At 51.7% G+C, this 142,909-nt stretch overlaps 1 protein-coding gene and 1 non-coding gene across 2 annotated transcripts; both read left to right on the forward strand.

Moving 5' to 3' along the window:
* The first annotated feature begins 33,252 nt into the window (after positions 1–33,252).
* On the forward strand, positions 33,253–110,716 carry CDH22 (cadherin 22). Its single transcript, XM_055425965.2, has 11 exons — positions 33,253–33,504; positions 44,691–44,985; positions 59,678–59,797; positions 68,115–68,282; positions 73,447–73,640; positions 76,211–76,464; positions 86,372–86,508; positions 98,502–98,623; positions 98,744–98,861; positions 106,302–106,553; positions 110,157–110,716. The coding sequence occupies exons 1-11, from the start codon at positions 33,253–33,255 to the stop codon at positions 110,714–110,716; spliced, it is 2,472 nt and encodes an 823-aa protein (XP_055281940.2).
* Positions 110,717–133,721: 23,005 nt separating this feature from the next.
* Positions 133,722–133,808, forward strand: LOC129535644 (small nucleolar RNA SNORD35). The gene has a single exon (XR_008681697.2). It is a non-coding gene; the product is annotated as a small nucleolar RNA SNORD35 (small nucleolar RNA).
* The last annotated feature ends 9,101 nt before the right edge of the window (positions 133,809–142,909 follow it).

A 142,909-nucleotide genomic window follows, 5' to 3' on the forward strand; every position in this document is an offset into this window, starting at 1 on the left:
AGGGTTGGATGGGTTCCTGGGGGAGGTGGAGGGTACCTGGGGGAGGTGGAGGCTGGATCCTGCCACACAAGTTCTTGACTAGCGCCTCCCCAGGGACCATAATTCCCAGCCACTGACTCATTGAATGGCTTTGAGAAGTCACTTTGTGTCTTTGGGCATCTGTCTTCTCATTAGTAAAAGAAGGGTGGGGAATTCCCTGGTTCTCCAGTGGTAGGACTCCGAGCTTTCACTCTCAAGGGTTCGGGTTTGATCCCTAGTTGGGGAACTAAGATCCCACAAGCAGCAAAAAAAAAAAAAAAAAAGTAAAATGAGAGTAATCTCCTATAGCTACAGAAACATCTCTGTCAAGCTTTCCTGGAGACCAGGCTCACACAGGCAACTCTGCCCACTCTTAATCCTCGCCATACCACCCAAGGACAGCTATCGTCATTAGCACAGCGTACAGAGAAGAAAACAGAGGATCAGAGAGATTAGGGAACCTACCCTAGGTCACACGGTGAATTCAGAGCCAGAGGTGGGACTGGTGTCTGATTCTGGAGTCATGTCCTGTCCACTTTATCTGGACGTCAGACCTTCAGAATCACACTCCTAGCAAACACGGAATCTGAAGACCTAGGCTCCAGCCCTATCTGGAGCTCATGCCAGTGGGATGACCAGAGGCACCTCCAGGCAGCTCTCTGAGCCTCGGTTTTCTCCTCTGTGAAATGGGAGTGGTTATCATGCTTCCCACCATTGAAAGGTGTGGTGAGACCCACACGCTGGAACTTGCTCTGGGAACTGAAACATTAGGTAGCTGAGAAGAGGATGGCAGGGGAGAAGCTCATTTGAGGGCAGAGGACTCAGGGAGAAGGAAAGACTACACAAGGGCATCCTTGGAGTCTGCGGAAGCTGGGGACAAACCCAGGGGTCTGGACCCCCAGCTCCCCTGCCCCTGGTCAGCAGCCCCCACTCCTGTGCCCAGCATTGAGGGGCCGCCTTCTGGAATCAGGCTCTGAGCAGCAGGAGACAGACTGACAAACGGGGACGCCCAGAGCAGCGCGCCAGGGATTCTGGGCTCCAGCGTCCAGCCTGGTACCTGGTATGGGGGAGGGGCCATCACCCACCGCCTCTCCCGGGGAAAACTCATTGGGGGAGGCGGATAAGCTGAGAAGATGACGGGAACATCTTCCATTTTCCATTTAACCACCTGATATTGAATTATAAATAATTCATACACCTGCCAAACATTTGATTAAAAGAACCCAATTCGCACTGCATTTGTCAAGGGGTAAGAATTGCATTTGGTGTTTTTATTTTAATCTGTCCTTTAACTCTTTTACGAATATTTATTTATACTTGGCTGTCAGGTTTTATTCTATTTGCCCTGATTTTATTCTGGCTGTAGCTGGCGTTTTTTCCTTTCCCTTTTTATTTTGTCACTTCTGCCTAGTAGTCATGCATTTGAGAGCTCAGAGGCAATAAATAAGGAAGCGGGATTCCCTCTCTGCTCTCGGCATGCACTCCTACCCCCACCTCCGTCTACACCCATTGTTTATGGACCCCTCTCTCTGCCCTGATCCGCTCCTCACCCACCGAGGCTAAGCTACTCCAGATGTAACTCAGCAAGTCCAGGGCGTCTGGATGTGTCCCCCCACACACACACACCTCTGTCTCCTGACCTCTGCCCATGCTGTTCCCTACCATCTTTCTTTAAAAAAAAAAATCGTTTATTTGACTATGCCAGCTTAGTTGCAGCATGCAGGATCTTTAGTTGAGGCATGCCAACTCTTAATTTGTGGCACATGGAATCTAATTCCCCAACCAGGGGTCAAATCCCGGCCCCCTACGTTGGGAGCGTAGGGTCTTAGCCATTGGACCACCAGGGAAGTCCTACCCTCCTTCTTTATTGACAAGCTTAGAGGATGTCCTCTAATAATTATTTTTTGAATAAATGAAGCCACATCATTAAAATTGTCAGTATCATTGTCTTTGGGGACAAAATGGAAAGTATCGGTATTCATCAAGTCTGGTGATGAGAATTTGCTGTCACCATGGACCTCGCACTCAACCAGCTCGAAACCCCTGCTCTGTCACATACCAGCTGGTGAATGTAGGTGAACTACTTCCTTTCCTTAGGTCTGCACTCCCCCATCTGTAAAAGGCATATATTAAAATAGCACCCACGTCAGAGATTGATACAAGAATCAGTGCATACGCCCAGCACATAGTAAGCATTCAAAAGCTGGCAGCTGCTATTTTTATTATAAACTGCAATCTCTGTCTCTCTCAATGCTGCCCATGTTCCCACCTGCCCTCCCTGCTTCTCCCTTGAGTCTGAAGTCTCGGGTGTTTGTGATATTATCCTCAATGCCGGGTGGAGGTCGACAGATGTGTCTGACAAACAAGGAAGAGAAAAGCAGGCCATTGCTTTTTGTGGGCTACCTGCTTTCCCAATAATGTGCTGTGTTTGTCGGAGGGCTTACACCAGTCGGTTTGAGAGTTGACATAAAAACTTGTTTCTGCCAAGTGATTCAGGTGAGCTGGGAATTTACTTGAGACCTTGTCAATGCTTTCTGAATACAAACGGGCTGGGAGGCTGTATGCCTCAAAAAGCCTATGATTGTGACATTAAGAGCATCAGAGTGGTGATATGCGCTTTTTTAAGTTTATGAAACATGTTCTCCTACACATCATGTGTTTTTATCTCAAGCTCCTATAAAATTCTAGCATCTTTCAAAATTCACCCAGCCATCCCACTCTCCCCTGTCTTGTGCCAGTCCACCAGGTATCAGGATTAAAAGCGACCTTGGACCCTACCTGTCACATGAACTGTTCACCAGAGCCTTGTCACGGGTCTCCTTGCCTCTGGGCTTATCCCTTCCAAAGCCACACTCCACACTGTGCGTTCTTTCTGAGACTTAGCCAACCCCATCACTCTCTTGATTAAACTTTCAATGGCTCCCCTGCCCTCAAAGTAGCGTTCAGGATGGCCCTTGCTTGTGACTGGAGTCTGCCACCCCAGTTAGATGGTGGAGACTTTTTCCTTTGTCATCAATAATTTAATCCTGGGGACTTCCCTGGTGGTCCATTGGTTGAGACTCCACACATCCACTGCAGGGGGCATGGCTTCCATCTCTGTTTGGGGAACTAAGACCCCACATGCTGTGTGGTGCAGTCAAAAAAATAAATACATAAAACAATTTTAAAAATAATAATGTAATCTAATGAGAAAACAAGCCACAGCTTCCCTGGGGACCTACTTTATATCATGTACTGTGCCTGGCACAGGGTTCAGGGGTAAGTCAGGCTTCTTCTAAGAGTCAGGGAAGCTATGAGAAGAGGGACAGAACAGGAACGAACATTCACGGAGCACCTCCTGTGTACCTTTTGCCCACTGCAAACTAGGTATCATTGTGCAGCCAAGGAAGTGGCTTGTTTGAGGTTGCAGGCTGATAAGTGTTGGAGCTGGGCTTCAAATCCAGGTGTCTCTGAGTCTAATCCACGTGTGTGTGTGTATGTTTCCCCACCACTTTTTTTTTTTGCCTCCACCAAGATTATCCTGTGACAACAGTGACCAGGAAAGAGTTTAAAAGACATTTTCATTCCAGAGCCTGAAGCCATAGAAGGAGGGGCCCAAGCTAGGCAGCCAGATAGCCCCAGGCTGGAATCCTGGTCCTGTCCTTACACACCCCGTGTGTGACCTGGGAAACAGTCACATCACCTCTCCACTCCCCGATTTCCTTCTCACTAGAACAGAAACTACAGTTCATCCCTCAAAGTCTCGTTGAGAGGATGGAGTAAGGTCACGTGGGTAAAAAATGCTCTGTCAACTAGAAAATGAATTATACATTTACATATAATTCGGTCCTCCAAACAATTTCGTGAAATGGGCAGGGCAAGAATTTTTAAAATTTAATTTCTTTTCTTTCTTTCTTTCTTTTTCTTGACTGTGTCAGGTCTAGTTGCAGCATGTGGGATCTAGTTCCCTGACCCGGGATCAAAGCTGGGTCCCCTATGCATTGGGAACATGGAATCTTAGCCACTGGACTACAAGGGAAGTCCCTATGTTAATTTCTTTAAAAAAATTAATTTTATAAGAAATACATGAATCCATTCTTTTAGAAATCAGGACGTTGTTGATGAAACTTAGGTACCCTTGGGGGAAATACCCTGGTGGTCAAGTGGTTAGGACTCCATGCTTCCATTGCAAGGGGCATGGGTTCCATCCCTGGTTGGGGAACTAAGATCCCACAAGCCGCAGGGCACCACCAGATAAATAAAGCCCCCTTTATCATCCCCTCCAATCTGGTCTCTTCCCCACTTCCTTAGAAATCACTCCTATGATGAGTTTGATTTGTATCATTTCACACCATTTTTATATGTGAGCATACATGACATGGACCTCCAGAAAATAAGGAGCGTTGTTTTGTATTATTTTCATGTTAATGGATTCCTACTAGATATATCACCGCCCAGCAACTGGCTTTTTCCTCTCCAACGATGTGTTTGAAAGCTATCCATGTTGATAGATGTGGTTCATTCCATTTAAGTGGCTGTGTTCCATGGTATGAATATACCCTGTTTTATGTGTTCCCTCTTTTACCAATAGCCAGTAGAATGTTTTCTCTTTTCCCCTTATTACCAGCAGTGCTTCTGTAAATGTTATGTGCGCATCTCCTGGAGCATGTGTTGAGGTTTCTCCAGCACAGACGTGGTCATAGATCTGGGCAGGGCTTGTGAATAACGATGATAGTTGTCCTGTACTGAGCGTTCACTGTGTTCTAGAAGCGTCACATGCATTATCTCATTTAACCCTCACCAAAAGCCATGTGTAAGCAAAGATCGTGTCCAGTTTTCAGATGAGAAGACTGAGGCCCAGGGACATGCAGAATTTCCTCCTAGTCACACAGCTGGCCCAGATTTTCCTCAGCCCAGCACACACCTTGTGCCAACAGTGGTGTTCCCCCTCTGTTCATGGGGGTTTAGAGCAAGAACATCTGGAAAAACCAACTGGGCATGTCTGCACCCAGAGCCCAGAATCCACAAAATTCCAAGTGATAGGTGTCCTCTGGTGATAAGAAAGGTGCCCAGGTCGTTTCCGGAAAAGGAGGCTCAGCTTGTCAGCTGGGAGGACGAGCTCCCCACTGCCACCATTTGTTGTCATTGTTCAATAGCTGATTTGTGTCCGACTCTTTGAGACCCCATGGACTGCAGCACGCCAGGCCTCTCTGTCCCTCACCATCTCCTAGAGATTGCCCAAGTTCATGTCCACTAGTGATGATGAGATCTAACCATCTCATCCTCTGTCGCCTCTTCTGCTTTCAGTCTTTCCCAGCGTCAGAGTCCTTTCCAGTGAGTCAGCTGTTCATATCAGGTGGCCAAAATATTGGATTCAGCTTCAGCATCAGTTCTTCCGATGAGTATTCAGGGTTGATTTCCTTTAGGATTCCCCCCACCATGAGTTTTCCTTAGGCAGGGGCTGAGGCAGCCGAGACCAGGACAGACAGAGACATTGAACCGTGCCCCTGGCTCCACACTCCTGCTTCTGCTCTCTGGCTTCCGCCCTCAGCCCCTCTGTCTGTCTCCTCAGCCCCTCCGTCTCTGCCCTCAGCCCCTTCATCTCTGCCCTCAGTCCCTCCGTCTCTCTCCTCAGCCCCTCCGTCTCTCTCCTCAGCCCCTCCGTCTCTCTCCTCAGCCCCTCCGTCTCTGCCCTCAGCCCCTCCGTCTCTCTCCTCAGCCCCTCCGTCTCTCTCCTCAGCCCCTCCGTCTCTCTCCTCAGCCCCTCCGTCTCTCTCCTCAGCCCCTCCGTCTCTCTCCTCAGCCCCTCCGTCTCTGCCCTCAGCCCCTCCGTCTCTCTCCTCAGCCCCTCCGTCTCTCTCCTCAGCCCCTCCGTCTCTCTCCTCAGCCCGTCCGTCTCTCTCCTCAGCCCCTCCGTCTCTCTCCTCAGCCCCTCCGTCTCTGCCCTCAGCCCCTCCGTCTCTGCCCTCAGCCCCTCCGTCTCTCTCCTCAGCCCCTCCGTCTCTGCCCTCAGCCCCTCCGTCTCTCTCCTCAGCCCCTCCGTCTCTCTCCTCAGCCCCTCCGTCTCTCTCCTCAGCCCCTCCGTCTCTCTCCTCAGCCCCTCCGTCTCTGCCCTCAGCCCCTCCGTCTCTCTCCTCAGCCCCTCCGTCTCTCTCCTCAGCCCCTCCGTCTCTCTCCTCAGCCCCTCCGTCTCTCCTCAGTCCCTCCGTCTCTGCCCTCAGCCCCTCCGTCTCTGCCCTCAGCCCCTCCGTCTCTCTCCTCAGCCCCTCCGTCTCTGCCCTCAGCCCCTCCGTCTCTGCCCTCAGCCCCTCCGTCTCTCTCCTCAGCCCCTCCGTCTCTGCCCTCAGCTCCTCCGTCTCTCTCCTCAGCCCCTCCGTCTCTCTCCTCAGCTCCTCCGTCTCTGCCCTCAGCCCCTCCGTCTCTCTCCTCAGCCCCTCCGTCTCTGCCCTCAGCCCCTCCGTCTCTGCCCTCAGCCCCTCTGTCTCTGCCCTCAGCCCCTCCGTCTCTGCCCTCAGCTCCTCCGTCTCTCTCCTCAGCTCCTCCGTCTCTCTCCTCAGCCCCTCCGTCTCTCTCCTCAGCCCCTCTGTCTCTGCCCTCAGTCCCTCTGTCTCTGCCCTCAGCCCCTCTGTCTCTGCCCTCAGTCCCTCTGTCTCTGCCCTCAGCTCCTCTGTCTCTCTCCTCAGTCCCTCCGTCTCTCCCCTCAGCCCCTCTGGCTCTACCAACTCCTCTGCATCAGCGTGAACTCGCTTAACTCTCTCCTTTAAAAGGCCCGCCCTCCCGGCTAGGTTCCTCTCCAGCTGCTGCCCTCTTCCCCCTTCCCTTCCCAGTCCCACTGATCAAGTTGCCCCTGTTTCACTCCCTCCCACTCACTCCTCCACCCACTCCAATATGGCGTCACCCACCCTCCTGTTTCCAATCCTCTCAGGGTCCCCCTGGCCTCCCCTACTTGATGCTTCCGTTCCTCACCCCCGATTCCTGCGTCACTGTCATCCCCTTGGTCCTTTATGGACTCTGGATGCCTGTGGCCACAGCATCCTCCCAAATCTCCCTTCACTGACCTCCAAGACCCCCCTTCCCTCCTGGATCCTTCCTGCCTCTCTGAGCATTCCTTCTCCAACACCTTTGCCATCTCCTCCCCCACCTGCCCCTCCATTTGTTTAAAAACATTTTTCTAAAAATTACCAAAAAAGTATACAGAGGAAAAAATGAATGAAAATGATTTGAAATCTCACCAGTTATTTTCCCCTGCTGATTTTTTTTAATAGATGTGTCGCATGAACCACACATCCAGGAATATGCTGTGTCCAGAGAGCCCCCCCTGCCCAACCACTCTCCAGAGGCAAACCCTGATCACCTTGTCTCTTAATTCTTCTAGAAGAATGTTTTGTTCATACTCCTGTGCCTATGTCTTTATGTTATTTTTATGTACCCTGAAGGGGTCATCCTTACACCTTGTTCTGTGTTTCGATCACCCTTTAAATCTTGGGGCTGACCTGGGCCTTTACTCATTCCTCACTCTTGACCCAGGGTGGTGTCTTGGGGTGGAGTGGTGGAGCATGATGCCAAGTCACCTGTTGCCAGCTCTCATTTCTTCTCTGGGTTCCAGACCCACACACTCAGTTGTGTAGTTGGCATCGCCGCTTGCATGGCACCTCACGTTTTTTGTGTGTTTAGCATCTTCCTGCCCACTCCCAGCCCCATCTCCTCATCACTCACCCAAATCAGCTACCTGAGGTCACCCCCTGAAAGCCTGACATCATCTCTAGCCTGCGTCTGAAACCTGGATGCCCCACTTCCGTCGTGGAACCTCCCTGTGTTTCCCATTCCTGGTGTGCCATGTGGATTAAGAGCTAGGACCTGCCAGGTGCTCAGAGCCCTCCCTGGTGCACAGTACCTGCCCTAGAAATGCTGGCTGTGATTATGGATATTATCCACGACCCCTCCCTTTCCTGATCACCTACATCCAATCCATCACCTGCGACGGTCCATTCTCCCAGGTCGACTGGCTTAAAGCCCCCTGTCCAACCTCCCTCCGAGCAACGCGTGCCCCTCCAATCCATTCTGCTCTTAAGTGATCCTTCCGTAAACCTGATTACAGCCTCCCGTGATCACCAACATGTGTTAACTCCATGGTCTCTCCCATGGCTTAGCACACAGCAGAGATTCAGCAGAGGATCCCATCTGTGTATGGACAGTGTCTTTTCTCATTGGTTGGTGCCTCACTGAACTGACCGTTACATCTTTCGATGTGCCTCAGGTCCCAGTTCTCACACACCTCACCAGCCCCATCTCTCATGCCACTCCCCTTAAGGTTCATGTTTGACTGGACAAACATCTTATTTGTCTCCAACAGAACACCTCCCCTCTCTGAGCTCTGGACCGTCTCATATGCTGTTCCCTGGGTCTGAAACCCTCTTCCCTCCACCCCACCTGGCCAGTTCCTACTTATTCAATGGGTCACTCCCCAGGAAGATCCCCTCAACCCATCCCGCACCCATACCAGCCTTTTGTCAAGTTTATCACACTCATGATTTCTTGGTGATGGAACTTGGGTTCGCCCTCCATTCCTGGTTTAAAATTTGTTCTTGCCTATGACCTTTCTACATGTCTGAAATGCACACCATCTGGGCATGTGAGATCTGTTCACCCATTCACTGCTGTCTGCTCAGCTCCTGACACAGAGAGGGTGTTCAGAAAATGTTTGGTGAATCACTTATTAATTCTTCCACTTAACAAATATTTGTTGAACTCTTTTGTGTCAGGTATTGTTCTCTGCCCAAAGGGTGCATCAGGGAATCAAACCAACATGAATTTTGATCTCAGGGAAGCACGTGTCATGGGGTCAAGAAAGAAACAAGCAATAAACATAATAAATAAGTAAATCATATATGAAAAGGTGATAAACACTTTGAAAAATCAAGAGGAGGGAAAGTGGGTTGGCAGAGCCTCGGACAGGGGCTATAATTTCAGATGGAGTGGTTGGGTTGCTTTGCACTGAAAAGGTGACATTTGAGCAAAGATTAAAATGTTAAGGGAGGGAGCCCTGCAGATATTTAGGGGGAAAATATTCCAGGCAGAGGGAACAGCCAGAGCAAAGGTGGTCAGATGGGAACACGTCTGCTGTGTTCAAGGAAAACCCAGAAGGCCAGCGGGGCTGGAGCAGAGGGAAGGAGGGACAGGATGGGAGGGAGAATGAAGTCAACCAGGCCGTGATCATAGACCACATAGGGCTTTGTAGAAACTCTGGCTTTTATGCTGAGAGAAATGAGAGCCTTTTTTTTTTTTTGACAGCTTTATTGAGGTGTAATTTACATACTATAAAGTTCATTCATTGTCAGCGTACAATTCGATGATTTTTAGTAAATTACAGACTTGTGCATCTCACATCACTATCCAGTTTTAGAACATTTTTTTTATCCCAGGAAGATCCTTCGTGCCCATCTGCAGTCAATCCCCGTTCTCACCGCCAGCCCCAGGCGACCACTAATCTGTTTTCTGTCTCCAGAGATTTGCCTTTTCTGGACATTTCACATAAACAAATCCATACAGTATGTGCGTGTGTGTGTGTTTTCCATCTGGCTTCTTTCATTGAGCATAATATTTTTTGAGATGTGTTCCATATGATAGCGTATATCAGCACAGTGTTCCTTTTTATTGCTTAATAGTATTCCTATGTGCGGCTATATGTTTTCACTTCTCTTGGGTTAATACCTAGGGGTGGACTTGCTGAATCATATAACAAATTTATGTTTAACTTCTCGAGAAATTCCCAAAATGTTTTCTTGTGGTTCAGATGGTAAAGCATTTGCCTGCAATGTGGGAGACCCGGGTTCAATCCCTGGGTTGGGAAGTTTCCCCTGGAGAAGGGCATGGCCACCCACTCCAGTATTCTTGCCTGGAGAATTCCACGGACAGAAGAACCTGACAGGTTATAGTCCATGGGGTGGCACAGAGTTGGACACGACTAAGCGACTAACACTTTCACTTTTCACTTTCAAAGTGTTTTCCACATGGGCTGCTATGTGGAGAATAGTCTAGAGTGGATCAAGGGTGGAAGCTGAAAGACCAGTTGTTTGATGAATATAAGTAAGTAAATAAACCCACTGGATCTGCGGAGAGAGAAATTAGGACTGTCACCAGATTGGTACCAAAGACCCTCATGCAGGACCCAGGACAGGAGACCTCCCCAGCTGCAAACCCAGCCTTCCCAGGCCCAGAAAGGTACCAGAAGGACAGTCCCATACCCACCCCTCCCTCCACACCACTCAATCCCCAGACAGCTTCCACGCAGCCACACCGTGAAAATCCCCAATATGGAGAAGAATCAGCATCGGGACATGACTGTTCCGAGCCACGGAGCCCTCTCCTCCCTGGGGAGATGACAACATTTTCTTTGCAATTAAAATCCCTTTGAAACTGAGACCAAGGAAAATGCAGAGGAGAAAGCCTTTTAAACTAGGGGAAATACTCTTCTTAGCAATTACTCTGTGTGCGTTTCAACAAAAGCTGTTTCTCCTCCCTCCTCCTGCCGGCTTCAGGGAGCTGACTCTGCCAGAGCTCGGCTTCCACATTCACAGTGGAGCCAGAAGTCTCCCTTGGCCTCCAAAACTTTTCCCTGGCTGGTCCTTGCTTCTCTGCCCACCGCCCACTCTTAGCTCCTGGATGCCTTACGCCTTCCAGACTTCATTCCAGGCTTCTACTTAAAATGTCACTTCCTGTGGGTCCTCCTTTCCCAGCCCAGTGCCTCACCTGCTAAAATGTGCTTCCATCTCGGTGCTCCCTATCACTCTGTCCCCTACCCCCTGCTAACTGTCCCTCCCCATCCCACTTGGATCTTCCCTCCTCTGAGCTCACAGCCCTGTCTCTCGGCCCAGCCCTTTGCTCTCACCACAGCGCTCTGTTAATATTAATATCTTGGCCGGGAGTGTGATGTCCAACACATTAGAAAGAATGGGGGTATTGGAGACCTGGATTCACTTCATCCATTCGATCAACAAATATTCATCGTGTCGTCACGATGTGCCCATGCCTGTTGCCAAGTCCTGCTGCTGCTTCTGCTGCTAAGTCACTTCAGTCGTGTCCGACTCTGTGTGACCCCATAGACGGAAGCCCACCAGGCTCCCCTGTCCCTGGGATTCTGCCAAGTCCTAGGGGTAAGCAATTTCGGTGTTTAGAAACAGGAGGCTAGTTTTTTGGAACAACCCTTCGACTGAAAAGAGCTAAGAATACTGGATAAAATAGAAAAAGCATCTTATTAAAGCATCATCAGAGAGCTGACAAGCAAGCTCTTTGTAAGGAATTACCAGGAATTATTAGGTCAAAACTGAAGGGAAGACAGAAACCCAGAGAAGTTCGAGAGCACCGAATGTTTTTGTCCTGAGGGCGTTTGCCTATCTTGAAAATTTTGAATTTGTTTTTTGAGGATCTCCTAGCATAAAGGGAATTGAAACCGAAGTCCGTGGCCTATACAAAGTGGGCAATCAAGTAGGAGACCCTCACCAAAATAAGCTGGAGCTCCAGGGGGCTTCACCTTTGCATTTAGGGTGAACCAAAGGTAACGTGAGTTTGAGTAAACTCCAGGAGTTGGTGATGGACAGGGAGGCCGGGCATGCTGCAGTCCATGGGGTCTCAAATAGTCATATATGACTGAGCGACTGAGCTGAACTGAACTGAAAGGTAACCCAGCCTTGAATCATGGATGTGTAGCCTCATCCACACTACCAGGGTATTCCAGGGAACATCAAACCCTGAATTTTGTTTAAAGCAATCCCAGAATGGTACCACTGCAGCCAAATGCAAATCCTTTTCAGAAGCAAATGCTTTCATCTGAGGCATAAAATTCCTCTGAAGAAATTCCTCCCAAAATAAAAAAATTTCCAAGTACAATGGCCAATACATAGTCAAAGATAACCAGACATGCCAGAAAGCAATGCTAGTAAGCTGAGTAAGCCCTAGAGGTGCAGAGTGAGCAGACACCATCCCCCTGTCTCACAGGGCTTACAGTCCAGCAAGGAAGACGGACACCAGCAGTCTCATCAAGGCTACTAACAACCTCTGCAAGGCCTACTGGGCTCACTTCTCAATTTCCTTCTCCTCTCGGCAGCTTTCAACATGTTGACCCCTAGTTACTGTTCTTGGTTTCCATGACACCAGTCTGTTGAATGGCCTCCAGCCTTACTGGGAGCTTCTCGGTCTTTCTCCTTCCTTTTCCTCCTCTAATTTGTCTCTAATGTTGGTGGGCCTCAGGGTCCATTTCTGGGTCTGCTCTCTATCTCCCCCCAGATGATTGCATTCATTTCCTCGGCATTAAATACCACCTACATGCTGATAAACCTCAGATTTACATCCCTTCTCCTCGGAGTCCGGACCGTTCCATCCAACTGTCTGCTACGTATCTCCTCTTGCATATCTTGTGAATGTCTAAACATAACATACCTGCATAGGAACTCTTGCTTCCTACCACCAACCCTTCCTTCGTTTGCTCCATCACGGTGTCACACCATCCAGTTTTAGGCCAAGAATCTAAGAATCATCTAGAATCCCTGGTTTGAATTAGGGTGGTGATAAAGATTATGCAAAGTGTCAACCTAGAGAGTTATTTAAGGAGTAAAGTGAACCAGACTTAATAATAGATTGGGTGCAGAGATGAGAGTTGTCAAGTATGACTTCCAGCCTTCCGGCTTGGACCACTTGACAGATACAGATGCCATTCACTGACATGGAGCACCCAGGAGACGGGCCAGTATGGAGGAAGAAGAACATAGGTTTGGCTTTTCACATGTTAGAGTTGAGATCTCTCAGAGGCATCCAAGTGGAAGTACTGAGAAGTAATTGTATCTTTATCTCTGGACTTCTTCAGAAGGGAGGGTAAAACTAAGCTTGGGAGTCATCACAGCATTGATGGTAATTGGAGCCATTGGCATGGCTGAGATAGCCCAGGAAGAGATTGAGGAGTTTGAAAATGGCATAAAGGATGATAAGCCTGCAAAGGAGATGCAGAAAGTTGTGTTGGAGAGGTGGGAAGGAACCCAGTTGTTTAGTTTCGTGTTTCAAATGCTGCTGCGAGGTCAAGTAAAATGAGGAGTGGAGAACATCCATTGGATTTAGCAAGATGGAGGTCAATGGTGACCTCTATGAGCTGTCTCGATGCAGTGCCAGGGGCAAAAGCCAGACGGCTGTGGCTTAAGGGAGAGTGGGAGGTGAGTCAAGGAATCGTGAGGACACCCCACCTGCAGAGAAGTTCTGCTGTGAAGGGAAAGGGCTGAGAGGTGTCAGGAGGGGTGTGCCTATCTATTTTTGTTTATTTTAAGATGGGATCTTCTTGCAAGGGGCTTCCCTGGTGACTCAGATGGTAAAGAATCTGCCTGCAAGGCAGGAGACCCAGGTTCAATCCCTGGGTTGGGAAGATCCCCTGGAGAAGGGCATGGCCACCCACTCTAGTATCCTTGTATCTGGAGAATTTCATGGACAGAGGAGCCTGGAAGGCTACAGTCCATGGGGTCACACAGAGTTGGATGCGACTGAGAAAGGAATCTTCTTGAGCACGTGTAAATGCCAGGAGTCTATCAGAGACAGGAGAAAATAAGGCAGAGGAAGGGAGAATTTGCAGAGTAAGGTTTCTCAGATGCCGGGAAGATGTGAGTGGGCTTTAGAACTCAGATCAGGGGCCTGTCCTCAGACAAGAGAGACATTTTCTCTGTTGCAAAGAGCAAGAAAGAGGAGAGAGGAGATGTGTTCCCTCATCTATAAAATGGGGATAATAATAGTGCCTACCTCTGGGACCAGTGGGGTGGGGATTCCATGAATGGATGCTTGTAATGGGCTCAGCCTGGGGTAGTAATGGCAGGTAGTTAAAACTCTACAGATAGCAGCCACTATTATTATCTTTCACTCTCGAAGCTCTGATCCACTCTCGCGTATGGATAATAATCATCAAACGTCACCTGGTTATAGCACTTAACACTTTCCAGAGGATTACTTGGATATTCATCTATGTGAGCCTCACAGTGAAACCTGGGAGGATTTATTTTCCCTATTTTACAAAGGAGAGCACTGAGGCTCAGAGAAGTGAAGAAACCTGTCCGAGGTCACAAAGCTGGCAGCCGCAGAGTTGGGAGGCCAGGTCCAATCCCCAAATCCACTCCCCTTACACCAGCTCCTGCTTTCTCCACCAAGACGAACTCAGACATAGGTCTCACCTCTCCCCCATGCAGCCTCTACAGTACAGCCCTGTGTGGGAGCTTTCCTCAGTGGTTGCAGTGTCCCTTGGAGAAAGGGCTGGGGAGTCCATGGCTCGAATCTACAGCTTTAAGCTCACGAAAGAGAGGATTAAGTTTTGAACAAGGTGCCGAGCTCGGCTTGCTTTCTTGTTCCAGCCGGAGACAGAAGATTAGGGAAGACGATGCCCTATCTGCCAGCTCCATCACTTGTCAGGAGAGAGAAGAAAGTGAAACCTCCTTCAAGGCCTGGCATCGGTGCTGCCTATCTGTCACCCCAGAGGAGGCCCTGCTCACGGTCAGGAGGGTGATTTGGCCAAACTGGTTTGCAGCTTGCAGCCCCAGCCATCCCAACCCAGGGATGTAGCACTTGGGAGAAATATTCTTTCCCAGTTCCCTTTTTCCATCTGTTCCGGGCACAATGAGGTCATAAGGAGTGTTTTCGCCTCTAAGTTAACCCCTTGGACTTCCCTGGTGGTCCAGTGGTTAAGAACCCACCTGCCAGTGTCGGCGACATGGGTTCGATCCTTGGTCCAGGAAGATTCCACGTGCTGAGAGGCAACTAAGCCCGTGTGCCACAACCACTGAAATGGTGCACCTTAGAGCCTGTGCTCCGCAAGAAGAGAAGCCCAGGCAGCGCAATCAGAGTGTAGCCCCTGCTTGCCACAACTAGAGAAAGCCCACGCACAGCAATGAGGACCCAGTGCAGCCAAAAATAAATCAATAAAAATTAAAAAAAAGACCCAATCCCTTGCCAAGATGCTCAGCCTGGCCACAGCTTACTTTTCTTTCCTCTTCTTCACCTCACAGCCCCACCGCCACCCCATACCCTGAATTTTCCTTCCTCCAGGACATTGCCCCCAAGTAGTCCTTCTGCCAGGCACTCCCTTCTCCTTTGTTCTAAATGGTGAACCCCTCCTTATCCTTAAAGGAGCAATTCAAATGTAACCTGCAACAAAAAGCCCCATGTGACTTCCTTAGAGAAAAGTCCAACTCTTTATGACCCCCATAGACTGCAGCCCTCCAGGCTCCTCTGTCCAGGGGATTCTCCAGGCAAGAATGCTGGCATGGATAGCCATTCCCTTCTCCAGGGGATCTACCCGACCCAGGGATTGAACCTCGGGTCGCCTGCATTGCAGGCAGATTCTTTATGGTCTGAGCCACCAGGGAAGCCCTCTTTAGAGAAAAGTGAGCCTTTATTGAGCACCTGCTATGTGTAGTCCACGCATTAGGCTCAGAGATGCATCATATCATGGCCTTGCTTCCAGGGGCTCGGGGTTGACAGTCTGGTAGGAAGCAGCGGCACGGCTGGAGGTCCCTGGGGATGTGGCTGCGAAACTGCAGAGGAGGTGGGAAGTGACGACCCTGAATGGGCAGGCTGGGGGCAGGGGGAGTGTTGATCTCAGGTCCGAGGCCTGATAACGCAAATGATAGGTCACTTTCCTTGACAAAGCAGCCACCTGTACTTCTCCTTGGTATGCTGACTGCTCTCGGCATCTTCTGTCTGCTAACTGTTCACAAACAAGCCAGGTGGAGTGGGGCAGGGGGAGCACCTGGTGGGAAGCATGGCTCTGATGTCAGACCACCTGTGCGACCTTGGGGAAGTCACCTGACCTCTCTGTGCCTCGTCCCCTCCACAAAATGACAGTAGAAATAGGGCCTGCCTTGCAGGGATGTTTGAGAAAGTGCATTACACACTAGATGCTTAGGATGGTGGTATCAGGCACTCAGCGGATGTCGGCTCTTTTATTACTGTTTATTATTTTCATTGGCAGAAGATTTGGGCCCATTATCAGCTCCCACTGTGCACTGGAGAAATTCACTCTCTCTGAGCCTCTCTCCATTGGGAAAATTAGGAAAGTAGTAGATGTCTAGCTCTGATATTCGAGGATGGGCATAAAAGGAGAATAGTAATTATAAGCGGCCGGGGGAATAGAAAGGCCCAGTGAGAAACCCCTCCCCTCCCCCCAGGAAGCCTACTGTGTTGGTGAGCCACAAAAGGTGAACATCGAGAAGGCAGTGAGTGGCTGGACCACAGAGAAACTCAAATGCCAAAGCAATGCTTCCGAGAGGTGACAGGGCTTGATCAATAATTTGGAGACCATGTCTAATCATTAAAGAGATAATGGGTCCTTCAGAGAGGCAGTGATCTCCCCTTCCCTGGGGGAATGCAAGCAGAGGCTGAGATCTAAGAGAGGATTCAGACATCACCATCAGACATCAGATGGTGGGCTGAGGTCTTGTTTTCTTCTTTTACTTATTTATTTGGCTGCACTAGGCCTTAGTTGCAGCACCCAGGATCTTTGGTCTTTATTGCAGAATGCACAATCTTTTAGTTGTGGTACGTGGGATCTAGTTCCCTGACCAGGGATCGAACCCAGGCCCCCTGCATTGGGAGCAAGGAGTCTTCGCCACTGGACCACCAAGGAAGCCCTCTGGGTGGGCTAAGGTCTTAGAGGGCATGAAACCCTCTCAGACACTGCAGCCCACCAGGAGTGGCCGTTGCAGGAAGAGGCAGTGACCATAGTGCTTAAGTAAGTGCCACAGCCCTGGAGTCACCTGTTTCCTCAGTAAGTGACCTTGGCAGTTGGCCCCACGCTCTCTGGCCCCAGTTTGCCCATCTATCAAATGGGTGTGGTGGTTGTGTCTCGTAATGCGGTTAGTGTGAGGATAGATGGGATAGCATGGACGTGCTCCTTTATTGCTGGGGTTCCTGTTATCGCTCTGCCTTGGCCTCCAGAAGCCCCATTCTGCTGTCTTGGCCTCTCCTCTCTCTCATCCTAAGAGGAAGCGGCCGCACTAGAGTCTGGGGCTGACGAGTCTCCAGCCTGAAGCCTCCCTAAGGAGCTTGCCATGGTTACCAGCTGCCTGCAAGGAGAGGCCATAAATCCTGAGCCCGGGGTGGTAGGAGGGAGGGAACCCGTGTGTGGGGTGGGAAGGGGGGCAGCTAAGTGGAATTGAATCTTGTTTAAGGAGGAGGCCCACGCCTCCCCGGGCCTGTAATTTACTGCGAGGTTGACAAGATGAAAGCGGAATTTTCAGTGGCATAATCGCTGGGACCTCAGGGAGCCGCGGGAGATGAGCCGCGAGGCAGGCGGTGGCAGCCAAGGCTTTAAGCGAGATCTGGGGCGCTGATCCCGCTGTGATCACAGCGGGGGGCGGCAGACTGGGGGGCACAGGGCTCCGAGCAGGGCCGGCCGCGCTGGCTAAGCCCGGGGCTCAGGCCATGTCTTGTCCGCTGTTGTCTCCAGAGCCGAGGTCAGGCCCCGATTTTTCAGCCAGTTTTATGTAGCGGAACATACCGCCCAGGACAGCTGTGACAGTGGCTGCCAACAGCACTCAGCTGAGCGCCTTCTCCGGCATTGCCCTCAGCCAAAGAGAGCTGTCCAGCTCAAGGTCATGCCCGCTGGAGGCGGGGCACAACTCATGTCCAATATCTGATAGGTGCATGGATTCAAGGGCGGGACCCCTTGGCTCAAATTGGAGCATCCCAGCTCCGGAGCACCCCATGGAATCAGCTGGGGCCTCTGTTGAGACAGCCTCACGGTTCAAGTTCTCCCTCTGCTCAGCCTTGTCTCTCTCACCCCTTCCCCCGTGTTCCCTTCAGCTCTCCCCAGTAAACCTCCTGCAGGCACATCTCTACCCTGGAGGCTATTTCCAGGGAACCAGACCTAAGGCTTTCCCTCGCCAGCGGGCTTGTAAAACAGCGTTCGTGTGTAGTGTTGGAAGAGCATCACAGAGCCTCCTTTTCCCGATGGGGAGACTGAGGCCCAAAGAAGCAGGAAACTTACTCAAGAACACTTGGTGTTAGGGGCAAAAGCTGGAACACCAGACTCCCAGCCCACTAGCCCAACTCCTCCATTTTATAGATGGGAAGACTGAGGCCCAGAGAGTTACAAAATACAGGGGAGAGTTGGGGGCATGGAGGCAGTGTGCTATGGTGAAAGCTCACAGCTTTGTGGCTGGATCCTAGCTACATGGTCTTGAGCAAACCACCTCTTCTTAAGTGCTTCTATTTTTCATCAGTGACTAGAGAGACCAGTTCCCATCCCAGGAGGATAGGGTGAGGCTTGCTTAAGTAACAATGAGAGCTGGCACTGGCTGTGTGCTGGATGAGTCCTTCACACACGTCTTGATGAACCACTATGAAAACATGTTGCTCATAGTAGGTACATGATGCTTAGTTACACAACATCCTGACCACCTAGTCCAGGGGCTCCAAGATCAGCTTCAGAATCTGAGCGTGGGCTGTCCCAGACCTAGGACAGACTCTGGGGCCAGAAGTTCTTACATCAAGCCCTAGATCCCCACTTCCTGGCTATGAGTTTGGGCAAGTTACTTCACCTTTCTGCCCCGATGTCATCATCTGTAAAATAATAATAATAACTAAAACAGACTGGCACAAATTACACAGGGTAACTCATGTAAAGTGCTTAGCACAGCGGTCAACAAGCATAGCTTCTTACTTTTAGCTCATCAGATACCCACGTCCTGGCGTGTAGAAAGCACCCTAGAAATGTTGCCTATTAGTATTATTGTCACTGTTAGTGAATCAGATGCCCTGGGGACCTGGGGATATGGACTTTGAGAGAGTCCCTCTTATTATGCTGCCAACATGACCCCACTTCCAGCAGGTCCTCGGACGAGCCCTAGGAACCACAGTTTGACCTTCCATTGTACCGAAGCCCAGAGAGGGTGGGGTCTTGCCCAAGGTCACCCAGCACGGCGGGATCATAGCCAACCTCCAACCCAGTCCACTTGCCTTCCCTCTTGGAGAGCTTCCTCCTGCCTGTGCCGCAGAGGGACAGATCCCTTAATGTCATCTGCTCGGGTTGCAGTAAAAATTAACTACCCTGAATATGTGCATCATCAATGCAGCTCCAAGACAGAGAAGGGATGGAAATGAGATGTGTCACCCGCACTCCTGGGGTATCCAGGCAGGCTCTTTAATGACTCCTTGGAGGGCCCTCCACTCTAGGAGGACACCTCCCCCCAGAGCCTGCTGGTCTCCTCTGCTTTGGCCTGGGTGGGACCTGATGCTCGGCACAGGATGGGTGCCCAAGAGGCCTTGAGTGAGCAGGGCTGAGGGTGGGGCTTCACCCTTGAATCTTCTGGTTTCAGTCCCCCCTCAACCCACCTATGCATCTTACTAGTACATCTTGCCGGACCACTTGGGGTCACCTCAGTTCTCACCCCAGCCCAGATGGCAGTGTTTACTGTCTGAGTGAAGGTGATGGGAGAGAACTTCTCCCCCAAGCTTGCTAGAGTAAAAGCTGATGTACAGAGGGCAAAGGATGCTGCCATGGGTCTTAGTCTGTGCCTCTGAGTATCCTTTACAACAGATAAACTTTAATAGAATCAGGTCTGTGGGAACTTCCCTCTGGCCTATGCCACATATTCCAAGAACTGAGTCGGGGAGGCAGAGACCCAGAGCCCTATCCAGGCCCCTGGTAGGATGGAGGAACCGGGATCAGGAATGTGTGATATGAACAGATACAGCAGACAGAACAGTGAGAGACAGACGACCAAGGAGGCAAAATGCGGAGAAGAAGATAGAAGGGTAGGAAGAGCCAGACTAGACGAAAGAGCAGGAGAAAGGAGGAAAGCAGAGGCAAAAGGGGAATGGCTAGAATGGATATTCACACGACGGAGTACTATACAGCAGTGAAAAGGAAACACGCAAGGACAAAATGAATCTTAAAAACAATGCTAACAGGACACAAAAGAGTGTATACAGGATGATTCCATCTATCTCAAGTTTAAAAACAAACCTAAGACTATTGGAATGCATGATGAGTTGGTAAACTATATGAAAGGCAAGGGTCTGGTTATCACAAAAGTCTGGGAGAAGGAAGCACTGGGTTATAGTAAAAAACGGACACAGTAGGGGGTTTCTGAAGAGGGGACCATTTTCAGTGTTTTGATCAAAGGGCGATCCACAGGGTTCATTTTCTAATTATTTGTTAAATCCCTCATTTGTGTTTCTTGTACTTTTTAGTATGAATGTTGATTTCACAGTTGTAACTGGTTACCAAAGTCAAGAAAGAGGAGGAAGAGGTCGGGGAGCCACTCAGGAGTGAGAGGGAGAAGGACCTCCCGGGACTCTGCTCGGCTGGCCCCACGGCAGGGCCCTGCCCCCCATCTAGCCGCATTTATAAAATGGAATAAATATTGACACGGCCAGGATGGTATTCAATTTGTCCTGATCACTGGGCTGCGGTGAGTTCTGACAGGGCGAGGTGTAAAACAGCAGCTCGGATGTAATTTCTACTGTCAACATGATGTACAGCGGGCTCTGCCTGCGGCAGCAGCAGGCAGGCAGGATGGGGGCAGGGCGGGGAACCAGGTGCAGGCCCGGGGCGCCTGGCATGGAGGGGCCAGGTGGTCACTCCAGGGCAGGTGAGCAGTGGCAGCCAAGGCATGCGTGTGTGCATGTGTGGGCAGGTGTCAATGTGTATGCACGTGTGTGTTCATAACTTTCACGGGAGGTCAGGCTGTAAGTAGACCGTCAGGCCTGGGGTAAACAGTGTCAGGAGGCATTTGGGGGAGGGACACAGCTCACCCTTAGAGCCACATGCAGGCCTTTCCTTCCTTCCCAGCAGCCACGAAGCCCCTCTTTGCTCATTCTCCTTCCCCACTTTCTGTACAGCCCGTTTGAATTCCCCATCTACTACTAGCTAGCTGTGTGACCTTGGGCAAGTCCCTCAGCCTCTCCTCGCCACTTCCCTTCTTCTGTAATAGAAATTTTAAAGAGAGCTGCTGTAAGATTTCAGTCAGATCATTGATATAAAATGCCCTGGAACTAAGTGTTGCCTCTTATTATTAGCTAATTGAATGGCACCGTGCCTGGCACACAGTAAAAGTGCTAAAAATGTTATCTATCATTATTCTCGGTGACTCAGAATCAGCTCAGTCCATGCACCCTACCTCACTTTCTTCCTCCTCTATTCTTTTCATCTGCCAAGGCCGTTTCCCCAAAGGAGCAAAGCTTGGGACAAACCCCACTGTGTCCCGTCAACGCCTCCTCCCTCCCCAATTCTGATCAGAGTGAAATGGGATTGTGAGGGGGGGCGATGATGGTAACTTGCCTTATGGGGTTATTGTGGGGAGTAAGCAAGATCATGCCCATAAAGTGCTGAAACAGTAAGTGATCAATAAACATCACTTAAAAACCAGGGGTCATGCCCAATATTGCTCCCCCCTCATTCCTTGCGTCTGACCCATCACCAAGCCTGGTCCACTTTATTTGTTAAATAATTCAAATCTGTTGCTTTCCTTCCATCCCATAATGGCCTCCCTGATCTGTACCACCACCAAGTCCTCTTGGGTCCCCTTTTCTGGTCCTGCACCTGTACAGTTTGTCCTTTAAGTCTCAAGCCCATGATCTTCTTCAAAACACAGGTTTGATCATATCTCCTTGCTAAAAAGCCTTCAATGCCCTCCCATTTGCTCTGGAGCTAAAATATAAACTTCTCAAGACTCTTGGTGAGCCGCCTCTGCCCTTCATATGCTATGTGAATTTTCAGTCCCCTGAATGTGGCTTTGCACCTTCTGTAACTTGGGCCCCAGTATGCCTCTGTCATCCTTTACCTTTCAGCTCAAAAGCCCTTTCTCTGGGAACTGCCCCTCCCTGGCCCACCCAGCCCTAATGAGGTTCCTGTTAAACGTGGTAGTCCCTGTTACCTTCCTTCTGTGAATCTGCCCCCATCGGTAATTGTATATTTACTTGTGAGATGATCGGATTAATGAATGTCTTCTTACATACTCGCAGACACACACACACACCAGAGGGGCAGAGACTTTGATTTGCTACATCCTCAGCCTCACAGCTACATCCTCAGCCTCTAACACAGTGCCTGGCATAGAGTAGGTGCTCAATAAATACTTAATGAGTCAACGAATGGAACAAACAGAAGGAAATGATGCCATGGAAGGGCGGTCTGCAGGGAGGTGGTGTGGCGGTAACCAGGCAACTGCAAGGCATGCCCTTCTGTCCATGCCTCCATCCATCCGTGCCTCCATCCCTCCAGTTCACTCACACATTCAGCAGCAGCCAGTCTGAGCATGTACACAGGTATGAACTGAAGGGCAGAGGGCGGTAAGGGAGGTGCCCAGAGCCAGCTGGCCAGATGCTGAGACGAAGACAAAAGAGAGAGCCTGGTTCTGAGCCATGGCTCAGATGAATGAGCTCACTGGGGAGGTGGTGGAGGGGAGGCAGAGAGACTGCCTGGAGGAGAGGGCAATCGGGCTGGGCCCCATGAGGGGGGTCAGGGATGGATGTGGGGCAACGTGGAAGAAGGGCATTCCTGACAGAGGAAACAACAGTAGGAGGAAAGAACTAGAGGCATGAAAGTAATAAACAGTGGTTGATCCCATCTGCCCAGAGAGATGGGTGCGTGGAGAGACGCCATGACAGCAACTTCCCCGGCGGTCCAGTGGTTCAGAATCTGCCTTGCAATACAGGGGATTTGGCTTCGATCTCTGGTCACAAGAACTAAGATCCTACTTGCTGCAACTACTGAACCCATGGGCAGAACTAGAGAGCCTGCATACTGAAACTAAGACCCGATGCAGACTAATGAACAAATGTAAAAAGTATCTTTGAAACCAAGGCGGTGACAGTAACATGGAGTGGGCCAGTCCAGATCTCCCAGGGCCTTGAGTGGCCGTGTGTGCAGTGGCTAAAGGAACAAGCTTTGGAGCCCACAGCCCAGAGGTCGAATCCCAGCTCCACCTCCTCCGGATGACTCTGGGGCAAGTTTCGTGAACTCTCTGTACCTCAGTTTCCTCATTTGATAAATGAGGACAGATAACAGTCCCCACCTCAAAGGATTATGTCTAGGTAGAGGCACTGAACGTGAAGAACTCTGCTACTCTGAGTGGTAACTAATGAATGCCAGGCTCAAGTCTGGACTTTATCTTGAAGGTGAAAGGGATCTGGGGAGAGATTTGAACAGAACCTTTCAGACTGAGCTAGGCTGCATGAAGGTGCCTCTGGCAGCATGCCCAGCATATACTGGGGGCAAGACTGGGGGCCCTTGGACCAGCTTCGCAGATGTGGTGATCCTTTATATGAGTTACATATGACCCCCCTTGTCCCCTCTCTATCCCAACCTCCCACATTTTCCTCCCTCGATAACGGTCCAACTACCCAGCCCAGAAGCTTCGGCATATCCTGAGCCCCCATACAAACACTCAGAGAGATAGTCCCCACCCCAGTTAGCAATACAGCACTGTTCACGGGCCACCGGCATCACCCCTAGGGCCCCGGAAACAGCCCACGGGCTCAGCTCACACAGAGCAGGCCCCTATCCAGTCAACCCTCCACACTTACTGAGCACCTGTCACATGCCAGAAGTTGTTCTAGCTGCTGGGATACTGTGTATGTGTGCTGCCCCTGCACACATCATTACTGATGCAGAAACACACGTGCTCAGGCACACCCACGCTCACGCGCGTCAAGGCAGGCTGAGGCAGTAACTGGTCTGCTCTCTTGCTTGTGACTCCGCCGTGCCTTCCATGGAGCGGGCGGTTGGGAAGGGGCAGTGAGAGGTGGGCAGACACAAGGTGACTCTGCCCCATACCGCTCCACACCTCAACAGTTCCTACATTACTCTGGAATCTATTCTGGCCTGGAGGGAGAGTACTGAGCTGGTAGGAATCATTTCTCTCCTGGGAGAAGGCAGTAGCCAAGCACAGAGAGCTCTGGGCACAGGCTCCAGCGGGCACAGTGCCCTTAGGACTCGGACAGGGCAGACAGGAGCCGGGCTGCCAAGCACAGTTCCCACTGGCAGACCTGGGAGCCAGGTGGGCATGGAGAGAGGACATATACATGTCAAGCCAGCGTGGGGCAGAGAGAGGGAATGAATGGATGAGAAAATGAATGAACTGCCTCTTCCTGCATTACACATCCCCTCCAGGGCAACAGACCTGGAGCCAGAGTGAGCACCGCAACCTGGTACAAGACTTCACTCTTCTCAGAAAGAGGTGCATTCACGGGCTTCTAGCAGTTGTTAAATAAATGCATGAATGAATAAATGCATGACTATGAGCCCCCTTCATCTGGTCAGGATACTCTGGTACACAGTCCAGTTCAGTTCAGTCGCTCAGTCGTGTCCGACTCTCCGCGACCCCATGAATCACAGCACGCCAGGCCTCCCTGTCCATCACCAACTCCCGGAGTTCACTCAAACTCATGTCCACAGAGTCGGTGATGCCATCCAGCCATCTCATTCTCTGTCATCCCCTTCTCCTCCCACCCCCAACCTTTCCCAGAATCAGAGTCTTTTCCAGTGAGTCAACTCGTCACATGAGGTGGCCAAAGTATTGTAGTTTCAGCTTTAGCATCAGTCCTTCCAATGAACACCCAGGATTGATCTCCTTTAAAATGGACTGGTTGGATCTCTGTGCAGTCCAAGGGACTCTCAAGAGTCTTCTCCAGCACCACAGTTCAAAAGCATCAATTCCTCGGTGATCAGCTTTCTTCACAGTCCAACTCTCACATCCATACATGACCACAGGAAAAACCATAGCCTTGACTAGATGGACCTTGGTTGGCAAAGTAATGTCTCTGCTTTTTAATATACTATCAAGGTTGGTCATAACTTTTCTTCCAAGGAGTAAGCGTCTTTTAATTTCATGGCTGCAATCAGCATCTGCAATGATTTTGGAGCCCAAAAAATAAAGTCTGACACTGTTTCCACTGTTTCCCCATCTATTTCCCATGAAGTAATGGGACCAGATGCCATGATCTTTGTTTTCTGAACGTTGAGCTTCAAGCCAACCTTTTCACTCTCCTCTTTCACTTGCATCAAGAGGCTCTTTAGTTCCTCTTCACTTTCTGCCATAAGGGTAGTGTCATCTGCATATCTGAGGTTATTGATATTTCTCCCAGCAATCTTGATTCCAGTTTGTGCTTCTTCCAGCCCAGCGTTCCTCATGATGTACTCTGCATATACGTTAAATAAGCAAGGTGACAATATACAGTCTTGACGTACTCCTTTTCCTATTTGGAACCAGTCTGTTGTTCCATGTACAGTTCTGACTGTTGCTTCCTGACCTGCACAGTAGGAGTCCATTAATAATTTTATTTTTAATTTTTAAATTAATTTATTTATTTTAATTGGAGGCTAATTAGTAATTTTATAGTTTTTTTTCTTTTTTGGCCTCACCCCTTGGCATGTGGATATTAGTTCCCCGACCAGGGATCAAACCCACGCCCCCTGCATCAGAAGCGAGCACTCTTAACCACTGGACTGCCAGGGAAGTCCCTCCACTGGTGTTTTTCAAGTGACTAGAAATAATAATAACAATAGCCATTATCATTACATTAGCTTGCATTTATTGCCAAACACTATGGATCTCTTCACTTGCATCATCTCATTTATTCCTTACACTGACTCTAGGAGGTAAGCACTGTTACATCCATTCTTCAGATGAGAAAACTAAGACACTAGAGAAAAGGAGAAAATTACCAAGATCATACATACAGTAAAGCAATGGAACTGGGACTCAAATTCTGTTCTGACTTTGGACCTCATGGTTTCAGGTCCCCTGAATGTTAAATTCTGTCCCAGAGATCGGGGTTAGGAAGATTATCTGAAGTTTGGGGGAGGAGGCACAGGTGAGGAGCCCCAGGTGACATGATGGAGTTCCTCCTGCTTTGTCCTGCCTGTGGGGTCACAGAGCCCTGCCCCTCTGCTTAGTCTTGGCAGAGTGAGAGGCTGAAAAACAAATGTGGGATGGGTTGGATAAGAATCCCTTCCTCTGTCCCCAAGGAGAAGCCAGATGACAAAGAAGGGTCTGGAGCCACTGAACTCACAGCGCTGCAGCCTTGGCAGCAATGGTACTAGGGCACTGAAAAATCAAGAAAGGACACGCTGGTCACTCAGCCCGGATTCTAAAAGTGTACACTGGAGACAGTTGCGGTGACACCCACAGGACAGATGGGGCCACAACAAATCAGTGAGGCTGGCAGCTCCTCAGTCAAAGGAAAAGACATGCTGCCTGAGCAGCTCAAAATCTATCTGAGGCAAAACTCTCCTGAGTCCCTCCCAGGCCCCAGCTCCTTGTTTGGCTCTGGCAGGTGTGTGTAGGAAGGATCAGGGAAGGGTGGAAGAAGGAATAGACATGATCTCTGCCCTCTAGAAGCTTGTCATCACAGCTGACACCAAACCTCAGAGGAAGACCTAGCCATAAAGATCTGAAGGGGTTCAGAGGAAAAAAGAAAAAGAGAATCTGGAGGAAGTAGGGTCCAGAACTGGATCATGAAAGCCCAGAATGGATATATTTGGTGGTTCAACAATATCATCAAGGATGCAAACTTTTCCATCGTTTTTAGTAGGGCCCTTTGGCCTCATTGTCCCATTGTCCCAAAATGGCTGCTAGTGCTCTGGCCATCACCTCATATGTGCAGAAAACAAAAAGTTTCTCCTCAAGACATCTCTTTTTAAAGACTAAAAAAATATATATATATCCAGAAGCTCCCCAGGAGTTAAATTTCATTGACCAGAATTGTGCATATGATACTTTCTAGACCAGTCAGTAGTGGAGATGGGAGAATGGCTCTTCCTGGCTTAGACTAATCACAGATCAGAGGGGAGGAGCTGCGCACATGGCCCAGCTGTGGGAGGGTGGATATTAAAACAAAATTGAAACAGGAAAGAAGGTTGGGGGAATGAATTAGTCTTTAGCAGCAAGCCCATCTTCTATATTTCCCATCACTGTGTTTACACATCATAAAACCCAGCCAGACTGCTGAGATTGGGGGACGGGAGCTGGGGGAGCCCGCAGAACGGACCTTCAAAAATCCCAAGGGGGCTGCCACCCACTCACACGTCTCCACATATTCTCTTCCCAGCCTCTCCTGAACCCACTCCAGTCGCGCCAGCACACCCACCACTCGACCAAAATAGCTTTTGTCAAGGCCACTAATGACCTCTGTGTTGCTAAATCCAATGGTCAATTCAAAGTCTGCATCTGACTTGACCTATCAGTAGGATGACCATACAATTTATCATCCAAGCGGAGAGTAAAAGGGGGTAAGACACTATTCATAGTTATGCCAGGACAGAGGATGTAAAGTGGAACTGTCGCAGGCAAAGGTGGACAGGGGGTCACCAGTTAACGCCTCCTCCCTCCTTTCTTCTATTGGTTTCCAAGGTAGCTCCTCTCGCCTCGCCTCCCTCCCCCTCTCTCCCCTTTCTCAGGCTCCTTTGCCATTTCCTCATCTCCCGGCCTCTACATGCTGAGATGTTGGACCTCTTCACCATCCACCCTCACTCCTTCACAAGCGCATGCAGCCTCAGCTCTGAATGCCATCCGAATTCCCACAATTATACCTGCAGGCAGGACCTCGCCTCTGAACTCCTGACTGTAAGTGCTAGTCGCCTGCTTGATGTCTCCACTGGGTATCCAGTAGGCAGTGAACGTAACACATCCGGGACTTGATTGTAATATGTCCAAATGAGTCCCTGATCGCCTCCCCAGATTTGCTCCGCTCATGCTTGTCTGCAGCTCTGTGAAAGGGCACCCCGTCATTTCTGTTGCCTAGGCTGCATGTGTGGTCATGCTCAGTTCCTCTGTTTCCTTCACACGGTTTCTGACCGGCCAACGAATCTTGTGGAGGAGATACACGCAGGAGGAGCCCTACTTCTCAGCACCTCCTCTGCTCCCACTTGGTCCAAGCCACGTTTACTCCTCGGCTGGATTATTGAAATAGCTCCCTCGCCACCCCACTCCCCTATCCCAGCTTCCCTCTGTTTTGAATCCACCAGCCAGAGTGATGTTTTAAAACACAAGTCAGATCGCATCATTCCTCTGCTCAAACCCTCCTATGGGGTCCCATCTCACTCACAGAAACACCCGAAGGAGACCCTACAGGCTCTGATGCCAGGCTCATTTCCCTGGCTTCCTCTGCTGCCGCCCCCCTGCACTCACTCCAGTTCAGCAGCACTGGGCTCCTTGCTATTCCTCCTGCACACCACGCACGCCCCTCAGGACCTTTGCACTGCTGTCTCCTTAGCCTGGAATGCTCTTCTATCCATGTGCATAGCTCTCGCCTTCGCTCACTTCAGATCTCTGTTGAGATGTCCTCTTCACCGCAGGGCCTTCCCTGACCACCGTGTATAAACTATTACTTATAATACATGATTGAGAGAGAATCCCCACCCCCAACACTTCCTGGGCCCCAGCTTTGTTTTTCTCCATGGCGCTTACCATCATCTGACATGTTGTTTGTTTGTTTATTCTCTGACCCCCGCTAGAGGTGCAAGAGCAAGGGCTCTTTCTTTTCATTGTGCCGAGAACAGCATAGAGTGGAAACTCACAAGCATCTGTAGAATGAACCAGTATGCACCAGATACACACACACACATATGCTAGCATGCACAGTTGCAGACCCATGCTTGCAGGCATACAGGAACTACACGCATTTACTCAAGAACCCAAAAGCACGTGGATTATAGGAGGTGAGGCTGACGAGCAGACTGGGTGAAGCCAACACTAGCTGAGCCAGGCTGGGGCTCAACGTTTCATCCCACGTGGGACTCAACAACTGCGCAGAGGGTGGGACGTGTGGCCCAGAGAAGGCCACCGACACACCCAAGATCTCACTGGGAGGCCCAGGGGAGCCAAACGTGACCCCACGGCACTACAGCTGCCTCCCCTGAAGGACTCAGAATGCCAGGATGGGGCCCTGTAGTTGATACCCGCTCAGGACAAGCAGCTGGAACTGGAGAGAAAGGAAGGAAGGTAGGGAACAGGTTGGAGTGTCTGCAGCAGCCCCAGCAGGGCTGTGCCGAGCAGGGTAGAGTTGGCTCGCGTCCAGGGCATCTGGCCAACACGCCCGAAAGCGGACCCGGTGGGCTGAGGTATGAAGGCCCAGGGAGGGAGGGAGAGATGGGTCATGAGGACCTCGCCCCTCAAACAATGGTGCAGGATCAGTGCTGTACAAGGGTGCCCGGCCCAGGGGCAGGTGGGGCTGAGAGGCGCCCACCCTTGTCCTGCCAAGGGTGCCTCCTGGCCTGGGGCTGATCTACTCTGAGGGGCATCTTTCCCCATCCTCCTAAAGGTGCCCTCCGCCAAGGGGAATCCAAGTCCTGGGTTCAAGGCCCCACCCCATCATCAGGCATCCTGTAGAAATTTGGACGACACTCTTGGACTCCGCCCCTTTCTAAAGTGGGAGCTGACCGTAGACCTCTGCAGCCTTCCCACAGAGCGCACCCTCTCCTCCCCAACACCCCAGACAAGACCTGCCCCCATCCCTCCTGTGCTTCAATTCCAAGTGCCTCCTTCTCTGCGATGCTGTCCCTACTCCACGATTCACTATGCCTGGCCCTCCAATGTTGAAGGACTTGCATCATGAACGTCCTTTATAGCCGTGTGCCATTTCGTTCTACCATGGTTTTTTGCTGTATAAAGTCCCTCCAAGCCTTTCTCTGCACACTCAGAATAAAATGGACAATGTTTCTCTTCCTCCAGTCCTGCTCAGTCTGGCCAGTACCCCTCTTTCCTTCATCTTCATCTGTACTGCTCTGTGCCAACCACAGTGGCCTCCTCCCTGTTCCTTAGCTTCTCCAAGCCTCTGGACCTGTGCACACACTGCTCCCTCTGCATCAAACCATGCTGTCCCAGCTCCATTTCATTCCTCCAGATCGGCCAAATGTCACCTCCTCTGAGAGGTCCTCCCTGATACCTTGTCTATAATAACACACACCCCAACTCTTTCATCACCCTCTTCCTTCCTGTTTCCTGCTTTATATTCCTTCTTAATACTTACTACTCCCTGGAATTGCATTGTAGAATTTATTCCTTTGTTACCAGAAGGTCAGCTTCATGAGAGCTGGGACTTCATTTTATTACTTTGTCCCCAGTGCCTAGCGCAGGAACTGGAGTCAGTGAGGCACGGGTAAATATTTGTAGAAAGAGTCTATGAATAACCAAAAGAAACGCACCTCTCCTGTCACATAGCGGAGGAGCTGATTGCATCTTGCTGTCTTACACAAAGAAATGATCTTTAAAGTGTGTTGAATGAATAAATGAAATGCATTTCTGTCTCCCCACTTGCAGCGGACACTGTTTAATGAATGAATGAATGATTGAATCTTAGTGTGCCCCCGTCTTGTAAAAGGTGTTATAAAGAAAGACATAAAGAGAGGGGGGTGGGGGAAGGAGAAAGAGCCACAGTGGGGTGCTTGCAAACATTGAGGGATCACCCCTTGTACCCACTTCCTGCACACCCCACAGCCCTCCCCAAGATGGTCCCCGACTCGCCAAACCCTCCCTCCCACCCGACCCTCCCCTCTGCATCCCTGCAGGGCTGTGATGAGCCCTGAAACTGCCTGATGGAGTCAGGGGACCAGTTCCTGCCGTGCGCAGGGAAGTCATAAGCTCCAGGAAATGAAGGCCTCGGAGCAGCGCCTCCTCCTCACCCATAACTCCAGTCTCATTAGGACCAGCCCTGGCCATAACGTGCGGAATCGTCGCTGAATGCCCAGAGGCAGCAGCACAACTCAGGGACCACCTGGGTGGGGGAGGGTCTGCCAACATCTTCAAGCCTAGACCCCCAGATCGGGCGAGGAGGGCATGGGATGAGGTGCTGGGCACGCTCTCCTCAGGGTCCAGGTTCTCCTGATGTCCATCAGTTCAGGGTGGGTCCGAAAGGGAGAGAAGGCTGGCTCAGGACGCCTCCCTTCCATCCCTCCTTACGGACTGTGGGGCTTTTCCCCTCCTCACTGCCCTAAAATGCAGTTTTGACCCCCTCACCACTGCCCCTACCTCCCAGCAGATGACTCCCTCCCCCAGAACCCTTTCCATAAAGAAATTCTGGAGCTGAGAGTGGGAAAGAGCACTGGGGAGTTGAGCATCTGTGGAATGGGTATAAGATGCCCACTTTCACAGCTGCGATGACTCAGGTGACTTAGCAAGTTAAACTGTAGCGGGCCCCCACCTTTTTGGCACCAGGGACCAGTTTCAGGGAAGACAATTTTTCCATGAACCGGGGGTGGGGGAGATGGTTCCAGGATGATTCGAGCACATTACATTTATTGTGCACTTTATTTCTATGATTATTACATCAGCTCCTCCTCAGGTCATCAGACATTAGATCCCAGAGGCTGAGGACCCCTAAAAACGTATGAGAATTGCCCACTGGGTCCTAGGGTCCATGTCTTCTGCCCCCACCCCCAAATTCCAGCCACTTCCAGGAGGACCTGGCTGGGGCCAGACACTTTTCCAGATTCTCTGCTTAGCTTCACACACCTCATGTTTCCAACCTGCCTCTCCAAACTAGCCAGATCACCCCCAGCCTGGCTGAACACTCAGCTACCAGGATGCCCATCCCTTTCTTCTCACCCAATCAGATGCCCCCTCCACCAAACAGCAGTCCTGATCTCCTTCCACACACCTGCGCCTTCCAGACAGCTGTCAGGCAGCACCCCTTTTTATAGCCCTGATTACACGCCACCCAGCATTTAAGTCATTACTGGGGGTCTTGTCTCCCACCCCCACTAAACTGTGAGCTTATTTCCTCTTTGTCTTAGCATCCAGCCCAGACCTGGACCAGAGTGGAAGCTCACCAGAATGGAGTGGTTGAATTGAACTAGGCCAGGGTGGGGGGGGCAGAGGGGGAACTTGGGGATTCACCTCTGCTCACGCTTCTCAGTGGCTGAAACTCCTCCATGGAAGTAGCTTTGCTGTCCCCTGTAAACACCCACACGAAGCCATTATTCATCATTATGGCTTGAGTAGGAGTTAGTCCCTCAGATCCTTTCTGGCTGAAAGAAGGATCTGATGGCGGGGGTGGGGGGGGGAGGGAGGGGTTTGGCGTGAAGGAGAGATGGATTGATCTGGGGAGGCAGTGTTGGTCCAGGGTAGCAGGGGGAGTGTCTCTCAGTCTCCAGGAAAAGAAGGTTTTCTGGGGGGGGGGGGAGACACCAAAGGCAAGCATGGGGTGGCGGGGGGGTGTGACCCTGCCAAAGCCACACAGGGGGCCTCCAAGCAAGGCCCTCTGGGACTCAGGGGCCCCACTCCTGAAAGGGGGGTGTGGAGGGACTCATGAGGTCAGAGGGCTTTCCCCAGGCTCTTGTTTTGGATGGAATGACCTCTCTGTGTTGCTGCAGGAGGGCCAGAGAGGTGGTGGGGTGGCCGGCTGGCTGCTGGACTCTATGCACCCAGGAGGCTGGGTCCTGGGAGCTCTGGAATTTTTCTAGAAGGGCTGGCTTCCTCTCTGGGCCAGGGGTTATGAGGGGTAGGGGGGCTGGGCTACGGAGATTGTCAGGAGGTGGGGGGCGGGCAGGAAAAGCAGCTCAAGGGGTCCCTGTCCCTGTGGGCACGTGGGGTGGCCCAGGACCACTAAGAAAGGGCTTGACCAGGGGGGCTAAGGAAAAGGGATGCTGGCGGAGGAGAGGTGAGTGGTGGGTGTTCAAAGAAAGCACCCGGGCTAGGGGAGGGAGCTGGGGCGGGGCAGGACTGCTAGACCTAGGCCCAAGAAGGCAGGGACCACTCTGTCTTGTTTGTCCCACCCTGCAAAGTGCCAGGCACACAGCAGGTGTAATTGGTACCTAAAAGGACAAAAAGATAGACCCAACCCGCCCCGTGCCCGCAGAGCGCCTCCTCTGATGTCTTCTTGTATCTCTCACAGGCTTCTGGGCGGGACGGCCCCTAGTCCCCGAAGGACCAGCCCGGCCCCGGCCAGCACCCCTTCGCGCAGGAACCATGGCGCATCCCAGACTCCGGAGCCGCCTAGGCGCTGCCTGGTGACCCAGCCGCGCCGGCGCCAGGGGGGGCGCGGGCGGGGACCTCGTGGGGCCGTCCATGCCCCGGGTGCGGTCGCGCCCCCTCCCCCTCCAGCCGGGCGCCCCCGCGGCTGGGCGGCGATCAGGGCCGCGGGCCTGTCCGGGTGCCCCGTCGGGGGCGGCGCCCCGGCGGCCGCGCTGAGCCCACCATGTGACCGCGGCGTCGCTCCGTCCTGGCCACCGAGCGTCGACACCCTGGTGCCTCCCGTCCATGCTCCTGGGCCCGGGCCCCTCGCAGGCCAAGCATGAGGCCGCGGCCCGAAGGCCGGGGGCTCCGGGCGGGAGCCGCGCTGTCGCCCGCGTTGCTGCTGCTGCTGCTGCTGTTGCTGCCGCCGCCGCCGCCGCCACTGCTGGGAGCCCTGTGGGCGGCGGGCACCCCTGCGCCGTCGGTGCAGGACGGCGCGCCCGGCGCTGGTCGCGTGAAGCGCGGCTGGGTGTGGAACCAGTTCTTCGTGGTGGAGGAGTACACGGGCACCGAGCCTCTGTACGTGGGCAAGGTAAAGTGGGACCCAGCACCCGCCACCCTACTCCTAGGACCCCAGACTCCAGCTGGCAGATGCAAGGGATCCCAGTTCCCTCCCACCCTTTCCCAAATCCCTTCTGCCTCCTCCCAGCTGCCCTGATGCGGACCACAGGATCCTCACTCTGCTTGCATCCCTGCCCTGCATCCTTCTCTGGACCCTCTTGCTTTCCCATTTTAGAGCAGAGAGGACGAGAAGGGCAGAAAGCCAGTCCGTCTTGTAGCTGGACCCAGCTGGAATGCAGAATATGCTAAGTCTCTTCAGTCGTGTCCCACTCTTTGCGACCCCATGGACTGTGGCCAGCCAGGCTCCTCTGTCCATGGGATTCTCCAGGCAAGAATACTGGAGTGGGTTGCCAAAATGTAGAAAGTAGTTTGCAAATCTGATCATGTCACACACAGACTCTCCCTGCTATGCTCAGAATTCATCCGTAGCTTCCCATGCACTAGGGGTCAAGTTCAAATTCTGCCCCACTGCTTACAAAGATCTGGCTTCTCCAACCTCATCTGCCACATTCCCTCTGAGTTTTGGGCTACAACACCCTTCTGATGCCTTTCCCTGGTCCTTCTGCTGCCCCCACAGGCTTTGCCAGCCCCACACCCCCTTACCTACCTAGATTACTTGCCTCCCCTAACTGTTCCACCCTGCTTCTTCTTTTTGTTTATATTTTTGACTGCATTGGGTCTTCCTTGCTGTGCATGGGTTTTCTCTAGTTGCAGAGTGGGGGCTACTCTCAAGTTGCGGTTGTTTCTCTGGTCATGAAGCGCAGTCTAGCATGTGTGGGCTTCAGTGGTTGCAGCACATGGGCTCCCTGGGCTCTAGAGCACAGGCTCAATAGCTGTGGTGCACGGGCCCAGTTGCTCCTCAGCATGTGGGATCTTCCTGGACCAGGGATCGAACCCACGTCCCCTGCTTTGGCAGGCAGACTCCCAACCACTGGACCGCCAGGGAAGTCCCCATCCTGCTCCTTCTGCTGCTGACTTTGTCTCACACTCAGGTCTCCACTGAAATGCCACTTCCTCAGAGAAGCCATCCCTGATCACACCCATCTGGGATGGACCCCCTTGCATGTGGCTGTACCTCCCTGTTATGTGCCCCTTGAGGTCCCCATATTTTTCTTTCGTAACACTTCACTTTGTATGTGTTTTTGTTTGATTATGCAATTAATGCATGTCTTTCCTATTAGATTGTGTTTGTTTTGCTCACCATAAAATCCTTAGCGCCTAGCACAGACATTGCTCACAAATTGTTCATTGAATGAATGAAAGCTACTTTCTCAAACTGAGTAAGTGTTGGTTAATGTGACTGAAGGTCTATGCCTTAAGAGTATATGGAACTGAGAAGGACTTTCGTTTGTCCCTTTAATCCCTAAACCCCTCATGGGTGCGATAGTGGAGAGGCAGAGACTCCCTGGTGCACAAAAAGCTTCACAGGTCAGCACCTGGCACTGAGTAGGCATTCATTAAGTGGTATCTGTTGGGTGGCTTTGTGGAAGTGTTTTCTAAATGCCTGAGCTGGATTTTAATATATGAGTAGGAGTTTGGGCTGATGGGAAGAGGGCATAGCCTATAAAAAGACTTGATGGCCTGATGGAACCTGGCTTATTTAGAGTCTTGTCAACAGTTGAGATGTTTATAGTGCATGAGTGAAGTGGGATTCCCAGGTGGCACTAGTGGTAAAGAACCCGCCTGCCAATGCAGGAGACAAAAGAGATGCGGATTCGATTCCTGGGCCAGGAAGATTCCCTGGAGAAGGACGTAGCAACCCACTCCAGTATTCTTGCCTGGAGAATCCCATGGACAGAGGAGCCTGGTGGGCTACAGTCCATGGGGTTGCAAAGAGTCGGGCACAACTGAAGCGACTCAGCACACACACATGCAATGACAGCTGTATATTTCATTACTCATAATTCAATGTTTGGTGCTGTGGCCTAACCTAGGTACAGGGGAAATGGAAATAAACAGCCATATGCTTGATCCAAGGCAGATTCTTAACCGCTGGCCACCAGGAAAGTCCCTGGTTGTTTGTTTATTGTTGTTTTCTCATTATTCCCATATGAAGCATTTAACTCTTAAACTGCAAGGTAGAAATCATTCCATTTTGTAGGCAACGGACTCGAGGTGCAGAGCGGATAGGCATAGAGTGAGCAGGTGGCTTAGCCAGGATTGAAACCCATGTGCTGATTCTCCAAACCTCTCCAAGATCTCCGAGCTTGGGAGAGAGATTTGGGTCCAGGAAAAGCCCAGAAACTCAGAGAGTGACTGACACGTCTACCTGATTGTCAGCTGCGGTGGTCTCAGGCACCTCGGCCGTGTTGTCTGCCTGCCAGCTGGGGCTCTGAGAAGGTCTCCTCAGCCATCCACATCCCCAACAGATGAGAGAAACCAGCTCCTCATTCGTTCACCACCTCCCTTCTCCATCCACTTAGCAATTATTGTCATGAGTCAAACACCACCCCTGTCTCTTTGAACCACCATCTCCAGGTGATGGGGGTCCCTAGTACCTCCCTTCCTGGTAAGAAGGGGAAACTGAGGCCAGAAGAACATCATGAGCATCATGCCAAGGCCATTCAGCTTTCCAGGGACTTTTGATCAGCAGAGATGGGGTGAGTCCAGCACGGTGGTAGAACCAATCCCAAGAGGGGAGGCTCTACTGACACCAGGTCTTGCCCCAGTGCATTTTTTAATAGTATTTTTTGTAATATCTTGACCCTACTTATTTATTTTAACTTTTTGGCCACGGGGCATGTGGGATCTTAGTTCCCTGACCGGGGATCGAACCCACACCCCATGCCATGGAAGTGTGGAGTCTTAACCACTGGGCCGCCAGGGAATTCCTGCAATGCAATTTTAAAAAAATTTTATTGGCATATAGTTGATTTACAATGTTGTGATAGTTTCAGGTGTTCAGCAAAGTGAATCAGTTATACATCTACCCACTCTTTTTTAGATTCTTTTCCATATAAGTCATCACAGAGTACTGAACAGAGTTCCCTGTGCTGCACAGTACTGTCCTGCATTAAGCATCTTCTATGAGCCCCGCACTGTGCCCAGCCCCAGGGGCCCTTCTTCTCCCAGCAACCTCTCCCAGCATCCCCACTGCTGTCATGACTACGTTATCTTCCCCCTCCATCATCCTCACCCAGAGCCCCTCCTCCCTTCCTCTCAAGGCCACCTCCAGAAAAGCACTCTGTGCAGGGAGAAGAGAGAAGTTTCCATCTCTTTGCAAACATGTGCCCAAAGCACCCTTTCTTGTGAAAGGTGGTAGAGGGTGTGGTTCAGGGATGTATATGGATATGTATGACTGATTCACTTTGCTGTTCAACCAGAGCCAGACTGCCAGGGCTCAAATCTCAGCTCTGCTGCTGACTCCTTTTCTGACCTTGGCACATTAGTTAACCTCTCTGTGCCTAAATTTCTTCATCTGCTGAGTGAGGCTGTACCTGGCACCTTCTCAAAGAGTTGCAGTGAGGATTCAAAGAGTTAGCATATGCCAACAACCTGGAGAGCACGTTCTATGTGCCCAGTAAGTATTAGCTTTTATTGTGATGGATCTTGCCTGATATTCCCACTGCCTTGAGTATACACCGGTATTATGAACCCACACCCCAAACCCCGAAAGCCTTCGTTGCAACCTGATGTGCTAGTTTCTCACCAAGAAGTAGGGGGAAGTGGTCGCTAGCCCACCCCCCACTCTGGGAAGATGAGCTCGTCCTCTTGAAAACCACCTGTTCCCGTTCCAGCCAAGTCCCACATTATTTGTACAAGTGGTTGTGTATGCACGCACACATGCACACACATTCACACCACGCTCTCTCGCTCATCAGGGAGAAAGGACTTCTCCACAGTTTCAGTTAATTCACTGCTTCCTGGTCCCCCGCCCCAGGGAGCCGCTGGGAGCATCCGTCCTTGTCGAATTCCAAAGGTAGCTTAGCAACAGTACCATCCGTGGAATGAACCCCAGGCGCCCAACGGTAACCTATTTTACAGCCGCCTCCTCCATCACTCACCGCCAGGCTCCTGTTGGCACCTGCAGAAGCCACTGGGCCCTGGTGGTTGTCACCAGGGCCCCACACCAACAATTCCCTCTGCTGTCCTGCCCCCCACCCACCCCAACAGCTTGGGGGCCCACCTCTTCCCTATGCCTTCTCACAACTCCCACCCTCAGAGCGGCCTCCCAACATTTCCATACAATCTGGGTACTTTGACTAATCCCTTTTCTGAACTGTAATTTCCCCCGAGGCTTCTGTCAGCTGGATGTGGGTTTTGTAGGATTTTTAATTCTTTTTTTTTTTTTTTTAAGAGAATTATGGGGTCAGCACTTATGACCAACTCCTGTGGGCGGTGAGATCTATTTTAGATATACGGCAGGATTAAAGTGGGGAGGAGAGCAGATTTAATTAAGTTGCTAATATTTAAAGAAAATTGATGAACTCCTGGTTTACGAGTAGCACAGGCATGAACAGATCCCTCATTCTGGGGGAGGCTTTTTATTTGATTTGCTTTCCGTTTAAATCCTGGGCTCGTTTTATTTGCGTAGCCGCACTGTCCGTTTAATTGTCTTTAATAAGGAAAACGTACCTCTGCTCGCATTTAATTTTGATTTAATTAGGAGGAAGTAATTAATGGCCTCGTAAATCCCATTTTTCAGCAACCCCCCCCAGGATGAGAAGCCATCACTCTGGTGTTTTTCAAGTTGTTTATGATCCAGGGCTGAGACTTAGGGAGGGGGAATCCCCTGCGGGGCTGTCTCCAAGAGCTGCAGAGAAAAGAACCTAGGATGTGAAGGCAGACAGGCCTTGGGCTGCCTCTTGTTAGCTGTGTGGCTTTAGGTAGGATGTGTGCCCTCTGTGAGCCTCAGTTTGCCAGTCTGTACAATGGGGAGAGGATGAACTCTGAGCCATAAGATCATTATGAAATAGCAAGGAGGTAACAGTAGAGGGTCTGAAAGTGTGCCTAGTGATTGTCCTTCCTAGTCTAGCTCACAGGTACCTGGGACTGAACAGAGTGACTGGATCCTCCAGAAATCCTGGAAGACAGTTGCAAAATTCTAATGACAGTTTCAGGGCTTCCCAGATAAACGCTAGTGGTAAAGAACCCTCCTGCCAATGCAGGAGACATAAGAGATATGGGTTCAATGCCTGGGTTGGAGAGGTCCCCTGGAGGAAGGCATGGCACTTCCACTCCAGTATTGTTGCCTGGACAGAGGAGCCTGGTGGGCTACAGTCCATGGGATCGCAAAGAGTCGGGCACAACTGAAGCGACTAAACACGCACACACACAGTTACAGGTGTGTATTTCATTACTCGTGTATTCAATGTGTGGTGCTGTGGCCTAATCTGGGTACAAGGGAAATGGAAATGAACAGCCATACGCTTGATCTGAGCTCACCGTCTCACATACACACTTGCTGTCTCTTTCCCTCTCACACACACACACTCACCTCTCCCACTCCCCCTGTGTTTTCTCTGAATACATTGTCAGGGCACCTATTGTGTGCCTGGCATGGCGAATTCAGACAACGATGAACCAAAGTTAGTCCCTGCCCCTGAGCCCCATGAGAACCAGGGAGGCAGACTGCAGTATAGAGCTGTTATAGGCAAGTGTGGAGCAGAGGGGAGTGTGCACGGCGGAGGGCAAATGGGAGGGCCTCTGGGAGGGCTGCCTGCAGGAGGAGACGAGCTGAGTCTAAAAGGCAAGAAGAGGGACTTCCCTGGCGGTCCAGTGGTTAAGACAGCACACTTCCAATGCAGGCGATGCAGGTTTGATCCCTGGTCAGGGAACTAAGATCCCACATACCATGTGGCAGGGTCTGAAAGTAAAAATAAAATAAGAATAATAAAATAAAATAATACTTATAATAATATAATTAGTATAATATAATAATAATACTTACAATAATAACATAAATACTTAAAAAATAAATAAAAGACAAGAAGATGTTGCATAATGGCCCCCGTGTCTCCAGTGGGTCAGGATTTGAGCCTATGGTTATGATATCAGGAGATGGGGGAATGGATACACTCGGTGACCCTCAATCTCTCTTGAGACCAGGTGCCAGAAGAGGAAAGGAAACTTGTCTTCAGTGAGCACTTAGGATGTGCCAGGATCCCCCACATGTTATCTAGTGCCTCTTTAGACCCTGGGGTTGCACTGTCAGTCTCATTTACTATTGAGAAAACCGAGGCTTGGAGGAAGGTAGCCTCTCACTCGGGGCCAGGCAACAAATGGGTGACAAAGCCACGCTGGCATCTGGCTTTCTGTATCCAAAGCCCATCACCTCTTCTGATTTTGAAGTCCTTTTCCAAATGATGAAATAGAGGCTCAGATTGGAAAGGCCGCCAATGACTGTGGCCTGGGGGTACAGGGTGGTACAGGCCTCTGTCGAGGCCATGCAGCCCCATGACTGCCCTCCAGCCCACCCCTGCTTCCTTTCTCCCTCTACCTTAACCAGAAAGGTTGTAAGCAGACTAAGTGAAGTGAAGTGAAAGTCACTCAGTTGTGTCTGACTGAGAAGGTCAGTTGGGACCTGCTCGGCCTTTTCCTTCTCCAGGGGAATCTTTCCAACCCAGGGATCGAATCCAGGTCTCCTGCATTGCAGGCGATTCTTTACCAGCTGAGCCACCAGGAAAGCCCAAGAATACTGGAGTGGGTAGCCTATCCCTTCTCCAGTGGATCTTCGGAATCGAACTGGGGGGTCTCCTGCATTGCAGTCGGGTTCTTTACCAACTGAGCTACAGGGAAGCCCTGTAAGTGGACGAGATTCCAAAGGCTGCAGAGGGACCAACCTGTGCTTTGGAGTCAGACAGACCCGGGACCATCCCAGTCTGTTCTTCTGGAAAATGGGGAGACATTTACATAGGCCACAATGTTTTCTTTTAAATTTACTTATTTTTGGCTGTGCTCTGTCGTCATTGCTATGCACCAGGCTTTCTCTGTTTGTGGCAAGTGGCAGCTACTCTCTAGATGGGGTGTGTGGGCTTCTCATGGCGGGGGCTTCTCGTGTGGTGCATGGGCTCCAGGGAATGTGGGCTCAGTAGTTTCAGCTCACTGGCTATAGAGTGTGGGCTCAGTAGTTGTGGCACATGGGCCATGGTAGTTGCCGCATGGCATGTGGGATCTTCCTGGACCAGGGATCAAACCCATGTCCCCTGCATTGGCAGGCAGATTCTTAACCACTTAGACTACCAGGGAAGTCCTGCCACAGTGTTAAATTAGACTTCTGCAGAGGCTTGCAATCTGACATGTAGTAGGCACTCAGTAAATAAAAGTCTCATCCTCCAGCCTCATAGCTGAGATTCTTGAGAAATATCATCCTGGGATAGAATGATCGGCATGTGTACGCATGCTAAGTCACTTCAGTCGTGTCCGACTCTGTGCCCTGTGGACTCTAGCCCACCAGGATTCTCTGTCCACTCACTCCCTCTCCATTCCAGAACCAGGACCCAGGCTGGGGGTGGAGGATGGGAAGCAGCCCCGACCCAGCCCAAATCTGCAGCTCTGAGCTCTTAGCTCCTCCTCAGGCTGACTGGCTCTGTCCGACTCTGTGTTGTTGTTTAGTCGCTGAGTTGTGTCCGACTCTTTGCGACCCCATGGACTGTAGCCCACCAGGCTCCTCTGTCCATGGGTATTTCCCAGGCAAGGATACTGGAGTGGGTTGCCATTTCCTTTCCCTGGGGATCTTTCTGACCCAGGGGTTGAACCTGTTTCTCCTGCATTTGTAGTCGGGTTCTTTACCACTGAGCCTGTAGGGAAACCCTACAGACTGTGTAGATCATGCTCCTGTTGCGTCTTCTCCGCATCCGTGCCAGGTAGGACTTGATCTGATTTCTCAGGTGGAAAAACGGACCCAGAGGGATAAAAATAACAGATGGTGTGAGCACAGTGTTCATGAGTGATGGGGTCAGGAGTTTGGCTTCCTGCACTGAGGTGGGTGACCAAACAAATGACCTCCCCTCTGTGTTCCTCAGTTTCCTCATCTGATAAATGGAACTAAGAATGACATTTCATTCTTATTAGGGTGGTGATGAAGACTGATAAGATTACCGCTGTTACGCATTCCCCCAAATGGCATCTATTCCACCAGACTTCCGGGGAGGAGTCTGTGCTGATTAAATAAACCTGCAATGGGTCTGACTGGGAAGTGGGTGAAGTCATCCGAAAAGGGAACCCGTTCACCCTCTCTGGTCCCCACCTCCTCCGGGCAGAGGTGGAGGAACAGCATAAACAGCAAACAGGAGAGACAGGTCTTCTCATCTCCAGCACTGCCAATGATTCAGGGCCGATGTCTTGAGATAATTTTATTGGGGGTATTAAACTGAGTTATGAGGTTTTTACAATCCAGCCACTTATGAGAAATCTATTAACAGTAACTGGACAGGAAGAAGGCTTCTCAGTGGAGCCCAGGACGGGCATTAATTGGGGCAATCTATAACAGGACGGGGACCCGGAAAGGTTCCACCCGACGCCTCCATTTACTCCCCGCAATTTCTGCTGAGAATCAGCAGACTCGCCAAAAAGAGAGAGATGCCCATTAATCGGCTAATGAAATATGAAAATGTTTATGGGCCATTCAATCTTCCAAATGGCACTTCTATAATCCACCTTTCAGACACAAAGTTCCACCAGCAGAATTTATACCCGGGCTCCTCCTGCGTGGCAGGGGGTGGGCTTTTATCCCTCTTCGTGATGACTTCATTGGCACCTGTTATCCTGCTGAGTGGGCTGGGGTACATGGCGTCTTGGCCTGAAAGGGACTCCTCTTGTTCACGCCCCATCTTGATGGAAGCTTAGAGAGGAGCAGACAGCCGCCCAAGGTCACTGGCTTCCTCGGATGCATTTTCTTCTGCTCAGAGCTGCCTGAGAGATTTGGACGTTGTAGGATAAGGACTTGGGTGTTTCTATGTGGGAGAACAGTCTTTCTGCTGGTTCCTTGCCCAGGAGATCTCGGTGCAGTGAAAACAGCCTGGGTTCTGGAGCTTAGCAGTGCCTGGATTAAATCCCAGTTATATATAGCTAACATTTAGTAATAATATAATAATAATGATAGCTACCATTTATGGGACACTTACTGTGTCTCAGGCAGGACTGATTTTCAGCTAGTACCTACCAGTATAGTTGTACCAGTTGCTAAAATAGTGAAGAAGCTCCCTGCTGCTGCTGCTGCTAAGTCACTTCAGTCGTGTCTGACTCTGTGTGACCCCATAGACAGACACCCACCAGGCTCCCCCGTCCCTGGGATTCTCCAGGCAAGAACACTGGAGTGGGTTGCCATTTCCTTCTCCAATGCATGAAAGTGAAAAGAGAAAGTGAAGTCGCTCAGTCGTGTCTGACTCTTAGCGACCCCATGGACTGCAGCCTACCAGGCTCCTCCATCCATGGGATTTTCTAGGCAAGAGTACTGGAGTGGCTTACCATTGCCTTCTCTGGAAGAGGCTCCCTACCTGCGGTAAATAGTCTGTTTCCTCTCCCTCCCCTCAGCTCCCTCCGCCCCTCAGACCTCTCTGTGATCCAGCATCCAAAGTGTTCCCACCTGGACCAGCAGGGGCTCTGCTGTGGTACCACTCCATAGGCAGTGCCACTGCCAGGCTGGCTGTTACATACTGTAAACATCATCTGGTGCCAGGCAAGTGGTAAGGGCCTTATGTGGACTTTAGACTCAATTTGCCCTCCATTTGGGCTCCCCAGGTGGTGCTAGTGGTAAAGAACCCGTCTGCCGATGCAGGAGATGTAAGAAACACATGCTCGATCCCTGGGTTGGGAAGATCCCCTGGAGGAGGAAATGGCAACCCAGTATTCTTGCCTGGGATAATCCCACGGTTAGAGGAGTCTGGTGGGCTACAGTCCATGGGGTCACAAAGAGTTGAACACAACTGAAGCCACTTAGCACTCAGGCGTGCCACCCTCCAGCACCTCTCGGAGGAGGTGCTATTATGCTCCGCATGTTACAGAGGAGGGACCTGAGGCCCAGAGAGGTAGTGACTTGTGCAAGAACCCACAGGGAGGGGATGCTGCCACCAAGGCTTGACCAAGCTGTACTGCTTCTTCCCTCCGCCATGGGCTCCTCCCAGGAGGCGTGAGGATGCAGTGAGAACACCCAGGCTGTGGACCAGGCCAGTTCCTCCAGCGGTCTGACCTTGAGCAATTCATCCCATTTCTCTAGTCCTCAGTAGGAAAATGAAAAAAAAAAAATCTGCAAAGTGAAGATAGCAAAGCCTACTCTAATAGCAATTTTCTTTTTAAAGAACTCTGCACCAAATAAGTATGTAAATTGCTCAGCACACTGCCTGGCACATGGTAGGTGCTCCTCCAGTTTGCATCCCCCTTTCCCTTCTGTCCTTCCAGTCCCTGTCCCCAACGTGTGCCAAACCCTGAGGCTGCTCTCCAGAGAAGTAAGAAGATACTTCTGGGGGCTCTGAGCCTAGGGACCCTAGACCTGTCACTCCAGCTTGGAAATATGCTAAAAATGCAAATTCTGAGGCCCTACTCCAGACTCCCTGGGTCAGAATCTGCTTTTTACCAAGATCTTGGGTGATTTGCATGCATATTAAGATTTGAGAAGCATGGCTACAGCGAACGTGATAGCGATGACTTGACGTCTTGCAAAAATCTTGGAGCGGAAAGGCAGAGTTGGAGGTGGAGTGGAGGTGGGGGTGGGGGTGAGTCCAAAAAAAAGCTTTTGAGAAGAGGTGGCATTAAAACTTTCAAGATGTGGCAAGCCTTGCAGGATGAGGAGACTTTCAGTAGACACAGAAATAAGGCAGGACACGCAAAGAAGAAGCAGAGAGGTGTGGAGGTGGCTATGACTTCTTTGTAAGGGTGATAGGGAGCCATAGAAGATTGCATGCAGGGGAGGACCTGTTCAGATCTGCCTCTGAGACTGATATCTCTGGCCATAGAGGGGAAGGTCGATTACAGGGGCAGGAAGCAGGACTGGAGCAGGAAGAACCATGGAGGGCTAATGAAACGTGCCAGACCAGACAGTGAGGCCTGGGACTGGGATGACATTTGGTTTCCCCAGCCTCAGTGTCTTCACTGAAGAATGGGTATGTCAAAGTAGAGATGTGCTTAGGAACAGGCCCCCAGTGGGACTTGCTGGGGGGTGGGGCGCCAAAAGGAGCTCCCACCCTGGCCTCCATTCTGCCTTCCTCCCTGCCTCCCCAGATCCACTCGGACTCAGATGAGGGTGATGGGGCCATCAAGTACACCATCTCGGGCGAGGGCGCTGGGACCATCTTCCTGATCGACGAGCTGACGGGCGACATCCACGCCATGGAGCGCCTAGACCGGGAACAGAAGACCTTCTACACGCTGCGGGCTCAAGCTCGGGACCGTGCCACCAACCGCCTGCTGGAGCCCGAGTCGGAGTTCATCATCAAGGTGCAGGACATCAACGACAGCGAGCCCCGCTTCCTGCATGGCCCCTACATTGGCAGCGTGGCCGAGCTCTCACCCACAGGTGGGCGGTGGGCTCCGGGGGGTGGGGTGAGCCAGCAAGAGGGGAAGGGGAGCGGCTGGGTTGAGAGAGGGAGCCTGCTGGGGGGAGAGGAGTCAAGGTACAGCTGTGAGCCCAGGAGCCCAGGCACAGTCCTGGACAATCATTTAGCCCAGGGCTCCTGATAGAAACGAGTCATGGGCTGAGGAGCAAGCCAGCCACTACCACCTTCCCCACCACATTAGCCTAAGTCATCTGCAAGCCAGGCTGGACAGGGAGCAGTGGCCCTAGGTCCTAGAACACATGTCATCACTTTGGCCAAGGAACTGCTTCCCTCTTGGCCTTCCAGCTCTGCAGCTGCTCGTCAGAGGCCAGAGAAACTTGGTTTCATGGGGAAAAGTGCAGTCACCCCTGGCTTCTCTAGATGGGGCAAATCGGTAGATAATGAGCGAGCAGGCAGTGGTGGAAGAGAAGGGAGTGAAACAGAGAAAACGGTGAGTGCAAAGAATGCTGGGAGAACAAGGAATGGCGAGGGTGTGAATGTGGGTGTGAGTTGGTGTTCACACACACACAGGTGTGCTGGTGTTGTCTGCTGTGCATACTGTATTCTCACATTTGTGCAGATGTGCACAGCCTTTAAGACCCGTACGTGCATTTGACAGGTCATCTGTCTGCTGAATGAATTCATTCATTCATTAAACAAATATGCATAGGCACTGGGGACACAGCGAGGAGAAAGCAGACCAGCCTCTCTGCTCTTATGGAAGGGATATTCTGGTCAAGGAAGACAGGCAGGAAGCAAGTTGACAAACCGATCCTGGGGCTGGGAAGAAGACACTGAAGCAAAGACTCGAAAGAAGTGAGGGCCTGCGCCCAGGGAACAGCATTCCAGGCAGAGGGAACAGTACAAGCAAAGGTCCCAAGGCTGAATTCCCTCTGAGGGGAAGCAGAGAGGAGACCAGATGGGGCAGCCATGGGATCATAGTCAAGGTTTTGCCTTTTATGCTCAGCAAGCTAGGAAGTTAGTGGAGGGGCTTGTTCAGAAGAGTGACATGATATGACTTAATTTTAACAGGATCCTGTGGCTGTTCCATGAAGATTAGATGGAGAGGTGGGGGAAAGGCGAAACAGATGGCTTGTTGACAAGGATATTGCAATTACCTAGGCAGGAAATGATGGTAGCTTGGAACAAGGTGGTACCAGTAAGGGTACTGAAAAGAGGTCGGCTTCTAGATATATTTCGAAAGTAGAGCTGAAAGCATTTGCTAATGGATTGGATGTGGGGTGTGAGAGAAAGAAAATTCAAGGATGACTACCAAGATTTTGACCTGGGCAATTAAATAGATGGAATCTCCATTTACCGAGATGGGAGAAACAGTGGGAGGAACAGATTTGTGGGGATGGAGGGAAATCATGAGTTTGGTTAGATGAACTAAGTTGAAAGTGTTTATTAGAAAGCCAAGGAGAGATCTTGAAAAAGGCAGTTCAGTATCCAGTTTCAGCTGTACGGTCTGAGCTAGAGAGAGAAATTTGGAGGTTGTCCATGGCAGAGACCGAAGGAGTACTTAGAAATCACTTTTGCAAGTGGGGAAACTGAGGCTCAGAAGAGCCGTGACAGATCCCAGGTCACACTACCAATCAGAGGTAGCTTATGAAGCCTCTGATTTCCTAAGTCTGGCAGCCCTTACTCCTGGACTCAAACTCTGGCCAAAAGAGTCGAAGTCCTGTCTCTCTTCACCCAAAACTGAACTGCATGTTTCCACATGGAAAAGCCAGAAAGATTGTGAGAGATGAGGCTAGAGGAGGAAACTGGACTCATGCAAAGGACTTGAGGGAAGCAGATAGCCTGGGAAAAGCTTAAACAAGGAAGTAAGTGGGCAAACTTGCGTTTTGGAAGCCTCCCTCTGCCTCGGGGTGGAGAGTGGATGGGAATGAGGGGTCCAGAGGGAGTTATAGCCCCATATCCCCCATGCTGGCTTCCCATCACCACTTCACTCTCAATTTGACTCTGAGAGGTGGCAGGACTGATGTCAGCATCCCCATTGAACAGATGGAAACACCAAGGCTCAGAGAGAAGAGACGATGTGACCCACAGTCACATAGCAAGTCAATGACCAACCAGGCTCTTGGAGTGGCAAGGTTCTTGTGTCACTCATGGGGAAAGTGAGACCGAGAAAAGGGCAAGGACTCATTCAAGGTCACCCAGAGAGTCAGAGGCTGAGCCAACCCCCAGCTTGATGAGCCCAGCCACAAAGAACCCCCCGCCCCCCGCCCCACCCCCGTCTCCTGGTCCACTGACTCTGACATTCCGCTCAGGAAAAAGTGGGGATTTAACTCGGACAAGCTAGGGGAACCCAGGAGGTGGGGGGAGGAGGAAGCAGAAATTAAATTAGTTTATTTCATTTGAGCAACTTTTTGAAGGAAAAGCAAATGCGACACTTGGGTGCTTACAGAGACTCCGGGCAGCTTTGAAAATCAGTCACAATTACTGAGCCTCCTGATCTGGGCTGAGGGGGGCGGGGCTGACAAGCAGCACCGGGGTCTGGGCGGCCTAGGAGATCAGAGGGAGTGGGGACACAGTTTGGGACATGAAAGGCAGCAGCGCTCACAAATTAAACCACTCACAGCTTAAAAGGGAAGGGAAGTGTGCCGGGGGCCTCCAATGAGCCACGCTTCTGAGGAGGGGCACACCAGCCACGCTGAGCCTAACGCTGCGAAGCCGTCCCGCATCTGACGGTCAGGAAGCCCGACGCCCTGCGTGACCTCGGGAAAGTCCCTGCTCTTCTCTGGGTCCCAGGTTCCCCTCTGAGCACAGAGCGGGCTCATTCATGCCCAGACGTTTACTGAGTGCCTACTCTGTGCCAGAGACTGTTTCAGGCATCGGAGATTCTTAGGAAGCCTACTTCTAGGGCAGGGAGAGATAAGAAAGAAAGAAACAAGGCAAGATATAAACATACCCTGTGGTGTAAGTGTGAGGACCAAGGGAATTGTGACCTATATCGGGGGAGCGCTATTTTAGACAGAGGGGTCAGGAGAGACGATTCTTTTTTTGTATTTATTCATTTCGCTGTATCACACGGATGTTTTGTTGTGGCGCAAGAATTCTTTACTTGTGGTGCAGGCTTAGTTGCTCCAATGCGTGTGGGATCTTAGTTCCCCTACCAGGGATTGAATCCACATCCTCTGCATTGCAAGGCGGATTCTTAACCACCAGGGAAGTAGGGACCTACCGGCCTTCCTTTTTTATGAGAACATTTGAATAAGGTGTGAAGGAACCAAGGGAATGGACCAAGGAGCTATGTGAAACTCGGTTCTCAGTTCAGTCACTCAGTCGTGTCCGACTCTTTGCGACCCCATGGACTGCAGCACACCAGGCCTCCCTGTCCATCACCAACTCCCAGAGCTTGCTCAAACTCATGTCCATTGAGTCGGTGATGCCATCCAACCGTCTCATCCTCTGTCGTTCCCCTTCTCCTCCTGCCTTCAATCTTTCCCGGCATCAGGGTCTTTTCCAAGGAGTCAGCTCTTCGCATCAGGCGACCAGAGTATTGGAGTTTCAGCTTCAGCATCAGTCCTTCCAATGAATATTCAGGACTGATTTCCTTTAGGATGGACTGGTTGGATCTCCTTGCGGTCCAAGGGACTCTCAAGAGTCTTCTCCATCACCACAGTTCAGAAAAACCATAGCTTTGACTAGACAGTAGTCAAAGCTACTAGACAAAGTACTAGTACTAGTCTACTACTCGTCTAGTACTAGTACTAGTCTAGTACTAGTCTAGTCCAGTACTAGTACTTTGACTAGACAAAGTAATGTCTCTGCTCTTTAATATGCTGTCTAGGTTGGTCATAGGTTTTCTTCCAAGGAGTAAGTGTCCTTTAATTTCATGGCTGCAGTCACCATCTGAAGTGATTTTGGAGCCCCCCCAAAATAAAGTCTCTCACTGTTTCCACTGTTTCACCATCTATTTGTCATGAAGTGATGGGACCAGATGCCATGATCTTAGTTTTCTGAATGTTGAGTTTTAAGCTAACTTTTTCACTCTCTTCTTTCACTTCCATCAAGAGGCTCTTTAGTTCTTTGCTTTCTGCCATAAGGGTGGTGTCATCTGCATATCTGATGTTATTGATATTTCTCCCAGCAGTCTTGTTTCTAGCTTGTGCGTCATCCAGCCCAGCATTTCTCATGATGTACTCTGCATATCAGTTAAATAAGCAGGGTGACAATATACAGCCTTGACATACTCCTTTTCCTATTTGGAACTAGTCTGTTGTTCCATGTCCAATTCTAACTGTTGCTTCTTGACTTCCTACTTTTGCATTCCAGTCCCCTATAATGAAAAGGACATCATTTTTGGGTGTTGTAGGTCTTCACAGAACCATTCAGCTTCTTCAGCATTACTGGTCAAAGCACAGACTTGGATTACTGTGGTACTTAATGGTTTGCCTTGAAAACGAACAGAGATAATTCTGTCATTTTTGAGATTGCATCCAAGTACTGCATTTAGGACTCTTTTGTTGACTATGATGGCTACTCCATTTCTTCTAAGGATTCTTGCCCACAGTAATATAATGGTCATCTGAGTTAAATTCACCCATTCCAGTCCATTTTAGTTCACTGATTCCTAAAATGTCAATGTTGCCATCTCCTGTTTGACCACTTCCAATTTGCCTTGATTCATGGACCTAACATTCCAGGTTCCTATGAAATATTGCTCTTTACAGCACCAGACTTTATTTCCATCACCAGTCACATCCACAGCTGGGTATTGTTTTTGCTTTGGCTCCCTCTCTTCATTCTTTTTAGAGTTATTTCTCCACTGATCTCCAGCAGCATTTTGGGCACCTACTGACCTGGGGAGTTCATCTCTCAGTGTCCTGTCTTTCTGCCTTTTCATACTGTTCACGGGGTTCTCAAGGCAAGAAGACTGAAGTGGCTTGCCATTCCCTTCTCCAGTAGACCACGTTTTGTCAGAACTCACCTCCATGACCCGTCCGTCTTGGGCGGCCCTACACGGCATGGCTCATAGTTTCACTGAGTTAGACTAGGCTGAGGTCCTTGTGATCAGATTGGTTAGTTTTCTGTGATTGTGGCTTTCATTCTGTCTGCCCTCTGATGGAGAAGGACAAGAGGCTTGTGGAAGCTTCCTGATGGGAGAGACTGACTGCAGGAGAACTGGGTCTTGCTCTGATGGGCGGGGCCACGCTCAGCAAATCCTTAATCCAACTTTCTGTTGATGAGCAGGGCTGTGTTCCCTCCCTGTTGTTTGATCTGAGGCCAACTATGGTGGAGGCAATGAAGACAATGGTGGCCTCCTTCGAAAGGCCCAGTATGTCCACTGCTGCACTCGGTGCCCCCGATCCTGCAGCAGGCCACTGCCGACCAACGCCTCTGCGGAGACTCCTGGACACCCACGGGCAAGTCTGGGTCAGTCTCCTGTGGGGTCACTGCTCCTTTCTCCTGGATCCTGGTGCACAAGGTTTGTTTGAGCCCTGCAAGCATCTCTGGTGGATGTGGGGTTTGATTCTAAATGTGATTTTTGCCCCTCCTACTGTCTTGCTGGGGCTTCTCCTTTGCCATTGGATTTGTGGTGTCTTTTTTTTGGTGGGATCCAACATTCTCCTGTCGATGGTTGTTCAGCAACGACTTGTAACTTTGGAGTTCTCGCAGGAGAAGATGAGCACATGTCCTTCTACTCACCATCTTGGTGAGGTTCTTGTGAAGCAGTGGTTTTCCAAGTCCATTGTACATCCAAGTCACTTGGAGGACTTGTTAAAGCACAGAAGGCTCCCCTATACCCCCAGGGTTTCTGATTCGGTGTTAGTCGCTCAGTCATGTCCCACTCTTTGCAACCCCCATGGGCTGTAGCTCGCCAGGCTTCTCTGTCCATGGGATTCTCTAGGCAAGAATACTGGAGGGGGTTGCCATTCCCTTCTCCAGGGGACCTTCCCAAACCCAGGGTTGTAACCTAGGTCTCCTGCATGGCAGAAAGATTCTTTACCATCTGAGCCACCAGGGAAGCCCAGCACATCTGGGCTGTTAGAAATGTTAGCATTTTTAACAAAGACTTTGTCAAAGCTGATGCTGATGCTACTGGTTCCGGGGACACTTGAAGAACCAACTAAGCCTGCACCACAACTAAAGAATTCTTGCACTACAACAAAAGATCCACAGAAACTAAGCTAGAGGAAGAATGTTCCAGGAAGAGGATTCAGCGAGTGCAAAGGTCCTGAGGCTTAATGTGCTTTGTCCTGTTTGAGGAATAGCAAGGAAGTCAGTGTGGCTGAGAAAAGGAGTAAAGGAAGGGGAGAGGGTCCAGGGAGGTCAGAAGAGATACCAGAAGCTAGACCACATAGGACTTTTGTAGCTGCTGAGAGCTTTGTAGTTGTGCTTTGAGTAAGATGGGGGTGGGGGGTGGGGCGGGGCCAGAGGAGTTCTATGATCCAACATAGATTTTAAAAAGATGATTTGTTGGCTGAAACTAAGCTATAGGGGTTAAGGGTGGAAGTAGGGGGACCGGTGAGGAGACACCTGTAACTGGGGCAGGAGGTGATGGTGATTTGGATTCTGGATGTATGTTGAATGCAGACCAACAGGGTTTGTGAGGGATTGGATGAGGGGAGTGAGAGAGAGAGAAGGCAAGGATGAGGCTGAAGTTTTTGACCTGAGCAAGTGGATGGATGGAGCTGCTATTGCTGAGCTGGGAAATCCTCCAGGAAGAGCAAATTTGCAGCACAAAATTAAGTGTTCCTTATTGGACATGTTTAGATTGAGATGTCTACTAGAAATCCAAGTGGAGTTGTCAAGGGGACAGTTAGATCTCTAAGTTGGGAGGTCAGAAGCAAGATGAGGGCTAGAGTTACCACTTTGGAAGTCATCAGCAAAGCGAGAATTTAAAGCTTGAGGCTGGGTGAAATCAACAAGGGAGTGAGTTTTGGTATGGAAGAGTTAGACTAGATAATCTCCTGACACTGGGGGGCCTAGATCCCTTATGTAGGCTGGCAGAATCTGACCACTGGACAGCAAGAGAATTTCACAGGGCTCCCATGCCCATTTCAACTCCACCTACTTATTAATGTCAACCATGTGTAAGACAAAATCCTTGGCACTGTTGAAGATACAGAAGTGAGAAGTTCAACCCAGCATACATCTATTACCCACTACTTTATTCTGGGCACTGCTGGGGATGTAAAGATAAGTAATTGAATTATATCCACCAATGTTTATTAGCACCCATTATATACAAGGCCTTCAGTGTACTTGAGTCTGTAGGGGTTGCAAAGATGAGTCACCCAACTAAGCAAACATTTATTAGTACCCACTTTTTATATATATAGCCTGAACAGGATAGAAAAATAAGCAGTTGCTTTAATTCAGTAAATAAATAATAGTTCCTACTGTGTGTGGTCCTTTGCTAGGTATGTGAGGAAGCAAAGATAAGCAAGATATTGCCACTGTCCTCAAAGTGTTAGCAGACCAGTTTCATCTCTGGTGCCAACACTGATCAACTGGTCATAGGACTGTGTTGAGAAGGTGTCCGAGGTCTCATTCAGGCTTAGCAGAAAAGAATGCCACAATCGATTAGTGATGTCTGTTGGGAGCAAAGGAAGGAGACTATGGAGGCACATATGCCATAGGACTGGCATTGCTGGGCCATGAGATTGGGGCTCAACAAACTGTGGAAATGGACAGGGGCCCTGCCACAGCCGCTTTCCCATGTATTGCAATCCCTCTGTGAGCAGCATCTTTAATAGATGGAAAAAGACTCTTTTGTAGTACAGTCTGCACTTTTCAGGACATCCACTAAATAATAGCTATCAGCCAACACTCTTTTCACAAAGCTATTTCCCTTTATTCTCAAAATCCTGGGGAATAAGCAGGGCAGGTATTACTGTCCTCGTTTTACCAATGAGGAGATAAATGCAGAGAGAGATAAAGTAACTTACCTGAGGTTCCATAGTAAGAGCTGGAGCCGGAACTGGACCCAGATCCTGGATCCAGAACCTAAGAGACTTGCCTCAGTGGGCATGAGAAACAGTCACAACCATCTCTTTAGTGTGCACAGGACTTTACAGCTTACAGAGCACTTTCACACCCCTAATCTCATTTCATCCTCCCAGGAACACTCTTGGGCTAAGTATGCTGCTGCTGCTGCTGCTAAGTCACTTCAGTCGTGTCCGACTCTTGTGTGACCCCATAGACGGCAGCCCACCAGGCTCCCCCGTCCCTGGGATTCCCCAGGCAAGAACACTGGAGTGGGTTGCCATTTCCTTCTCCAGGCTAAGTATAGATACCCTCATTTTACAGGTGAGGAAACTGAGGCCCGAGAGGGGAGGGAGAAATAAAATCGGGAGGGCATACTATCTGATTGCCAGGGCCCGTGCTTGAAAGGATGGTGGCAGAGAGGAGAGGAGGAAGGCAGGGCGCAGTGTTCTCCCCAGAGGTCCTGTTTGGGGAGGGCAGAGCAGGCTGGGGGTCTCTGACTGTCCCACCTGCTGCTGGAGAGAGTATGGCTCAACAGCCCTCAGGCCCAAGCCGGGAATCAATTGCTGGCCTCTGCAGAGACACCATCTAAAGATGTTTTTAATTAAAGTCCAGGAAGATCTATATGTGCAATATCTCCTTGCCTAGAAACGGCACTGGCTCTCACCACCCAGGATGGGGAGAAAAGGGGCAGGAGGTTTCTGGTGGAGAGAGGTGGCAGAGAGGAGCGCAGGCCCTGGCTTCACTTCGTTCTGTGTCTTTTCCATCAACAAATCCCTCAGCAAACACAAACAGCCCCTCTCTGCCAGGCCCTGTGCCCACGTGTCAGTGAGTACAAAGGTGACGAATGTGGCATCCTACCCTCAAGGGTCTAGCACACAGTAGGTGCTCTGTATATCTTGGGTGACCAAATAGAACCGAATCATAAGCCAAGAATGTTTGCTTTCTGCAACTGGCCAAGGGATGCTACTGCAGAAACTTAGAATGTTGCTGCCCCGAATAAACGAGGTGACCAGACTCCTCCACAGAGGGTCCCATTTAAATGGGGAGAGGATGGAAGAGTCGATGGGACTCAATTTGGAACAAAAGAAGAATCCCCTTTCTCAGGGGGATAGATGAGATGCGCACACACACACACACACACACACACACACACACACACACTCAAGTGTTGCCCGCCTGGCTGAGTCCGTGGCAGCCTCTTTCCGTCCCCGTCTCTGCCTCTCTCTCTCGATACATATACATGAGTCTGTCTGCCTCTTCGACCCTCATCTAGCTGTGTTCTAACTTCTCCCTATGCGGCTGGGCACCTCTGTTTTTGTCACTTTCTCTCTGTCCATCTGTCTGCATCTCTGTTTCTTGTTTCTCGGTCTCTGACCCACTTTCTTACCCCATCTCTGTATGCTGCCTTCTCTGTCACTTGTCTCTTGACCTGCTTCCTCCGCCTCTATCTTCTGACCCCCCTTTCCATGCAACCACTTTCCTGCATCTCCTGTGTACCATTCATCTACATTAGGCTGCCCTGATCGGGCAGCCGGAAGTGGAGTTGAGGCCAGTGCAGTGAGCCGGCATTGTTAAGTGATGAGCAGAGAGGGAGTTGACAGGGACGGGGGTAAGAGGGAGAGTTTGAGAAGGGACTTGTTTCCTGTGTAATCTGAATGTTCCCAGGGACTCGACAAGTGGTTTTTAATTTTTAATAGAAAGCATTCCACGCAGTTCTAGCATCAGCAGGGGGTGGGACTCATTTTTCATAAACGTTTGAGAAGCTAAATGTGAGCCAAGGGTTTCCCCGGGCCCAGCAGGGCAGCAGAGGGAGGTAGGGAAGAAACAGGATGATAATAATTGCAAACATCTTCATAATAATAACACTTGGTCACCTCGCTTGAGGACTCTGTTCTTTTCCAAAGCGTTTCATCTCTTTCGTCTCATCAAGGGGTCTCCCTCACCCAGGATACAGGAAGCACAAAGTGTTATCTCCATTTTACAGAAGGGGAACTGAGGCCCAGTCAGGCTGGGTAATTGTCCCATAGCCACACAGAGAGCCAAGGACAGGGCTGGAATGAGAATTTGTCTTCAACCGCTGACCTCCACTCCACGTGGTACCACCTTCTCCCTGAGCAGCTTGGGGTTCTGGGACCCATGTTTGGGCCTCAGTTGGATTTCATAAACAGCAGTGGTTAAAGAGAGAAGAGACAGCATTCTGACCTGGGAGCCAGAGCATGGATTCTAGTTCTGGACCCAAGATAAACCCTGTCAGAACCACCCAGATAAACTAGAAATGAAGGGTGTGTAAGCCCCCTCCCTCCTGATACTGGGTCCCAGGAGTCTCCCACTCAGGGGCAAAGACACAGCCCCAGAGATCTTCTGACCATATAGAGAGAAGAGAAAGGAACAAAGTCTTATTGAGCACTTACTAAATGCTTGGCTTTACCAGCCTCTTAAATCCACCATCTCTAATCCCCATAACATCTCTGAGAGGCAGAGTGTGACCCTCTAACTTATCAGTGAGGAAAAAGGTCAAACAAGGGAAAGACTTGATTGAGGGCACAGAGCGAGGAAGTGGTGGGATTTGAACCCAGGACTCTCTGATGCCCAAGTCCCATGTCTCCATGAAGTTGCGAGGCCATCTCTTTGTAGGAGGGTCCAACTTCTCATGCTGATTTGGTGGCTTGTGTCATCCTTGCTGCTTCCTTTTGTGTGTCAGTCTCAGTACAGGCACAGTGAGTCTAGGAGGGTGACATGCTGGTCACAGAGATGTGGGTTGGAATCTTTTCCTCCCACTTACTAATGACTTAACCTGGGGAAAGGCACTGAGTCTCTCTGTAACTCTGTTTCTTCATCAGTTCAATCAGGGTTTGCATCTAGGGCATCAGTTCTCAGTCTGGAATGCACTTTAGAATCACTGTTGGAGCTTTTAAAATACCCTTGCCTGTGCTCCACCCCCAAGGGAGTGCTATTAAATTAATCTGGGTTGGGGCTCAACATCAGTTTTATTTTAAATCTCCTAAGAGATTCTAATGTGCAGCCAGTTTGAGAACCACTGGTTTCTGTGCTCTCCAAGGAGCAGGCTTTCCCTATCCAACATTCTACATGGAGCCCTGGAGTTCTGAGATCCTGTTTATGCAAGAATCCTTTGGGCAATCCTTCCTACATCAGTCTGGAATTAGGCCCTTAACCTCATATAGCAGAAGGGCTGGGGGCAGCACCACGGACAGCGAATGGCTCAATCTAGCCAATCCCAGCCCTGCTTCTGAAACTCTGGGGTTGAACTAAATATCAGGGAGGGAGACTCTTGAATCCAGTTCCTTGCTCTCCTCCTGCTCTTCCTTTCTCTCCTTTCTTTGACTTTTCTCTCACTTGCCTGTCTACTTCTACTCCTATTGATCCCCACCCTACTACCTTATAAGGCAAGATGCATGTGTGTTTTGACATCAGATCGACCTGGGTTTGAATCTTGCCTCTCCTATTTCCTTGCCAGATGAATTTAGCCAGGCACTGTCCCAGCTATTGAACAAGGAAATATATTTGAGTTCTCACAATGGTCCTGAGTACCCCCATTTCACAGATGATGAAATTGAGACAAAAGGAGTTCTTTATTAAACTTCACTCAGCCTCCATTTCCTTACCTGCAAAGTAGAAATCTTAATAGAGCTTACTTCAAGACTCTATTATATGAATTCCATGAGATACTATGCATAAAGGGCTTATTATAACATGTAGTGCAAGGTAGTTATTTAATAAACCCAATCTATCATTATCATTGAAGACATTTATGTAATAATGGGTTTCATTATTATTCATTATTACTTTACTTTGTCACCCTTCTCTGTGCATAGCAGTTTCCTCATCTGTAAAATGGAAATGATGCAGGAGTATACTGAAGTTGGTTTGTATCAGCTCATGAGAGCCAAATATTGATTTTCAGGAGCTTCATAAGCCACTTGATATCACATTGGTAGTTTGAAATTGGCCATGGTGAGAGTATTTACACCGTAGACAAAGCAGGGCATTTATCCCCACCCCTCCATCCCCCAGAGCCAATGGTTAAACATTTGCCAGCATGTCACTGCATCTACCTCATCGAGTTGGCATGAAGATGGAAGGAGAGAAGAGCTGTGATGGCGCATTGTAAAATGCAATCTGCTAAACTTAAGGGGATGGCACAAAGTGGTCCTACAGCATCCACAAACCTGGCACGCATTTGTCTGCTGATTCTGGGGAGCTGCTGACTTGTGAAGGAGGTGGGAGGGAGTGTGGGGCCTGGGGAACCAGGGATGAATCACTGACCCTTCGCCATCCCCATGCATCCGCATTAACTGTAATGGCTGCAATAAAGAACCCCAGATTGGGGAAATGATTCCATCATCCCTGCGGGAGTCCCTGGGACACAGCCAGGGAGAGAGAGAGAGCACAGCCATGTCCCTGGGGAGTCACTCAACCCAGCATTGTGTCTTGCCCAGGGGGTGGGGGCAACATGCAGAGGAGAGTGACAGGGAGATCCTCTCTCATAACAGTTACAGCAGCCACTATTTATTGAGCGCCCACCTTGAGCCTAATGCTGTATGTATCGTCTCTCATTTCAGTATGTCTGTGAGGGAGGCTTGATTGTGCCATTGTATACAGGCATGCAGTGCCTCCTGAGAGGACAACAACCTGCATTTATTGAGTTCTTAGTGTGGGGGTAGGCGCTGTCCTTGGTGCTGAATACGGAAATCTATTTGAATTCTGAAATCGATCCCAGGAGTCTGGTGGTACTCTCACCCTCATTTCACAAAGGAGGAAATTGAGGCAAAAATGGGGTTCATGACAGTCCCGAGGTCAAACTGCTAAGAAGTGGCAGAGTCACTGGCTGTGATTCAGTACACCAGGCCCCGATCCAGAGTCACCATGTGTGTCTGTGCTGACTCTGGCTTCCAGAGGACTTTGGCCTTAGAGAGTCCTGGGTTCAAGTCCCACCACTTCGTCACTCTGTGTCCCCATTCAGGTCTTTTCCCCTGTTTGACCTCTTTCCCCACCTGTAATTTGGAGAGGTCCACTCTGCCTTTCAGCGATGCTATGAGAATTAGAGATAATGGATTTAAGTGCCTGGTGAAGCTAGGCATGCCATGAGTGCTCAGTAGCATCTATTACTCTCTCTTCTCTCTGTTTAAGAGGAGGGGCCTGGGATCATGCCCTGGCCCTGAATAGAAGACCCCTGGTTACCTAGCATCAAGAGGGAGGGGACCTGCCCAAACCTCTTCTTCCCAGCTTTTCCAGGCAACGCTGACATGGTTGATGCGGAGCTGGAGCCGCCAAAAGAGAGAGGCGCATTGCAGGGCCAGTTTAGGAGGCTGGGAGGGGGGGACATGGAGAGGGAAATGAGAAATGCAAAAGAGTGAAAAATAAATACATGTGTCTGTCTGGAATGATCGAGGGCCCCAGGCTGGAGGCGGGAGAGGCGGGCGGCAGTCTGGGCTCAGCAGAATTGCTGCAGTAGCACTTCCAGAGCCTCACTCATTAGCCAGGCAGTGAACTGGCCGCACCCCCCAGCATGCCACCCCGCTGGCCCAGAGAGCCCAGCCCACCAGGACGGCTCTGTCTGGAACCTTAGCAGGGCACCCAGAAGGGGGGATCTCCTTGAAGTGATGCCTGAGTCTCATCCCCCTTGTGTCCCATCCCAAGCCTTCATGACTCCCTCTTGGGTCTTAACCCTCCTCTCTGGAAAGGTTCTGATGGACCATTCAGCTTAGCCCATCCCTCCATCCAACCCCTCCCCCACTCCTTCCATCATCTGCACCCTGTCCAGCCTCACGTCCCAAGCTCTGCTTTCGTCAAATTGAACATGATGTCAAATTAGAGCCATCTCTGGGACAGGCCGAGAGAAGCTCCCAGTTTAATGAGGCAGCGTCGAAAATCAATAACTTAATTGCCGCTGTTTGATGGACTTTTATCCAATTTATACTCTCCCCAGCAGCCTACGTGCGGAGCATGAGGAAAGTGTGTGCATTGGGGATGGGGACTGTCTGGGCACCCAGGGGGAGTAGCGAGGAGGGCACCAAGGACCACAGCCAACTACTTCCCAAAGCAAGAGCTGGGTGCTGCTGTTCTTTTGCCTGGGGGCCAAGAGACACTGGCCGCTGAGTCTTAGTAAACTTGGTTGTCCTTCTGCATTGACCTCCGCAGACACCCCCTCCATGGTGGGGATGGGAGTATAAAGGGTGGGAGGAAGAAGGCAGAATTTCCTTGAGAAATCAGGACGGGTTGGGATGGGTAGAAAGCCCCCTGCTCTGGGAGTAAAGTGCATGGTTTCCAGTCTTAGCTCTAACTCTGACTGTGATGACCTTAATTGGTGAAATTAACCATTTCCATCACCACTGAGAGACGGCTCTGAGCCCGTTCATCGTACACTGGGAGTTTAAAATGTGTTCCACCATGAACAAGAACCAGGATTGTCCCCATTTTGCTGGTGAGGAAACTGAGATTCAGAGAGGCTCTCTTCTCTCGCCAGAGTCCTGCGGTTGGGAAAGGAGATTTGAATCCAGATCTGGCTCCATGGTCCTGCTCGTGCTACTGGGAAGGCCCCCAGATCTGGAAGCGGGTTGGGGCTTAACGTGGACAAGGGGACTGTGAAGGGATTGGCTTCAGCGACCTCCAGCCTCAGGCTCCTTTCCCAGCTTCTCGTGGGTGGGGAGAGGTGGAGAGAATGAGCATGGCGGCGCCAGCTGACCTCTGTCTCGCTTGGTCCCTCGGGCCCAGGCACATCGGTGATGCAGGTGATGGCCTCGGATGCGGATGACCCCACGTATGGCAGCAGCGCTCGACTGGTGTACAGCGTGCTGGATGGCGAGCATCACTTCACCGTGGACCCCAAGACTGGTGAGGGGCGGGGCCAGGCCAAGGGGCGGGGCCATAGGCGGGGTCGGAGGCGTGGCATAAAGGCGCGGGGCGGGGCCAGAGCGGCGGACAGACTTCTCTCAGCCTTCCAACCAAGAGCGCTGAGGTTAGGACAGGATACCGAAGCCACTCGCTGGATCCAGGAGACCCCAGGGTCGCGGAGAGGGAGGGCGGCCAGGCAGGAAGAGAGGACAGAGCAGTAGGGGGGAAATGGAGTCGCGGGGGCCCATGCAAGACTGGCACGAAAACCAAAATGCAGGAGACAACCACTCTGAGCCTCCTGAAAAGACTCCAGAGATCTGAACTCAGGGGCCCCCAAACTGGGGCAGACGCGTCCGCAGTCCGTACGAGTCGGCCACAGTCATAAATGTAGCTGGGGGCCGGCAGGTAGCGGGGGGCGGCAGTGGGCCTGTGCAAGGCACATTTTTAGCAGTTGAAACCTCTGCTCAAGTGACAGTTGTTAAGGATCTGATGGGAAGACAGAAGCCAAGACCGTCAGGGGAAGGTCTTGGCTTACTGCTCTCCCCCACCACCACCAAGCAATGGTGTAGCACCCCTCCCCACTGTCCACTGCTTCACTCTCTCTGAGGCTAGAACCTGAGTACATCAGGGGTGGGGGAGCGGCTTGCTGGAGTGGCACAGAGGACAGAAGGAGGAGGCTCAGAGAGGTGAACTGGTTCACTCGAGGTCCCACAGCTGGCTGCAGCTGCCGATGCCAAGAGCAGTGCTCTCACTGTCCCTGGGACTGGAGAAGGCGGGGGGTTGAGACATCAGACGCCACCGAATGCTTATCAAAAGTCACCTGAGGCTCCTAGTCCAGTGGGGGCAGGGGGGCAGGCGTCTGCGTGGGCAATTAGGATGCCAGTTTCTTGGAGGCAGTGGTAGCAATCTCCAAAGGATAAAGTGCTGGCCAGACCGAGATGCAGAGAAGGGCATTCCAGGCAGAGGGCATGGTGCAGGCAAAACTGGGAGGAAGAGAACAGCCTGAGGCATAAGGGGAATTGTAAACAACTCAGGGCTGGGGAAGAGGCTTGTGGAGAGGTGACGTGGAGAGGCTGACTGGGGCCTGGCTGCGTCGCGTGCAAGGCAAGCAAAGCACTTGGATTTTATTCTAAGGGCAGTGGGGCGGGAGGGTGTTTGGTAGATTTGAGATTGGGATATTGTGTATGTGAGTTTGTTTTGTTTAAGGGGAGGGTTCCAGTCTATAATCACGTGCTCTTACACATAATATCTGCATTACTTTTTCTCCTTGCAAAACTAATACATTTTAGAAAACATTCAAACATGAAAGAAATGTTTTTAAAAAGAGAGGAAGGAAGAGCACTCTCACCCTCAGAAGTTGCAACCCCAAAGGGAGCCACATGGTGTATATATCCTATGAGACCTTGAACTCATTCACTTGAAAAATACTGATTTTTTTTTTAATAGATAATACATTTCAAGATTCAAAAAGCCCACATTTGGGAGCTTCCCTGGTGGCTCAGAGGTAAAGAATCTTCCTGCCAATGCAGGAGACACAGGTTTGATCCCTGGTCTGGGAAGATCCCACATGACACGGAGCGACTAAGCCCATGCACCGCAACCCACAAGTACTGAGCCGTGAGCCTAGAGCCTGTGCTCTGCAACGAGAGAAGCCATGGCAATGAGAAGCCCACATCCCACTGGAGAGTAGCCCCCACTTACTGCAACTAGAGAAAGCCCACACACAGCATCGAAGACCCAGCACAGCTCCAAAAAAGTCCAAATTTGTATTTAATGGAAATTTTTCACCCCTTCTAGTCCCCCAGATACCCGGTCTGTATCCCCAAAGCAACCAATGTAATTTTCTTGTGTATCTTTCCAGAGCTATTCTATGCATGTACAAGAAAGTAGGTACATGTATTTGTTTGTTTGTTTTACACAAATGGTAGCTCTAAACACACACTATACTCACTGCTTGCCTTTTTCGCTTAACAGTACATCTTGCAGATTATCCCATATCAGCACATAAACAGCTTCCTCATTCTTTTATTTAACAGCTGTTGTGGATACACTGAAATTTATTTCACCAGTCCCCTCTTGATGGACACTTACGCTGTTTCCAATCTTTTCCTACAACGAACAATGCTACAGTGAATAACCTCATACATATATCATTTTGTGTTTGTGTGAGTGTATCTGCAGGATAATTTTTGGCAAGTGGAAAAGCTGGGTCAAAGAGCATGTGCGTTTGGAATCAGGATAGATAATGCCGAAATGTACTAGATTCCACTTGCGAAGAGCCGCCTACGAGAGAGCCTGTTTCCCCTTCCCCTTGCCAACCCTGTGGGTTCATTGATGACTTTAAAGCAGGAGAGTGACATGCTCAGGTTTTCATTTTAACAAGATCCCTCGGGCTGCCCTTGTATAGCATGGCTCAGAAGCAAGCACTGAATTCAGAGACACCCAGGAGCCTGGGGTGCCAGCAGCGAGCCCCAAAGGACAAAAGTCATAGCCTGTGCCCTTTCTTGGCGCCCACCCAGACTCCTTAACTTGCTTCATCTTGTTGGGGGCCAGAGATAATACGGGATTGCTAGGGAAGATTCGTTGAGATGCTGAGGCGGGAGAATGAGGGGTGACAGTGAGATCCTGCAAAGGGCATACCTTGAAGACCTGGGTGAATGCACAGGACTAGATTAAGGAAGGGATCTGGGGTTTCCTAACATCAGAGCCTGGGATGGAAAGGGCACCATCTAAAAAAACAGAAGGATGAGTGTAGCTTAAGAAAACTGTCGAGGGGCAGAGGAATTACTGAGTATGCTTCAGGATCTGGTGATGCAGAGCTATTTAATTCGATTTTAACGCCATTGGCTTTAAGATGAGAGGAGGGAAGAATCGTCTAGAATAGACCATCTGAAATATGGGCATAAAGCTCCAAGAACCCTTGGGACTCTTTGAGCTTTGGCTTCTCTGAGTGCACAACAGAGATAATAATACTTATCTCACGTGATTGCTGGGAGGGTCCAGTAGGAGGATTCATTCATTCACCAACTCTTTACTGAATGTCTGTACATGTCCTGCTGTCTCCAGGCCCTAGGAATGCAGCAACAGACAAACCCAAGACCCTACCCTCATGGAGCTTTTAAGTAGGAAATACAGAAAACAAGCACATAAACATGCAACATAATATTGAGTAGCAGTGAGTGCTGGGAAGACACCTCAGCAGGATAGGAGAGTAGACTTAGATGAGGAAATCGGGACAGACCTTTCTGGGGAGGTGACACTGGGGCTGAGCCCTGAGTGAAAGTGAGGGGGTCGGCCACCCGGTATCTAGGACAGAAGATGCAGGCCAGGGAACAGTGAGGGTGTTTCGAGCTCAGTGCAGTCCCTGGGGATGATGGTGATGCAACCTTCATGCCTTCAGCCTGAGAGTTCATCAGCTTTAAGGTGGGGAGGAAAAGACAGGACAGAGAAATAAGGGCAGGGCCAGGACCGAGTCTGGGAGGTGACAGTGGTGGGCAGATGAAGCATCAGACTCCAGGAGAATGAAGAGGATGGCCAGGTTCTAAGAAAGAGCATCCCCCACTGCAGAGAGTCGGGAGGAAGGTGGCAAGTAGGAGGTCGTGGAGCCTGGGAGGGCAGGAACCGTTCTCAAGAAGCTCGAAAGTGGGCACTGGGCACTAGGCAAGCAGATCCTTGTTTTCAGGATCCTTCAACTTCCACAGTCTGAAAGGGTCTTTGTGGAGGTATTGCCTGGGAAGGACTTGATGTTTCCTCCCCGAGTCTTCGGCCCCACGGTAGGAGCCGCCCTGGTGCCATTTCCAGCCCCAGCTCCATTTCCCCAGCCAGGAATATTCCGCTGATGCGGGTCTATATTTAGCAGCCGCTGCGAGGTACAGCCTGTTCTCGCTGTGCAGATAGCAGGGAGCAGAGCCGGAACGGGGCCTGAGAGGAAGGTGTGAGGGAAGGGAGGAGGCGGGGCGCCACGAGGCCCGTGCCAGAGGAAGAATTAGCGTGTGTGTTTTAAAGGCCAGGCCTGCCAGCAGACCCCCTACTGGGAAAACAGGGATGGCATTTGCGGGGCTAATGAGGCGTCACTTGGGCTCCAGGGCCCCTTCTGCAGCATTTGGAGTGGACTGCGGGGGTGGGGAGGATAACAGCTGGAACTGGGGGCGACGGGTGAGGATGAGGCTGTGGGGAGCCGGGGCCAGGTTCTCATTACCAGCCCCCGCCCAGCCACCATCCCAGCAAGAATAGAAAGCCTCTGGCTCTCAGAGACTTCAAGATCTCTGCTGAACGTTCTCAGCTGAGCCAGAAACATTGACTTCCTGAAGAGGGAATGAAACTCACCCTTGTAAGTGCCAGGTCCTGAGGGTCAGGATGAGGCACTGGATCTGGTTTCTGCCTTCATGGGCTTTTGTTCCAACAGAGAAGCCAGATACAGACAGACAACTACACCCAGGCTGCGAGAGGCAGGCAGAGGGTCTATGGTTGTGGGTCTGTAGGTGAGAATGTTTATCGAACACCTACTGTGTGTTGAACTGTATAGATAAGATGACGAACAAGGCCACTGTGGGTCTCAGCCCTTGTGGAACTGATTTATGGGATCCACAACCCAGGACTTGAGGAGGGGGACTCTTCAAGGCATCTCCAAAATGTGAGACCTGCTGCTGAAGCTTTGTCTCATTTAACCCACGTAAGAGCCCTTTCCACTGAGTAGTCCCATTTTACAGAATTGGAAACTGAGGCTCCGAGAGAGTTAAGAACTTGCCCAATGTCAGATAACATATAAATGGTGGAAAGAGGGCTTGAACCTGTATCTGTCTGACTCATTTTTGTGCTACTTCTTATCTGACTCTGTGTAGCCCTGGCACATGATCGCCCCTCAGTAAGGCCCTGATAAATGAGTCAGTGAATGAGTTTTCAGAGCCAGATTTTTAACAGTTTTATTTATTAATTTATTTGTGGCTGGGTCTTTGTTGCTGTGCGGGCTTTTCTCTCATTGTGGAGAGTGGTGGCTGCGCTCACTGTGGTGTGCAGGCTTCTCGCTGCAGTGGTTTCTCTTGTTGTGGAGCATGGACTCGAGGGTACATGGGCTTCAGTAGCTGTTCCTCGGCCTGTGGGATCTTCCTGCACCAGGGATCGAACCCGTGTCTCCTGCATTGGCAGGCAGATTCTTTACCACTAAGCCACCAAGGAAACCCAGAGCCAGATGGTTCAAGAGCTGATTTGAGAATTTTCCCTCAGACTCTTAGGTGGACACCAGCCTCCAGGATGCTTCTCCCCACACTGGGGGTAGAATGGGGTGTGGAATAGAGCAGATTGCAAAATACGCCATCAAGTCCTCCCATCCCTGAATTGGCTTCCTAGTAAAGTGACTTCAGCTCTTCCCATTGAGGGGAGAGGAGGGGACTATTTCCCTGCCCCTTGAATCTGGGCCGCCTTACGACTTGCCTTGGCCACTGGAATGTAGCAGAAGTGACGCTCTGCAGATTCCCAGGTTAGGTCTTAAGAGACCTTGCAGCCTTCATGCTTCTCTCCTGGAACATGGTCCTGAGATCACAGTTTAAGGAAGCCAGCCCAGCCCAGGGGAGGATGAGAGAAGGCCTGGTGAACAGCCAGGATCAACCGCCCAGCATGTATCAATACATGAGGCCGTCTTGGACCTTCCAGCCAGATGGCCCTCCATTGAAACACAGCTACAGGTGAGCCCAGAGGAGGAACGGGCTGGGGAATCTCGATTTCTCTGTTAGCTACCTACTGCTATGTGACAAACTGTCCCCAAACACGGGGGCTTCAAACAGCAACAGTTTATTATCTGTCACGATTCTGTGAGTTGGCTGGGCAGTTCTTTGCTGGGGTCACTCACATAGCAACAGGCAGCTGGCAGGTCAGCTAGGACAGCTGTGGCCTTTCATCTTGGGTCTCTTCACAGAGCAGTGGTCTCAGGGTTTCGAGGAGACAAGCCCTGGGACACAAGGGTTTATCAAGTATCTCTGCTTCTGTCGCACTTGCTGATGTCCCGTTGGCCTTATAAATGACAAAACTGAGCTCCAGCGAGGTGAGGGGTTTTGCTCAAGATCACCCGGTCAACAAATGGCAGATCTGGGATTTATCCCAAGTCCGTCTGCTTCCAAGTCTCCCCTGCCCTTGGAAAGATCAGTCCAGGCCAAGGAGGAGTCAGGAGGGAGCTTATTGAGGAGTCTTGAAGGCCACTCATAGAGGGTCTCCATGACCCCTGATTAGACAGACTGCATTTTCTGTATCTCCATGGGATCCCACAAAAGCAGGTACACCCCCTAGATGCACCACCCCTGGCTCTCCCAGTTACACACACACACACTATAGCCTCTCCTTCCATTCCATTGCCTTTATTGGAGGCTAGGGGCTGTCTGGGGACATCAGGAGGGAGAGATTGGGTTTTATGGGACGCATCGTGGGGCTGCTGGTGCGTGACTCCACCTGGTGCTCAGGCCCTGGGCACCACCTGCCACCACCTGGTGCTCACAGGTTGAAGTGGGTCAGGGGTGGGGGCACTTTGACTGGCTCATCAACTCCCCCCTCCCACCTGATCTCCCACCGTATAAGCGTGTGTGCAGGGAGACCAGAAGTCCAGCCTTCCCCTGCTCAGAATTCATCTCGCAGCCACCCCCTCCTGCTGCCATTCCACCTGCTGCCATTCCACCTGCTTCCATTAACAGTTTGAAAGATTGTCTGATCAGCAATTAGCTGGTACCTGGACAGAGAATCTAGGGTCGGGCCCCAAAGGAAGGGGCTGGGGTCCCCAGGGCTGGTGGATGACTTAATCGTGGAGGGTGTGTGTGTGTGTGTGTGAGAATAAGTGTGTGCTAGCAGCTATGTGTGTGCCTGTGCGTGTGACCTCATAGGTGTTACCTGTGTAGTACATCTAAGGGGAGAAGGCAATGGCAAGCCACTCCAATACTCTTGCCTAGAAAACCCCATGGATGGAGGAGCCTGGTAGGCTGCAATCCGTGGGGTCGCTAAGGGTCGGACACGACTGAGCAACTTCACTTTTCACTTTCACACATTGGAGAAGGAAATGGCAACCCACTCCAGTGTTCTTGCCTGGAGAATCCCAGGGACAGCGGAGCCTGGTCAGCTACCGTCTATGGGGTCACACAGAATCGGACACAACTGAAGTGACTTAGCCCCAGCAGCAGCAGTGCGTCTAAGTGGAGAAGGCGATGGCATGACTGAGCGACTTCACTTTCACTTTTCACTTTCACACATTGGAGAAGGAAATGGCAACCCAATTCAGTGTTCTTGCCTGGAGAATCCCAGGGACGGGGGAGACTGGTGGGCTGCCGTCTATGGGGTCGCAGAGTCGGCCATGACTGAAGTGACTTAGCAGCGGCAGCAGCTGCACATCTAAGTGTGTTAGACATATCAGTGTTTGTGTGTGGGTGAGTGTGACTCCATCGTGAGTGCGTTTGAGGGTGGCTGTCAGCCAGTTCACTCAGTTAAACATGCACCAAGCTGACACGCTGGGCTCTGGGCTGAGTGACACCGACCCAGAGATGAATCAGATACAGGCCAGGTTCACCCAGAAAATGTCGGGATTCCCCCTCATATGGGGAAACAGACCCCAAAAGTGGGATCGGAGGTTCAAGGTGGGTCACACGGTGCCTGATGCTAGGCCCTACGCCTCTTTTTAGTAAACTAAATAGTCCATATTCTGTTACTTTGGGGTTGCACGTGACTGGGTGAATGTGCGTGTGTGTGTGAGTGTGTGGATGCATGTTAATCTGTCTGCATATAATGTGTGTGTTTATGTGTACAAGTGTTGGGAAGGGGTGTGTTTTAAAGTAGATGCGCATGTATCTGGTCTTCCCCGGTGGCTCAGTGGTAAAGAATCTGCCTACAATGCAGAAGACGTGGGTTTGATCCCTGGTCTAGGAAGATCCCCTGGAGAAGGAAATGGCAGCCCACTCCAGTACTCTTGCCTGGAAAATCCCATGGACAGAAGAGCCTGGCAGGCTACAGTCCACGGGGTCGCAAAGAGTTGGACATGAACTGAGCGACTGAAGACACACACGTGTGAATCTGATGTGTGAGAGAGTAGTGTGTGTGTGAGGGCGTATGTGTGTGCAGTGCTGAGTGTGAGTTGTCTGTGAGCCTATCTGTATAAGCGTGCGTGCGTGTGTGTGTGTGTGTGTGTGTGCTGAGCCCCACACCTACACGGTGGTCGTATCAGTGTCGAATCTGCATTAGCGACTCCCCTCCTGAACTTGAATGAGCCTGGCTTCTGCCTGGGGAGGGGTCTCTGTATCGGTTGGCAGCTGGCAAGGAGCATCCCTGGCCTCAACCCCCCCACCCACAGGTGTGATCCGGACGGCCGTGCCCGACCTTGACCGCGAGAGCCAGGAGCGCTACGAGGTGGTGATCCAGGCCACAGACATGGCGGGCCAGCTGGGTGGCCTCTCCGGCTCCACGACCGTCACCATCGTGGTCACTGATGTCAACGACAACCCGCCCCGCTTCCCGCAGAGTGAGTGAGGCCTTCCCGGAGGGAGGAAGGGATCTGTGTGTCTGTCTGGTCATCCCTCCCAGCCACCCTCTGACCCCAAGCTGCCCTGCAGCCTTCTCGCCATAGAGGGACTCCCCGATCTGTCCATCTGTCTATCCATCCAAGTCACCCACTAACCCCCTCCCCGCTCCAATCTTGCTTTTTGCAAGAGACAGCCCCAAAGTTGTCTTACTTTCCATACATCCATGTAAAACACTTACCACCGCTCCCCGCACCTTGCTTCTGGCCAAGAGTGAGCCCCCGTCTGTCCACCCACTCCAGCTGGTCCTTGCACACACCCCTGTCACGCTTATTATGTGTGATCTGCTACTGACCTGAGTTTGCAAAGGTATGCTGGGGATGGAGGGACAGAAACAGGGGTCTTTTAGACATACAGACAGAGGCTGCAGCCATGCCCAGGGGCACCTATCATTGTGCATAGAAATGCTAAGGTCTGCAGAGATAGGTCTTTTCCTTCTCCTCCGAGCCTGGAGGACTCTGTGCTTCTGAACTGGGGGAGAGTGCTTTCCACTCTCTGCCTCCCCAGGCACAACAGAGTCGGGGTGTCTTCTCTGGCCCAGTCCCCCACCTCCCGTCAGCCCAGCCAGCCCCTCCGTCCCAGGTTCAGACGAGAAAGCTGTGCCCAGGAAGCCGCCGAAGCTGGCAGAGACTAAATGCCGTGGGGAGCCAGGCTGATTCCTATCGGGCGAGTCATTACTTGAGGTCTGCTGCTCTCACATTAGGCCCTGCCACAGGGGACTGACCCCCGAGAGATAAGGGAATCCAATCCCTTAGCTGAGAGCACATTGCAGCCTAAGCGCCTCAGTCCAGACACAGAACGGGGTGGGCAGAGCCCGCCAGCCAGCTTCCCGTCTTTGCTGTTGCCCAGGGAACCCGGTCCAGCTGCTGCCCTCAGCCACTCCCCCAGCCCAGCCCCACTCACTTGATGGGGAATCTTCAAAGCCCCTGTGAAGGGGCGGGGGCCACCCAGCTTTCTGTGTGCCAGGCTGTGTGCCAGCCCTGAGCTGGAAGGGGTGGGGCAGACAGAGGGTCTAGGGCCCCTGGAAGACTCTTGTTTATTCATTCATGTATTCTCTTTTTTTTTTAACCTTTTCATTTTATATCAAAGTATAGCCAGTTAACAATGTTGTGATAGTTTCAGGCAGACAGCAACGGGACTCAGCCATACATGTGCATGTATTCATTCTCCCCCCAACTGCCCTCCCATCCAGGCTGCCACATAACATTGAGCAGAGTTCCCTGTGCTGTACAGTAGGGCCCTATTGTTCATCCATTTTTAATATATAGCCGTGTTGTTCATCTATTCTTTCTTTATTTCTTTATTGGGAAATATAGCACACAGACAGAAACGCATGAAATATAAATGTCCACTTCAACACATAATTAGAAAACATTCTTGTGACCACCGATCAGGACCCAGAAGCTGCCGCAAGTCCTTTCTTGATTACAAATTCTCCCCCTACCTCTTCCTTCAGAGTTAACCACCACCCACTTTCACAATCATCATCTCTTTGCTTTTCTGTTTCTTTTTCATCGAAGTATAGTTGGTGGATAATAGGGGCTTCCATGGTGACTCAGACAGTAAAGAATCTGCCTGCAATGCAGGAGACCTGGATTAAGTCCCTGGGTGGGGAAGATCCCCGGAGAAGGGAATGGCAACCCACGTCAGTATCCTTGCCTGGAGAACTCCATGGACAGAGGAGCCTGGCGGGCTACTGTGCATGGGATCGCAAAGAGTTGGACGTGACTGAGCAACGAACACTTTCACTTTCTTTGATGTATAATATTATGTAAATTATAGGTGTACAACACAGTGATTCATAATTTTTAAAGGTTTACTCCATTTATAGTTATAACTAATTGTAAATTAGTTGCTATATTCCCCGTGTTGTACAATATATTTTTGTAGTTTATTTTAAACCTAATAATTTGTACCTCTCAATCTCCTCCTCCTGTATTGCCCCTGCCCGCTTCTCTCTTCCCGCTCGCAACCATTAATTTGTTCTCTATATCTGTGAATCTGTTTCTCTTTTTTATATTCTTTAGATTATATATATAAGTGATATCATACAGTATTTGTCTTTTTTTGTCTGACTTATTTCACTTAGCATAATGCCCTCCAAGCCCATCCATCTTGCTGCAAGTGGTAAAATTTCACTTTTTTATGGCTAAGTAGTATTTCATCATTGGAGAAGGCAATGGCACCCCACTACAGTACTCTTGACTGGAAAATCCATGGACGGAGGAGCCTGGTGGGCTGCAGTCCATGGGGTAGCGAAGAGTCGAACACGACTGAGCGACTTCACTTTCACTTTTCACTTTCATGCGTTGGAGAAGGAAATGGCAACCCACTCCAGTGTTCTTGCCTGGAGAATCCCAGGGACAGGGGAGCCTGGTGGACTGCCGTCTATGGGGTCGCACAGAGTCGGACACGACTGAAGCGACTTAGCAGCGGCAGCAGTATTTCATTATATATAAATATGCATATATACCACATCTTCTTTATCCAGTCCTTTAGGGTTGATTCACCCATGTAGGCATCACCTAACATTATAGTTTAATTTTATAAGTTTTTTAACCTTATCTAAAAGAAAACTTACAATACAAATGATTCATCTTGCTTTTTTATCTCCCCAAATTATGTTTGTGAAATCACATGTATTGCTCCTAGTTGTAATTTATTCATTTTCAGGGCTGTGTAGTATTCCATGATTCATCTGTTCTCCTGCCAATGGACATTTGGGTTGTCTCCAGTCTGAGGTTACTACGGAGGACACCACTTTGAACATGGTTGTGTGTGTCCTACTGCTGTTTTGCATGCAATTTCATTAGTCTACAGAGGAGCAGAATAAACTCATCTTCAACTTTACTAAATAAAGTCAAATTGTTTTCCCCCATGAAGAAATGCATGTGTCCATCGTACCATATTCTCACTGACACTTGGTATTGTCAGATTCCTTTAATTTGTGTTAATCTAGTGAGTGTATACTAGTAACTCATGCTACTTTTCATCCATTCACTCACTAGTCACTCAAACATTTCATTTATGTGACAGCCTGGTGTTCTGCCAGGCACCACGAATGCCTGATGAATAAGAGATGTGGTCCCTGCCTTGCAGGAACTCACATCCCAGAGAAAGGGAGGGAGAAGAGAGAGGGAGGGAAAATAAACAGAAAATAATAGGGAAATGCAGTAATCTGTACAATAGGATAAGCTTGGGGGCCCTGGACACACAGGACTAGAGCCTGGAAGACTGGGAACCTTTCCCATTACAGGAGGTAATAGTCAGTGAGACTAAAAAGGAGGGGAAATAGGGGAAGTGAAGGCAGAGAGGAGAATAAAGAGAGGGAATGTCTAGAGGTGGCACCGAGCAAGTCATCCTGAAGGAATTACAAGAACTTCAGCCAGGCTAAGGCTCATGTTGAGGTGAAGAGTTGGAGGCATGAGGCTGCAGAAGTCAGCAGGGGCCAAGGGGCTTGTACAACAACTTCATCCCAAGTGCAGCGGGGAGCTATGGCAAAGAGTGGGGTTGGCATGGTCAGCTTGTGTTAAGAGTCCCCCTGGGACTCTTATGTGAGAGTCAGTCAGAGACAGCCACGCCACACAAGGGTATCCAGACCAGTGGGGGCTCCAAGAGACACATCCCCAGTGCCACAGCCCCTACTTCCCCTGGGCGGGCCCATCACTTAGCAAATCTCCCTCATCTTCATCTCCACTCTGGGAGAGCAGGGAGCCATTTGAGTTCCACTTGACCCTCATTCCTTCTGGTTTCCCCTCTGCTTCCCCACTCTGGTAACAGTGGCCATCTTGCCATTCTTCAAACATGCCAGGCATTGCACCCACCTCAGGGCCTTTGCACCTGCTGTTCCCTCTGTCTTTCCCAAATATCTGCTTGACTCACTGCCTCACCTTCCTCAGACTTTTGCAGAAATGTTGTCTTTTCCTCGATTACCCCATTTACAATTTTTTTTTTTGCTGCATCCCGCAGCATGTGGGATCTTAGTTTCCCAACCAGGGATTGAATCCTTGCCCCCTGCATTGGAAGCACAGAGTCTTAACCACTGGACCACTAGGAAAGTCCCAATTACCCTATTTAAAACTCCACACACACTTTCATCATCACCCCCCATTTCCCTTCCCAGTCTTATTTTTCTCCCAAGTACCACTTGACATCCTATTTTACTGATGTGATTGTTTAGTGTCTTTCTCCTTCCGTTAAGAGGAAAGCACTATGAGCCTTGGGATTTGGGTCTGTTTTGCTTGTTGCTGGAACCCCAGTACGTAGAGCTGCATTTGGGACATCACAGATGCTCAATAAATATGTGGAAATGAAGGGACCAATATCATTAACATGCACAGCAACAAAAATATCAGTGTGCAGCCCTACTATTTGAATGCAATGTGTCCCATTTATTGGGTAGGTAACAGATACTAGTCTCTGTGCTAAGCAGTTGGCATGCATCATCTCAGTTAATTGGGAAATGACAGTGCTCTTAGGAAGGCAGTATTATTATTCCCATTCTGCTGCTGCTGCTGCTAAGTCGCTTCAGTCGTGTCCGACTCTGTGCGATCCCGTAGCCCACCAGGCTCCCCCGTCCCTGGGATTCTCCAGACAAGAACACTGGAGTGGCTTGCCATTTCCTTCTCCAGTGCATGAAAGTGAAAAGTGAAAGTGAAGTCGCTCAGTCGTGTCCAACTCATAGCGACCCCATGGACTACAGCCTACCAGGCTCCTCCGTCCATGGGATTTTCCAGGCAAGAGCACTGGAGTGGGGTGCCATTGCCTTCTCCGATTCCTCACAGCCAGGACTGCCTCCAGGGCCGTAGCCTTGAGCACTGTGCTTCTCTGTCCCCTTTTGGGCAGATGAGGACACTTGAGTCCCAAAGAACTGCCGACACTTTCTCAAATCAATCAGGGGATAAAGCCAAGGTCAGAATTAGAACCTTCCTCTTTGCACTGTGTCCCGCATATCTGCAGAGGAAGCACCTCTCCCAGCACCAGTCCCAGCCAAGCAGGGAGCTCCAAAGAGCCCATCTGAGACCGCCCCCTCCTCTCCCCTAGCGATGGTAGAAACTGGAGGAGGGGCTGCCTTACCATCCCTGCTCACAGCTGTATCCCCTACAGAGATGTACCAGTTCAGCATTCAGGAGTCAGCCCCCATCGGCACGGCCGTGGGACGCGTGAAGGCCGAGGACTCAGACGTGGGCGAAAACACAGACATGACTTACCACCTCAGGGAGGAGAGCAGCAGCGGCGGGCACGTGTTCAAGGTCATCACGGACAGTGACACACAGGAGGCCATCATCGTAGTGCAGAAGGTGCGGCCGCCCGGGGAGCGATGGGGGAGGCAGGCCCCAGGGCAGCAGGGTTGGGTAGGGGCTCAGTGAGCAGCCAAATACCCCATCCCACTTCACTCCAGGGGTGAAGTCTCTCCAGGGATGCTAGACCCACCTGGGAAAACGCTGATGCTGTCCTTCCCGTTTTACAAATGAGAGCATGATGCACAGAGAGGTTAAGTGATGTGACCAAGGTTGCACAGCTAACTGCCAAGAGCCAGGAGTCAATCCAGATTCAAATCTGTGCTCTTGCACACTATGCTGTGCTACTTCAGGTTCACACCAGGCCCTTCACACTCACTGTTTCCTTTCATCTTCATGTTACCCTCGGAAGGAAATCATATTATGACCGTTTCTACAAGTAAGAAAACAGATTTAGAAAGGTAAAAGGGCTCGCCCAAGATTATACCTGTGAGGGATAGAGTTGGATTTGAACCTAGGTCTGGTGACCCCAAAGTTCTTTCCTTCCTGAGTCTAACAGCCTCCTTACCCACTGACCAGCCCAGGAACCAGAAGCTCAAACTCAGCACCCCCTAGGAGTGAAATGAGACAGAGGTCAGATAAAAAAGTAAAAATCATCTCCAAGGGCTTGGTCACAAGCTTGGCAACTCAGGGGTGCACAGGCCTTTGACGCTGTCCACTCCAACCCTGCTGTTCCACGGGAGATCTGAGTCCCCTGCCCTGGCCTACAGACAGTCGTACCCCTTTGTATACTCTCAGGGATGGGATGCTCACTCCCTACCAGTGTCTGCTCCTCCTTCTCCGATTCAGCCACAGTCTATCTTGCTCCTGTCAGCCCAATCTCTACCTCCCAGGACCCATAGAAACATCTGCCCTGTCAGCCCTTCATTCACTCAATAATCAAACTCTCTTCCTGGCCACGAGGGTCTGAGGATAGAGAAAACTCTGTTTCTTCAACTAGGATAAGAATATGAGGCTAATACAACAAAGTGTTAGTAGCGTGCCAGCCTCCTTCCCAATGTTTCCATGTATTAACTCATTTAATCTCTACAATGACCCTCTCAGTATTATTATTGTCCATTTCGTAAGCGAGAATCTGAGGCCCTGAGTTCAGTTATTTGCATCCAAGGCCAAGCATCTTACAGAAAAATTGTAGGGACAGGGCCCCAGGGAGTCTGTCTCCAGAATCCACCCTTTTAAACATTACATGGCTTTCGGTCTTCTGACCTCCACTTGTCTTCACTGTAAGATGAGCCCATTTCACAGATGGGGGAACTGGAGGCCTGGGGAGGCCTAGCATCACAGAGCAGCAGAATGAGGCCCCAAGCCCAGCCCGGGGACCCCAGCACAGCATTTGCTCTCATCCCCGGTGATGCCCCTGTAGTAACTCCCCCATCCTCCCTGCCTCTTGCCCCATAACCCCACCCCCACCCCCCTGCTCCAGCAGTGGCACCTGAGGTGTCTCTGTGGAGTCAGTGCTGGCTCAGGGAGCAGAGCCCCCGCCTGATTGATGACCTGGCTCCAGAGCCCATCGCTCACTCCCAGGCCAGGTCCGCACCTGCCTCCCTGCATCCTAATTTCCCAGGCAACAGGATGGAGGGAGGAGGTAGCCCTTCTTTTCTTTTTCTTTTTTTCCTTGGGGAAGGGGGAGTGTGGAGGGGAGGTTCTGAGAGGAAAGGAGGGTCCCTGCACGGCGGGCAGTTCTCCAGGGAGGTGGCCCTTGCTGCACAGATGGCTCCCCCAGAATGTTACAGGGCGCCCATGGTTCCACCACTGCCCTTTCTGTTTGCTCTAAAGGAATTATCCTTAGGAGGCCAGAGTCCACGCAGCCATGCAGCTTGTCCATCAGAGGGTCACCCACCAGCACTCCCTGACGAGGACCAGGGCTCAGTGTGGCTTTAGCCAGGTCTCTGAGGGAAGCTCTAAGGCCACCCAGCTTATCAGGCTCAACTCACATTAGCAGCTGCCACCAATAATACACCAGGAAGGTCTCATCTCACCCTCCCACCCGAGGCCCAGAAAGGCCAAACAGATTGCCCGCAGACACACAGGCGGACAGCCGCAGATCCAGCGCCTTTCCTGCCATGGAGCTAAGGGCTGGGACTTGACAGCCGCACTGCCAGGGATGTGAATCCTGCTTCTGCCAGGGACTAACTGCTAAGTGACCTAGGGCAAGTTACAGAGCCTGCTGGGCCTCACGTGTCAAATAGGATGATAATACAAGCCTCTTTGGGATGCTGTAAAATTCGATGAGTTGCTACATCTAGAACACTGGCACACAGTGCTTTGTAAATTAATAAATTAAGGCCAGTCTCCTGTGCCGGGTAGCAGGAAGTCTGGGAGTCAGTCTGTGACCCTGTGTCCCTGAGCAAGACCGACCCTAGCGGGGCCTGACTTTCTCGACCTGTAACCCGGCAGTGTGTCAGTGACGGCATTGAGTTAGCGATGCCTCAGTCAACCGTGACCTTAAGCCAGCCCCGCCCCTCGGGGCCAGGCCAGCCCCACCAGCCTTGGGCTCTGTCCGCCTGGCGGTGTGGAGCAAACCCCAGCCCACTCACCGGCCCTCTGCTCCCTTCCGCCCACCCCTCCAGCGCCTGGACTTCGAGTCCCAGCCGGTGCACACCGTGGTCCTGGAGGCCCTCAACAAGTTCGTGGATCCCCGCTTCGCTGACCTGGGCACGTTCCGCGACCAGGCGATCGTGCGCGTGGCCGTGATCGACGTGGACGAGCCCCCCGAGTTCCGGCCGCCCTCCGGCCTCCTGGAGGTACAGGAGGACGCGCAGGTGGGCTCCCTGGTCGGCGTGGTGACGGCGCGGGACCCCGACGCCGCCAACCGGCCCGTCCGGTGAGACCCCCGCCCGGGGCCGACGCCTGCTGCCTGCTACCCACCCCGCCAGCGCCTGCGGACAGACGGCGGGCAGAGGGGGTGGGGACGGGACAGGGAGGGGTTGGGGGCGGTGGTGGTGAGGGAGGAGGGGAGAGAGCGATGGACGCGGGCCACCGGGAGCCAAAGAGACAGAGGAATCAGATTCGAGAACAGTGGCAGAGAGACAGGGAACTCAGGATAACGAGAGAGAACCAGTTGTGACAGACGCAGCAGTGACCTGGGCTCAGCCTCGGTCCTCCACCAAAAGGAAAAAAAAAAAAGATAATTTCATCCTTCCAGCTGTTCAGGTCAAAAATGTTGCAAACATCCTCGACTTCTGTTTTTCTCGCACACCTCCCTTCAGTCCATCCGCAAAGCCTGTCATCTCTGCTTTAAAAACATCTCCAGAATCTGACCACTTCTCACCTCCTCCGCAGCTGCCGCCCTGGTCCAGACCACCTGTTTCTCTTGCCTGATTACTGCCTCTCTCTGCTTCTGTCATCACCCCTCGGCAATCTAGAATGGGCACAGGAGCCCATTCCCGCCCCACCCTTCTCATGGCCCAAACCACCCTCCACTGGCCCTCCTCTGCTGAAAGCCCTCCAAAGGCACCTCTGGGGCTCAGGATAGAAGCCCAGACCCTATAGGATGTGGCCCCACCCCCTGCTCACCTCCTCCTTGGTTCACTCTGCTCAGCCACGTTGACCTCCTCACAACTCCAGGGATGCACCCAGCCCACCTCCACCCCAGGGCCTTTGCACCTCCCGATCCCCCTGCCTGGAATGTTCTCCTGCTTAACATCTCCAAGGTTGGTCCTCTCACTTTCTCCAAGACTTTCCTCAAGAGTCACCTTCTCAGTGCAGCCTTCCCTGACCACCCTTTCTAAAATGTCAACCCCGCCCCAGCGTGTCCCCACACTTCATATCCATTTTCTTTCGTCCTTCATCACCATCTAACCTGCTACCCATTTTCCTGATGACTTTGTCCCTCTCCCTAAAAGATACGCTTTAGGAGAATAGGGATGCGTGTCTAAGTTCACCGCTGTATCCTCAGGGCCTCACTCTGCCTAGCGCTCAGTGGACATTCCCTGGCGCATGGTGAATGAATGAAGTGTCAAAACAGAGAAGGACAGAAAAGAGAGAGGCTCCTGGAGATGTGGTGAGACCAACAGTGAGAGGAAGTGACCAGAGAAGAAAAACCAGTGGAAAGAGGGCAGGAGTAACTAAAGGACAGAGGAGCCGACCTGGGGCGGGGCGTGCGGGCAGGGGGGCAGCGGCAAGTGGGCGGAGGCGTTGGCGTCCCTGGAAGGGTTTGCAATCTGCAGGGGCTGGGGAGTCTGACCATGGCCCAAGTTGAAAGGATGTCAGATAGAAAGAAAATGACCAGAGGAGGAGGTCAGGGTGGGGTGAATGGCCACTGTTGACTGAATTTAAGCATCTGGAGCTTCCTGTCTATTCCCTGAAACCCCTGTACATAGTGAATGATCCCTGAGCCAGCTGTGTGCCTAGCTCTGTGCCAAGCACTGGAGAAGGAGGGAAAGGAAGTTACTTTAAGGATCTCTGCATTATTCAACTCCATATGGGTAACATTCTCACAATTATTCATGTGAATGGCTCCCTCCGATTTGCCCAGTTCATAGCCTGTGCAACCTTATATGGCAACCCCAAGGTGAGGACACAAAGATGCTTGACTACCTATGGGCTCCCAGGCTGGAAGCTACCCTCAGGGGTCTAGAAAGACTTCCTGGAGCAGGCAGGAATTATATTGAGCTGTGTACCTGAGTCTGGTCAATGGAGCTATGAGGAGAAGGCTGTTCCAGGCACAGGCATAGGAAGGCAAGAAGGGGTAGGTGTGTCTGGAGATGAGTGGACCGTGCTGTCTACAGGAGGCTGAGCAATGAGCCAGCAGGAGAAGTCTGACAGGGTTCAAAGATAGGCTGAATGGCTCAGACGCAGTCCAGAGGTCCTGAATGCCTCCTAGGCTGCCTCCACCCTTCCCATGGCCAAAACCACCCTCCACTGCCTATGAACTCCTCCACCACCCTTCCATCCCCGCTGACAATAGATACAGTCTTTAAACATCCCTGTCAGCCTCTGGCTCAGCCCCAGACCTTTCCCAGGAGGGCATTATCACCCTTGTTTGGCAGGAAACTGAGACCCAGGGAGGGGAGGAGTTTCCCTGGGCTCACAAGAATTACCAGGCAGCAGTAGGAGCCTGGTCCTTGCCTCCCAGGTCCAGCGCACTCCTCTGCCTTCTCCCCTCCTCTCCAATATTGCTCTCCCCACTTCCCCCCTCAGTCCTCCCCCTCCACCCTCTGTTGACTTCCCTTCCCCCCTGCTTTCATCTGCACTGAAAGGGCCAACTTTGAAACCTGCTTCTCACCTCCTTTCATCTCTCTCTGCCGCCCCTTCCCTGGGGCTCCTCAGAAGTGGAGGCGGTGAGGAGCTGAGACAGGTCCAATTTCACACCACAAACATTTACCCAACTCCTCCTCCTCCATGCCCAGCCTGGAGCCAGGCCCAAGATGAGTCAGCCAAGGGCAGAGCTGGTGAGGAGCGCCCAGTCTATAAGGGGACAGATGGCTAGAGAAGGGGTCCTCACAGACCACCTGGGCAGCCCAGAGCCTGGCTTATGTTCCAGCTCCCTGAGTTCCAAGGGGCCTGGACTCAGTCAACACCTAGGTGTGTGAGTCATGTCACATCTGGCACTGCTCCAGACAATGGGGAAACAGCGGTGATAAGACCCAGTCCCTCCGCTCAAGGAGTTTGCCTTCTCCTGGGGGGCAGGGAGGCAGGGGAGGCAGGGAAACAGCCAATAAGTAGTTGAATGTTTGTCGCCACAAATCAACAGATGGTTAAAAGGGGTCATTGATGATAAGAGCTATGAAGAAAATAAGCAAGGTAATAGGATAAGACCAATTGGGGCCACAGGGGGCTACTCTGGATTAAGTGATCAAGGAGTTAACAAGTGATTTGACATCAGAATGATCAAGAGAGAGCCAACTAGACAAAGATGTGGCGAAATGCATTCTGGGTAGAAGGAATGAAAGTGAAAGTCGCTCAGTCATGTCTGACTCTTTGCGACCCTAAGGACTATACAGTCCATGGAATTCTCCAGGCCAAAATACTGGAGTGGGTATAGCCTTTCCCTTCTCCAGGGGATCTTCCCAACGGGATCAAACCCAGGTTTCCTGAATTGCAGGCGGATTCTTTACCAGCTGAGCCACAAGGGAAGCCCAGTGATACTGGAGTGGGTAGCCTATCCCTCCTCCAGCAGATCTTCCTGATCCAGGAATTGAACCAGGGTCTCCTGCATTGCAGGTGAATTCTTTACCAACTGAGCTATCAGGCGTAGAAGGAATAGCAAGTGCAAAGGTCCTGAGGCAGGAACAGGCTTAGTGTGTTCCTGGAAATGAAGTGATATCCTCGGTGATTCTGCCTTGGATGGTGGTACCTGGGAAATCCAGAGATGCAGATGTACAGAGTGATTTTTCTGAGTCGCTGTACTGCAGAGCATGGAAGATGCCTCACACTGTGGCATTTGGCCCTCAGGTTGTAGTTTACTCATTTTACAGATGAAGAGACCGAGGGTCAGAGAGGAGAAATGACCTTCCCAATGTCACTCAGCCTGAAAGGGGGAAGAAATGGGACTTAACCCATGATTGTCTGATTCTTGAGTCCAGCCTTCTGCCTTTTCACTCCTGCTTCTGATTCTCTTAGGGCTTCCCTCATAGCTCAGTTGGTAAAGAATCTGCCTGCAGTGCAGGAGACCCGGGTTCAATTCCTGGGTCAGGAAGATCCCCTGGAGAAGGAAATGGCAACCAACTCCAGTATCCTTGCCTGGAAAATCCCAAGGACAGAAGAGCCTGGTGGGCTGCAGTCCATGGGGTTGCAAAGAGTTGGGCACAACTGAGCGACTAACACTTCTTTCTGATTCTCTTTGTAGTTTGAACAGCTTCCAACTTTATGCTGTGCCCTCCCCGCTGCGTGAGGCACAGCGTCAGACGGGGGCAAGGGGAAGGCTGGGGCCCCATGTGAGTGAATAGCGTGACAGATCTAAGTCTCAGTGGGCTGAGCAGGGGCCTAAGGACTCAGGAGCTCCAAGGAAGGGTGGATTCTCTGGGTACCAAGGAGGGATGGAGCAAGGATAAAGAGGATGGAGTTGGAATAGGAGGGCAGCATCCAGGGTGGAGTGGCTCTGAGGACCTAGTGGCAGGAACAGAATCAGGGATCCAGGAGGTCAAGTTCAGGAGCAGTGAGGTCAGCTGAATGAGCTCATGGGATGGGGATTGGGGCCAGAGAGGAGGTCAGGGAGGGGGCACTTGTGGACACGCTGAGAAGGACCTTGAATGTCAGGTGAACGTGTGGGACTTTACCCTTAGGCAGTGTGAAGTCTTGGAAGACTTTGAAGAGAAAGAGGAGAGGGCTCAGATGGGCCAATCTCTGGATCAGGCAGCCTTGCAGACAGACTGGCTGTTTATCAGCCCATCCCCAGCCCTACCAGCCCCAGCCCTCTCGTGAGTCTTTCTTGAGTATCAAAAATAGGAAAGCCCACACTGGACCAGAGAGAGAGTGAACACTTCATTTCCTCGCAGCATTCCACAATGGGGTGCAACAGAAAGCACATGGTTTTTAGAGTCAGAGAAAACCTGGAATGAATCCTAGCTCAGTCGCAGAATTATGGGACATCACTGCACCTACTCCAACCCTCAGTTTTCCCATCTCTAAAATGGGTGTCATGGTAGTTCCTGCCTCATTCATTTATTCGGAAAAAAAGTTCTAAACGTCTACTATGGACCAGGTTCTGTGATCAGTGGTCCCAGGGTTGGAGGAAGGATTAAGTGTTTGGCACATAGTAGGTCCTCAGGAAATGGACCTTACCATTTTTCTCGGTGGTCTGGACACCTGGTACTCCCCTTCATTCTGCAACCAGTACTAACCCCATACAGTTTTCTAGGCATCTTGTGTGGGCTTTGAGGGTGTGCTTTAAAAGGGGTGGGGGAGGGGAAGAGTCAAAAGGCAGGATGGAGTGAGCAGAGAGGAATCCCCGGGTCAGGGGAGCAGCCCCTTTTGCTTGTGAAGAGTCTCCCCCAACTAGTCGCTGAGGCGGGGGCTGCATCATTTGGCCTGCTGCGTGTGCATGTGTGTGTACAGGAGCCCAGATACAGGAGCACTGGGCAACCTGGACATGCATGCGTCTGCACACTTTGGTATTTATCATGCCTGCGTGAGCTATATGTGCACATATTTAAGTGGCGAAAACCCACATGCACACTCAAGCCAGGAGGACATACCCTCGCCACTTCCCTCACCCTGACCTTGACAGCAGCAGTGGTTTGTGCTGTTCCCAGGGTGTGGGGGTGCCTGCAGGTGCACCCGGCTGGCCTGAGGCGGCTGCTGTTAGTTAGACATGGGACTCTGCACAGACACACATGGCTTGGGAATCTGGCTTTGCCACCCATCAGCCTTTCTGCCCCAGGGCAAGGCGCCTAGCTTCTCTGAGCCTCAGTTTCCCCATGTGTCAAATGGCAGCAGCAGTGATGACAGTTATCTGCAAGGCTGGGAGGGGCTCCAGCATGTGCAGCCCTTACACAGGCCTGGCACAGAGTCTTGCTGAGCAAATAAAAATGAGAGCTAATCCATACGTCCTGTGGCAGGGGCCCAGCGCTGTTAAAAGTGTTTCATTGGTGTTTTATTGGTAGTACTTGTCTAATCCTCACAACCACTCGGAGGCAGGTGTTATTATTAGCACCATTTTTAAGATGGAACCAAAGAGCTTAAGTGACTGACTCAAGGTCACAGAGCTAGGTTGCAAACCTCGGCAGACGGCCACCGGATCCCACTCGTGCCCACCGTTCCCAGGCGTTCTTTGCACTTGTGAGCACACACACTAGCGGACACAAGCCTCCGCTCCCTCACTGCACTCTTCCACTTCCACCTGCTCCTGTTCCCCCTCCTTCCCTCCAGGTCCTGGCTGACCAAATGAGAACTGAGATTTGAGCAGAACCTCTAGACCACAGATGCCTCCTGTCATTCTCAGACCCTGGCAACGCTCCCACGTCCATGGATGGTACCTCCCAGCCCCAGGCCCGCAGACCACACACTGGGTTGGGGGGGCTCCTGTGTCCCCCTTACCAGACATTGCGGAATCATCGTTAGAATAACAATAGTGCTCACTCATAGATTCATTTTGCTGGAACCCAACTAGGCCCCTGTCCCCCAGCTAGGCACATCATCCTCCAAACCACTTGCAAGATGGGAGTAAAATCACTTTTCCCTTTTCCTTGAAATTAAGGCTCAAAGATGAAGTGGATTGCCTGGGGTCATTGTGGCTCCTGCTCCAAGTCTGAGCGCCTTCCAGCCGTAACACAGCATCACACACACACGCTCTGACCACCTGCAACACAGACCAGACACACAACTCGAGCGCCGCCAAGTGAGGACTTCAAGCCTCCCCCGCTGCCTCCTACACCTGCCAGGCCATGCCCCTGGCCACGTGCCGTGCCCTCCACCCATCCCTCTCACTCGCTCGCTGGCTCCCTGAGCTGGAACAAAGCCACCTGGGCCGGGCAGCCACACGGACCTGCAGCCCCAAGCCTTTAGCTGGTTGATGGCGGCTCCCCACGCCCCCCTCCCTTCCCATGGCCTTGGGAACAGCTGCCTCCACTTAGAATCCATCCCCCTCTTCCCCTCCAGGAGGGAACAAAAGAGTAACTGGGAGGAAAGAGAAGAGAAGACACAGGTCTGAGCAGAGAGAGGAGGAAAAAGAAGAAGGAAGCAGGCATCCTCCCATCAGCCCTGCCTCATGCCCAGCCCCGACCGGGTGATCAGGGGCCCCGGCTGTCTGTTGGACTCACTTCTACCTGTAAATTCAAGAGGAGGTCTCCATGGTTCCTTCCAGCTGAGCCGACACTACTCAGAGTCTGGTTCTACCTCCTTTGAACCCAAACATCCAGCAGTTCAGGCTTGGGTCCACGGTGACCCGAGACTCCATGCACTGCCGCTTTGGATGGTTCGATGTGCTAGAAAGAACTCTGGGTGTAGAGTCCCAAATTGGGGTACAAATTCCAGTTCTCTGACAGTCCCTGTGCAACCTTAGGCAGGGTTACACTAGCCCATGTGGCACATTTCATAAATAAGGAAAAGGTCCTCCTTTGAGAAGATGCTTCCTGAGCCAGCACTTGTGGCTGGGTGAGAAGAACACCAGCTGGTCTTCATCCCCTCGTCCCCTCTTCAGCCTAGTAACTTTGCACAGGACACAGCCTGCACAACCATACTTGGCAGCCCTAAGCTTGGGAAGCTGCCTCTCTCATCTTCATCTGCAAAATGGGTTGACCACACATCAGCCTCACAAGATGCCAGGCAGGGTGGGGCCTCATCTGTCTCATTTGCCATTTTACCCCCAGACCTTAGCACAGAGTGGGCTTCCCCTGTGGTTCAGACGGTAAAGAATCCGCCTGCAATACAGGAGACCCAGTTCGATTCCTGTGAGGGAAGATCCGCTGGAGAAGGGATAGGCTACCCACTCCAGTATTCTTGGGCTTCCCTGGTGGCTCAGCTGGTAAAGAATCCGCCTGCAATGCGGGAGACCTGGGTTTGATCCCTGGGTTAGGAAGATCCCCTGGAGAAGGGAATGGCTACCCACTCCAGTATTCTTGGGCTTCCCTGGTGGCTCAGCTGGTAAAGAATCTGCCCGCAATGAGGGAGACCTGGGTTTGATCCCTGGGTTTGATCCCTGGGTTAGGAAGATCCCCTGGAGAAGGGAAAAGGCTACCCACTCCAGTATTCTGGCCTAGAGAAGTCCATGGACTGTATAGTCCATGGGGTCGCAAAGAGTCAGACACGATGTAGCGACTTTCACTTTCACTTTAGCACAAAGCAGCACAGAGAAGGCATTCAGCTAATGTTTAGGCATAAAGGAACAAAGGGAGGGATGGCTGGCGGAAAGACTGTTAAGTGCTGTCCTGATGGGAGGAATTGTCATCTTGGATCTGACCCACACACTTTCACCCAGGTCAGGAGGACCCAGGCTGATCAGGGCCAAAGAGGATGCGGGCTTAGCAACTTAGAGGAGGTGGCATTAACCTAGGGATTTGGGGTACCTCCCTGGCGGTGCAGTTGTTAAGACTCTTTGCTTCCAATGCAGGGGATGTGGGTTTAATCCCTGGTCCAGGAACTAAGATCCCACATGCTGTGTGGCATGGCTGAAAAAGAAAAAACCTAGGGCCTCAGGAGACTAGCTGTAATGCCCACTACACCCTCATGCCCAGCCCTTTGCAGTCTGCCACAAGCTTCCACCTCCACTACAGCAGTGAATATGAAAACAGTAAGAGCTGTCACTTTTGCTCAGTTCCATGGATTACTTCCTCTAACCCACACCAGTGAGGTATGAATCACCCTATTTTGCAGACAAGTAAACAGAGGCCAATGAGGTCCAGTGCCTAGTCCAAGGTCACCCAGATGAAATAAGAAGCAGAGGATTCAAAGCCAGGATCCAGCTGCTCCCAGAGCTCCACAGTCCCACTGAACACCACCGTGCTTAGTAGTGTGAGAATCTTGGTGACCCCATGGACTGTAGCCCTCCAGGCTTCTCTGTCCATGGGATTTTTCCAGACAAGAAAACTGGAGTGCGTTGCCATTTCCTCCTCCAGGGGATCTTCCCGACCCACGGATCAAAACCGTGTCTCTTGCATCTCCTGCATTGGTAGGCATGTTCTTTACCACCGGGTACATGGGAAGCCCCTCCCACATGCACTGGGTATCATTATCCCCATTCAACAGATTAGGAAACTGAGGCCTGGAGAGGTTTGGTAATGCAGCCAAGGCCCACTGAAGGGTCATCTCAGGGCTTCGAGTTTCAGTGCGGGTAGGGAAGGGGGTGTTCTGGTGACGTCCTCACCGTGGGCCTCAGTGTCCCGGCTCCGGAAGATGCGGGAAGGGCTTGTTTCCTCCGGCTGGAGGAAGGGGGAGCCCCGCCCCACCAGGCTCCATTGTCCCCGCTGCACAAAGAGCCCTTGCTTGGCATTCGGGGGCCTTTGTAGGCTGCGCAGCCTGGCGGCTCCCCCACCCGCGTTATCAGCCCGGGGAAGCGGCGGACAGAGCTGGCGGGGCCTTTCTGGGCCGCCGCCGCCCGAGACATGTGTTGGACACGGGCCTTTCAGGCCTGGAGCCGCCGCACAAAGGCCCAGGAAAGAGGCGGAACAAAGGGCTTTTTCACGCGGCAAGTGAAAAGCCGCAGATTAGCACGGGCGCGCTGCGCTGGCGGGGAGGGGCCCAGCGGCCAGACCTCAGACCCCTTCCCGACTCAGCCCGCGTCCCAGGTCTGGGGCCTCCGGAGAGCCTAGGATCGCACAGCCAACTCCCTCCCTCCTGCTCGAAATCCCTCTAGGTTCCCCAGGAAGCCCAACGCCCTGAATTCTGCGCTCAGCTTGTTCTCAAGCCTCCTCCTCCGCACTTCCCAGTTCTGGCCGTTTCTGCACCATTTCCCATCCCCTGAATGAGTCTCTCACTTTGCAGCTTCTGTTCCCCGTGCCTGGAATGCCATCCTGTCCCTTTCTCAAGACCAGTTCTAGGGTCACCTCTTATGGAAAGATAAGAATCAAATACCCCGTGAATGCTAACTCTGTGCTGGGCGCTTTGCCTTCTTCCCGCCCTCACAACGACTGTGAGATGCAAATTAGCCCCGTTACCCAGCTGAGGAAGCTGAGGCTTGGAAAGCTCACACGTCAGGACCCCAGTGCATTTCCACTCCTCTGTCGGAAAGGGTCTCTCTGCTTCCTGTGTCTCCCAGGCAGGTGGTTCCTCTTTAGGGGGAGGGTGGAGGGACATGGGCACCGGCTGCATTGGCGCCAGGACACCTTCAATCAGCCCTGACCTGCCTCTCTTAGGTACGCCATCGACCGCGACTCAGATTTGGACCAGATCTTTGATATCGATGCGAACACGGGTGCCATCGTCACCGGCAAGGGGCTGGACCGAGAGACGGCCGGCTGGCACAACATCACAGTGCTGGCCATGGAGGCTGGTGAGCCAGGGGGCGGGGCGAATACGGGAGGGTGGGGCGATGGCAGAAAGGTGGGGCTGTGGGCGGGGCAAAGCCCAGGGAGGAGGGGCCGAAGGCTGGGGGCAGGGCAAAAAGTTAGAACCTGGGCAGAGCTGAGGTGGGGGCGTGGTCGGCAAAGGCTGACCACAGGAACACAGATGTGGGAAGGAGCCCAAGCCAAAAAGGTAGGGCCCGGTCTTGAGTTCGGCTTTCTTCCTTCAGCTTTTATTGAGCACCTACTATACACCAGTCCTTTTTATGAGTGAGTGAAGTCGCTCAGTCGTGTCCGACTCTTTGCGACCCCGTGGACTGTAGCCCGCCAGGCTCCTCTGTCTATGGGATTCTCCAGGCAAGAAGACTGGAGTGGGTTGCCATTATGTAGATACAGCCCCTAACAAGGTTAAAAAAAAAAACTCCTGTCTCCATGGGCTAGAGCTTTCAGGAAACTTCAAGAAAGTGTGTTTGCGTGTCAGCTGATGCTAAGTGCTAACAAGAAACTGGAAAAGAAGAAAGCAGAGGAAAGGGATTGGGAGGGAATTGTTTCTCTTAGGGTAGGCCTCTCTGCGAAGGAGACTTTTCAAAAGAGAGCTCCATAAAGTGAGGGAGTCGTGCTGCCATTAGAGGGAAGAGAGTTCCGAGGAGAGAGAAAAGCTGGTGCAAAGGCCCTGAGGTCATAGTTGGAGAAACAGCAAGGAGGCCAGTGTGGTTGGCGAGGGGCAAAGTGTCTGCCCTGCAGTGGGTCTCTGGATTTGACTCCAAGTGAGGCGGGAGTCACTGAGGGGTTTGAGCCAAGGAGGGAGGTTGCCTGACATTGAAAATAGGTTGTTTGGGGGCTGCAGGGAGGGGGGGGAGTGGGGGAAGGGGAAGGAGCAGGGGCTCAACTAAAATTTACATGCAACAGGGCCCTGAAGATGAGATAGTGGCCTGGCCCAGGGTGATAGCCATGGAAGTGGTGAGAAGTGGTAGCTTATGGAGGCAGGCTGAAAATAGAGTCCCCTGGACCTGCTGATGGGGTGAGATGGAGGAAAGAGATGGAGGGGTCAAGAATGACTCCAAGGTGCTTGGCCTGTGTCGAAGAGAGTGTGTGTGTGTGTGTGTGTGTGTGTGTGCTCGTGTGTCACAGGCAGTTTGGTGCAGCTGGGGAGGCGTGTGAGCTGAGAAAGAAAGAGAAGGCCCTGGGACATGGAGTCTAGACAAGTCAGGCCACAGAGGTGAGGGGCTAAGAGCACGGGGGTTCACGGCACGCCAGGAATGGGGAAAGGGCAATTCAGCAGGCCTCTTCCTCAACCAGAGCAATGCTGCCAGTGCTCATGCTGGACCGGCTCCGCCAGCTCCCCGCCCTGTCAGCTCTCCAGGTCTCAGCAGCCAGCAGAGCCTCCAGTAACCGATGGTGACAGCAGGAATACTCAGAGTCTCAGCCTTGGTGGCAGTGGGCGCCATTCAGACTCCCCTCTGCAGAGCTGGGCCCCAAGGCCCTCCTGCGCCTTCGAGCCCTCCTGGCGGCTCTCCTCCTCCCCCTTCCCCGGCTGGTGCCTCCCACTTCCCTGGCCCTACCAGCCCATTCCAGTCGAGGAAGTCCCTAGGCTGAAGTTCCCTTCGTCTTTTTCAACTTCGGTTTAAAAGAAAATACAAAGCTGGCTCAAACCTCAGTGCCTGCTGCTCCCGAGCCTTTGAATCCACTTCTCCACCGCATGAAAGGGAGATAACAAAGGTGGCTGGAGAGGAAGTGGCGGCTGGACTCGTGGGAAGACAGCTCCCCCTCCTTACCTCCCTGAACCTGCTTCCTGGGCAGCCAGGGGGCTTAGCTGGGCTGCTGGGCAGAGACGCCCCCTCTCCCTACCCACAGAGCATCTCCCCACCAGCTGTCACACCGCCCGACGGCCCACCACTAGCCAGTCCCTTCTTGGGTTAAGCGTTGTACTTCTACCCTGTGACTCTCTTCTAGAAAGCAGCTAGAGAAGCATACAGAATCTCTAATGCTACCATTTCACAGAGAGAGTGTATCAGGGGACTCTCCCCAGCAGAGATTTTTACAGTGTTTACCTAACAGACGCTGAGCTTGATCCTTTTTAGCACATACTTCTATTGAATCATGATTAGCACCCATTTTATTGGTGGGAAGATCGAGGCTCAGACCATTAAGAGCTTTGCCCAAGGATGTGCAGCGGTAGAGCCAGGATTTGGGGCCAAGTCTTCCTGGCTTCTTCCACAGCTTTGCTCCACCGCCTCCCTTTTCCTGGTACTCTGTTCTCTGGGGCCCACCCCTATTGCCCCCACACCATCCCAGTAACTGAGCATGGGGAAGGAAAAGACTGAGCTAAAGACCACTCCCCGCAGAGCTGCAATTCACAGCTCCCACCCAAGTCTCACCGGGGATATTGATCAATGAGGAAATGAGTGGCTCCCACTTCACAGTGCTGGTGGGAGGATTAAATAGGGTAGAAAGAACTCAGCCTGGTACTTAGTGCTCAGTTAATGATACCTATCGATCTGGACCCGGTGTACTTGCCTGAAGCACTCATTCTCTGCCAGGCGCTTTACAGTGCTGTGTTCAGGGAAGCTCCCCACCTATGAGATGTTGATTCTGCCATTACCCCCAACATATGGATGAGGAAACTAAGACTCTGGGAGGTGAAGTCATTTGTCCAAATTCCCGGCCCCAGCCAGTCTGGCTGCACGGCCCGGTGTTCACCCAGCTGCCCCCGAGTCATATGTCTTTGGTGCCAGGCATGAAGCCAGGAGCGGCGCCAGCGATCCACCCGCTCCAGCTTCTTGCCCTCTCCGTGAGATGAGGACAAATTGTTATCCCCATTTTACAGACTGGGAACTAGAGGCTCGGGAAGGAAGCACGATGGCCCCAAAGTCACAGAGCCAGTCCCTGGGGGGTAGGGGTGGGCAGGGCTCCCACAGCCAGGTCGGGGCCTCAAGGACAATGCCCTGGGGTCTCCCCACCCCCTCGCGTCCCCCACCCCGGTGCCCTTCTGCCAAAGCATCTCTTTGGCTTCTCAGAAACAGGGGACCGCGGCGGGGGTCTGGTGGCGGGGTGATGGTGCCCCGCCTGCTCCGGGTGCAACAAACGCGAGGTGACAAGAATCAGAGGGGAAATATTTACATACAGCAGCGGAGCCTTGTGAGCGCCTCAGCACCTCGGAGAACGAGGACGCAGCACTGAGGCACAGCCGCAGCCTGTCAGACCGGATTGCCTCAAAGACTCCCCAGCCACTTAGTATGCGGGCTCCCCTCTCCCCCGAACTTCTGAGTCATCCATTCTGCCCATGCAGACGCTCCTTCCACTGACATTATCTTTAACGTTTTGTAATCATGAAATATTAATGACCGATATTGAATTTAAAGTACAATTTGTGTCTGAATCCTTCAGTGGAAAAAAGGGCAGTTGTAAAGGGACAGTCTTCAAAGAGACAGAGGGGTGGCGGGCGGGCTGGCAAAGCTGGCACTGGAGTAGAGGGGGGCAGTGTGCCAGGGGGCTGCAGCCGTCCCCCTCTTCTAGGCCCTAAACTGGTCTGGAGGGGTGGTCTCTGGCTGGACAGCAAAGAGTTAACTAGGTTAGCTAGAGCATCTGGGTCACCCCAGGCCAAGTCACGATTTCACAGGCCCCTGATTTTTCCTTTCTATCACAGAGCAAGCTTTATGATTTAGATATGCATTTGTGTGCCGACTTTGTTGATCTCTCATCTCCTGAGAAAAGGACCTTCCATGAAGGCAGGGTCTCTTCCATATCTGTAGCATTCACACTGGGCCTGGCGCTTAGTAGGTGTGTACAAGTATTAGGGTGGCCGAAAAGGTCATTCAGGATTTTCTGTAACATCATATGGAAAATCCCAAACAACTCTTTTGGCCAACTCAATATTTCCTGAATGGATGGTAAATGGTCTTGCCCACCCAGTTAGGAAAGCAGAGCAGCGTGATAAAGAAACACTGCTTCCAGTGGTCCGACTCCCAGCTGAGAGTATGGACAGTCATTTTCCCTCTTCTTGCCTTCACCTGTGAAACGGCGCCCTATTGGGTAGCTATGAGGATAATGACAGTTACTGTTGACTGTTAATCACGCTCGCTCAGTCGCTTCAGTCATGTCCAACTCTCTGCGACCCTATGGACTGTAGCCCACCAGGTTCCTCTATCCATGGAATTCTCCAGGCAAGAATACTGCAGTGGCTTGCCAAGCCCTCCTCCAGGGTTTCTTCCCAACCCAGGGATTGAACCTGTCTCTCATGTGTCTCCTGCATTGCAGGCAGATTCTTTACTCGCTGAGCCAAGTTCATAACTATTCATCATAGTGGCTTCTATTTATCTGAAGCTCACAATATGCCAGATATTGTGCTGAATGCTTTGTATAAAGTGTCTGTTGGGGACATATATAAAAAGTGTCTCTTCTCACCCACCAGGCCTGGGCACTGGAGCCTGGGATTAGTCTTGGCCTCTGATCTTGGGAGGTCTGGCCCTGCTCTGGACAACACAGGGTAGAGGGGATGGGGCGGTGGGCTCTCAGGAAGTGCAGGCTGGGGAAGAAGGCAAGAAAGCTTTCCCAGAGAAAGGGACGTCTGAGTTGGGTCTCAAAGGTTAAGGAGAGTGGGGTTGGGAGCTCCCAGCAGAAAGACGCCTGTGTGCCGAGGCCTGGAGGTTTGGCCGGCAGGAAGACCGGTGTCCGTTTTGAGAAATGGGATGTGGCTAGAGGCTGGGCCAGAGGGTGGCTGGAGCAGGTGAGATGAGCTGAGCAGGCAGAAGCTCTCTGGGGGCCTCTACAGGAAGGACATCGGATGTCCTGTGAGCAGCCGGATGACAGGGAGCCAGAGCAGGTCTTCAAGCAGAAGAGGGAGATGGTCAGATGTGCAGTCCCCTGCGGCCATCTGGGTTCGTGGGGGAAGGGGGACGGGAGAGGGGCAGCCTGGAGCAGGGAACAGATGGGAGGCTGTCAGAAAGACTCGGCTGAGACATGTGCTGAGAGTGGAGGGCAGGGCGAGGGCAGGAAGGAGGAAGTACTGGGAAGGCTGATTGTAGTGGTCTGGGGAAGAGGCTTGGCACAGCCCTGCATGGAAGGGGTTGCTTCAGTATGTAGTGAGCTCCCCATCACCAGAGGTGTGTAGATCAAGCCTGGGTTCCACTTGGACCGGGTACCTCCCAGGATCCTGAGCCGCCTAGGTACTTAACTGATCCCACCAGGAACAAAGATTTTTGTGAAGTCCATGGAGTCTTTGTAGAAAAGCCCAGAGTATTAGGACCAGCTCAGCCCTAGGAAGGAAAACTTCCCCGATTCCAGGGCCCCTATTTTACCCAGAAGTCCTCCCCTACCCTTTGGTGGATGAAACATCCTCATCTCAACAAAGTCAAACTTCCAATCTCCATGTGGAAGCCAAACAGATGATCAAAAAGCAGAGAAGGGCACCCTAACCTCATGCTCCCACTTGAGGTGAGTGGGGACCGGAAAGGGAGTGCAAGGCATCCGCCCCTGGCAGCTCTGACGCCCCTTCCCTGGAGCACCCCCGCCTGCTCACCCAGTCCCCTCCCTCGCCATCCTGCCTGCTTGTCTTGGCCAGCTCGTAATTGGGATGATAAATCTTCCTGCCCAGCTGGCCAGTGCTAATCAGAGCCTGGTGTTTGGATGCAATTTAATTCCCTCGGGAGGTGGTGGGGGCGGCGGGGGGAGCTGAGCGAACTGTGGAGCAGAGGGTCTGGGCTCCCCTTGCACCGCTGCGGGTGAGGGAGAAGGAGGAACCTTCCAGCAGCCCGGCCTCTGCCCTCTCCCCACCGCTCACTCTCCTTCCCACGCCCACTCTTGAGTCCTCACTTCTGTCTGTCTCCCTGGCTTCTCTCTTTCTCTGTGACAACCAAGGAGAACCTCGGAGTCCAGCTCCATTTGTTTTACGGATGAGAAAACCTTGGTCCAGGGAGAGAGGCAGGAACAGGGTCGGACAACTAGACTGCTTCCTCGGTGATGTGATTCAGGAGCGCCGCCCCCACAGAATTTGTCCCTCCAGAGGTCCCGGTCTCTTCCTGTCACTCCGCAGCAGCCCAGCATGGTTAGAGATGCCAGAGACAGTGAAACCCATTCATTTGACAAATCTTTATTAAGCACCTACTGTGTGCCATGCAGAGAGGGGCTGGGGAGACAGTAGCAAACACAAGAGACCAAAAATCTGCTTCCTTTCTAGTCGGGGAGATAGATGACGGGTGAGTTTAAGTAAGTAAAAATATAGACAGAGGATGAGACAGTTAGATAGCATCACTGACTCAATGGACATGAGTTTGAGCAAACTTGGAGACAGTGAAGGACAGTGAAGCCTGGCAGGCTACAGTCCATGGGGTCGCAAAGAGTCGGACAAAACTTAGCAACTGAACAACAACAAACGCAGGGATGTTGGATAAACACTGCAGAAAGCGAGAGAGCAGTAAATGGGGTATCTGGTGGAACTGCAGGGAGCAAAGTAAAATAAAGTCATCAGGGGAAGTCTCGCTGAGAAGACATCTGGGCAAATATCTGAAGGAGGGAAAAGAGGAAACTTGGGTCAGAGGAAAAAGGAGAGTGGGGCGAGAGACAAGGCCAGGGAGGAAGATCACACAGGCCTTATGAGCATGTAGGTCTTGGACGTATAGTCTGATTGCCCAGAACTGAGGGCAGTCAAGGAGAGCTTCCTGGAGGAGGCAGAGACATCTGGGGCCTCGAGGCAAGCTGGCCTCGGGCAGCTAAAGGTGGTCAGAAAGGCCATATCATTTGATGGGTAGGAAGTCCCTGTTTTGAACCAGGCTTAGGTTCCATTGATTGTCCCCTGTGAAACTTTGGGCAAGTTCTTTACCTCTCTGAGCCAGTTTCCCCATCAACAAAATGGCAGTAATTCAAATCCGTATCTCCCACGGGGGCTGACAGGATGAAATGAGGCAGAACAAACCCTGGCCCGTGGTAGGTTCTCTATATGTGTTTGCTGGTGGCCTTCTGGGAGGCACACATTCCTAGGAGTTCCCTAACAGGGTCACCAGGCCAGGCCGTACAACTTCTGTCTTTCCTACTGGCCTCCAGCCCTCTAAGTCCAGTTTGATCTAAACACTATATTAGGAACAGCCAGGGGATGGGGTCTTCCTTAGAAGGAATCCAGAGTTTTACTATCTACAGACTCCCCTCCCACCCCAGGACCTTTGCATTCCTACTGTCTGGAGAACTCTTTCTTCCCATCCCCTTCACCTGATCACTTCCTAGCTGGATCTCAGCTTAAAGGTCCCCTGCTAAGTGCTATCTGACTGTTTGCCATCCTATGGACTTTAGCCCACCAGGCTCCTCTGTCCATGGGATTCTTCAGGCAAGAATACTGGAGTGGGTTGCCATGCCCTCCTCCAGGGGATCTTCCCCACCCAGGGATCGAACCCACGTCTCTTACATCTCTTGCGTTGGCAGGCAGGTTCTTTACCACTGGCGCCACCGTCCCCTACTTCAGGGTAAACATCCCTGTGCCCCACCAGAGTAGGAGCCCCTGCCTCCTCTTCTCACAGTCCTGGACTTTTTTTCTCTCAGCTCTTATCACAGTCTGGAATGCTGTCTGTCCCTGCCGTAGACCAAGAGGCAGTGTTGGTCTTGTTCAGTATTGTGTCCTTGGTACAAAGGAGGTGCTCAAACTGTAGTAGTCAGCAAAAAACAGAAGTCTCAGTTTCAGATTGCCCAGTCCGTTCCCCCATCTGTTATACAGAAGGGACTCTTACACCCAGAGAAGCTAAGGGGCCTGCCAGTGCCACACACTGGCTCTCCCGCCCAAGCCTGGTCTCTTCCCAAGGCACCCACAGAATGGCCCACGATTCTCAGCCCCTGGGCCCCTCAGGGCTCCACCTGCCACCTCCCCAGATTAATGGTGAGCCAGCTCAGAGAGGAAGCACCCGGCCGAAGCACGTTTAATTTTAATTTAGGAATCGGTTAAGACTGCAGGCCTGCTCAGCTCTGGGCTGTCAATCAGCCTTCCTCAAGGCTGCATCAATTAGTTTAAAAATATTGAATGTAATTTTGCCTGACACAACATATTGCAGCTACTGCAAAATATAATTTATTTTAGAAGAAGAAATAATTAAACTAATTTGCATGTCAGTCAGCTGAACTGAGATGCCAGGGGAGGGTGGCTGGGACCCTTGGGGGATCCAGCTCTGGGAGAGGGCGCCTACCTCTGGGTGTGGGGCGAGGTCAGCCTGGGCCTCGGTTCGAGCAGTAGCTGCATCTGGATGGACAAATATTCAGGCGGTGGAAGGGCCCACTGGCATTGCACCTGGACTACGCACTGGACTGAGAGTCCGGAGACCTAGGACCCAATGCCAGCTCTGCCACTGACTTTCCTGTGACTTTGGACAAAGTCTTACCCCTTTTTGGGCCTCAGTTTTTCCATCTACAAAATAAGTTTAGGGAATTCTCTGGCAGTTCACTGGTTAGGACTCGGCACTTTTACTGCCCAGACCCGAGTTCGATCCCTGGTCAGGGAACTAAGATCCTGCAAGTTGCATGGCACGGCCAAAAAAAAAAAATTTTAACGGGTTTAATTAAGACTTTCTTTATGAGTTGTTTTGAAGATCCAATAAAAGATAAGAAAGTTTGTTATAAATTGGAACTTTCTGCATGAAAAGAAAATTATTAATTGATGGATTTCTTGTTTTATACCAGAAACATTTAAGGTGGTAAAATTATGCATTATTATCAATTATTACAAATGATGTTGTGATCCATAGGGGTTTGGAGGAAGCCATTCAGAGGCAAGATGTCCAGTTGGACCTCCCCCAGCACCTGCCAGTCACCCCTGGAATTTGCAAAGCTTGCTATGGATACATATAGATTCACCTGGAGCTATTAAAAAAAAAAAAAAACCATTAATGACCAAGTCTTGGGGCATCAGTTCATTTTAAAGCAGGATTTAAAAAAATTTTTTTTTGTATTTATTTGGCTGCATCAGGTCTAAGCTGTAGTTCATGGGAAGTTCATTGCATCATGCAGTCTTTCATTGTGGCTCATGGATTCTACAGTATGGTGCGCAGCCTCTCTAAGGCAGGATGCACATCCCCTCTAAGGCAGGATGCACAGCCTCTCTAAGGCAGGTAGGCTTAGTTTCTCCACGGCATGTCGGATCCTAGTTCCCGGACCAGGGATTGAACCCTCGTCCCCCACATTGCAAGGTGGATTCTTAACCACTGGATCACCAAGAAAGTCCCTTCCCAAGTGATTCTAGTGAGCCAGGCTTGAGGCTGCCATGATGCCAAAAGCATGGGGATGCTGACTTAGGATTGGCCCACAAGCTCTGGGGTCCCAGGCCAGCCGCCAGTTCAGGGGGTCTCTGAGATAAGCTATGTAGGTGGCAACTTTGGCAACATAGAGACACACCTCTTGGCTGCCCCACTTCTCAGATCTGAGATGCTCTTTCTTTCCAAAGGACTCAGGACTTTCCCAAGAAGTGACCCATAACATTTGAAAGGAGGAGCTAGGACAACAACGAAACGGTAGCTTTGTAAAGTAAGGACGTACTACCTAACCTTTTTGTGACTAGCATTTCACAATATCTATGTGTATTGAATCACTGCATTTTACGCCTTAAACTTATACAGTGTTATATGTCAGTTACATCTCAATAAATCGAGATAATCGATAGAATTACAGCTCGATGAAGAGACAGGAGAGGCCCAGGAGAAGCCAGAGGAATGACACAATGGGTGTCTCACCAGCAGTGGACCCAGGCCCCCAGTCTGCCCACTGAGGGTCTCATCCGACTCTGAGCGCCCCTTCTGCGTGGCCCCACAGGACCCCACCTCTGCCTCCAGCCCCGAAGACCCCTCCATTGAAGGGGAAGGTGCCCTCTCACCCCCTACCTTCCCTCTGCCTCAGTGGGGAGAGAGGTGCCTGTTCCTGGTGATGGACCTCACCCTCCCCTCCTCCCCTCCTCCTCTCCCCACAAAGCACCCACCGGCTAGCTGTTCTCCGGCAAAATGCTCTTAAAAATAACAGCTCACCCGGCATTCCCAGTCACGACTCCTATCTCTCGCCCCCGGAAAAGCCCCCTCTAATCGCCAAAACGGCAGATCTGGGTGAGCTGAGAAGATAAGGCGCCCTTGGCTAAGGGGAGCTCCAGAAAGGAGTCGGGGTTTGAGTTAATTAAGGACGCCCCTCCCACCCCTAGCCCTTCCTCTCCCTGACCCGGTGGCCACACCTGCCTCCCAATCTCCATTTCTGTCTTTATCAACACAGGAGCAGCTGCAGTCGGCGTCCGATGGGGCCCTTGAGTTCACAGAAAGGAGCAGTCGACCACCCCCTCTTCCCCCGAAAAAACTCATGGGGTTCCTGGCTGCCTGTCCTTGATTGCACTGTTAACTGGAACATGTCAGTAATGAACTCATGGCTAAGATAGCCAAGGTCACAGCACCCCTGGGCACTCAGAGGTCTGGGGGCTATAAAGGGCCAACATGCAGGGAGCTTCTCAGAAAGGACCAGAGGGGATGGGGTGTCCCAGAGCCCCGAGTCACTGAATGTCATTGCTGAGAGGATCTTTCAAGGATGCCTGTTTATTTAGCAAGTCCTTATGTAACACTTGTTGTGTGTTATATATACAGTTTTATGTGCTTTGCAGATATTGACTCAATCCGTCCACCTAGCCAACCCATTCCTAACAGGCCCATTTTGTTGTCGGTAAGAAAATCAAGGCACAGAGAGGTCAACTGACCCGGCGTGGATCACACAGCTACTAAGGGACACCACTGAGACTGGAGCCACTCGGTTCCTGAGTCCTTGCTCTTAAGCACTGTGCTCTGTTTTCCAGGTGCGGAAGCTGATGTCAGAGAGGGAAAAGGCTTACCCAAGGTCAAACGCCGTGTCAGGGACAGAGCCATGCCTGAAATGCAAGCCTCTTTCTGTCCGAGTGTTTCCAAGTCTCACTCATTCACTAAGCAGATCTGTTAGAACCTAGCCTGAGCTACATGCCACCATGCTGGGGACCCAGGAACGAACACAGCGGGAGCCTTGACCTCAGAGACATCACAGGTGGAGGGGTGGGGACTGCAAGGTTTTGGAGGTGAAGACTCACCTCCAGTGGACTTGTCTTGCCCTCTCAGGATCGAGTCTTAAAAGAGCAAAGGTTTGGGACTTCAGTTGCCAGCTGACTGATTCTTTAAAGTCTCCAGCGTTTTCATTTCTCCTTTGCAATATGGGGATAGAAGTTGTACCAGACTACCGGATTTCGGCAGGGATACCTGAGATGATGGGTATGGACGCTCCGGGAGCATTCTGTGCACGCTGAGGTGAAGGGGTAGGGTGGCAGCGTCGGCTGTAGTGCGGTTGGAGATGGGGTGGGGGCGGTGGCGCTGTGGCAATGATGTGGGTGATGATGGCGGAGTCATGGCAGTGTTGGCGGGGCTGTAACCTAGACGGTGGATGAGTGAATGGCTGGAGGTGACGGCGGTGGCGATATCGGGGACTGTGGTGGCGGGGGGTGCTGGGGTTGGTAAGGGTGGTGATGGCCTCAGTGTTTGTGATGGTGGAGATGAGGGAGGCGGCATAGTGGAAACGGTGGTGATGATAATTCTCATGCTGATGCTGATGATCATCTAGTGGTGCTGGTGACAGAGGAGGTGGGATGGCACTGGTGATGGTGAGAGCGGGGAGGGTGGCGATGGTGGTACCGATAGCTCTGCTGGTAGAGGTGGCGATGCTAAAACGAACGGCGGCAGTGCTAGCGGTAACGGTGATGGTGAAGGCAGAGGGTGGTTGCGTTGGTGATGGGGCAGCACTGGTGACTGTGGCGACGGGTATGGTGACGGTCAGTGATAATCGAGTGGTGGTGATGATGACCGCAACGCTGGTATGGTGATGGTGACCCGTGTAGCCCGATGTCCAGCTTCATCAACACACTGATCTCTCAATGCTACCCCACTGCCTAATGTCCTAGCAGTAGATGGGGGGCTGTCTAGATCTCACATTTGAAGCTTCCCACCCTACTGCTGTGCTCTTGTTACAGACAATCATGCCCAGCTATCCCGGACATCCCTGAGGATCCGAATCCTGGATGTGAACGACAATCCCCCGGAGCTGGCCACACCCTATGAGGCAGCCGTGTGTGAGGATGCCAAGCCAGGCCAGGTACCACTGAGGGGCTGGGGGCTGGGGGTCGCTACCAAGTCGGTTGCTGAGGCAACCTCTGTTCAGGCCCGGCATGGGCTCGGCCTCGCCTCAGTCCCCTGCCCCCGCCTCACCCTTCAGCTCATCCAGACCATCAGCGTGGTGGACAGAGACGAGCCCCAGAGCGGGCATCGCTTCTATTTCCGCCTGGTGCCTGAAGCTCCCAGCAGCCCCCATTTCTCCCTGCTCGACATCCAAGGTGAGTGACCTCTGAAGGACCGCCAAATCCTAGGACTCGTGGAGGGAGGAGCCTAGCCTCCCCGTCCCCTTCCCATGTTACAGAGGCCCCTAGAGGGCCAGTGATGGGTCCGAGATCACACAGAGCACCTGCACCATGCTGGAGCCCTTACCAAGCCTGCTGGCCAGACTGAAGAGCAAGCAAGAGCTGGTTTGGTGGAGTGGAGGGGCCAGCTCCAGGGTAGCAGGGGTGGATAGAGAGACACAGAGAGGGAACACCTGAAGAGTGGGAGCGAGTGCAGCTCCAGGGTGGAAGGAGGCCCTGATCTAAGTGAAGACTGGAATAAGCCAGGGATCCCGGGTGGCTCAGATGGTAAAGAATCTGCCTGTAATAGAGGAGACCTGGGTTCGATCTTGGGTCAGGAAGATCCCCTGGAGAAAGGAATGGCACCCCACTCCAGTATTCCTGCCTGGAGAATCCAGTGAACAGAGAAGCCTGGTGAGCTACAGTCCATAGGGTCACAAAGAGTGGGACATAACTGAGCAACTCACACACACACAACTCCCACCCTTTTGTTTTAAACGTGCTTTATCCCTTGGGACCTCCCTGGTTGTCCAGTGGTTGACAATCCGCCTTCCAATTAAGGGGGCGCAGGTTCTGTCCCTGGTCGGATATCCAAGATCCCACAGGCCGAGGGGCAACTAAGCCCATGCGCTGCAACTGCTGAGCCTGCAGGCCACAACTAGAGAAGCCTTTGCACTGCAGCTGGAGAAGGCCAACGTGCCACAGTGAAGCCTTAGCACAGCTTTAGTGCACTCGCCTTTCTCTGCATCCTCGTGGTCACTTGGGAGGCGGCTTTCTTACCCCTCCCCTCAGTTTGCAGGTGATGAAACTGAGACTTTAAGAGGACAAGGGACTCACTCAGAGTCATATAGGGAGTCAGTGTGAGGCTGGGATACAAACCCACGTGTGTCTCAGTTCCAATGTGCTTCTTTCTCCCTACCTTGAAAACAAACTGCCCCACCCAGCCTGAGCTGATCCCATTTGTGAAACGCACCCCCGCAGGATCACCTTCATCAAGAAGTTCTGAATCTTTAAGGGGTAGACTGGGGGGTGGGATCAACACACTGGGAGTGAGGGACCTGGGTCTCAGTTCAATCTCAGTTCATGACTTCCTGTGCAACCCTGAGGTCTGCCTCAGTTTCACCATCTGTAAAATGGGACTGAAAATGCCTGCCAGGCAGCGAGATGGCCCCAGTGAAATGTGGCCTACCAAAGTGTATTGTCAGTACCTAGAACATGGCATCTCCTTCATTCAGCAACTATTTCTTGAACATTTATTGAAAATATGTCTATATGCCAGGCACCATTCTAGGTCCTAAAAATGAAGCAGCACACGAGACAAAATCCCTGCCTTCATGGAGTTTACATTCTAGGGAGGGAAAACAGAAATTAAACAAATAAATAATATGATGAGGGTGGTAAGTGGCCAGCAGGGAGAAATAATGCAATCCCCACCAGAGTCTGGCCTTTGTTCTATTCAGTGCTGGACCCTTGGTGCCTGGCACATAGTAGGTATTCACATACACATGTTAGACAAAACAGGAGGAAATAAAGCAAGGTAGGAGTAGAAGCTGGGCTTTCCCAGGTAGCGCTAGTGGTAAAGAACCTCCCTGCCAGTGCAGGAGACCCAGGTTCGATCTCTGGGTCTGGAAGATCCCCTGGAGGAGGGAATGGCAACCCACTCCAGTATTCTTGCCTGGAGAATCCCCATAGACAGAGGAGCCTGGCAGGCTATAGTCCATGGGGTCGTCAAGAGTCAGACATGACTGAAGCAACTGAGCATAGCACAGCACAAGAGTAGAAGCTACCTTAAATAAGGTGGCTTAGGAAGGCCTCTGTGAAGGAGTCAATAGTAAGGAGGGATCTAAAGGAAGTCAGGGGTGAGCCATGCAGATAACTGCCCGAAGAATGATCCAAGTCCAAGAGACAGCAAGTACAGAGGTCCTGAGGCAGGAACAGGCTTGCGATGTTCAAGACCTTCTTATTTGGGGTGAGTGAGTGACAGGACTGGAGGACATATAGTCAGAGAGGTACTAAGGTCAGATTATGTGAGTTCCTTTTGAACCTGGAACAGGTCTGGGTTCACCCCCCGGCCTCAAGACTTTGACATCCCTTCCCTCAGTGGCCTCTGAAGGCAGACCCATTGGTATTTCCAGGAGTCCTAAATGGATTTAACAACCAGTGCAGCTCAGATAACCAGTCAGGACACTGATCATAAACCTGGAGTAGGACCCTGGGGCCTCTGCGGAGCCAGGGTTTCACCCATCAATGACTTGATTGTGTCAAAGTGGAGGTGTGCTGGTGGCTAAGCAGTAAAGAATCTGCCTGCCAAGATAAGAGGAGAAGGCAATGGCACCCCACTCCAGTACTCTTGCCTGGAAAATCCCACCGATGGAGGAGCCTAGTAGGCTGCAGTCCATTGGGTTGCTAAGAGTCGGACACAACTGAGCAACTTCACTTTCACTTTTCACTTACATGCATTGGAGAAGGAAATGGCAACCCACTCCAGTGTTCTTGCAGGGAGAATCACAGGGCCGGAGGAGCCTGGTGGCCTGCCGTCTCTGGGGTTGCACAGAGTCAGACACGACTGAAGCAACTTAGCAGCAGCAGCAGCCAAGATAGGAGACATGGGTTTGGCCCAGAAGGATCCGTGGCCCAGAAGGATCCCACATGCCGTGGAGCAACTGGGTCCATGCACTGCAACTATCGAACCTGTGTTCTAGAGCCCAGGAAGCACGACTTTTGTGCCCATGAGCGGCAACTGCTGAAGCCCTGGAGCCCATGCTCAGCGATGAGAGATGCCACTGCAGAGAGAAGCCCGAGCACTGCAACTAGAGAGCAGCCCCCTCTCCCAGCAACTAGGGAAAAGCCCACGCGGCAGCAAAGACCCAAGCACAGCCAAAAAAAAAAAAGTTAGGGGTGTGCTTGAGGGAGAGGCTGAGGTAACAGGGCAGGAATTGGGGGACTCAGAGTCACGGCTATTTAAACCTTTCTGGAAGTAGTCCGATATTTTAACAACTTTCACCACCAGTACTGCCCTGCCTGCTCATCATTGCTGTGGAGTCCTGAGCTGGGCCTAGGAGACACAAAGAGCCCTGGCTTGACCCCCTGACCTCACCAGGTTCACAAATCTTTCCAACCCAAGGGGCTGAAGGTTGTGCCCAACTACCCCTCTGTGATCGAGGGGTAGCAGGCTGGGTTGGCCACCAGGGTTCCCATCCGGTGTGACCCCCTGGTCCGAGCCCTGGGAGCCAGGGCGGTAGCAGCTTGCTGAGGTCAGCACAGGCAGGCAAGGGCTCCTTCTTTCAGCCCCCCAGCCCCTCCCCACAGTGTGCCAAGCCCCCTCCTCCTCACCGTATAAATATCCCAGTTGACAAACGGCTACCCCAACCCATCTGTTTCTTTGTACAAATTTGTAGCCAGTTTGGAAACGTGATTTATAAATATTGCTTTTGCAGCCAGGGATTGACACTGATGTATGTCAGGCCAGATGGATGGATGCAGTGCTGGGCACAGATCCCGCCTAGAAGGGTGGGGTCGGGGTCTGGGGTGGCCAGCGGCTTCCCCAGATGAAGCCAGCTGCTGCCAGGAGAGGAGTGAAGAGGGATGGGAATGAGGCTCAGGGATTTCCTCTTATGGAATGAAACAGTTGCAGGGACCAGAGTTCCAGAAACATATGGCTCCTGCGGCCAAAGACAGCAGCCCTGAGAAACAAATATCCCCTTTCTCCTCCTCTGTTCTTACTTGGGAATTTGAGGCTGAGCCAAAGCCAGCCACTCATTTTTCAAATCTGTCTACTTCTCAGTGCCTCCACAACCACTATTATTTCACATCTAAAACATACAACAGCTTCCTAACTGGTCTTCCACACCCACAGTTGTGTTTTAGATTAGAGGCACCCTTGCTTAGAAGGTAGGCTCCAAGAAGGCAGGGACTATGTCTGTCTTGTTCACTACTCTATCCTCAGGGGCGCGACTAATCCTGACTTCTTGTTGTTGTTTAGTTGCTAAGTCGTGTCCAGCTCTTTTGTGACCCCATGGACTGTAGCCCCCTAGGCTCCTCTGTCCATGGGATTTCCCAGGCAAGTATACTGCAGTGGGTTGCCATTTCCTTCTCCAAGAGATCTTCACGTCCCAGGGATCAAACCAGCATCTCCTGCATTGGCAGGCGGATTCTTTACCACTGAGCCACCAGGGAAGGCTTATCCTGACCTATCAGTTCAGTTCAGTTCAGTCGCTCAGTCATGTCCGACTCTTTGCGACCCCATGAATCACAGCACGCCAGGCCTCCCTGTCCATCACCAACTCCCGGAGTTCACTCAAACTCATGTCCATAGAGTCAGTGATGCCATCCAGCCATCTCATTCTCTGTCGTCCCCTTCTCCTCCCGCCCCCAATCCTTCCCGGCATCACAGTCTTTTCCAGTGAGTCAACTCGTCGCATGAGGTGATAGAGGGTGTTTAATTCTTATTTGCTGTTGAATGAAGGGATGATATGTCACTAGGTTGCTTCTTTGCCCACCAATCAGTGGCTCCCTATTGCCTTTAAGAAAATAACGCAATTCCTTACCATGGCCTCTAAGATTTTCTATAATGAGCCTCTGCCTCCCTCTCCAGCCTCTTCTTGACTTGCTCTAATCATCACCCTACCCCTCCAGTCACAAAAGACTGCTGTCAGCTCCTTGAGTTCCTATGCCTCTTCCAACCGCAGGACACTTGCATGGGCTAGTCCCTCTCCTAGAACTCATTGTTCAGGGTTCAGCAATAATATCATGTCTTCACTCAAAGAGTTCTCCCTGACCTCCCGGACTGGGTCAGGTCCTCTGTGAAATGCTCTTCCTATACTTTTCCTTCTTAGCTCTCCTCATGGTTTGCAATTGTAGACCAAACTGTGGGTTTATTTGATTAACATTTGTCTCTCGCATTATCACGTAAGAGCAGATCCAAGACTACGGTTGATTTAAGTCTTCATTATTTCCCTGCTATGACTAGCATGGTGCCAAGCACACAGTAGGTACTCAGTAAAGATTTATTGGATGCATGGATGGAGGGATAGATGAATGGATGGTTGAAGGACAGGTGGATGGATGGATGGATGGATGGATGGAGGTTGGGTGGACAGATGAATGTAAGACAGATAGCTGGATGGATGGATTGATGATAACATGGGCAGAAAGAAAAGAGAGCTATGCCACAAATTCACAGAACAAATTCAGACAAATCCCTTCTCTCTGAACCTCAACTTCCATGTATTTAAAATAATGGTACAACTCTTGATGTTTGTGAGGATTAAGCATTTCCACCCAGCCCTTGATGTGTTAAAAAAAATATGCAGTCAATACAAAGGAGTTCCACGCTATTCCTTTTACCCCTCATCTTGCTCTTCAGCCTTTCATCCTCAGGGGAAGGCAGATCTTGTCACAGCTGGCTTGACTGCCCTTTGACAGGAGGCTGGAGTTCAAGCCAGAGTTTGAGGAGCTGACCCAGAACCACCAGCTACCCTTAAAAGATGTGGCTCATCCAAGCATCATTCTTTCAGGCTGGCGCACTGCCAGGGAAGAGACAGGCACACGCTACCTTAACGCAGCGTGACGAGCGCTGTAACAGAAGTGTGTGTGGCACCTGCATGGTCAGAGCAGGGCGGGGGAGCCGTAAATCCTTCCTTCCCAGAGAAGCAGAGAAAGGAGGCCACAGAAAGGAGGTGACATTTAGCTGGAGCATGACGGATGAGGAATTTGCCCAGGCGAGAAGGTGGAGAGGGTGTTCCAGCTAGCGGGAACTTGGTGAATAAAGTCAGGGCAGCCTCAGCAGAGAGTGGGCGTGGGGTACAGCGTGTGGGGGTGGGGCACGAGAAAATTAGCCACCAGCATTCATGGAGAGTTTCTGCTTTGGGGGAGCTATTCTACGGGGCATGGGTGAACTATACTATTTCATCCTCACACCTGCAGGATGCTGTTTTCCTCAGTTTCGGATGAGAAAACCGAGGTCCCAGGAAGCTAAATGAGTTTCCCTAACTAGTACATGATCGACTCAGCCTTAGTTGTTAACATTTTAATGAAAATTTTCCAATATGTATAAAAGTAGAGAGAATCACACAGCAAACCCTTACATGGCCATCACGTGAGCTTCAACCCATGACCAGTCTTATTTCAGTCCGATCTCCAGGCTACTTCACAGATGTGCCCAAGACCACAAGTCGGCCCTTCCAAGGGTTCTTGGTTCCTGCTTTATGTCCATGGTGGGGAAGGCCAGGACAGGCACACTGAATGGAGTCCACGGAAGAGGCTGAGTTAACTGGGGACACAAAGCTGGGGAAGGGACCCAGGCTGCCAAAATCTGAGGTCAGAGAGACCTGCCTGAAGCCTGTGAACGCAGAGAGAAGGACTCAGGAAGGAAGCCTGAGCCCCTCACAGGAAGTGAGGCCCCTTTTGTGTGGCTGGCTGTCAAGGGTGGGGGCAACAGCCAGCAGCCAGGTGGGCTCTGAGTACTTCCACCAAAATGATGGGGGGCGGGCAGGGGGCAGTTCGTGATGGCCCGGCCCACACAGGGGAGGTGTGGAGGAGTCAGGAGGCCAGGGGAAGTGGGCACGTCTACACATTCTCTGCCCGCCCCCCGAGGCCCGACTGGCACTGCCGGCGTCAGCCTGCAGCAGGATGATGAGTATGACTCATGCGAGTTCACTGTCTTTTCTGGCCCCATGCATCCAAAGGAAAGAGACGGGTGAGGAGGCTTCGGTGCCCTGGGGCATCCTTATCAGGCCCCAAGGGTATGTCCCCAGCTCTCCAGGCTCAGCTCTGAAAGAGACCCCTGACAGCAAGTTCCCTCGGCCAAAGGCAGGTGCCAGTCGGAGTTCCCAGTCTTCTGTGATGACCCAGAAGTTGTCAGAGCTCAGAAAGCCACAACCCCAAGACCACAGGACCCCAGGGTCAGGATGCATTTGACAGCTGGGGTAGAATTTGGAACAACAACAAAAAAAAGGCTGTTGAGACACATGGCAAAAAAAAAAAAAAAATTGACATAGCCAGGGACAGGACCTTGGCCCAGCTGGGGACAGAATCTTGGAATAACTGGGGACAGGACCTTGGCCCAGCTGGGGACAGAATCTTGGAATAACTGGGGACAGGACCTTGGCCCATCTGGGGACAGAATCTTGAAATAGCTGAAAGCAAAACTTTGAGACAGCTGGAAAAAGAAACTTAGAACAGCTAAGGACAGAAGTAAAGGCTCGAGGGCTGGGGACAGGACCTTCAGGCAGCTGGGGGGCAGAACTGGGGGACATCAGGTCCGCTGGGAGACAGTAGCTGGGGGCAGAGTGAGGCAGATCCCAAGGTGGACTCGGGAGGGGCTGCGACGGGCAAGGCTGACCCCGAGTCGCTCGCCCCTCGCTTTCTCCGGAGCAGACAACACGGCCGCGGTGCACACGCAGCACGTGGGCTTCAACCGGCAGGAGCAGGACGTGTTCTTCCTGCCCATCCTGGTGGTGGACAGCGGGCCGCCCACGCTGAGCAGCACGGGGACGCTGACCATCCGCATCTGCGGCTGCGACAGCTCAGGCGCCATCCAGTCCTGCAACACCACGGCCTTCGTCATGGCCGCCTCCCTCAGTCCCGGTGCCCTCATCGCCCTCCTGGTCTGTGTCCTCATCCTGGTCGGTGAGTCGGCCCAGAGCCAGCCCCACCCTCCCGCCTGATTGGGCCCCGTCCTCGGGCCCCGGGTGTCCTTCCCCAGCGGCCCCCGTGGGGGTCTGACTTTACTGTCCGCATGAGGAAGGGCTGACTGGCTTGATGGAGCTCCAAGTTCTTCCCAGGATCCCCAGGCTGGGAAGCCTGACGTACTCAGAGCCTTCACAACAGGCGGAGAACTTCTCTAGCTCTCCGGTTTGCGGGGTGTCCATCTGGCAGGTTTGGGACTTGGTTTTACCATGATTGGGCTCCTCTGCCGTCTCACTGCAGCTTCTCCTTTGTCTTTGCATTTTTTTACTGGGTTTCAGCATCCTCTGGTCGATGGTTGTTCAATAGCTAGTTGCGATTTTGGTGCTCTCGCAGGAGAAGATGGGGGCGTGTCTTTCTACTCTTCCACCTTGAACCAATTGCCTGAGCTCCAAGCTCTAACCCGCAGCTCTTATAAGAAATCTCCTAAGTACTGAGCAGCAGCTTTGCCAGCTTCAGAAGGGGTCAGCACCCAGTGGAGACTAAGTTCAGCTGGCTCTACGTGGCCCGAAGTCTCCCCTAATTTTTAAAAGCCAAGCCTATGTTTTAAAGTTCTCTCATGTCTTTTGTCCTATTTTATTCTCTATGTAGGACTTTTAGTAAAAAGGGCTCTTGTGAACCATACAACCATGTAGCCAGATGTATCAACCCCATTTTTCAGATGACAAAACTGAGGCTTAGAGAGGTTAAGTGGCTTACAGAAGGGGACCCAGCTAGTCTTCTAACTGGGTCTTCCTTGAAATCAGGTCTTTTCAGCCTGTGTTTTCTGTTCCTTTAAGTACCCCACCTGCTGGGAAATCTGGGCTTCCCTGATGGCTCAGAAGGTAAAGAATCTGCCTGCAATGCAGGGGACTAGGGTTGGATCCCTAGCTCGGGAAAATCCCCTGGAGAAGGGAATGGCTACTCACTCCAGTATTCTTGCCTGGAGAATCCCATGAACAGAGGAACCTGGCGGGCTGCTGTCCACAGGATCGCAAAGAGTCAGACACGACTGAGCAACTAATATGTTCACTTTTTTTCACTGCTAGAAATTTAAACTGGGGGCAAAATCTTGGGGCAGCTGAGGTAAAATCTTAAGGTATTCGGGGAGGGGGCAAAATCTACTCTAGTATCAGTTGCACCAACAGCCACTTGAACCCCCAAAGTGTCCCCAAGGAAGAGGTCCAGTTTCAGGAGCTCAACTAGACCCAGTGGCCAGTGCCGCCTCTCGCTGTCAAAGCAGAAGGGCTTCACCTCAGCCCTGACCTCTGGACTTCACAGAACAGTCAAAGCTGGAGGCGCTCAAAGAAGGGCCAGATGGCAGGCAGATCCCAGGTTTGCTCGGTTCCCTGGGAGATTCAGCTGCCTCCTACGCCTCACCATCCGCCCCTGGGACCTGCAGAGGCCCTGGGCAGGCCCCTCCTAGCTAGGAGGCTCCCCCTCCACCCCGCTCTCTCCTGTCCTCAGCCCATGGCTCAGAAACCCTTTTTCCAGAGGGTGCACTTTACAGCGGTTTCATTTTCCGAGGCAGTGCAAACAAATTTCTGCCTAATTGCCCACAAACGAAGAAAGTGCACATCAGAGCTGTAAAGGTGACGGGCGGAATCGCTGATCAGGCCTGGCACATCTGTCGCCCGCCGCCCGCGCTCCCCACCATCTGCTCTCACGGGCATCGCCCTCCGCAGCTCAGGCCTCCAGCTCCGGAAGCCATCCATCCATCTTCCCCACTTCTCTCCTGACGCCTTTCCTCCCTCCCGACCTGTCCCCAGGTTCCCCCCCTCCTTCCCTGTCATGGGCCACCTTGTTAGGTCGTGAGCCAGCAGCCTGCCCCATGGCCCTCGCAGCTGGTTCTGGCCCCTGGCCTAGCCCGAGCTGTTTGGAGAAGCAAGAAAAATCCCATGCCTGACATGATACCCAGCGCATCTCTGTCCATTCATCTACCCAGCCATCCATCTAATTCTCTGTTTGCTCATCAGTTCCCAGTTTATCCACCCATGAGCCCCACCCCCATGTGCTCAATTATTCTAGGCACTGGGATTCATCAGTAAATGAAAGAGGCAAAAAGCCTCGAGTCACTGGGAAGTTGGGTTTGCCATTGCTGAGGCGGGGAGACAGGGTGGGAAGGAGGAAAGATTATTATTTCAAATTTCAACAGGTTAAGTTTGTGATTCTTCTGGTCACCCCCTGGGACTTGTTGGGGCGGAAACTGGATGGACAATCTAGGTTTCAAGGGAGAAGTCCAGGCTGGAGGCTGCAGTATGGGAGCTGTCAGCCTCTAATTGGAATTTAAAGCCATGAGACAAGGAAAGCGCCAAGAAAGAGGATGTGGATAAAGGACCAAGGACTGAGTCCTGGGACATCTGATGCTATGAAATCAGAGAGGGGACTTCCTGCCCCTGGTGGTCCAGTGGTTGGGACTCTGTGCTTCCAAGGCAGGGGGTGCGAGTTCAATCACTGGTCAGGGAACTAGGATCCCACATACGGCATAGCCAAAAAAAAAAAATTTTTTTTTAAATAAAAGAAGTCAGAGAGTAGAGGAGAAGAGAAGCTTGCTTAGAAGGTTGAAGACAAGTTATCAGTGAGGTGGGAGGAGGAAGGGCACGCGGAGTCCTTTCTGACAGTTGAAGAAAGCCAAGAAGGGACGATTCATTCATTCTCTCAACCTTGCAACACCCAGGTCTCCAGCTAGTTCTTCAGTCATTCATTCAACAAGCATAGTTCTCATGCTTATTGCGTGCCAGGCACCCTGCCAGGGGAACATGGCCCGAGTCCTCCAGGGCAGTTCAGAGTGTGGATTTGAGGTGAGATGAGACCAACATATGGCAGGGTCTGTGCTATGAAGGAGCCGTGGCTTTCAGACCTGAGTTGCCTGGGCATCACTTCGAAGCCTTATCGAAACAGACCCAGTAGATCTAGGGCATAACCTAAGAACCTGCATTTCTAACAAGTTCCCAGGAGGTGCCAATGCTGCTGATCCAGGGACCCAAGCAGGGCGATAGAAAGGAACCCTCACCAGGGAAGCTTGGGGGTGATGGTGCTGAACCCGGCCTGGAGCTCTCAGACAAGGGCTCCTGCAGGACGTACCTGGATCTGAGACCCAGAGGGCAAACAGGGTGATCAGGGCCTCTGGAGTGGACAGAGAAGGACAAGGGTGAGAGAGAGGTCAGGGTCAAGGACATTTCATTCCCCCAAACCTCAGCTACCCTCTTTCCACCCACCAGCCCCCAGAGACCTCACAGGGATGTATGTTCATAGAGTTGAGGATGAAGACCTCAGAGGTTGGGTCCAGTCCTACAACACATATGAAATCTCTTAACACCAGCTCTCTGTCCCCACCCCAGGGGTGGTGTAGCCTTGATTTGCACACCTCCCGAGATGGGCATCTCACTACCTCTCCAGATAGCCAGCTCTGTCCAGGCTGTGAGAAAAGTATTTCTGCACAGAAATCTAGGAAACCTGCATGAGCTTTCAGGCTGAACCAGCCCTGCTGGGCATTAGAAGGGTGGTCCACGGACCGCCCTGGGTGGGGCTGGGCCCTCACGGCACCCGCTTCTCTCTGCCGGGCAGTGCTGGTGCTGCTGATCCTCACCCTCAGGCGCCACCACAAGAGCCACCTGAGCTCGGACGAGGACGAGGACATGCGGGACAACGTCATCAAGTACAACGACGAGGGCGGCGGCGAGCAGGACACCGAGGCCTACGACATGTCGGCGCTGCGGAGCCTCTACGACTTCGGCGAGCTCAAGGGCGGCGGCGGCGGCGGCGGCGGCGGCGAGGGTTCCGCAGGGAGCGCGGGGAGCCCCCAGGCGCGCCTGCCCGCGGAGCGCCACTCGCTGCCGCAGGGGCCGCCGAGCCCCGAGCCGGACTTCTCGGTGTTCAGGGACTTCATCAGCCGCAAAGTGGCGCTGGCGGACGGGGACCCGTCGGTGCCGCCCTACGACGCCTTCCAGACCTACGCCTTCGAGGGCGCGGACTCGCCGGCCGCCTCGCTCAGCTCGCTGCACAGCGGCGGCTCGTCGGGCTCCGAGCAGGACTTCGCCTATCTCAGCGGCTGGGGCCCCCGCTTCCGGCCCCTGGCCGCCCTCTACGCCGGCCACCGCCCGGACGACGAGGCCCCGGCCTCCTAGCCCGCCCTCCCTGCCGCCCCGGACCCGACTGCACCCCCAGGACAAAGCACGTCCGTCCCCTGCTTCACCCCTTCCCAAACCTCCCACCCTCCCAGGGCGGCCAGGAGTGGGGCCACGAGAGCGGACCCTCCAACGGCATCCCTCCCCGAGGGGGTGGGCAGCTTTCTTTCGCCCAGAGGTGCGGGAATTAGGATCAACATCACGAAAACTCCTCTGAGAACGGGCGCCGCTTGGCTCTGGGGGTTACACAGAGAGAGGGGTGGCGTGGGGCGTGGCTCCCTCCTGGCTTGGGGGAGAAGCCGGAGGGAATGCTGCCGAAGTGCCCCGCCTTCCCCAGGTATTCCCCCATCAGAGTTAAGAGGAAAGAAGGGCTGTTCATTTACTAAGCGCCTACTGTGTACTGGGACTGTGCAGAGACCGTCTTAGTCGTCATGGAAACCGCGAGGTGGAGCCCTGACAGTAACAGATGGGGAAAGCCCCCCGCCCCCAGAGCACTGGCTGGGACCTGTCCAAGGACACCTGGCCAGTGTGCTGTGGAGCCACGGCCCTTACTGGCTACCTGGCCTTGGGCAGGTTACCTCCCTTCTCTGGGCCTCAGTTTCCTCCTGTGTCAAATGAGGCAAATTAGCAGAACCTACCTCGAAGAGTCCTGAGGATAAAAAGGTTTTGTATGTGTCAAGTGGTTAGGACAGTGCCTAGCACATAGTAGGTGTTCAATAAATGTTAGCCTTTGATACTATTATTCTTTTTGTCATTATTAGAAGCCAGGCGTGTCTGTCTCCCAGGTCTGAGCTCTCTCCCCACTTTCTGTATATTTCTAAGGAAAGAGAAAAGGTGCTCTTGCTCTGAATGGAGGATTGGGGACATAGGGACATTCCCAGTGACTGGAGTTTCAGGCAGCACTGAAACAAGACATTGGGCAGGGGTGCCAAGAGAGGACAAGGTGGGCAGCTCCAGGACTTAGATCAAGTGGAAGGGCTGCTGGGAGATGGAGGAGTTGAAAGCCACTGGGTGCGATGAGGACCTGCAGTTCCCCAGCCATGGACCCCAAGTTAAGGACCCCAGGGCTAAGTCATCTCTAAGAGCCTCCAGTTCTAAAACCATTTGATTATAAGATACAAGTAATTTGCCCTCAGACCCTTGTCCCCAAGCGATTCATTTGTTCCACATTGACTGGCTGTGAATTCCAGCTCCTGCTAGGTAGGCATCCTTCATTGAGGTCCTCACCTGCTGAAGCCTCAGTTTCCTCATCTGTAAAATGAGGCTAACGATAATCCCTTCCTTAAGGGATTGTTAAGAGACTTAAAGGAAATAAGGAATGTTAAGTTCTGATCTCAGTGCCTTTCTGCCACATTGAAAGTGCTCAATAAATGCTCACTTGCTTTTTTCTTTTAACCTCCCAGGGAGTGTTCATTCATTCCCTCCACATTTGCCAAGGTCCACTGTGACAGATGCAGAGAGAGTCATTCTGTCCTGAGTGAGTGCCCTTACCTGTATTATCTCATCTAAGTTAGATACTGTCAGCCTAGTTCACAGATGAGAAAACTGAGGCTCAGAGAGTAGTAACCCATGCAAAGTCATTAATATACAGAGCATAAGTAGTTCCTTCCTTCCAGTAACTTCCAACTTGGGGAGGGGTGCGGGGGGCCAGAAGCAGCCAGTAACAATGCATTGGGTAAACACTGTAGCAGAATCAACAGAAAAAAAAAGCTGCTGGAAACACTGAAGAAAGATTGAATAGGTCCCAGAGGAGGTGACTCCAACCGGATCTTGAAGAATGAGTCTGAGATGTATGACATAGCCGAGCAAGCAAGAGCATTCCAGGCAGAGAGGAGAAGAGCATCCTCGAAGACTGGTGTTGGGGAGTGGCAGGAAGCATGAGGCAGCTTCAGGAGTGATGTGCGGTCCCCAGGGCTGGACCACCGGGTGGAGGAATAGTGAGATGTGAGTGGGCAAGGCTGGTAGGAGGCCAGCCGGGAAAAGACCTTGAAGGCCAAGCTAAGAAACGGTGCTCTGGTCAACTTGACCATGTATCCTAAAGTCCACTGAGGGGTGTGGGGCATTGGGACTCTCATCCATGTGGGAGCCCTGGTAACTTGCGGACCACTGAGAAGACGTGATCCTCTCCCTCACCCAGTTGTGTGCCCCATTCTCACCTACAGAATCCCAACAGTTCTCAGGTTGGCATTGCCATCACCATTGTGGAGAAGGTAACTGAGATCCAAATCCAGAGAGGTAAAGTGACTGGCTCAGGTTCACCCAGCTGGTGGGGAGAGAGCTGAAACGACTCAAGACCTCTGAGTCCAAGACTCCTTTCCTTCCACATGTGCATTGACAGACTCTGTCCCTGCCGTGAAGATTATAGACAGGTTTCGTGTCCAGAGGGACAGAGTCACAGAGACCCTTGAACATTCTGTCCAAACCCCGTGTGTGGAGAATGGCTTCTTGAGGTCACATAGAGTTAAAGATCTGGCCAGAAATAAAAAACATTATTCATCCAGAATCACCTTCTGAGCCTCTGGCTCTTCTGTTTTCCAGCTGTGTGACTTCGGACAAGTGTTTTCCCCTCTCTGTGCCCCTGGCTTCTTCTCCATAAAGAGCACACACTAGAACACCTACTCCATAGGGTTGCAGTAAGGCTAAAATACAGAAATAACCCCTGGCACTGAGCATTTCCCACCCACCGGGCACTACTTAAAGCCCTTCATGTGAATTACGTCTTTCAATCCTTCATCAGCCCAGCGAAGTAGCCCTCATTTCATTGGTCAGAGAATGGGGCACAGAGAGGTCAAATAACTTGACCAAGATCAAGCAACTAAGAAGTGGAGGTGCCAAGGTTTAACGGGGCACTCTGACTCCCGGAACCTATACCGTCTGCCGCACGCACGGTGCCTGACCCACAGGAAGCCTTGGACACGTGGTCCGGGTGTGTCTGATGTCACCGTCTTGCCCTGGGAGAGCTCTTCCTCAGCTCACTGCCACTTTCTACAGCCTGTGGGAGTCCTCAAGCTTCCCTGTGATTTCTGCTAATCCTAGGAGTGGGGCTGGAGGGATAGGGAATGCCCCCTCCATCCCGTCTGCTTCCAGCTCCTGCATCCTCATCAGCCTACTCCACTGAGCTCTGAGCCAACCCAGGAGTGAAATACGTGAGCCTGGTCCCTCCTCTGGGTTCCACAAGGTGCCCATCACGTCATGTATTTTGTGAGCTTTGTACCCTGCTCTGACGGTCTGGGGTCACAGACAAGGGTCTTATGGCCGACACAGTGTTTGCCCATCGGCCTCATTGATTCTCACCAACTTCCCCCACAAGCTCTATTTCCCCTCCCTGTATTACGCAGACAGCACAGCCACCCCGGCTCCAGGCTCTAGCTGGACACACCCAACTCTATCAAGGAGCTCAGAAAACAAAGAGCCTTCCCTCTCCCATGTCTGCCCCCCTTTCAAGGAACAGGGAAAAATGAAAAGAAAAAAAATCCCTTTTATTGTCATCATCTCTGTCACCATCAGTAGCATGGGATAAAAGAGCATTCAGGGTCATGAGCAAGAATTGATGTATAATTGGCTAAGAATTTTAGAACCAGGGATATTAATGACAATGACAATGATGGTAAAAGATGATGACAGTGCCCTACATGGCTCTTGCCGCATGCCAGACACTGTTCTAAGCTCTGTACCTAATTACTAGTACAGGTAAAACCCATGGAGGGTGGACTCAATGTTTACTGTGTTTAGTGCTTTATTTAAGTGGCCTTGTTTATTTTAAGCAGGTACCTCATTAGCTCCGTTTTACGGATGAGGAACCCATTGCTCACAGTTGGGAGGGGGTGGCTAGATCAGGAATGCAGAGCTTACAAGGGCCTGGACCATTTCACACACACCCCACCATTGATTCTGTGCAGAACAGCTCGGATTCTGAGTGGAGTTTCTGGGGGTGTGGGGAGGAGAGAGAAGCAGTTGGTGAGAAGGGGAGGCATTTCAGACAGATGGCAGAGCCAGGCAGCAAGGTGGAGGTGGGGCCGCGGCCACGGTCCAAGCCTGGGTCTGCGTCTCTGGATGTCCCAACACGTGTGCATCTGCACGTGGATGTGGGCACGCACCAGAGAAGTGGGCAGCCAACACCGAGCACACAGGTCAGGAGCTCACCTCCCACCTCCTGATTCAGGCAGCTCAGAGCCGGCTGCTGTCACAGGGGGTGGCTGAGAGCTGCATCCGTCAGCCAGCCGTCATGACCGCCCACCCCTGGGTCACGAATCAGCAGCCCCACTTACCTCCTGCCAGCCAGCGCTCTCAGACCAGTTCTGTCACTGGCCGCCGAGCCTTTGGAAAATGTAACCCTGTCAACCCTCACTTGGAAGCAAGAGAGGGTTCACGCTTCAGTGCATGCACAGGGGGGCATGCCCAATACCCATGCCAGCGTACGGTGCAGGCATGTGTGTACCTTCAGACATGTTCCTGGCTGGGTGCACGGTGCAGACACACAGATGCTCCCAGCCATGCACACAGAGCAAAACTCCTGCAGGTCTGCAAACGTGGCTGGGTGCCCACACACCATGCGTGTACTAGAGGCACACTCTCATGTGTGCTCTCACATCTGCACACAAGACATGTGTGCCTTCCATAGCTGTGTTCTCTTGCTTGCATGTGTGTGTGTGTTCACTGATACCCTTTCAGGAACCAACACATTTCCCCATTCAGGCATGCATGCATATGTGTTCATTAACATGTGTGTGTCCCCAGACACTCCCAGGCAGGTCTGTGTACACGAATGTGTGTCCCCTCAGATGCACCTGGGCATATGAACCCACAGGTCCATGCACATATGCATATAATGTGTGTGCATACACAGGAAAGCATGTACAGCCTCAGGAACTGTCAGCTCTGGCACGCGGGTGCACGCATGGAGCCAAATTCAACTCCATGATGCCCAGAGATGTGTAGGCACATACAAGCACATAGGCCTGCATGTACCTAATATGCATGATCACTCACGAGCATCTAAACGCTTAGAGGTGTCCTCCAGTAAGCGCTCGGATCAACACCAAGGACACGTACACTTGCAATGATATACACCCCCATATGCCTGCCTGCCTACACATGTGCACCTCCACTTCCACACCACGTGTCCTCAGGCACCTAACCACCTCTGTCCACCGTCAGGCTGACCCGCCACGGTTCACCACAGCCACGCCACATGTGTCTGACTCCACACCCAAGCAGGCACACAGAAAGCCCACCTCCCACATGGGTGTGGGGTCAGAGCACTGGCACGGGGGTGCACACACAGCCCCTCTGGGAAGCAGCCCGTCCCAGCCCCAGATTGTCAGGTGTGCTGGGGACAGCAGCAACAGTGCCCACACACAGAAATCGCCACTCACGCAGAATTGCATCTGCCTCAAACTTCTCATCTGCTGTGCAAATGATGATTAAATGTTATTGTGCAAGAGAAAACGGCAAGGAGGGATTCATTAGCTTTATTGTTAGAAAGGACTCCGTGGGCTCCAGCTCCCATCTCCAAGGCTGGCTTAACCCGCTGTGTGCTGGGGGCATTGCACTCCGATGTGGGCTCCTAAAGAATGATGACCCAGGAGACAGACAACCCAGTGCTGGGCCCACACGAGCCAGCTGGGTGCAGACAGCACTGGGGAGGGAGTCATGAGTCCAGACGGCTGCTGTAACCTTGCCCTTCACTTGCTGGGTAGGCTTGAACTTGTCATTTCATTCAGCAAATAATCTCAAACCCCAAACAGGTCCCAGGAATATAGAGATGGACAGAGGCCATGGTCCCTCCCGGATGCATGGGGCTTCTCAGATAGACAAGGGCGTTCCAGGCTGACGAAACAATTCAAACAAAGGCTTGAAGCCTGGGAGACACAGTGGCAGTGCCTGGCTTGTCCAGGAAACACTAGGCTTGGACAGGTCAGTTGGAGGACAGATTATAAAGGTACCAGTAAATCCCTCCAAAGAGTTTGAGCCTTTTCTCAAAAACAATGGAGAGCCATGAAAGGTGTATGGAAAGAGTTGACAGATAAACTGCAGGGTGTCCAGGTGTATTTGAATTTCAGATAAAGAATAAATTGTTGTTTTAGCATTAGTATCTCCTAAATATTACCGAGGCCACACTTATATTAAAACATGTATCATTATTTATCTGAAATTCACGTCTTTAACTGGGAATCCTATATTTTTCTTTGTCAAATCTGGCAACTCTATGTCTGGATTTGCATTTTAGAAGGATTACCCTACCTTGCTGTGTCCAGGGTAGATTAGAGGGTGAGAAAAGACAGGGAGACCAGTGAAGAGGTGAGGAACTCCCATTCTCACCTTCTTCTTTAGTCAGAAAATCCCAATTTTTGGCTAGGCACTTGGCCTCCTAATACAGGGACCACATTTCCCAATCTCCATTACAACTATGTATTACACGGACTGAGTCCTAGTCAACAATCTAAGCAGAATTGTTAAGTGGAAGCTTCTGGGAACACTTCCTTAAAAGACTCTTGACCCATACCTTTAGCCTCTTTTTCCAGCTCCTTTCTCCTTTTCGCTGGATGAACACAGCTGAGATGGCTGGCACTTAAGCAGTCATCTTGGACCATGAAGACAAATGCTGACCCTATGGATGCCAGACAGTGACCTGGACAAAAACTTGGTTCCTTTCAGCCTCATGGAGCCACCATACCAGCCCTGAACTGCCGAATCCACACTTTGATTACATGAGAGAGAAATAAACTTCCAACTTGCTGAAGTTACTATTATTTTGGTTTTCTGTTCCAAGAAGCTAAGCTTAATTCTAAGCTGATACAAGAAGTTAATACAGGGACTTCTCTGGTGGTCCAGTGGTTAAGAATCCGCCTTGCAATGCAGAGGACGGGGGTTCAATCCCTGGTCAGGGAACCAAGATCCCACATGCCATATGCCAAGGAGCAATTAAGCCCACATGCTGTACCTACTGGGTCCGGGCACCACGGCTAGAGTCCAAAGATCCCGCATGTCGCAACCAAGACTCAACACAGCCAAATAAATAAATACATTTTTAAAATAAAAGTTAATACAGGAATCTCAGAGAGAGAGAAGCTGAAGCTTAAACTGGGTCAGCAACAGTAGATTTGAGAAATATTTAAGAGGAAGACCCAGTGGGAGTCAGCAGTTGACTGGATGTGGGCATTGTGGGGAGAGCAGGTCAAAGGTTTCAGACTTGAGCGGCAAGGACAGAGAAGCTGGTAATGAGCCAGGAAACCCAGGAGACGCCCCAGATCAAGGATCACAGAAAGTCAGTTTGGCTCCGGGCATGTTGAGTTTGAAAGCCCCACGGGCCATGTGTGCAAGACAACGGAAATTCCGGACTGGAGACGAAAGAGGAGGGGCTGACAAGAGCTCTGCTGTCACCCTCGTCTGCAGAATCGCTCAAGTCGCAAGAGCAAGAGAGAGGGGTGCGCTCAGAGGGTCAAGGGTGAACAGTGAGGGAGCATTAGAGGTAGATGGAGGGAGAGGAGCCACTCGGACCTCAGTTTCTCCAGCTGTAAAATGGGACCAGGGGAGAGGGATGATCTAGCTGGTACCAAAGTTCCTTCCTGATCTGATGTTCAAGAATTAAGGCGTCATCTTAGACCACTTATTTCTCCTCCCTGGGTTTCGTTTTCCCTCTGGAAAACAGGGCTAAAATAGTCCCCATCTCATGGGGTTGTTTGGAGGGTCTGGTGACCCAGACCTGCACGTAGTTCAGCCCCAGTAAGAGCAGGAGCTTCCCTGGTGGCTCAGAAGGTAAAGCGTCTGCCTGCAGTGCGGGAGAACTCTGTTCAATCCCTGGGTCGGAAAGATCCCCTGGAGAAGGAAATGGCAACCCACTCCAGTACTCTTGCCTGGAAAATTCCATGGACAGAGGAGCCTGGTAGGCTACAGTCCATGGGGTCACAAAGAATCGGACACGACTGAGCGACTTCACTTTCAAGAGCAGGACCAGGACACGGGCACTTGGCCTGGGGGAAGGAGCAGCACAGATGAGGTCTCTTTCCCAGTCCAATCCCAGAAAGAGGCTGAAAGCCTAGGGCCCCTCTCTGAGTCCTTCAGTGGGCACCTGCTGTATGCAGAACACAGAGCCAGATGGGAGTAGCGGGAAGTGGGTGGAGAAAGATATCCTTGGACTCAGAAAGGTGATAAAGCCCAGGCTTACCCGGAGAGTCTGGAGGAAGCTGAGATCTGGGGACAGGGGAGGGGTGGGGAACGGGGCAGCGGTGGGGTTGTCTAGCCCAGGGGAGGGGCTGATGGCCTGAGACCATGAGGGTCCTGTGCTTAGCTCTGGGGGAGCTGAGGGCAGAGCGAAGATGTGGGCTGCCTGCTGATCACAGCATGGGAGGCTACGAGACGGGCCTGCAGGAAGCAGAGGTGCTCAGAGAAGCACTGTTAAGCCTTCACGTCCCCAGATCAGTTTGTGAGGGCTGCTGTAACAAAGCGCCAGAAGCTGAGCGGTTTAAGCAACAGAAATTTATTAGCTCACAGTGCCAGAGGCCGGATGTCAGACGTCCAGGTGTCCATGGAGTTGATTCCCAGTGTGTGGTGTGTGGGCCTAGGTGAGGCTTATGTATGTGAAGCTCTGGGAGAGGAGGGTCTGTGACAGCCAGGCCGCTCTCCTTGGCTCGTAGATGGCTGTCTTCTCCCCCAGTGCACATCTGGCCCTGTCCAAACTCCTCCTTTCTCTAAAGACACCAGCCATGTTGGAGCAGGGTCCACCTGCCTCCAGGATAACCCCCTTAGCGAATCACATCTGCAATAACTCTTTTCCAAATAAGGTGACGCGCTCAAGTTCTGTGGGTTAGGACTTCAACACACGGATTCCAGGGAGACACGATTCATCCCCCAGGCCAGGCTCAGCACCAGCCGTCACCAGGGACACCGGGCTTACCGAGCTCTTTAACTGGGGGTGTGCGGGACCTCTGCCCTTGGGTGGATGCTTGTACAGTCTGAGGGAGAAGACCTTGGGATCCTGACCATCAGCTGGGACAGGGTGAGGATATTTTCCCTCTTCCTCTTCCTTCTTACTGATCAGTTCGCTCGGAACGTCACATTTAACCACAAACATACACAGATGCACACACAAATGTACACACTCGAGCTTACCAGGTGTCTCAGTGGTAAAGAATCCGCCTGCCAATGCAGGAGACACAAGTTCGACCCCTGGGTCTGGAAGATCCCCTGGAGGAGGAAACGGCAACCCTCTCCAGTATTCTGTGAGAGCCAAGCCATTCTCTTTGGCTCATAGACAGCTGTAGATGGGGGAGCCTGACAAGCTACGGTCCAGGGGGTCACACAGAGTCAGACACAACTTAGCGACTAAAACAAAGACACACACTCACAAACACTACCCAGAGAAAACCCAGAGACCCTCCCATATACCTGAAAGCACATACAAAGACGGTCAGGCAGAACCCGCACACACACAGAGTAACACAAGAATACACACGTGCTCAGATGTGCAGAGACCACAACTCATACACACACCCCAGGTGTGTGTTAGCAGACTCACACAGCGACGGTGCCAGCAACACTGATGGACGCCCAGGGACACTTCGATGGCCTCCAGTCCCACACGACGCGGGTCTGCCTGTGCATTCTCACGGGCCCTTGTGGCCACACATCAAGATCGCAAAACACAAGGACAGCACACGCACACACAGGGCCCGTCTGCATACACAGGACACTAATCCTGGCATGCACACGCCATCCCTCTGGCCTCAAGGCTCACCATCCACTCCCCGGTAATTGGAGACGATTGAAGCCCCCTCCTGCTCAGCCAACCACAGGCTCCACAGAGCACGCGGCCATCAGAATGCCCGCCACGGGGGCAGCGAGGCAGAGAGCCGCTCCTGACTCCCGTTTCCCATCCTGCTTTGTGGTTGAGATGCGATTTACTAACCTAGACACGTGCGTGCGCGCACACACACACCTGGTAAAGTCTTGAGACTGTATACACCACACACACAGTCCTGGATACACAGAAATACACAGTTGCAGGCACACACTACGCACGGGTGAGACAGATAGAAAAAGCCATAGGAAGATAGATGACGCAACAGGTATTAAGGCACCACGAGAAGGATGATGTCTGTATTGACAGACGCACAGTCTCCTGGTGGGCAGTGTGATCGTGTGTGCATGTTCCAGGAGCTCTAAACTAATGCGTGTGCACACACTGACAAGGGATGTCTTGAGATGGAGGAGTCGCACACAGCACCACACATAGACCTCCACGGGGCTCGGTGAATACCTTCCTGGGGTCTGGACACACGCACAGTGACGCACAGTGACACACAGTGACAATAAAAAGGTACACAGCACAGGGACCTCCCTGCTGGTCCAGCGGGGAAGACTCTGCGCTTCCACTGCAGGAGGCACGGGTTCAATCCCCGTTTGGGGAACTAAGATCCCACACACTACACAGTGCAGCCAAAAAAAGGGAGAGGTACGTAGCACAGAAACACAGGAACAGGTGTACCCACTCATGCCCACGCACATAAAACACAGAGAGCCCAGAGTGTGTCCCTCCAAGGCCCATGGTCCACGTCTGCTGAACCCAGAGACGGCCTGTTTCCCTCCCCTGCCAGGCTGACTTTCCAGGAGTTGGGGGGAGGGCGCTGAGACCCCACCTGTCAACCTGCTGTTTGTCACTCCACCGCGGCCGGTGCGCTGACATTCAGAGCCCAGCACGGCGATGATCGCATTTAGCTGTAATGTACCACAGATTGCACTGACATTTGGAAAATATTCCACCTCGGGACCCATTCAACTTCAAACTTTTTTCCTGAAAGAGGAGAGAAATGGCGGAGAGGGGGCCAGCGAGGGCCTGCCGTGCTCTGAAAGGGGCTGCTTCCCAGCCCAAAGGCCAGGGCCTGACTCCCCGCCCCTCCTCCCGGAGACCCGGGCCACTGGCTGCCGCTTCTGCATCCGCCTGTGGACAGGACGACGGGGAGGAGGAACGGAGGTCCCCACGGCAGAGACACGATTCCGGATCACCCAGCACGTCTTCACAGAGGCTCTGCCAGGAGTCCTGCCGTCAAGAGGGACCTGGCGAGACCCACCTGCCGTCAGTGGAACACTTGCTAAAGCCCCAGGCTGTGTTCTAAGCACATTACATACACGACCTCGTCTGGAACCGTAACAACCTTGCGAGGTACGGACTGCCATCTTCCCATTTGAATGATGAGGACCCGAAGCTCGGGGAGTGACGTGATTTGCCCAAGGCTGTCACACAGCCTTCCAGAGGAGGCTGGCTCGGAGACTCGAGCCCCAGTCTGTCTGCCCTTTCCCCTCCTGCACGCGGTCAGCTTGTAAGACGTGCCGTTGAGTCGGGAAGCCGGCGGATCCTCCCCAGGCCCTCCCACTGCCTCTCCTTGCCTCTTCTTTCCTTTCTCCTCCCCTTCCTCTCTCTCTGTTTCCTTCCTCTCCTCTTGCATCCCCTCTCTCCGCCTCTCTAAGCAGAACGAGTGTCCCCAGGAGGACGGCACCATCTGGGACGGCTTCCTGGCAGGGCGGAGGAGGTCGGAGCTGCACCTGGAGACGCAGAGTGGACGGGCGGGACTGACATCTGCAGACCCGATGGGCAAACCTCACTCTCGGAAAAGCCTCTGGAAGTCACTGCCTTTTGGTGGCTGGAATATTTGGGTCTTTCCTATGCAACAGCTGCGTTGAGCCAGGGCTTGGATGGCAGAGACTGGTCTGGGGTGGTCCAGCCCTTTCTGAGGTTGTGCCCAGACTAGGATCTGGGCAACAAGGCCATCTGAGTAAACGAACAGCAGCTAGAGATGTGCCTGCTGCTGCTGCTGCTAAGTCACTTCAGTCGTGTCCAACTCTGTGTGACCCCATAGACGGAAGCCCACCAGGCTCCCCCATCCCTGGGATTCTCCAGGCAAGAACACTGGAGTGGGTTGCCATTTCCTTCTCCAATGTGTGAAAGTGAAAAGTGAAAGTGAAGTCGCTCAGTCGTGTCCGACTCTTAGCGACCCCATGGACTACAGCCTACCAGGCTACTCCATCCATGGGATTTTCTAGGCAATAGTACTGGAGTGGCTTGCCATTGCCTTCTCCGAGAGATGTGCCTACTTCTCCCCTAAAGAGGAGCCCCTGCTGAAGTGACCTGCAGTCATGGTGAACGTACAGGCAAAGTGGTGGGCAAAAGATATTTGGAAGGAGGGGTGAAAATGACACGGTCCCAACTAGCCTAAAAGAGATAGAAGAAGTAGGAAGACTGTCTGGTTCTCTGATGAGCTGATTAATCTCCTTAAATAACTTGCAGTCCAACTTCCCAAAAGGCAAAAGAAAGTTAGGTTAATCTACTCTAAATGATCCGTGAGCTTCTCAGGGGTGGTAATCAATACACACACACACACACTCCTCTCTCTCTTTCTCTCCTCATAAGTAATTCTCAGTAATTGCAAGAAAGAGGTGTTTGGGGTGGAAAATGACATTCTAACCACAGAGAGAATTCCCAGCAAGGGGATCAATAGGCCACCAGTTGGGAGGTGGGATCTACAGCTCAGTGAAGGCCAGGAGAAGGCCACCATCACATCACACTGGGAGCCGCAGGGTCATCCCGAGGTCTGTCTGCCTGTAGGAGCTTTAATTGATTGGGGAAAAGGAGACTGAACATGGAGGGTGAGTGAGATCTGCAGGAGAAGGAAAGATCAGCTCCTCCCAGAGCCCGTCACTGATGTCTTTGAGAGCATGACTACTGCTCAGCGCCAGTGCCCACCCTGGACGCCAAAGGAGCACCATCAGGGTCTGGTACCAATGTCCTCAGGAGCACGTCATCAATGCTTAGCACCAACACCCCGCGGATGCCAGCAGGGATCGCCAGTGATGACTTCGTGGCATTATCGATGTTTGCCAGTAGTACTCTTGCAGGCCCATCACCTGTGTTCTCAGGAGTACCCATCAGTATCCGTCCCCGAAGCCCTTGCTTGGTGTCCTCACTGCTGCCCTCAAGCATCAGGACTGTGTCCTTTTTGTTCATCACTGTATCCGCACTGGGCTTGCCAGGTGGCGCTCATTCGTGGTAAAGAATCCACCTGCCAATGCAGGAGGCATAAGAGATACGGGTTTGATCCCTGGTTGGAGAAGATCCCCTGGAGGAGGGCACGGCAACCCACTCCAGTATTCTTGCCTGGAGAATCCCGTGGATAGAGGAGCCTGGCGGGCTGCTGTCCACAGGGTCGCAAAAAGCTGGACAGGGCTGAAGCAACTTAGCCATTCACGCACGTATCTCCACTAACCACAGAACCTGGCACATCATAGAAACTCTATGACATCATTTGAATAGATGAATAAGTGAGTGACTGTTCTTGGGAAGGAGAGGGACATCGTTTTCCTCTTCACCTTTTTACTTAGGACCTTACCCACTGCCTAGCCAAGGAGAGAGCTCCATAACTACCTGTTGGATGGATGACTCAGAGGGTTGATGAATGGATAGATGGATGGATGGGTAGGTGGGTAGATAGTAGATGGATGGATGGATGATGGGTGCACGGATAGAATAAAGAAAGGGTGACCCTGGGAGCACAGTCAGCGCCATTTGTAATTCCAGACATACAGCCATCAAGACCAGAGTTCAACATAAAGTTATCCCGAGAAAGAAGGAATTACTGCCTGCTGTCCCACCCGTGGTGGGTCTGGGCCCTCCCTGATGGCTTCACCTGATTCCCTCCTTGGCTGTGGGGATGCAGGTGGCAGAGGCAGGAAGAATCCCTCACCTCCTGCCCCTCCTCTCCCCGCTTCCGCTCTCCAACCTGAATACAATTTTCTAGACTGTCCCCAGGTCCTGGAGGGAAAGTTCATTACCTGCAATCTGCCCATAAAAACATCAGTAGCTGCCCGCCGGCTGGGGAGCAAATGACCATCTACTCAGCCTGGCAGCAGGGTGGGCAGGAAGGCCAAGGTGGGAGTGTGCAGGCTGCAGTGGGCTCAGCTCAGCCTCTCTGAGGACACCAGGTTTGTGTAGACTCAGCCACGACCTCTGGTAAGGCAGACCTCCCAGTACCTCCCAGAGGGCCATGCCAGGATGGGAAATGCTCAGTCCACCTGCCATTTATTCCACACGCATTCATCCCAAGCCTGCAACGGGCTGCTCGTTATTATTATGAATAACAATATCGACAACCAGGGTGGGGGCAGTCTAGGTCCTGGGCATCTCCTGGCCCACCTCCCGCCTTACAGCCCCACCTACTGTCCAGCAGGGCTTGGCCAAAGCTCATCTGCTGCACAAATCACTGCCACTGATTTCTTGGAAAGCAGCTTTAGGGATTTTGTGATTTTTTTTTTAAGTTTGATTTTAAATCCTGGTTTATTCTTGGCACCTTAAAAGAGGAAGTGGAGAGTCGGAGGCAGGCTGGATCCTTCCTGTCACTTGGTTTTCCTGCTCTTTCACCCTACTTCACCCCAAAACCAGCCCGCCTCTTCTACAAAACTTGTCTCTCCCCACAAAGGGGGCGGCACAGGGACCTCTGTCCTGCCCCGGGGATGGGAGGAAGGGATGGAATGAAAGAAGGTGACTTGGAGCCCAGAGATTGCCCCCTGTCCTCCTGTGATTCCTGCCACTCAAGCCCTGCTCAGGATCTCCCCCTCCCAGCCACCCGCGTAGCCTTGGATTCGGGGCACTGGCTCAGGAGCCCCCCCGGAACCCTGCCACTTCTAGCTGTGTGGCCTTGGGCACACCATGAAAGCTCTCTAAGCCTCTGTTTCTTCCTGCAAAATGGGTGTAGAGGTGCTGTGGGAGCACCAATGGAGATAACCAGGGCGGTGGGGGCTTGGCTCACGCTCTGACACTCCAGGGGTTCTGAGTGAACCACGGTCTCGCTGGGGGAGAGGTCTGGCTGCCTCCCGGGGCCCCTGGGTCCAGGTGGAGTCAGGCAGAAAGGCCTTCCCAGCTGAGTGTTTCAAGCTCAGGCTCTGGAAATGTTGCAGCTGCCACTCGGCTACGACCCAGCTGGGACCCACTGACAGCATCTTAATTTCAGCCCAAGCTCTTTTCCAGACGGGCTGCTAATTAGGGCTAATGGGCAGCTCTCCCTGCTGGCTCCCGCTGCCTCCTCCTCGTCTATTAAAGCCAGCCACTGAGCAGGGTCACCGGGCCGATGCCCCAGGGGCCCACTGGCGAGTTGATCCTCCCGGGTAAGCATTGCTCTCCAAAGTCTCTTGGCCACGTGAGCTTTTTGTTGCTTTCTCACCTGACAAATGGGAGGTGGAAGAAGGGGCAGTCTTCATCCAGGCAGGCAGGCAGGCAGTTCAGTGACCATGGACCTGCTTCTTGCTTTATGCCAGGCCCATGGGAGGCACTGAGGCCACACAAATAAACCAAACCCGAAGCCAGACATTCCTGAATTCAAAACTTAGTTTAATCTTGTTCTGTGTGACCTTGGGCAAGTTACTTAACCTCTCTGAACCCAAGCTCCACATTTGTAAGACAGTCCTTACTTTACAGGGATGTTGTAAGGATGAGATGAGAGTTGGTGAGTTGAACACAGTGGCCAGCCCCACAGCGATGAAGCTGGTAGGAGTCTGAAGGATCATAAAAGGCCTTGAGTGCCATCTCAAGAAGCTAGAACTTCATGCCCAGAGAGCAATAGACAAGAACTATTATTCTTGCCATGTTTGTTCCTGCTCAGGGCTTATTAAGCACCTCCAAAGTGCTAACAATGTGAAACTAGCTAAACTCACACAGCGCTCACTATATGCCAGTCAGTGTTCTAAGGAACTCATTTAATCCCCACAACAACCCACAAGATGGGGGAAATTATTGTCCCCACTCTACAGATATGGAAACCAAGGCCCAGAAAGGTCTTGCCCACAACCACCTAGTCAATATTTAGTTCCCTATCACTGTGTAGCAAATTAGCCCAAAACTTAACAGCTGTAAACAGGAAACATTGATTATCTCACGGTCTCTGTGGGTCAGGGCTCCAGCACAGTTTACCTGGTGTCCCAGGCCCTCACTACTACTGACTAGAGAGGTTAGTCCCTTGCCATGCATGCCTTTCCATAGACCACAGGGCCGTCCACAATAGGGCAGCGGTCTGTCGTCCCTCATAGAGAATGAGCAAGACAGAGCGTCCAAGAGGGGAGCTTTCACACTTCTATAAGCTACTCTCAGAGGTGACATTCCATCACTTCTACAGTATCGTATCTATTAGAAGTAAGTCACTAGGTCCCAGCCCATACTCAAGAGGAAGGGGCTCCACACAGGTACAAATACCAGAGGCTACCACCCTACTGGGCACCATCTGGATGGGTATCCAGCAGCCAGTAAGTCGAGGCGCTGGAGTATGAATCCAGGGAGGCTGGACCAGAATCCATGTTCTCAAACCAGAACCTGATTAATACCTCACCCAGCTTCACGATCATTGCCTGAAAGAGGAGAAAGGAGACAGCATCCCCACCCTCCTGAAGACTTCCATCTGGAGAGGGAGAAGCAGAAAAGCCAGAGTGAGGTGAAAGGTGCACCGGCAGGGAGGATAGCAGATTAAGCAGAAAACATTCCTGGAGGAGGTGATGTCTGATCTGAGATGCAGAAGACAAGATGGAGTTGGCCAAGCTAACAGAGGTGTGGAAGAGAATTTGGCAGCCGGAAACGTTTGTGCCAAGGCTCACATGGAAGAATGATGCTTTGCATGAAGGCCAGAGAGTGTATCGGAGGATAAAGAAGGAGTTGGAGAGGTAAACAGAGAGTAGATTGTAAGGGGGTGGGTAATGGAACTTGGATATCATTCCGAAGAACTAGGGAGCTATGGAAGGTTGTCCATGGTAAGATTTGTGTTTTTAAAAGACTCTACTGAATGGTGTGGAGAACGGAAGAGGGTGTCTGGGGGCAAGGAGAGGAGTGAAGAGGTTTTTCCTTCCTTTCAGGTCATGAATATTGAGCAAGGGCCAACTAACTACACATACCATTCCAGGCACTGGAGATTTGGCCATCGATAACACAAGGCTCTTTTCTATTGGAAGTCACATTCTGGCAGGAAGAAATAATAACCTTACAAAACTAATAAATAAAAGCGAAAATTACCAAGGTGATAGGTGTGATGAAAAATAATAATCATAAAGCAGAGTTGCTTAAAAACAAAAGTGTCCACATAAGTCATATTGACCTTAAACCTGAAATTCAAGAAAGAGCTGGCCAGGAACTTCCCTGGCAGTCCAGTAGCACAGTGGCTACCCTGTGCTTCCACGGTAGGCGGTGTCGGTTCAATCACCAATCAGGGAACTAAGATCGCACATGCCTTGGGGTATAACCCCCCCCAAAAAAAGAAAAAAGAAACAACTAGCCATGAGAACCCAGCATTCCAGGCAGAGAAATAGCCAGTGCAAAGGTCCTGAGGTAGAACAGATAGGTCGGAGGCCAGGACAGCCGAGATACACTAGCCAAAAGCAAGAAGGACAGGAGATGAGGCTGAGGAAGTAGACAGAAGCCAGAACAAGAGACGAGTCTTGCTCTTCGCCTGACCCTAAGCCTTGGCAGCCAGGAGGAAAGGTAGAAATGCCAAGAGGTGATATGAAGGCACAATCCGCTGGCCTTGTGTAAGCGTATCTGAGTGATAACGCTGGCCCAGTGGACCAGTGGAGCCACGGCAAGCCAGGGAGAGAGGAGGCTGGCCCAGCCCCGGCCTGCTTCTCAAACAGGCCTCCTCCCCACGGACCCCGCCGCCAATTAACAGTCATCCCCATGGCAGACCCAGGCGAAGGCAGCGGAGAGGCAGTATTTGCATATTTGTTTAATAAAAAGTTATGGATGTACAAAGACAGATAATTAATTACCCGGCATATTTTCCCTCCGTTCCCTCGCCCCTGCTCCATGCTACCACCAATGCCCCAATCCCTTTCCTCTCCTTCCGGCTGAGTCAGCAGAATCTTTGCCTCTTCTCAGAGGGGAGAGGGCTTGGGGGGGGCAGGCCCAATAAATATGTACTTATGAAGTGTGTATTGCGGCCAGTCAGGCCTGCATAAGTAGCTATCCCGGATGGTTCTGCTTGAAGTATTTATGCCAGTACCTAGGGCCACTTTAGCTATTTATTTTCGCAAAGAAATTAAATTAGATAGTTTGATAGCTTTCAGTGTAATTATAAAAGAAATTTACATGAGATGGTTATGAGGAGGAGGGAGGTCATTAAGCACCCAAACCCCAAGGATGTTCATTGGTTGGGACCCTCCGGCTTAATTCCTCCCCAGCTACTGCAAGAGGGTAGGGAGGTGTCCCTCCTAGTGAAGTGGAGGATGGTGGGGCGGGGTTCAAATTGCTGGAATATGAGCCCCAAGAAGGTGGGAGCAGTCTGTTTCTGCAGTGAGTGTGGAGCCTGGTAAGTGCCCAGGGAATGCTCAGAACGAGTGAACGTCAGCTCCCCCAAGTACAGGGCTACCTTATCTCTGAGCCTCATCTGTAATGCTTCCCTCACCAAGCTGTTCAGAGAATTTGATGAGATAATGCAAACAAAACGCTCCCTAACCCTAGCTGCCATTAATTGAGCACTCATAATATTTCAGGAACTGTCCCAGGTACCACACTGAATCCTCTTAACAATCATTTTTTCCTGGTAGTCTGCTGCTGCTGTTGCTAAGTCACTTCAGTCGTGTCCGACTCTGTGTGACCCCATAGACGGAAGCCCACCAGGCTCCCCCGTCCCTGGGATTCTCCAGGCAAGAACACCGGAGTGGGTTGCCATTTCCTTCTCCAATGTGTGAAAGGGAAAAGTGAAAGTGAAGTCGCTCAGTCATGTCTGACTTGTAGCGACCCCACGGACTGCAGCCTACCAGGCTCCTCCGTCCATGGGATTTTCCAGGCAAGAGTACTGGAGTGGCTTGCCATTGCCTTCTCCGTCCTGGTGGTCTAGCAGTTTGGATTTGGGCCTCTCTCTCATAACTGGAGAAGGAAATGGCAAGCCACTCCAGTGTTCTTGCCTGGAGAATCCCAGGGATGGGGGAGCCTGGTGGGTGGCCATCTATGAGGTCACACAGAGTCGGATACGACTGAAGCGACTTAGCAGCAGCAGCAGCAGCAGCTCATAACATTCTGGCTTCCCTGGTGGATCAGTGGTAAAGAATTCGCCTGTCAATGCAGGAGACACAGGTTTGATCCCTGGGTCAGGAAGATCCCTTGGAGGAAGGCATGGCAATCCACTCCAGTATTCTTGCCCGGAGAATCCCATGGACAGAGGAGCCTGGTGGGTTAAAGTCCATGGGCTCGCATAGATTCAGATGTGACTTAGTGACTGGACACTCCTGCTCCTAACAGTCACTTAAATCAGAGGTCAGCACTTTAATTTTATCCCCACTTAATGGATGGGGAAAGTGAAAGCTGCCTAGGTTCAATGAGTTTTCCCAGCCGCTCAGGGCAGGACTAGGTTATAAACCTGGCAACTGGGTTGAGTCTACACCTCTGGTCAGGAGCTCTGCGACCACCCTAGTTTTCTTGGAAGTGGGCAGGTCTTTCATTTGAGAGTTAAAGACCTGCTGGCTTCAACGATGCCCAAGTGTAGCCAGGGAAACCCAGACCCAGGAAGGAGAGCATTGTGCCAGCATCCCACTGAGCGAGCCGGGTCCAGAACTCCCCCAGCACCACTGCGCTCACCTCCCCAGGGCTGACTAATTATCCGGGGCTGATTAGCACTGATTGCAGGGCCCCCAATGGGGAGGAGGATGGAGCCCCACCTACGGCTGGGCATGTGGGCTGGGGGGTGGGGGCACAGCAGTGCTGGGGGTTCGTCTCAGTCACCCCACCACCCACCCGCCAGCCCAGGGGTCTGCAATCCGGGCCCTGGAGGAACACCCCTGGGAACCTAGGATTGGGGAAACACACTTTAATCCAAAACTGGGGAACTGAGGCTGGTTGAGGGAGCTAGGGGGAGAGGAGGGGGCAGAACACTTGAATTCTATTTCTGGCTCTGCCACTTACCCTAGCTGTATGGCAAGCCAACCTCTCTGAGCCTGAGTTTTTTCATCCATAAAATGGGAAGACAACTGTCTCTTCCTCCAGGAGTTTCATGAGGACCAAAGAAGGCCTGAAAGAAGGTAAGCACTCAAGAAAGACACTATTATTATCGTTCCCAGATCCTGAAGGTGGGAAAGCAGTGAACTTTGATTTTCAGCTGCACTAGATTTTCGATGCTTCACGTGCTAGCTTCAGTAGCTGCATGATGGGATCCGTAGTGGTGGCTTACAGGCTCCAAGGCACGTGAGATCTTCCTGGATCAGGGATCGAACCTGTGTCCCCTGCATTGGCAGGCAGATTCTTAACCACTGGACCACCAGGGAAGTCCCTGAACTGTCTTTTTAACCAGAAACCACGAGGCTGATGGATGCAGGAAAGAGTTCTGCCCTTGGGCTATACGGGCAGGGTAGGGCTGGCCATTCTTCCTGCCCTGTGAAAACCCCCCTCCCAAACTATCTTGGAGGTGGGCTGAAGAAGGAGACACCATGTGTTGCTCATCTGTGTGTGCCAGGTAAATTCATTCAGGTGAGTCCCAGTCCCAGGTGAGGACACAGGTGTCTCCTGCAAATCCTTTGCACAGATTCCCTCCCCGCTCCCCCAAATCAGGTAACAGAGCCAAAATTTCATCTTGGGTCACTCTGTCCCTGAAGCCTCTGGGGCATCTGGGGTACCAGTTTGAAGCCCTCTTCTTGGAATGGGAAGTCACCTGGGCCCTGGGCAGCCCTGACTATCCCAGGCCCTTCCCAGGGTAGAAACTCAGCTAAAAGGAGCATAGAGGATTTAACTGAAGACACTAATCAGGAAATCCTAGTGAGGACGCCAGTCAAGATCCAATTAAAATGCCAGCTCCATGAGTTCCCTGTTTTAATTTTCCACAAATTAGCTTAAAAGGGAGGATAGAAATGAAGATATTAGTTGTTTTATTTATTTATTTAGAGCCAAGAGGAAAAATCCTTTGAGGATTATATTCCTTGTTTCTCTTTAAAAAAAAAAAAAAAGCCACTCTCAGCTGAGGGATTTGGGTTCCATCCCTATTTCCCCTTAGAGGCAATTTTCAAGGCCAGCCATTTAGAGTGCTGGCATGGTAACCCCTTTATAATATAAAGCACCATTTTCTGAATGAGCACTTAGCATGTACCTTCCAACCCTCACCACCCCTCAGATCAGCCTCACTGCACCTGCTTACATGTAACTGAGGCTCAGAGGGGTGAAATGATTTGCTCCAGGTCACCCAGCTGGGAAGGAATACTGCCTGGTTCCAACAGTCACGTGCTCCCCAGTGCAGCCAGGCTTTCTCTCGTTCAGCCCCAGATCCTGGTTCAAGCCTCAAACCCCCCTGGGTCCCACAGGAAACTGCAGAGCTGGGGGACACAGGCGGGGCTCCAGCCTGCCTTCTGCATCCTGTCGGGCCTGCCAGGGGTTATGAGTCTTCCAGAGGTTCCATGGACTCTCTGGTCTTCACTCAAGATGGGGTAGTTCCAGGGCGGCAGTGATTTCTGACCCCCGACACACACGCACGCAGAAACTGGGTCTCTGCCCTTCAGCACCTTGCCGCTGGGACCTGACCCATTCATCACTGTCTCTGGCAAAGGCCAGCTCCTGCCCCCGCCACCCCGACGGCGACTGGCCCTGGCAGCCGGTGTCCTTGATCTCACTGCAGTGTCCTCCACTCCCGTGTTCCCCCCAACCCCCTGTCTACTGGAAATGATGCGCTTTGCCAATGTGGACGCAATACAAACTGAGGCTCAGCGGCAACAGCAGCCTTCCCACCGTGCCCTCCCCAAGGGCCACAGCACCCCCTGGAGCCCCACCACCTGAGGGCACGCCCCAGCCCTTACAAGTTCTGGGCCAGGACCTTGGCAGACAAAATTCCCACACTTCAGGGCTGTGTGGCTTCGAACAAGTGACTTAACCTCTCTGTTTCTTTATCAAAAGAATGGATATAATAAAAATCTAGTTCAAAAGGTTATGGGGAGGGCCTTCCCTGGTGGCTCAGTGGTAACAAGTCTTCCTGCCAAGGAGGGAGACACAAGTTTGACCCCCGATCCAGGAAGATCCCACAAGCCTCAGAGCAACTAAGCCTGTGCACCCCAACTCTTAAGTCTGCTCCAGGGCCTGGGATCCACAACTATTGAGCCCACATGCTGCAACTACTGAAGCCCAAACACCCTAGAGCCCATGCTCTGCCACAAGAGAAGTCACTGCAGTGAGAAGCCTGAGCGCTGAAACTGGAGAAAAACCCACGCAGCAACGAGGACCCAGGACAGCCAGAAGTAAAAATCAATAATTGTTTAAAATAGAACAGTTATGGTGAGTGCTCCATGAGACCACACTCACGGTACTCAGAAGATGCTCACTAAATGTTACCCTCTCCCCTCTAAAACCTGGAGCGGGGAAAGGCCCAGCTAGGATGGAGGATTCTAGATGGAAGAGGAAGCAGCAGAGGGGTGAAAAGATGAGACAAGCCTTCCCTTAAGTGAGTCCTGAGTCCATTGAAAGGGAGATAAATGAGGCATTAGGAGCTGGGTGACAGATGAACATATCTCGGCTGCCTTCCCGGCCCAGGAGAAAGGGCGAGGGCAGACCTGAAACTTCCCAGGCCATTGCTTCCTTGGTCATCACCAGTGAACACGTTCTCTGCCCCTGGGTGGGCCCTGGCAGAGCCCGAGCCTGCAGTGACTTCAGGCTTGGTCCAAGCTTCTTTGGGGGAGGATGCCTGAATCTGAGGGTGACCCTTCGGAGTCTGGGGGCAGCCCAAGGCTGGAGATGCTCAAGCTAAGGGTTAAAGTCTAGTTCGAGAAGATGTCTGAACCTGGGGTTGTGCCAAATACATGTAGAAGCCCACCCCTGGGGGATGTCAGCTCTCAGGTTGGGGCTGATCTTGGTTTAGGAGGTTCGAGCTTTAGGAGGCTGTAGATCTGCACTGGGTGTTAAGACTGAGCTGAATCCTAGGTCTGTCTGTGAGCCCAAGCCTAGCAGCTATCAGATTTTGAGGTGAGCTCTGAATGTGGGGTTTGCTGACAGTGAACCTTAAAATATTGGCGTATCAGCAGATGATGGCTTTTTCTCACGATGGTCTGTGGATGCCACTCTGGGCAGTGCCAATCATGCAAACGGCTCAGATGATGCCAGGAAATAAAAGAATATGTTGGGACATCTGTGAGCCCAAATATGTGAACCCTGCATCTGAGGGATGCCGTCTGTTTTAGGAGCCCTGTGTGTGAGGGTCCACACCAGCCCTGGGAGTTGGCTAGGGAAGGAGACAGGCGTCTCAGGGCAGTAAGGAAGAAGTCTTGGGGGCATCCCCGGGCAGCAAGTGAAGACGCACCCAGTTCCCCTCCTTGGCTCTTCCTTTACCCTCTATTACTGCACACAGCCCTCACATCTCTGGTCTCACCCTGCATCACCCACTCATGCCCCGCCTTCCAGACCCCATCTTTGCCCTGAACTTCTCTCTCTCCTGGAACCTCTTTTCTGAACCCCAAGTCTCAGGCACCTCCACATTCCTTCCCTGAGTGAGGAGGATCAAGGGCTGAGGGGGAGAGAAAACCCATCATCCTCTGCCAACAGTGTTTAAGTAAATCCTCCCCGAATCACCCTTCAGGGCCTGGGAAAGGCAGATCCGATTCTTGGGGAGCTCAGAGGCCTGCTGCCTTATCTAAGCCTCTGGAACAGGCATTTTGCATTTATTCCCCCAAATGTGATGCCGAACTGCGTTCCAGCCTGTGGCTCCCAGCCATCTGCAGGGAGAAATCCAGTTAGACCTTGTATAATAAGTTCCTGACAATCTTGCCGAGGACGCTGGGTCATAAAAGTCTCCTGGTTTTATCGCCGGTAACAGACACGGAGTGAAATTAAGTTGTCTTATCAAATTTAGATAATATATATCCCTCTAGAGTCGAAGGCTCTGCATGGGGCTTTCATGGTATGAGCCCAAGAAGGGGACGGTGAGGGGAGGCGTGCTCCTAGGACGGGGCGCAGGGTGGGGGCTGTGCTGATGAGCCTAGCAGGACTAGCAGGCAGGAGGACAGAGGTACTGGCATCCCACGTCTCAGTGTCAGCCAGGCCTGAGTTTGAGACCTGGCTCTGTTACTTCTGTGCTAGGTGAACTTAGACAGCTTCCTTTACATCTCAGCTTCTTCATCTGTAAAGCGGGCATGGCGATAAGAGTGCCTACCTTCCGGGTTGAGGTGAAATTTAAATGAGATGCTAGGAATGAACCCTGGTGGTCCAGTGGTTCAGAATTCGTCTTTCAGTGCAGGGGGTGTGGGTTTGATCCCCGGTTAGGGAACTAACATCCCACATCCTCCGGGGCAGCTAGAGAAGCTCCCACGCTGCAACTACTGAGCCTGCGCACAACTAGAGAAAGCCCATGCACCGCAACAAACAGCCCACGGGACACAATGAAGATGCAGCACAGCCGAAACTAAAGAAACTAAAACTTTAAAAATAAACGAGATGCTGCACGCAACAGGCTTAGTGGTTCTTATCCAGTGCATGGCATGTTCTTATTGTTCAGTCGCTCAGGCGTGTCCGACTCTTCGCGACCCCATGGATTGCAGCACACCAGGCTTCCCTGTTCTTCATCATCTCCTGGAGTTTGCTCAATCTCATGTCCATTAAGTAGGTGATACCTTCCAACCATCTCATCCTCTGTCGTCCCCTTCTCCTTTTGCCTTCAAACTTTCCCAGCATCAGGGTCTTTTCTAATGAATCGGCTCTTTGCATCAGGTGGCCAAACTATTGGAGCTTCAGCTTCAGCATCAGTCCTCCCAATGAATATTCGGGATTGATTTCCTTTAGGACTGACGGATTTGGGCATGTGGTGAGTATTTAATGTGTGTCGTCAGTGCTTTGGAAATGGGAGAGGGGAAACAAGGACTGGACATTGACATTTATCTGGTCCACTCTCTTCCCATTTTACAGGTGGGAATACTGAGATGGGGAGTAAGTAGACAGTGGTCACAGAGCAGAGGGGTTCCCAAGTCAGCCCTTCAAGACTGAAGCATCCCAGGTCTCTCCCACCCCCACTGGGGCCACCTTAGTGGCTGAAGTCTGACACCTTCCTGCCTCTGTCTGGAGTCCTCCTACCATTCAGGGCCTCACCCCAGGAAGTGGACATACACGGCGGGAAGGTTGACTGTCCCTTTGCTAGTGGAATGGGCTCCCAGTGCATTGACCAATGTCAGGCTTCCACCCTACCCAGCTGTTCCTGGAGAACTTTAGTATCCATTTTTTCTTCTTTTTTTCTTTTTTAATTTGGCTGTACTGCACAGCTTGCAGGGTCTTAGTTTCCCAAGCAGCAATCAAATCCAGTCCTGGCAGTGAAAGCACTGCGTCCTAACCACCAGGTCGCTAGGGAATTCTCTGGCCCTGGAAAACTTATCCCACTGTCCTAGGAGGGGGCTGTCACACCCCAAACCAGTGTCTGCCTGACGGAATTGACCTGCTTTTCTCCCACACAGCTGGGATCCTTTCTGTGGCAACCTCACTCTTTGGCACACCTCCAGTGATGGAGAGCTCATGACCTCACCAGGCAATCGTTCCGTTTTCCCCAGCCTGGGTGTAAGACAACCTCAACTCATCTGACTTCTAAGCCAAAGCTCATTCATTCTGGAGCCACACCCTGGGACTTCCCTGGTGGTCCAGTGGTTAAGGGATGCGGGTTTGATCCCCGGTCAGGGAGCTAGATCCCACAAGCCATGGGACAAATAAGCCTGTGCCTCACAATGAAGACCCAGTACAGTCAATATTAGAAAACAAATAAATAAAACTGCAGCCTGTCATCCAACTTCTTCAGCACAACCGGAGTGTATGTGAGCTTGTGCATGTTACTGGGTTTCTCTGTGTGTGTGCCACACTGTGAGTTCTAAGGGGAGAGGAAACCACACTGGTGCAGCTCTGTCTTCCCAAGGGACACATAATAGACTCAGAAAATAACAATAGCTACCCTTTATTGAGCACTTACTATGTGTCAGGCATGAGTTGCATGCGTTAACTCATTTAATCTGTAATAACTCCACAGTGCTGCTTCCATTGTTATCTCTAACTTAGAGAGGAAACCGGAAGCACAGAGAAGCAAGGTGAGTTGCCCAAGGTCACACAGCCGGAACCAGGGAGAGCCAAAACTCAAACGCAGGCCCCGTGAGTCCAGAGCGACGATTCTTATCTCCCAGGTATTTCCTAAAGATTATTTGGAATGAAGGAAGAAAAAGAAAACAGGAAGGGCAGACCCAGGTACAGGTACCCATCTCTTCCAAGTGGACAGGACTCCTGGAGGGCAGGAAATATGTGTTACTCATCTCTCTCTCCCCCAGCATTTAGCACATGCATGCAAAGACACTTCAGTCGTGTCCGACTCTGTGCAACCCCGTGGACTGTAGCCCGCCAGGGTCCTCTCTCCATGGGATTCTCCAAGCAATGCTGGAGTGGGGTGCCATTCCCTTCTCCAGGGGAGCTTCCCGATCCAGGGATTGACCCCGCATCTCTTATGTCTCCTGCATTGGCAGCCGGCTTCTTTACCACTAGCACAACCTGGGAAGCCCACCACTTAGCACAGTGCTCGGCAAACGTCAGGAGCTCAATAAATGTTAAATGACAGTTTATTCATCATAGGTAGATTTCTCTCCCCCACTCTCCCAAGAGCCCAAGGCTCAGGAACTGAATCATAGTCATCTCTATTCAGCTGTCACTAGCGCATTCTGTGTGGATTAAAAAAAATACAGGCATGATCCTCTGAACATGGGTTGGCAAGCTAATGGCCCATTGTGCAAAAAAAAAAGAAGAAAAGAAAAAATCTTCTTCTGCCACCAGGAGTCTCAGGCTGACAAGTGGAGCCCCATTCTCCCTGGGCTTAACGTTCGCACAGCGCACAACCCACAGCACTGAGCTTGGCAATCCTGATGCGGCTCTCTGGGGCCCGGCATTGAGCCTGGACCTGGGCATGGTGTTTGTTGAATGACTATTTGCCTCTCTCCTACCCGGCTTCACCCGGAGCCAGTCTGAGCCCCAGGAGAGGGATTGGTGGAAGAGCCACCAGCTGCGTGTCATGCAGCCATGATGCTGATGGGGGAGTTTGCAGACATAAAAGAAAAGGATAGGGTCAGGCATAATTGGTAAATATTTGTCTATCTAATCAGAGGGCCTTTTAATTAGCAATTTCATCCTTGCAACTGGTTTATCTTTTTTTTCTTTCTGCGGGAAGTCAATTAAATGTAACAGATGGAGGAGAACATGGGGGTTTCCTTGTCACCCACCATCTGTCCCATCCCACCACCTCCACCCCTAGCTGCACTCACATCTCATTGGTGGAGCCGCCTGCCAATCACCAGAGGGGGGCGGGGCTGGGACCTGCCGGGCCGTGGTGTGGTCTCTGACCCCCAGGAAGCCCTCCTTGATGCTCCCAGTCTCCCTGGCTACCTGGCACATCTAGGCTAATCCTGTCGGCAAGACCTGTGGCCCCAGGTCCGGAGACCCTTTGACAACTGGGGATCTCCCTTTCCTGCCTACCTGGGAGCTAATACCCTTGAAGGTGTGCAAGGTTTAACTCCCAACACAAGCCTGCCAGGGGCCCCATCCAGAGGGTACTCTCAATTAGCGCAACAGATCTTTACTGAGTGTCTGCTGTCTGCCAGACAATGTGTGGGCCACTGAGGACATATATCAAGCAGTCCCTGCCCTTTAGGAATTTGTAGCCTATTGAAGGAGACAATTATTCATTCACTTATTCTCTGGATATTTATTAAGCAGCATGTGTGTGCCAAGCTCTGTGCTGGGCCCTGGGGACATAATGATGAATCCAGCCATTCCCTGACTTTAAATAACTGTGAAGCAGAGGAGACAGGCATGTAAATCTATGCATTTGATAAGTATTTATGGAACGCCTACATGAGCCGTTCTGGCTGTTGAGTACACAGCAGTCAACAACACAAAGTTCACGTCCTTTCTAGTAGGGGGGCAGGCAATAAACAGATGGATGTATAATGCCAGGGGTGATCAGTGATTTGAAGAAAAATAAGCATAATATTCTGTGGAATTGAACTGAGCTCTGGAATTAAAAATCCAGCATGTTTGGCATGACCAACAAAGACCCCAAGCACCGATCGCCTGATCACTCTCCCTCTAAGACCGTTCCTTGCCACTGCCCACCTCCCAGGCTCTATTCCAGTCAATGCTCCTTCTGATGCCTCCTCCAACCTGCTGTGCTCTGTCTGAGGTTTTAGCCTAGTCCGTTCCCTCAGCCTGTCATACGCTTCCCTCTGTTCCTTGCCTGGCTAAATTCCGCAGCTGAAACATCCCCTCTTCTGTCCCCTCGGGATCCCTCAGGCTCTGTCAGTTCCTTCCTCTGCACCTCTGCAGCCTCAGTGCTCCCAGCATCCCAGATTCTCCTTCCAGTTTGACTGTTGCCGGGTACTCTTTCATCTCCCTCGTCCTGCCTGGGAGCCAGCCCAGGGCCCAGACCGTGTCCGTCTCATTCCTCTGCACTATGTCGCCAGCACCTGGCACAGAGCCTGGTGTATACCGCATGTGTGCATGCGTGCTAAATCTCTTCAGTCGCATCCGACCCTTGCGACTCTATGGACCACAGCCCGCCAGGCTCCTCTGTCCACGGGATTCTCCAGGCACAAATACTGGAGCGGGTTGCCATGCCCGCCTCTGGGGGAATCTTCCCGACCCAGGGATCGAACTCCAGTCTCCTGCATCGGTAGGCGGGTTCTTTACCACTAGCGCCATCTGAGGAGCCTCAGTACCTAGCCTTCCCGCAGATATTGACCAGACCAAATTAAACCAGACAGAGAAAATGAGAGTGGGCACCCAGTCAGGAGCAAGGATTCGCAAGGACAAGGCAGCGCTGAAGATTCCTGTTTCAGGGACAGGGAGCAGCCCAATGTGACCGGATTAAAGAGAAGAGCAGCATACAAAACTGGAGTTAAGCTCTGAATGTTAAACTGTGATGTCTGGACTTTATCCTTGTAAGCCTATAAGCCAACATCTTTTTTTTTTTTTTCCTGGCTGCACTATGCGTCATGTGGAATCTTAGTTCCACGACCACGAATCAAACCTGTGCCCCAGCAGTAGAAGTGCAGAATCCTAACCACTGAACCACCAGGGAAGTCCTCATAAGCCAGCTTCAAATTGCTTACATTCCTCTTCCATGACTGTGCCAGAGACTCAGGTGTTTCTTGGCTTTTTTCTTTCAATGATCATTTTTAAACTTTATTTTTCAATAATGGCTTTATCGAGGTATAACTCACATAACATAAAAGCCACCATTTTAATGTGTACAATTCATGTTTTTTTAGCATATTCATAATTGCACAATCATCATTACTATCTAATTTCAGAACGTTTTCATCAACTATTATCAGTCATTTCCAATTTTCCCTCCCCCCCTCCCCGCACCACCACCCCAGACGTCCTGGCAACCACTAATCTATTTTCTGTTTCTATGGGTTTGCCTATTCTGTACACCTCAGATGAATGCTGCTGCTGCTGCTAAGTCACTTCAGTCGTGTCCAGCTCTGTGCGACCCCATAGATGGCAGCCCACCAGACTCCCCCATCCCTAGGATTCTCCAGGCAAGAGTACTGGAGTGGGTTGCCATTGCCTTCAGATGAATAGAATCAAACAATATGTGATGTGGCCTTCTGTGACTGGCTTTTTTCAGTTAGAAACCTAGTGTTAGGGTCCACTCAGATGTGTTGAAGCATATAGCAGCACTTCATTCCTTTTTATTGCTGAATAGTATTCCATTGGATAGATATACCATATTCATCTTGATGGACATCGGAGTTTTTCTATTTTGGGGCTATTTTGAATAATGTCACTATCAACTCACACAGAAGTTTTTGTGTCGACATATATTTTCAGTTCTCCTGGGTATACACCTAGGAGTGGGATTGCTGGATTATATGATGACTCCATGTTGTCCTTTTGAGGAAGAAGAACAGCCAAACTGTTTCCAAAGTGGCTGTGCCATTTCACAGTCCCCCTAGCTATATATGAGCATTCCAACTTCTCCACATCTTTGCTAACACTTACTGTTGTCTGTCTTTTTCCATTTGTAGTCAGCCTAGTAGCTAAATTCCAATGGGTTTAAAATGGCATCTGATTGTGGTTTTGATTTGCATTTCCTGGTGACTCAGACAGTAAAGAATCTGCCTGTAACTCAGGCAACTCGGGTTCAATTCCAGGGTTAGGAAGATCCCCTGGAAAAGGGAATAGTAACCCGCTGCAGTATTCTTGCCTGGAGAATTCCGTTGTCAGAGGAGCCTGGTGAGCTACACTCCGTGGGATTGCTAAGAGTCACACACAAATGAGCAACTAACACACACACAGTGACTGAAGATATTGAGCACGTTTTCATGTGCTGATGGGCTAGCTGCATGTCACCTCTGGAGAAACGTCTATTCAGATCCTTTTTTAACTGTGTTGTCTTTTTATTGTTGAGTTGTAAGAGTTCTGTAATATTCTGGATACAATTCTCTTATAAGGTTTCCTTTCGCTTTATTATTATTCTTTTGCTTTATTCTTAAAAGGAAAGTTTAAATCTCTATCTACAGTGGAAAAACACAGTGATAGCCATCATAAATCAAAGGTGATTGCAATATATATATATATAATTTATTAATTCAAGAAACAAATACTTACTAATTGTCTCCAATGACACAGGCACCATTCTTGGCTTTGGGGATACAGCAATGAACCAGACAGTTTCCCACTAATGATCCTCCTGGACATTTTACTAACTCAAGTTCTTGGTTCATAATTATACATGTGAGTGTATGCATGCATGCACGCGTGCTCAGTCATGTCCAACTCTTTCCAACCCCATGGGCTGTAGCCCACCAGGTTCCTCTGTCCATGAGATTCCCCAGGCAAGAATACTGGAGTGGGTTGCCATTTCCTTTTTCAGGGGATCTTCCCAACCTAGAGATCGAACCCACGTCTCTTGCATATCCTGCATTGCCAGGTGGATTCTTTACCACTGCACCACCAGGGAAGACATTTCTAGCTATATGGGGAAAAGAAAAAAGCAAATAAAGGAAACAAGTAGAAGTGCCATGCTCTGCTGTGCCTCAAGAGGCCAATTTGGTCATGTCTGGGAGTGACTTGGTTATTGGATGGTCAGGGAAGTCCTCTCTGTGGAGGTGACTCTCATGCAGACAGCAAAAGGAAGAGAAAATACTGACCATGCAAAGATCAAGCATGAGAGTGTCCCAGACAGAATAAGGTGGAACTGAGCTTCCTGGGGCGAGTCACGTGGGGACGAAGAGGGAGAGACAGACAGAAGAGGACCCCAGATGCACGGGTCCTTGTAAACCAGCGCAAAGGGCTTGAATTTTTGTAAGCACAAGGGAATTCCCTTTGAAACTTTTAAGCAGCGAAGGGAGATTGTCTGATCATTGTTTTTTTAAAAGCCTTTCTGGCTGCTGTGTGGTAGACCTTTCTGGCTGCTGTGTGCAGGGTGGGAGCAACAGGACCAGGGCAGAGGTGACTGTAACATGCAGGTGAGGGATGAGGATGGATTGGGCCAGAGCAAGAAGTGATGGAGGGAAGTGGCTGGAGCAGCAGGATATGTTTTGCAGGTAAAGTGAACGTGTATAGCTGATGGATTGGATGGGGCAGGTGAGAAAGAGAGAGGAACCAAGGAAACCCCTGGGTGGTTAAGCATCTCCCGCAACAGGGCAAGCAAGAGGGGAGGCAGAAGTGTGGGGTCACTCAAGCTCCATTTTGGACTTTCAGGTTGAGATGGCCATCCAGTGGTGATGTCAGGAAGGCAGCTGGACATTCCTCTCTGAGTCTGGAGAGATGTGCTGGGGACTCACTGGTGGTGCTGAAGTCCAGACAAGAAGGGGCCCGATGGCACCCCAGCTTTAGAGGGTCAGCCCCAGAGGACAATCCCAGAGACTGGGGAGGAGCAGCCAGGGAAGAGGATACAAAGAAGAAAGCATGCAGTTGGGGAGCCGAGAGGAGAGGTGCTTTGAGAAGAAGGAAATGGTTGGAACACATCAGTGATACTGAGTTCTTGCTGATAGCTCTGAATCTGAGCCTCATCTCCTTTTGATAAAGGGGTAGACGACAAAATACCATCAATTGGAGATGTCCTCCTTGGCATTAGTAGAGAACTGGAAATTCCCTAAGGGACTCCAGATCCTGTAAGGGTCGTGTAAGGGACTCCAGATAACCTAAGGTTATCCCCCAACTCCCTGGGTTCTCCTGGAGTGCTTGGAGAA

Source organism: Moschus berezovskii, chromosome 15 (genome assembly GCF_049115385.1).
Source record: "Moschus berezovskii isolate FMDL1 chromosome 15, NW_MosBer_1.0, whole genome shotgun sequence".
NCBI lineage: Eukaryota > Metazoa > Chordata > Mammalia > Artiodactyla > Moschidae > Moschus > Moschus berezovskii.

Bases quoted from the DNA above. Each gene is read 5' to 3' on its own strand.
- CDH22 (XM_055425965.2), top strand. From the start codon at position 33,253: ATGAGGCCGCGGCCCGAAGGCCGGGGGCTCCGGGCGGGAGCCGCGCTG. The intron at 44,986-59,677 runs GTGGGCGGTGGG...CCTCGGGCCCAG, and splicing joins GGCCGAGCTCTCACCCACAG to GCACATCGGTGATGCAGGTG. The intron at 76,465-86,371 runs GTGAGACCCCCG...TGCCTCTCTTAG, and splicing joins GCCGCCAACCGGCCCGTCCG to GTACGCCATCGACCGCGACT.